The sequence below is a fragment of the Rhyacophila brunnea genome, unplaced genomic scaffold, assembly GCF_057557595.1.
Source record: "Rhyacophila brunnea isolate RB1 unplaced genomic scaffold, BYU_Rbru_1.0 scaffold_54, whole genome shotgun sequence".
In the NCBI taxonomy this organism is placed as follows: Eukaryota; Metazoa; Arthropoda; class Insecta; order Trichoptera; family Rhyacophilidae; genus Rhyacophila; species Rhyacophila brunnea.
In genome coordinates, this window is record NW_028233213.1 from 1,023,891 (window position 1) to 1,168,069 (window position 144,179).

A 144,179-nucleotide genomic window follows, 5' to 3' on the forward strand; every position below is an offset into this window, starting at 1 on the left:
ATATCATTACAGAAATTAAATATGACCTGTTACTGTAACAAAAGCAAAATTTCAGCTTTAAAAAACGTAATTTTACTGTTAAAATTCTTTTACTAGTTTTATTTTTAAGGTTAAGCTCGCTAGGAAAACTTTTGATAGATACACATTGATCAAGTAACATAGTTTACCGAATATTAATATAAAACAAGCTAGATGGAATAATCCAAACAATCATATTAACTTCAGTATATTCATTATTGACATAACATCTTTTCGACTAGCTGATCAATTACTATTAATTTATCGTCTTCCCACGTTTGTCTATATAACACATGTAAACTCCAGCAATAAAAAATAAAATGCACAAACCATCACCATTATTTTTTTATATTGATTCGAGCCAAAATAGTAAGAATTTACTAGGTTATTTTTCATAAAATGAATCTATAAAGTCCTTCTAGTAAAGATATGTTGACGCGAAAAATGGTATTTTAGGCATAGTCAATCCGTTATTAATTGTTCCAGATTGGTGTTGGATTTTTATATCATCCTTGCATCTTTACTAATTACGGTATTGATGATTTAATATATGTAAAAAATATAATACTTTATTAGTACTTTGGCGTAAATATGTAAATTGAGACAAAGCCACGCCCGTCAAATAAATTTGTTCAATATGAAACTGATCCCGTGTTTAAATCTAAAAATTACAAAATACGTTTTTTTATCCGCCCAAGCTATACGGTTATGAACCAAGCTAATTATTGTCAGGGTTTGTACAAAGGTTTCATAAGTATTATAAATAAATCAAACAGATGATAAAATCAAAGTTTTTAAAGAAAGTATTAACGTTTGAAACAGGGTGAACTTTGAAGTTTGATATATTTTGGAAAATATGGTCTTTTGAAATAAGGTTGATTTTGACTCTGGTTTCGCAAGTTTTTAGACTATGGGCACATATAGTTCAAATAGATGACAAAAAACCGATTTTTTTTGGCAAATTCTGATCAATACTTACATTGAATGAAGAGGACAATTTTATTATGGTAGATTATTAAAAAAAAATTAGGAAATTATTCTGGGTTAAATTATATATATTATTAAATCATTTCATAGTTTAAAATAAATACAGAAAATAAGTTTGGGGTGTTTCTAGACTAAAATATTCATTTAGCTATCTAAAATATAATTTAAAAAAAATAAAAAATGCAAAAAAAGGATTTTGAAATACATTATATAGTTTTTAGTCGTTTTGATCAAAAGTTAAAACTTTATTTTATTGAATTTAAACTGTTTTTTTTGCTTATTACGTCATTAATTTATATGCTTACCTTATTGATAGCCTTTATTTTTAAGAATATACCTGGTTTTGTGCAAAAATATTTTAACATGTTTTTATTTTAGATATCTATGTCAAATCAAATTAAAATTGTTTCCCAATTTACTGGGCATGTTTGGGAAAGTGTATAAAAGAATGGATTAGTATACTTTTTGTGTTTATTTTATTTTCATTCGAATCATGAATAGCCCAACTAGTAATTAAGCCTTAAAAGTGCAGTTTTTTAGCTCAATGAACATAATATTTTTTCATAAGAAATAACCAATTTATTATAAATGTCAAAAATTCATTTATAATATCATCTTATAATTTTTACACACAGAATGTCTGGTTTAAAACCTGAAGTATTTTTTAAAATGTAAATCATATGGTTTTTTTTTGAAGTCATACGAATCGAAACATTATATACCTAGAAAGTATTAAAAATAATCGAATTCTATACATATCGATTATCTTGTTGGCATCAATGTCATATATAACATATAATTATAGTACCCACCAGTCAGGCTATGAACAAATCCAACAAACAGTACGTAAACAACTATCTATAAGATTTTTAGAGAAATACGCAAAATTGTTTGATTTTGTTTTCGACTTGGCTTTAAGATTGTGTATGTGAAACCTTCATCTTTAAACGACATATAATTCACTGTAAAAAGCATTCTTTTCATGATAAATTCATTTTCTATAATGTTCAGATAAAATCAGGGTGCTGATAACAGAAAAAATCGTACGAAGGTGTTTGCAAAATTCAAAAAAAATTCATCTCTTAATTTTAAAGGTAAAAACATCTAATATAACATACACACAGCAATATTCTATAGTTTCATTCTCATTTGGTCTTAAATTCTACAACTTTATTTAAAACTTTCATTCAGGAGCTTGGCCAGCACATTAATGCTCAATACACGAGTTTGACGTGTTGCTTGTGATTTCATTATATTTTCTGTTTTTACTACACGATCAATGAAAAATGAAGGTATTTTTGTGTTATAAAAGTTTACCTAGACCTTATCGTGTCGTTTAACAGGTGTAATATTAGTATTTTTGCAAAGATTTTATATAGATTCCTTGTCCATTTAATTTATAATATCTTCAAATTTATAAGTTTTTTAAAATATAAATATTTACGATTTTATTCTTATTATTTATAGTTATTTTTATCGATATCTAGAATTATGATCTTATATAAATTACTTAAAACACATCATAATCTTCTTTTGTGGCAACATAGTCTCATTAGTTATATATTAAACATAAAAATTAAATTTACAGTACAGGTTAACATATATTTTTAATACAATTTCAAGTCCCTTTATGTGTTTATTTTAGCAATGAAAGGTTTAATACAACTTTGTACCAAACTGTTTCCTATTGGACTTAAAATCATAAGAGAAGTATTCAGAAAAAATAGCTTGCAAAGATGCCACATTATACAACTTAAATTGCATGGCATTTTTCTTATTAACTTTAGCATTATGATTCTTTTTATCAACCTCCTTTAAATTCACTCAAATTTTTAGTTAGAAACTAATAACAGAATTTATGAACGTCTCTTTAAGATCCTATGATCAAATCTTGATTTATAGAAACTTTCTTATAGTTTAAATTCATCCGTATAGATAATTTAACCTGATAAATAATTGTGAATTTTTAAATAGAATTGTAATCCCATTTCTATGATTAAAGGCGTTGATTTTTTATCTTCTGTTCCTTCTATTCCAACAATATTTTATGTGTCTCAACCCAATCATATCAATAAGATTTGTTTGTATAATTTTCAATTTTTTTAATGTGGGTTATTATATAATCCCGTTTATTTTTATCCCCTCGTTTTATTTCTTTTGCACAAATTTTTCGCACCTATTAGCCCATTTACTGATGGTATATAGATTACATTAACTTTACACGTAATTTCTATAACAGGCATTTTAAAATTGTAAAGCCATTTTATGAATAGAGATGTATTTTTTTGCGCATATTATAAGAAGAAAAATGTGTCGTATCCCATGACATAAACTTTTGACCATTTGTATTATTATACCTATATTGCTCATTATATAAATACAATGCCGCTTTACACGTACGTTTAACATATTTTTTTTTGTATCCAGTATGATATTTGTATTTCCAAGAAGTTTTAATGCATCGGTTATATTCGTGCATATTTTTATAAAGAATTATATTTCATTTTAATTTTACTTTAATCTTTTTGAAACATGGAAAAAAATTATACAAGGTCATGATAAGCACTATTATTGTTTTTTTTTGTCTGCAGTACAAAAGCGACGTTTCTTTTTTATCTTGGATTCAAGCTAATAGTTTCACTAAATTTTTAATTAGTTTTCGGCAGATACATAGGCTTATTAGATCAGATAGTATTCAAATTCTCTGTGATTTATTCGATCTAAACCATTTTATCTTATTCTTTTTTTCACTCCCATTCAGAATGAAGCACAAATAGAAAAATTATTTGAAGCCTGAATATATTGAGGTCTATTTAGCACACCATTTCTGCGGTAAAATGATGCTTTGAATTTATTTTAACTAATAAAAAAAATATCTCTTCTCTTAAAACCCCAAATAATCATTTAGAGTAATTTATTAATGTGATGTTTAGGTCACTATCATTTTGTAGAATAATCAAATTCATTATGTCTACTTTGTTTAGAGAACATTTGAGATGTGAGCGGTTACACCCATCTAAAAATCTATTCAAAATCCATTCAGAATCGATGTTTTTATCATCTGTATTTTTTTTCAGAATCGGTGATAAAATAAATTTGGATTCTATATAGAATAGAAAAAATTATTTAAGCTTACAATTTTATCACATCTTCTTCCACTAATTTAAGATTTCTGAAATAGATCACGTATTCCGTTTAAATTATAAAAGTGCTCTTTAGGTCGCCCATATCAAACAGAAAGTATTATTTGTTTCTTAAAATACTAATATTTTATTTTTTTGATTTAAAAAGGTTATATATACTGGCTGCTAAAAATTATTATTTTTATCTATCGCCCATGTTCTTAAATTCTACATATTTTATTTCTAGCTTTTACCAAATTATATGTCAGACCTAAAGATCTTAAATCCTGTTTTTTATAATTCAAGACAAAAAATGTTCTTAAATAAATTTCCAATTTTTTTCCATCTCAATCAATATATGATTCATATAATTGGCACTATTGGTTTTTTATAACAGATTAATTGCATTAAATTTGCCTTTAAAAACATTTCGGATAGATCGGTAACTATCATTTTGTCGAACGTTTTACTGTATATTTTGAACATGTGTTCAAAAAATATTTAATAAAATAAATTAAAATGAATAACTTGAAGGTAGTGCTAAAAATAAAATTTTTAAATGATGCATATGCATCGTTTATAAATCATACAATTCAACGATTCAAAATTTAATTGCATTAAACATGGCGATTCTTATGAGAAAAACAATTCTAAAATAAATCCCCCTTTCAGCAATTTTGCCTTTTGATTTTTTAATCTCGAGATTTTTGGCCAGAAAATAATTCGATACTAGTGTGTTTGTTGATTTTGATTATCTAAATCATACACACGGTATACAATACCGTGTGTATGATTTAAAGAATATTCGATCGCGATAGACATATGCTCAACCGTATGAATTATACTACCTGAAATAATTTTAAGGTTTAATTTATACTTGAATGGTGTTTTTTCTTTTTAAACTTCAAAGCACATGGTAATATACCCGCGAGCTTTTAAAAAAATAATAGAATATATTTGTAGATTAGAAATCACAATCTTATAAGTATTTATAACTAAAAATGATTTTATTGACCTAAATAACGATTAGATCAACTTAATTATAATTTAAAATGTTTTTTTGTGATACATTCTGGTGGTATACATTTTTTAAGGCCATATGTTTCTTTATCCTTTTTAGAAATAATGTCAAAATATAACAAAGCATGAAAAAACTTATCGAAACAAACAAAATAATCATATAAGTATTTGAATCTATGCAATGCAAGAATTTTTGCGAAATAACCCCTAAAAAAATTATCATGAGAAGGTAAAGTATGCGTGAAGGGGTTGTAGGAAAAAATTACATAAACTTCATATGCAGAGTATAAAAAGAAACATATTTAAGGATGGAAGAAACAATTTAGCTATGTGGAAATGATCTTGTATCGAGAACTTGTGAATAGTGATAGAAATAAGAATTTGTAAGAAAAATTAGAAGAATAAAAAGTAAAATAAGGCCGGATGTAAGACATATTTTAGGCTTAATAATATATTTGATGAAAAAGGTATAATAATTGAGTCATATTAAAGTAAATTTGGTCGTCGAAAATTTAATTGTGGACACAGAATAAAGGGACTTTAAGTCATTAGGGTTTTTGAGAGGATAAAAGAGAAAAGTGTTTTTTTTCGGTTAAAAATAGAAAAATATATAGATATCTCGCGAAAGATATTCGTTTTGAATCTATCATTTATATTGATTAGTGGAAAAATATTTAATTTTGCCACAAAACTGTAATCATAGTATTAAGTTTGTGAAATAAGAAACACTAGTTCATATAAACACATTACAGCAACTGATTGATATATAGTAAACGTTAATCTAATATTATAACTAAAGAACTATATTATTTTTTATCTGATACTGTTTATGATTGTAATAAGTATAGATATTTATAGAAAATTTAAACTAATTGATTTTTTTTATCTTTTATATTTATTTTACATGCAGCCACCCTTCTCTGATCTCGTGACACAGCAAAAAAAAGGACCGACAAAATAAATTTTATATTAGTCCAAAATGTGTACCTCTAGAATGGCAAGCTTTGAATATTTTTGTCGAAGGTATTCAATTTTAAAATCTATTGCTTTTAAGATTTATTTTATACTGATTAGAATGAATGCATCGATCAAGTAACGTGGTTGCCGACATTTAAATTAATCAAAACGTTGTAAGTATGGTTTAAATCTTATACCGGTGCTTTCAATAAATTGGATTATAATGATTTCTATTAAATCAGAAAAGTCCGTAGCCTATTGTCTCATGTATATTTCTAATGATTTTTTATATATTTACCGACACTCATTTATATACTATGCTCACTACTTTGCATCCATTTTTTGATGTAATTTTCACTTATAAAAAGTATTCTAGTAATCATAAACTATTTGTTTTATAAAAAAATCGTTTTATCTATCCATTTATAAAAAAGTCATACGTGCTAGATACTAATGAATTTTTTAAAATAACCGAATTATTTGTTTTTTATAAATATTAGATTTATTTACTTTGGGAAATTATTGCTTGATCGAAATTTCTGTTTTAAATCCAATTTAAATATTTAAGCAACCACAGTAATAAGGTTGGTTTTTTCTCAAAGATATTTATTTTAAAAAAAGATCATCATATTGCGAATATTGTGTATCCTGAAATTTTTTGAAATATATTGAAACAAAATATTATTTGATTCCATTCGTATTTATTTTTTAAATCTGGAGTTTTTAGAAGGAAAACCTATAATACTAGTCTCGATAGAAGATCCATCACACCTCTGTTACTTTCTTCTGATATATTACGTGATTAATCGTTATATTTTACCATAAGCACCTTATCAAATAATTATTATCTTCTGAACACCCATTGTCATACTGACATTTTAAATTTATGTTTTTATTTAGATATTATGGTAAATCATCAAATTTTTGATGTTTCTTTTTTTTATTTCTGAAACGCTTCAATATCATTTACATTATATTCTTTAATAAACTAGCTATACTCAAAAATCCCAAAAGCTTCGTTGGGTGTGAATTTTTTTCTTTAAGAAAGATGTCAGGATAAAAATTCTTTGCAATTTTCAAATTTTAGTCGAATAATATTTTTCATATAAATTCCATTCACATTGCTTTGTGTAAAACTCTCGATTCTGCTATTACTTATATGTGATTCAACAGAAACTTTATGCGTTTTACTTTTTTAAAATTCCCGCAATATGAATTTACTTGTGTTATCAGTTATCATGTTATAAGAAATTAAACACAATAAACGTAATTCAAGCCTTTTAAATATTTCACATTTAATTTTCTCTAAATCTTCAAAAATTTTCACCTGCTGAGGAAATAAATATTTGTTATTGTGCATAAAAATTTTTTATTTCTTGCTAGTCATTTTATTGATAATATTCTCTAAATGAATACAATAGAATCGAGTTTATACATATTATTTATAAATATAATTGCTACTGAAATCGGATTCATCAAAAGATTTTATCCCTTTAAGTTATTTTTTATTTCATGTAATTTTTTTCGAATTTTTCATTTTTTTAAAAATATAATTGATTTATAAAGTTTTTAAAATTGATCCAAGATTCTCACATATCCCTGAACAAATTTAAAGTTTATCTTTTTACATATAAATATAATATGAAGAAACTGCAAAATAACGTAAATTTTAAACATTAAACCACTAGAAATATATTACTCTATTTTTAGCCCTCCTATTAATTTTGAATCATGTTTTTGTGTTTCTAGTTGCATAAATTTTCTTCTTTAAAGGGTGGTCTCTGTAGTATCTACGATACTATTGGTTGCAAAAACCCATAAATAAGAGAATAAGCTATAAATTATAACTCCTTGTAAACAGATACATCGAATATGTCAAATATTTCTAAAGTATGGTTATTGATTTCATCTTCTTTTTTTGAAAATGGATAGAGCTTTACATATATCGGAAACAACATCATGAATCCGATCCTAACAGACTGGTAGTAAAAATTTAATAAAATTCATAATTTATGATTGCATGCTATAAATTTTGAGAATCCCATTCCGTTAATTAATATGAACATTGAATATTGGGAAATATATTACGTTATGGTTTTATTTTTAAAAAAAATTGGCGGCTGAAATCATTGAAACGTTTTAATATAATGGATTGTCTTTTCTTCACATCGAGAAATTTTACTTTTAAAAAATGGTACCCATGGGTATACAGGAACACAATAAAAAATATATATCTATACAAATAATATTTGTAAAGCAGATTTTATCTCTAAAATCCAAATTTAGATCAGATGCTTGAATATTATATCGGTAATATGATTCACAAAGATCCATCAGACTTAAATTTTGGGATTTTTTCCAATATCTTGAGGGTTTCAAATTACAACTCTAGATTAATAAGCGCACAAATCCTTTAAGATGTAAATATTTCTAAATAGAAGAATGAAGAGTAAATTACAAAGATAATATCGGTCTTTTAAATGAAAATTATCTAAAAATTTTGCTTTTCTTACTTTTTTTTTCTGCAGTACGTTTAACAAAAATTATAGTTCTTCAACTCTTAAATTTATATTTCATTCCTTTTTCATAATTTCTTCTTTCTGCTAAAAATAAAAAAAAACGATAAATAGAATTAATTTTAAAACTAACACTGGTTATTATGTATTTAAAATTAACTTCTATATATTTTTTAGTTTGAAATCTAGCAACTTGGTGTCTGTTCGTCATATATAAGTACCTTATAGTTATATTGAAAATGCCTATTCAATAATTTAAATTATCGATAGAAAGATTAATTTAAATATAATGTCTAAATCAAGTATGAAACAATGCAAAAGCTGAAAAAAAATATTTTATGATAAATAAATCAAAATAGATACGAAACGAGTTTATGTAAAAAAAAGTAATAATGCTAAATATTATTTACATAATTAATCAGAGTTCTGTAATACCGAAAATATTGAATTGCTGTGTTAGAAGATTATTAAAGACAAAAGTCAAGCATGTAATTTGAATATGTAATTCTAAAATATCTAATAACTATTATACCAAAAGAATTTCGTAAATATAATTGAAAATTGGCTTTAAGAATATTGAAATTTTTATCTACTGGATATTCAGATACCGAAAACAGATCTTCCCCTAATATAATAAATCATCGCAAATAAATATACGAAGAAAATTTAGTTTTCAATTTATAGACTACATCATAATACACTTTTAAAATTGATCGATGTGAATTACGTGTAACTGTAATGTTAAAAAAAAACATTCTTTCGGAATTTGCAAAAGAAAAAGTTTCGTAAAAGACGTTCAAATTTCAATAGAAATGGTTTTTGTTTTTTAATGATAAAGTTTCACTAATCATCAGAAAATTTCCACTTTTAAGTTGTGTATTAAAAAATAAAACAGTCCAAAATAAGATTAAATACAAAATATTTACTTTAAAAGGATCATGGTTCCTTTGTATTTTAAAATACTGTATTTTTAAAAAAATCTATGATCAAAATAGTAAATTTTCTATTACTTAAGATTTTGAGCATAAAATGCACCTTTATAATTTAGTTTATAGATTTTAATATATTCAAGATTGAAATAAAATACATTTACTTCATATTTATATTTTATATAGACTTTCACTGTTTAAAGGAGACAATTGATGTCTGCGGTTCTTTAAAAAGATCAAATACAGTAAAAATTCCTAATTTCTAAATCATAGCTTTATTTATTATATTAGTTGCGCGTTTTTTGTTTTAATGAAGAAAAAAGTTTAATATTTGCATGATTTCGACTTAGAAAACAATTGTGAAATTTTGTCCGTTATGAACTCTTTAAATTTTACTTTTGAAAATTACAAGATTCACATGCCATGAAAATAAATTCTTGCGGATTAATTCAAGAATTACATAAGATAGTTTCTGTATGAAGCATTAAAACAAAAATTATATGATATCTTTAAATCCTTTCCGCTGCGTTTTAAATAAATACCAGTCACTTAGATTACATGGATACTTTGGTTCGGGATATGATGCTGAAAACCGATACGCGGAAAAAAACTGATAGGAGTATTTTTGAATTTTATTTTACTCAACATATTATCAATCAAAAAATACCATGATTTCTTTCCTAAATAAAAAATCTCCTCTTAGCTCAGTCTTTATTTATTTTTAAATTTAAATATTACCATAAGTTTATTATATAATTAATCGATGTTTTAAATATGTAAATTCGTGGTTCTGTCAACAAAACCATATTTATGACAGACTTTAACATGTGTATAACCGTGTATTCTTAAAGATAAGTAGATTCTATGCTTATCCGTTATCTCCAAAAAGAATTTTAAACCCTCTTTTGATTATTTTAATAAAATATTTGTTTTTTATAAACCATTGGATGGATGAAGTAACTCGTGATGTTTTTTTAATATCCATTGAATCAATAAAGTAACTCGTGATGTTTTTTGCCATTGATTCTACTAGTTATAGCTCATCTGTTCAGTTTTTAGTCAAAAAACTATTTGTAGAATTGCACTTAGTGTTGTGAAATATCTTGTTATTCTCACAATGTCCCCTAGATTTTTCAATTTTCTCTTATACTATTTGAAATAGACATGAGATTTATTTATTATCTTTAATTCATGTACTCTGAGATATTTACATTTATATATGTCAAATTCGAATTCCCGAGTGCTTTTTTTAACAAAAAAAATTATTATTTCGCTTGCGAAATAAAAAAAACTTCTCTTATAAAAAAGGTGGTGGCTTGACTTCGTATTAGCATCGCAAGTAAAAACGATTCTTGTAATGCATTGAATCAGATTTCTTAATATATAAACAAAAAAGATAGACTGCGTTGTTTTTAATCTGTTTTTTTTCTAAATCGTTTTCTTATAACTAAACCAATCATTCTTATAATTTGAATATCGATCTCTTCTGTGTTTGACATCAAAGAGGCGATGGATGTCTATTTTTACCTAATAAAGTATTTTTTTGTAGGTAAAACACTTTAGAAAAAGCCAACTGTAAATTTTGTCGATTAAACGGCTATTTGATATATATGAAATGTATTTATTTTATATCTGTGCCGCAACCAGGGTATTACAGCTAACAGTCATTAAAATTATAATACAAAAAGTTAAATATCCATGACCAAATCTGATCAATAAAGATTAAATTAAGATTTAATCAATTTTTAGCGGAAATTTACAGATAATGCCATTTGTGTTATTTATACCATGATTTATAATATTTTAAATGCAAAGTACAAATTAGTTAAAGTTTTAATGCACGAGTTACAATGCAAAGGTTATATCGGATATATATTACTATAGTGCTCAAATAAGACAGCTTAAAATACCACAATATTCTTTGCCTGAATTTGATATTCATATTGTAAAAAGGTTTTTTCCAGGTTTTACCTAACAGAGTCTTTTCTAAAAATAATTATAATAAATCTTTTATATTCAAAATAGTAATTCTAAACCAACTTAAAATGCAACAGACATAAAAAACCAATTATATAAAATTAGGTATATAAGATATTCTTTGATATGCTTTTTACACGTTTTCTTATAAGTATTCCTATTGAAGACTATTATTTTACCCTTCCATCGCGTTTGTATAAACACCAATATTGAGATTTTTATATTTTTTTCACAAGATTTACATTCTGATAATCAACTCCATCTCACTACGCACTATCTGATGTGCTTTTTACGTATTCGAAATGATGATGGATATTTTTTCTCTGTTTTTTTCATATTTTTTATGGTACTAGCCAATCTCTTAGCTACATAACAGGAAAAAAGATTTTAAGCTGTTCTTTCATACCCATAATGACCCTTTCTCCTTCGATTATGTGACCCCTTATTTTATTTATTCTTGCCGAGTTTCGCCACATTAACTTCTAATATTTTACCCTGGCCAAGTTTTATTATTTCCTAAGGCTATTTCTCCGAACATATTCTTTTAAGAACTCTAAAACCTTTCTTGGCGATTGTTTTTCAAACACCTGGTGTTTCAACTATTTTTACTATCGTGTCTTCAATAGGAAATGACAAAAAATAGATTTACGCTTGTAGATTTTTTTTATATAGTAAAAATTTTTTACCATATGCTAAGGCCATTCTAAATCAATATTTATTATTACAACACCTACATAAGATCTAAATACATTAACCTTGGACATTTTAAACAAATGAAATTAGGTAGTTAGGCATTAAATATTCTTTAAATTTCACATTTTGCAAATACATTCCCTAATTTTGATAATTACATTGATTTACGAATTAAAAAAATCCAAAAAGAATGCATTAAAAATCTGATTGGAAGAAAAGTACCCAAAAGCACAAATGGCAATAACTTATTTTACTATAGGTGACTTATTTAAACAGATTTTCGAATATTTAAATTCGAACTCAAAAGTGAACTTATACCGGATATATTTTTACTTGTTGTCTAAGTCGTTTCTTTTTAGTAGTTTTTCATAATCTAATAAGAAATTTCTTTATACAAATATATAAAACTATTCCCTCAAAATTGTTATATAATATATAATATATTGATTGATTTTATTTACTTATATTTCAACCATATAATATTACTAGATAAATATAAATTCGAAGTTTAGTTCATCTTATAATATATAAATAAAAGTTCCCAAAAACATATCAAAAGTTACCTTGGTAATAAATACTGTAAGATTGCACTTTCAATAAATAATAATTATTTAAAGAAATATTATTTTTAGATTACGATGCATGCATGTCTGTTCTTCGTTTCATTTTTTGATAATTATAGTTATACTTCAGCATTAACCAATTAACCATTATAGACATATATATCGTTTATATTTATAATAGAGTAATGAATATAATGAAGTTGAAAAATTTTCGGGTTTTCATTAGATCTTAATATACTAAAAGGGCTATAGGTGATGAATAAAAAAAAACATTTAAAGCCTATAAAATAGAGTATTTTCTGTAGTTTTCTATATATTAGGTCATTCTAGTGTATTTGTGTTTTACTTCGGGTTTTGATTTATTATATCTGTTGAGGTGTATGCCCCACTTGAAGATGATTGCTGTTTCAACTACCAATTAAAGCCTAAAATTACAGCCAAGTATTTATATACGTTATATAAATAACCCATGCAAAGATTATATATCATTGACCCATAATCAATTTTAACAATGGCGACGCAGACGAGGAGTTCTACAAGTACGGTGATCGGTTAGATTTAAACTTAAAAAGTTTTCTTGGCAAATCTCAACGATATGTAGTCGTCAATGGTTTTGAAAAGAGAGGCTGCATTGTTGTTGAGATTTATGTTAGAAGGCGCGGCTCAAGTATGAGTAGAAAAATTATAGGAAAACTAGGCTCGAAGTTATTACAGCTTATATAGAAGGTTCCAAAAGTAAGAGAGCAAAATTCATTGCATAAAGTTGCCAGCAGCAAAAGAGCTTAGAGAATAAGATGGAAATTTTGCTGTATTTTTTTCTTCTGGATGGGACTAATTGCAATTCAAGGGGAGATTTTCGAAGACATTTGAGTTGTGATGGTCTTAAAAAATCTTATTTTACACTCATAAGAATAAAACCAACGGTTTGCCATTACTGTGCTCTAGATAAAGGGGCAGGGATTTCGAAATAACAATACCGTTATATCAATAGTTCTAGAAAATAGCGAAACACCGAAAAGAGAGTTTAAAGTTAAGAAAAGTACTGTAAATGGAATGAGACGAACACACATAACAGAAGATTATTATATTAGATGAATGTTGTAATAAAAAAAGAGGATAAAACGGATATAAAATTTTTAATGCGAAAAAAATTAAGACTGAAAAAAAATAAATTAAGAAGATTTAATTACTCTATTATTACTTGAAGTTTATATGTTTTTTTGAACGCCAATATATCCGAAAATATGTAGACTTAGGCAATAATTGACAGAGGAAGGTTTATAATTTTAAAAACAGAAACTTCTTCCGAAAAATCTTAAGCATGGGCCCCATCTACTAAGATAAGAACAGCTCATAATAGCCAATTGAAACACTTAGGTACTTGTTAAAATTTACAAAAACTTATTAATGAGCAAAAATAGTGCATTTCTGCACTTGTTATAAGGAATATAGAGGGTAACAATATTTTAGGGAAACTTTTTTAAAAGGAAATAAATTAAGCGAATCAATAGGGATGCAAATAGGTAAAGTTTCAATTAAATTCAGAAAAAAACCAAATAAAAAAGTAAACACTACGCTTCCATTATAGGAAAGCATTGCACACATTTTTGAGGAATATATAGACTTGTTCTATGAATGAAGAAGAGATGCTGAGAGAAGTAAGTATCGGGGAGCATGGAATACTTGCTGAACATATCCATCCGATGACTAAAGTAATGTATAGATTAAGAAAATCTGTAGAGAAATCAATAGAATGTTTAATTGAGAACTAAAAAGAAAGAGTGTTATTAGAAAGTCAAGTAGCCTATGGAGATCTCCTTTGGTTCCGGTTAATAAAGTGGAAGTATTCATAGGTGTATATTTACAGATGGCTAAACATAGTAACTAATGGAGATGTTTATTCTTTGCCTCGAGTTGACATAGTTTTTGACAATCTTCAAGGCTCTGCAATATCCACCTCAATCAATGCAATCTCTGAATACTATAAAGTAAAAATTTGCGAATCATATATTAAGAAAACGGCATTTGGTTGTACATTGAGGACATACGATGTTGTTATAATGCTTTTTGGTTTAATTTGTGATCCGGTCTTGCCACAATTCAAAGGATTAAGACAAAATACAAGGATTAAAAAAATGGAAATTTGTTATCGTTTATAGAAACGATTTCATATTAACCCACAAGAATAGCGAGAAACACGGAAAAAATTTAAGAACCATACTTAATAGATTAAGAGAATATAATTTCAGTTTAAAATAAACAAATACTAATTCTTCAAATAGAATTTAAAGGTATAAGTCATATAATAGAATAAACCGGAATAATAGCAGATCCAGGTCGAACAAAGCCATTTTAAAAAAACAAACACCAAGAAACATCTAAAAACTCATCATTTGGAACTAGCTGGATATTGTCTAAGTTGTGTAAGGCAGACGCTAAAGTTAAAGTGCCGTTGTATGATGCAAGGGAAGCAATAGAAGTGCAGAAAAATCTGGGTATCACATGAAATAATACGATATTTTATTTAAATAACGTGGGAAATCGAAAAAAACACTATTATAATATTACCAGACACAAAAAAATATTTTTATAGGCAAAAGATTGGCCAAAAAAAAAGTAGGTGTAACCTTGTCTTTGTAAACAAACGGAATAGAAAATCCAATCATTTTTTACCGTGCTTAACTCATATAAACATAAAGAAACACAGCACGACTGATAGGTATCTGTTAGCTGTGGAAAATCTATAAAAAAAAATAAGATCATTGCATTGCTTTTAGGAAGTAAATTCAAACTTAATGCGAATTATCAGGCAATTTCCTATCTATTTTTGAAATCAAACCTAAGTGATTCAATTAATAAGTGGTATTTAGCTTTACAAGAATTTTATTTGAGATTAAATATATATTTGTTTAATAAATATCAGTGATTGCATCAGCAGATTGATTCTAGATAAACCAGATGTATTTGCGTATAGATTAAAATTTAATGCTACCGAAGATATAAAAAGACTGGTATTAAGTAAAAGATAATAAGTTTACTCTCGAAAATAAGATAAAAGATCATATCAGATTATCATCACAAAATCAGAAATGCTAAAAATTAAAATAAAAACTAATTTTGACCAATAAATGAGCATGGATTGAGATGCACAGAGTTAATCGCAAATATGTTAGGAATCGCAAGATTCGTTCTAAAGTAAAGTCGATAAAAAAGTAACAAATAAAGATAGCGGTAAAAGCGAAATGGATTTATGATATTCTTTAATAGACATATTCGACTTCCAGCCTACTTATAAAGATGAGCATAGATATATCTTGGTTATAATTGATAATTTTATTAAATAAGCATACGCTGCTGCATTAAATAAGAAAAGCGCAGGTAAAATAGAAAACAATCATCTTAAAAATATTGCTCTGAACAGAAAACCGCCAAATAAAGTAGAAATGAACAATAAGATGTGCCGATCACTGAAGTTAAGGAGCCTTTTTCTATATATTGTACTAAAATAGAAGGAGTTTTGTATCTATTACCACCCTTAATATAATAATTTGATAAATTTATCAAACAGTAAACATAAATGCAGTATATTATCACTAATCAGAATTGTATTACTTACACTTTATAATTCATGTATCTTATTTATAAATTTATCTAAATTAGCTTACTCACATTTCCATTTTGGAGGTTCAACATGTTCTCCTTCAGTTTTTTACTTAAATTATCGAATTTTATCATATTGTTGCATTTAATGTGAAAAAATTTATGCGTGTGATATGTCTATCGTTTCAAGCTTATTGTGTAAAAATCATATTTCTTAGATCGAATATCGTAATTTATAATGCTTCATGCTCAGATATTTGTCCTATAATAAACGTTCATCATATACCAATAAAATTTAAATTAAATAGTACTACTATCTTGATACACACCTTCAACACCACAATTACTTACAGGACTAGCCATTTCATTCACTGATAGTGCAGACCGATCGATAATTTCAAATGCAGAGAACTACCCCTGTCGAATTTACTATCGCCTTATATATCAAAATTTTAGATACTCTGATTGTAGATAGGCATATGATTGATATTATTCTTTACGATCATTTCTTTTAGCGTACTATTAATATACAATTTCAATAATAAATTACTTAAACATTCTGATAGCGATGGTAAAGCATATTTGAATTCACTATGACCATACCAGGATACTTTTCTAATAAAAATCCTTCGATCGAAAATCCTTTGAAGCTGAATATTCTACATATGGAGACCCCCAGTTTTCATTATCCGGTGTAACTGTAAATATTGCACTCAAAAAAATCGATATCCTGCAATGCCTTTACCTAACCTTACTTGTATCGCAGTGGCAGAAAAGAAACACTCTTAAATGATATTATCTAGCTAAGGTCTACTTTTAGTAAACCACTCACGCCTAACTTATTTTCTATATCTTTAACTAATAGCTTCATAGTTGCGTCATGTATAATCTTAAGAAGCTTAACTTCAGAAACCCTAATGCTAAATTCATAGAAATTACCTCGAAGCCGGTACAAACAAATATACTAGTCAGACTATATGTGACTCTAGAAAGTTTACAACCGATATTGGATTATTTGACAATGACTATATTATTAATTGAACAAAAAGAGCAAATCAAGAATTTTCGTTCTACTTAATTAACAATATTGAGTATGATATTTCTAAACGTACTAGTCTGACTAGTATATTTGTTCGTCTCTGCTTCATGGCAATTTCTATAAATTTAACATAGAGATTTATGATAATAATAACTCTATCACCAAGCGCCCGCCGGTGGGCACTTTGTGATGTCATTTACACGCCACGCGCTAACCCATGGGCCCTTTTTTCTAAAAATTGTAAAGAACGTGTCAAATTTTTTTTAAATAAAAGACTCCTCCGAATATCTAATATACCATACACCACACAGAAATATTCAAAAATCAAAGTAGTTATTAAGACAATACGATCTTTGTATCTAGGGAGACACATAAGCCGCGTAAATTGTCATGACATCAATGTTGGTCAATTTTTATTATTTGTTTATGTAAGTCTTATCTAAGTGTCTAGAATCAAAAACGGCAATAATTATGACACGCCTATTCCACTTGTGAACAATGCAGTTTTTGTTTCTATAATTTTTAATAGCCATAATAATTTTACGACAGGCGCCTCATTATTCATATCCATAAGTAGAGTGAATGACTTTATTTTTACGACTAACATAATATCAAATTATCATATTTACCAATAAAAGTGACGAGTGACATGGATAGCTTATTTTAATACGCTGTCCAAATAAAGCAATACTTTGCCGCATTTTCGAGCGAGGCGAGATGCGCCAGACGGAAATCATCGCGAGACTCAAATCGTATCATGTTCGCAAAACTTTATATCTATGTATTGCAGTGTTTTATTATGATTTCCGATAGAATAATATTAGATGCATGGTTATATTTGCCATTATTATTCAAGTAATATTATATTTTTAGTTTCATGTTGAACGCGTTTCAGTGTACATTTCATATTTTTTCTCTTAAGTTTGTAATATTATTTCGTGCGTTTTCGGTGAATTTTATTATTCCTAAAATATAGTAGGTACCTACCTATAAAAATTTATATAGTGAAATAGATATATTTGTGTGTTTGTGTTATGTCATCTTCAAAATAAAAGATGATCACGAAATCCTGAGCTAGAAGCCGATGATATTATATTTTCGACACAAGAATCCGAAGATGAGGATGATTTAGACCTCGACATGAACGAGGATAGCGATGAGGAGGTATTCGACGAACCACTTTCGGGACACGATGATAATGGATCTCAATCATATCGGCCTGCTGAACAAGTCGATTTCTTTGATTTTCAATGGAGTGACAGTAAATTCGTTCCTCATTTGCATAATTTTGACGATTTTAATTCCGGAGTAAAATTTCATCTCGACAGCAAAGCAAAAGAAATGGATTTTTGTAGAATTATACTATGATGAGGAATTCGTGACATTATTGTCGCAGAAGAGAACAAGATATGATTTTTTGAAAAATAAAATGATCGCAGAAAAAAACCAATTATCACATATAATGAATAAATGGTAGGCATCGATATAGACGAAATTTACGTTTTTTTAGCAATATGTTTCCTAATGGCTCGCAATAGAAGAAATAAGCAAGAATAACAATGGTCCTTCAATTTACTTTTACTTTCTGAAATTTATTCGGATACAATGGCACCCAATAGATTTCAAATTTTGCTAAGAATGTTGCATATGAATGATAATAATGAACAGATTCCCGGATACCGTTCACTAAAAATTAGAAAGGTGGTTGAGCACGTAAAAAATAAGTTTTTGATCCGTTTTTTATTCTTATCCAAATTTATGAATAGATAAAAATATACTATCGATCAAAGGTTGATTACTTTTTCGCCAATTAATTCTATCTAAACGAAGTCGATTCGGTGTAAAATTTTTTGTGCACTTTGACTGCAAGACAGGCTACAAATTGAACTAGAACATATATACAGGCTTTACAACTGAATATCATAAAATCGATGAATTGGGAGTGGGCGGTAGCGTAGTTATGACTTTACTTGAACCGTACTGGGAAATGGACACTCGTTATAGGTCGATAACTGATATACAAGTCCAAATTTGCCCCAAGATATATATTCTAAAAAAACAAATGCCAGTGGCACTGCCCGTATTGGAATTCCAGAATTCGAAGACAAATTAGCAAAAGAACAAACGAAAAAATTACATACAGATTCAATTTTGGCATAAAAGAGATGTTATAATGCTATCGACTATACACGCGGCAGAAATGATTACAACCCATAAAAAGGATCCAAAAACGAAGGAATTTATAAAATAATCGACCGCGATCGCTGATTATTCTAAAAATATGGGAGCTGTTGACAGAAGTGATGGAATGATTTCATTCGTGAATCAATTAGAAAACCGACAAATATTACAAAAAAGTTTTTTTCACATGTTAGATCTTTGTTTATTCGATGCATATACAGCATATATAAATAAAACAAAAAAGAAGGTTACATTGGCGTTTTTTCAACTTGTGGTAATACGTAAACTAATTGATGAACGCAAACAAATGTAGAATTCCCACAGAAAAGTAAAATTGAATATATTAATCTATTAGATGGAAAGTGTGGCCACTTTCCAACTTTTGTATCAAAGGCGTATTGTATGTCTTGCTGCCAAAAAAATGCCAAACAACAAAATATGCATGCTAACAGTGCTACGTTCCCCTGTGTCCGACAGATTGCTTCAAAATATACCATACAAAAAAAAATTATTGAAATAAAATAAAAAAATCCAAAAAACACTATTATAGAATTTATGATGAGATGCAAAAATGATTACCGTATATAGCGATGATCCTGAATAGTGAAGACCGAATTCTCAGTGAAAAAATGCACCAATAATAATAAAAGTAAAAAAAATATGTATAAAAAATAAATAAATATTGTTGGGTTACAGCCCTGAGTGAAAAATTAAATCAATCCATGTTACCATACATAATATGTATGTATTACTATACATTATATATTTATTTCAACTTTTACTATTTTTTTATTTTTACAAAAATGTGACGCATATAGGTGTTGATTTGATTTTAACTCTTGGCGATCAACTGGTTAATTTATTAAACATTAGTAAATGACCACAAGTTGATTTATAAGATTGAATAGTCAAAAAAATTTGTTTTCTCATCATAAAAAATGGATTTACATAGTATGACAAAATTTCGCTTATTCTAATTTTACTTTTAATGCATTTTTTTAATCGCAGAAAAAATGAAAAGCAAATGTAAAGAAAAATATGCAAAAAAGCAGAATATTTATACAATGATCTGAATATTAAGCTAAACATTTCATAATGAGAACATTAAACATCTTAATTTCTCGTATAATCGAAATTTGGTAATAATATAAAACAATCTTAATTTATTGGATTTAAAAGTACATAGTTCTACAAAAGTCTTAAAAAAGAACTTTTTATTTTCTATTCTTATGTGTAAATGAATACATTATAAAAAAAAAACCAAATGTAATAATGTCATATTTCGTGTAAGACTATCCGTATATGAAGAAAGGAGAAGAAATTTGATTTTTATCGTTATTGAAAAACGAGGAGTTTTTAAGAAGCTCCAAAATATTCTTTAAAATTCTAATCGAATTTACTTTATTTATTTATGTTTTACTTCTATTACTTTTAGGAAGTTCGCTTTCTACTAATAGGAACTTTTGCTTAACTGATGCGTCTCTCTTTGGAACTCCCCCAGCACTCATTGTCACCCGTAATCACCGTGGATTATGCCTTTTCTCATAGGCAGCAGTCATTATGTGGAGAAAATGTGATTCTATTTACTGTTTATCGCTAATAGTTACAAGCTACAACCACGCTCTGCACTTACCTATATCCTTGCTGAACGGTGTGGGATCATTTTCATTCTGGAGGCACGTTCAACGGCTTACACGGCAGCCTCCTATTTCTCATGGCTTGTCAATGCTTGATGGTTTATCTTTTATTGTTAACTGGTCACCCCCTTGGGTATTTTTCTTTAAAGTAAATTCGTTTCGGAAATTAGTGGGGTGGAAGTGGAACCCGCGACCCCTTACGGTGGTCCGACTTGTAAACCACTTCTCAACCATACATCAAAATCATAATAAATTTTATTTTTTTTTGTAATGGGATTCCAATTCAATTTGAGAACGTATTATATGTATTTCTTTTTGTTACATACATAGTTCTTTCGTTATATAATATAGGAACTAGTGAATAACTAATTATGGTTCTGTAATAACTTTCTAGTAGATAAAATCATTAAAAAAAGCATATTAATACCGAGTCAACTTTTAATATACAATTTATTTTGTATAAGAATAACTACTTCTCGTTTTCTCTTGAATCCAAAATGGGCTGTAAACGAGATAAATTTTTTCGGTAGTAACCCATTACTCGTATCTTTTTTTACTATTACTATCGCACAGCGCTTTAAAAATTGTTCATAATTTCAGAATACCACAATAAAGTACATTATACCTATTATTTTCGCATCTTTTAGTAAAAGTCGAAATATTGTTGCCGAATATGCTACTGACAACAGCAATGTACTTCCTAGTTTAATTTTTAATCTTTCAGATTAGTTATAATAATCATTTTATACTATTTGTTTCGCTTAATATATTTTTAATTTCATCGTATTAATAAATTCATTCTAATAGATTACCAATGAAAAACTTATATTTTAAAAAAATTCTTATTTGATTAATATTTGTGTGTTCTTGGGTTACAACTGTTATCGTACCAAAGAAGGAAAATATTTAGAAGACAATTCTAATCGTTATGAGTGTATAAGTGTTGATTTATTTCTTTTCAAAATAGATCATAATCTAAAGTATCAGTTCATTATTCTTTTTGCATCATTATATTTACAATTCTAAGAAAAATACAATGTCTTTTTTACACTCTAATATGTTTTTACGACACTGACTGGGCAGTCAATCTCTTTAAACCTAACATGTTCGTCTTCATCTTTTTAATGACTAAGATGGTGTCAAGATAACGCAGGCTTGTCTTTAGCAATCAATCTAATCTTTTTTGGTTTGTGATGTAAACAGTAATAAACAGATTTGCAAATGCATGGACGTCGTTACGTTCCATGCCTGTAAATAAAAAGTGTTTGTAATTTAGAAATAAAACTTTGCTGATTTGATATATATTCACTATAATGAATGTGTCCAGTTAATAACTTTTTCTTTTTCTATTTTTTAAATTAAAAGTGAAGTTCATACACATTTAGAACCTTCTTCTTGTTATATATTCTTGTATGGGGCTTTTAAATTAATAATATTTATTATTGGTTTATATTTAATAAAATTGTTTTCGCCAATTTCTCTATTAATTCGAGAGAATTAGATATTATTCATTTTATTCTAAAGCTATAACTTACAATGTAAAAATTATCTTACTTATTAAAGTCAGCCAGTCAAGATATTCAGCCATCAGGCGAATTGCAATTGTATTTCTTTGTACCTTTGAATAGTATAGAATTTAGGTATTCTATGATGTCTAGTAGTTATTGAAACTTTTGAATTTAGTGTTGTAATTGAGCACCATTAATATTTTTCACTGGTTTGATGCGTATTTTATTGGTATTGAGTCTTTACAACCCTATGTATTAGCTTCCTTAAGATTGTCTAGCTAGTTTTTTATAATTTCGTTCAGTATTATCTCTTCGCAGAAATTATGTACTGGTATCATTTAGGTAATCCTTAAAATTTACGTTGAATATATCTACATTCATGAAATATATTTCTAAATAATAAACCGCGCTTTACAACATTTATATATAAGCCATAATTTCACATATTTGTGATCATAAGTAGACTGTATCATCCTTACCGACATGTGTCCCTCATAAAATAAACAGGGTTGTTGTTGAATATATTTACTTTATAACAGATAATTTTTATATATTAAAATTGCAACCTAAATTATTGATGAACGAAACATGTTTTATTGGGTATTTTATCGATGTTAAATTGTATAAAAACAATTTCCAGAATTATTTTTGCATAATTTATATAAAAATATCATATAAAATATCTTTTTAGTTTAATTCATCTTTTTGAAATGATTTCCCCCCTTCTTTTGTTACTGTGATTCTTTTTCGGAAAAAATGGTTTATATTTTTCTGCTTTTATCCTATTTGCAGTATCTTTATTTGGTCTCAACAAATTTTTTATAATAGTTTTCTTCATTTTGTTGTCCTTACTAGATTTCATCTTATGGGGATCTTTTATCTTAGGAATATTACGAACGAAATTGCTTCAGCAATAAAATTATTAATACATTGGTAATAATGGATATTTTTTGTAAAGAATATTTGATTATAGACACACTTTATCTAAATTACACAATCCTATATTTATATCTGAAGATTAAGGGGCATTGAATATTGTAGAACGAGATCTAACAGTCGTTGTTCTGTTTGCGGCTCAAATTTCTATTTATCTATTCATTCATATTTTTACAGAAAGATGTTAGAAAACTTAACTAATCATTTTGATGCCCCAGGTCAGTTCTTTAACAACCCTGGCATATAACATTTCATTATGAGTATTTTTTATATCATCTATAGATGACTCTCCATCTTTTTAAGAATAAAATATCGAGAGTCTGGAAGGAGCTTTTGTAGAAAAGAGGCCACAATAAACGTTTTTAGTATCATTTTTGCTATAGTTAGATTTCATTGTTACTTAGTTCCTTAACAAAATAAGTCAAACTTTCGCCTTTGAGTGGTAAAAAAAAATAATAAAATCCCATAACCTTTCTCTGATATTTCTTTTGTGGTTTTCATATATCTGGCTTGCATGGAGAGAAAATATACTTTAGCTTGTTGATGTTTGGAATATTTTGTGAAATATAACAATCTGCAATTATATTTAGTGATGCTATTATATTATCTATTGTAGTTATATCTACAAAAAACTTGATTAGACTAGTAAAATTAAATTTTATAAATTCCAGACCGAATTTGATTTAATTCGCACATCTCTTTTCTTTCCTTACAGCGTACTACTATTTGGCCTATAAAAAAAATATAAAAATTAGGCAATAATAATATAAGAATTTTTCACTGCTATAAAAAGCGTAGTGATGGTAGATATTCTTAAGAAAAAAATTAAAACTACAATTTTTAAATATTATTTACATTGGGTTGTTAAATTAACTACAAATATGCTTGAAGCGAATAATCTTATGTATGACTTGGTTGTAAATCTTTTTTTATTTTATATATGTTATTTGACATTATAATCCATATTCTTGAAGCAACATGTAGAAACGCATTTTTATCTCAAACAGTACTTGTAATTGACTAGTTCACTTTTTAGAAACGGTGTTTTGTTTAAATAAAATAAATATATAGACTTATTAAAAACTTAAATTTTATTAAATTTTGAAACGTCAATTAGTAAGGGGTTCCAAGAAACACAAAAAATATACATCACCTTAATACAGAGTCTCACCACCCGATTAATAGTTTTAAATCTGTTTTTCATAAATTTATTTGTTAAAATAAATATTTTTCTCGAATAATCATAATTTTTATATATAACATGTCGTCTAGTTTCATAAACCTCCCGTCTTTATTTTTAGGTTTTCTCGTTGCTAAACTTAACCTAGTCTTCATTTTCAAACGTTTTTAGTTTTAATCTTTTAAATTTCAGGAATTAAATTCCTTTTAAATTATTTTCGATGGCTTCTTTTCCAGAGATATCTTCACAGGCTTCTATTGTGGTACATTTTTTATTATACCTTCATGATAAAATTTGTTTTTCATACTATAAATTATTTAATTTTCTATGAATATTGTCACTATTCTTCAATATACCTTCTCATATGGTTCCAACGCCCATAATATGCTGGCTTTACTTTTAACGACTCCGGTGATATATTTACATTGAAAACATTTTTTACATAACAGAATCGAAAAATGATTCGCCTAAAAAACCATTTGCGCTTTTACTTATAAATTTTTTTGGTTATCTATAGTTGTCAAATATTTTCATATGCTTTTATAAAATTATATCCGATTGTCAATTGTTGAATTTTTTGTCTACACATATCCTTTGAAATAATATATAAGATACTATCAAAAAATTTATATTTTTATTATAGCAGTTTAAATGATTGCTACTTTCTTTTATCTTCTTTTGATAAGAACAAAATCACTCTACCTTTTTTTTCTATTTATTATGTGTTACTTCTCCCAATAATTAATAAAAATTTCAAATCATCTTTCATAAATACCCAAATACATTTTTTACATTTAAAGTAAATGATCTGAACTTTTTTTTGTAAAAGGTTTGAATATAGTTCAATTATGTTTTTTATCAACAATTTCCGGCATGCCCATAATAATTTTGCTATCAAATCACTATAGTTTTTTCCATCGTCTTCATATATATGTTTTTATATAAATAATTATCTTTTGCTATCGCGACACTTTATACAATTTTAAACTCTTCGCTACTAATTTCTTTTCCCTCCCTATACAATTTCGAATGAACATATGCAAAAATAAAAATTTTTACGCTTCTATATATAGTGAAGTATCTAGCCTGGATATCTTATAATTTTTAAATTTATGCGATCATCATTAAATTCTGATTTTCCCAATTCCATCGTATGTAGTATTATCTGTAATAAGGGAAAATTTTCATATTCAAATTCATTAACATGCGTTTTTTTTTCACTTATATATCTGTTTTTTCGTTTGAGTTTGTCTAATCGACGCCATTTGTAAGACCTAAATTTTTTCAAGTTTTTAATTTTTCAAGAACCGTCTTAAACCCTAAAAGTTCTTTAATCAGTTTTTAATACAATTATTGGTAAATTTTGATATTTTTATGCATTTTGAAGTATAAAATTTGTTTCTAACACAACAAAACCTTACACAGTTCACTTAGTCGATACAAATTAAAATTGGACTGGAAAAGCTTGTACATTGTTTTGCTATTTCGGCTAATTTTGTTAAGAAATCATATAATAGTTACATAAACTTTGTAATGTCGTAATTGAATATCATTTTTCGAACTTGGAAATTATATCACATTTTTAAAGATTTGTGTTTTGTTTTTATCATTAACTATTACGCCCAGAAGTTTTAGTTCTGATTGAATATTGCTGCAGTTTTTACATGTTTTTTATAATTTAATTTTCAAAAATTTCCTCGCAACATTTTCTAACTAACGAATCCTACCTTTCAACGTATTTAACACGATAGTTAACTCATAATAATATATTTCTAAACATTATTAAATCAATTTCTAGAAGATTATACTCATCGATCTTTAAAAAATTTTTAACTCATTTTTGTTCCTTTAAATTAATATTAAATCTTTAAATATTGCTTTCATTACGAAAGGATACTAATTTATTTCTCTGATTTCACTATTTTTAATTGAAAATAAGATTCGTGTAAACAAAAGACATTATGTTTTTAGCACTTAAAGTGGAATTAATAACTTGTTTCTATCATATATTTTGAAAATATCTTTTTCTATTAATTTATTTTTGCCCACAAGCGCTAGACCTAATCTTTGACTACAATCAGTTTTTTCAAGCACTCTAAATAGATTTCTATAATGGCTATCTGATAAACTTATTATTCCTTTGTTTCAAGTTCACTTAACTATTTTTTTTATAAAACCTTCAGTGCCTTCAAGATAATAACCCCGTTTTTATTACATATCATACATTCCTTTAATTCTATTTGGCATATATCAATGTTCGAATTTTTATTTAATATTTTCTATCCCTACGCATTATTTCTAGAAATTTTTGTGAAAAGTAAATCAATACAATCTACATTTTCAATAATCATTAAAATATTTGATCTTATTATCATTTTGCCTAAAAACTAAAGATTATCTTTTTTTTCTTTCGGTTTATGACCTTGATCTTACATTATGGCCATATTCTCCACATTTATGATAACTCTTCGCATTAATTTCGTTCTAGTTTTTTTTAAACTCGCCCATTTGCTGTTTAAATAATACACCAATTTCTATTAAAAAATCTATTTCTTATTAGGCTACATCAATATCTATTATTTTATGTACCAACATCTCTTTTAACATCTATAAACAATTTTTTTAACTCACATATCCTTAGAATATACCCTTTCCAATTTGATTTTTTAATTCAATATAAAATTTTTTTTCTTGCTTTTCCGAGCCCAACTTATCACCTTCAACCAATTTCATATTACACATGTTCTAACGGTTATCAATGTTGTCAAATTTTTTTCTATCATAAGGTGCCAACAAAATCTTGTACTCTTCTATCACATTTGCTGCAAACGAATCTTTCGCTCTTCCTCTTTGTTATTTTTAAATTTCGTTTTAAATTCCCAAATATTCATCCTCACTAACTAGCTGCAGCATTTAGTGGCTTATCTTGCCGCAACATCACGTGCAGTTACAACTTCGTTATTGTTGTTTTGTTTATTTGCTGCTATTTCGGTAATGTTGCTTTTGAATTAGTAATGATATCCAAATAACAAATATAAAACTGAATGCAGCTTTAATATTTTCGTTAAATCTCATATGAGCTCAATTTTCAGCTATTTTAGTTTAAAGTGGAGGTAATTATATAATTATTAGGAAGGAATTACATGTTGATTTTAGAGGGTCTATTTGATGAAGTAGAACTCTCACTTGCATGCATAGTTCTTTATTAGAAATATCGAATCCTCATGATATTTATTATATTAATGGAAGATTATTTAGTTTTGGGAATTTATCTTTTTGATGGAGTATATATTTACTTGAATTCGACTTTTTTTTTGTCTCAAAGAAAAATTTGCTAAAATTTCAGTTTATAAATTATCTTTATAGATATAAGATTGTTAATAATTATTACATTATGACCATATTATTTTTTTGGCGGTGTTATGGTTGAGTGGTTTACAAGTCGAACCCTGTGAGTGGTTGCGGGTTCCTCTTCCACCCACCCCACTAATTTCTAAAAGAATTTACTCTAAAGAAAAATACCAAAAGGGGTGACCAGTGAACAATAAAATATAAACCATAAAGCATTGACAAGCGTCGGGAAATAGGTGGTTTCTGTGTAAGCCGTTGAACTGTGCCTCCAGTATGGAAATGATCCTACACCGTTCAGCAACTTAAGGTAAGTGTAGAGTGTGGTTGTAGCTTGTATACCTTAGCGATGAACAATAGACAGAATCACATTCCCTCTACATAATGACTGCCGCTTACGAGAAAGGACCTAATCCACTGTGATTACGGATGTGAAGCGGCTATCACAAACTTATATTTTTATCATATATCTCTTTCTTCAATATTCGCCATTTCTCAGCCTATTTCACCAAGTAAGAATTATTTTCACATGCTCCCTTGATCCTAGCTTCTCTTAAATATCTTACACTATGTGTGTTATTAATATATTATTATCTTGCATCACCTTTACTCTCTAAAATACCTTTAAAATTTCGCATTTAAAATATTTCTTACTTTTTATATTCTATTTTTTTTAGTTTTGCCATAAATCTCGAATCTTTCTATTTTATATTAGCTGTGTTTAACTCTTTTTATCGAGTCAAACATACTTTTTAATATTATGGATATATTATTTATAGTTTACAGAATGTCATTTTTGTCATTCTTTTTCTATAATCTCTAATGATTCTGCAGTTGTTTCAAATCTTCCGTTACACCTATGACCTTCTACATTAACTTTATACTGTTTAATAAATAATTTATAGCATGTTTCCGTAAAAATCTTAATCTAAATTCTTTTCCAAATTTGACCGTATTTTATTTCGAAATGTAACAACACAAAAACCATTTTTCTAGTTTCAAATCGATTATTGTGATTGTTATTTTTCTTAATTTTGAACATATTATCAATAAATAATCAATAAAAACAATAAAGTATACCAAATATAATGCCTAAGTTCAAAGATAACTCGTCGTATTTGACATATGACCTTTAGTTATTAAATATTTTTCGTGTTTCGTTTTTTTCTGTATTAAATAAAGTGTATGCTTCATTATTTGCAAATTTCGTATACTATTTTTTATATCTGGCTAAATTAATGTTTTAATGTAAAGAAATATGTGCAGAATTTACTCTTCTATCCTGTTATTACATCATATAAATATTAAATATTCAACTTCTTTGATTTTATGCTATTCTAGCCTGTTTATAGCGAATTCTATCTATAATCTGTTCATTTGATTTTTTATTTTTTAAATATAATTTTTGATCTTTTACTCTACTTAAACTATCTGGATGATTTTTTTGTTTGTTTTTCGCCGTAAAAATCTTAAAAACCATAAAATAATTTATTTTGTTGTCATAATGCGTATTATTTATTAATTTAGTTCTATTCTTATTTGTAACGATGTTTTGTAATAATTTACTCAGCCGAAATCCTTCGTTTAATTCATATTTTAATTTGAGGATTCTAATTAAACAAACTATATTTCTTTTTTCGGTTATGTATATCTACTCTCCCCATGGCTAACTTTTTTTGACGCCCATCCAACATTTTTCAAAAGTCTGACATTTTTATCTTGCATCAATGCTGCACATAAAACTATATTTGATACATGTGTCTTTTAAACTCATTTATTTCATTAATAAGTATTTGCAAAAGATATTCGGTTTATATAAACTTTACATTCCTTAAAAACCTTTCATCAGACTTTCCTATTCCATATTTTATTTTGCTCATTTATAAACGTTTAATTAGACAATATGCTATTTTTAGCCTACTTTGAAATCAATTACGTAAACCAATTCAAATATTTCATTCTTTATTTTCTTTATAATATCGGTATGTTTTCATTACCAATTATTATGAAACCCAATAGTCAAACTTCTTGCTAAAGCAATATGTAAGTTTTATCTAATAGCCCTGCCATTATTATATAGTGATTTATTCTAAATTCTTTAAATATACAATCTTTCTTACTCTTTTAGTTGATGTATAATTACATCGTCAAAAATAAATTCCAATAAACTTCTTTTCACATAAATACACCTTTTATAATTGCCTCTGAAATTATCATGTGAATATTATAAGACCTTTATATTTGCTTTTAAACTGCAAAATATACATTAAAAATTAAAGACTTCTATATTTACATGTGAAAGCCTTATACTCATAAATCAATAACCGTAAAAGACTTGAATCCGAATATTTAGTGGCATTTTTATGCCTTTTCTTATTTTATGTGAATGTTTTGCAACCCGGTCTTTTATGAAGCATAATATACACCACCAATTTTAATGACATTGTGTTTTTCTTAAAATTATAGATTTCGAACTTTAAGACTCGGATAACTACATTAAACTTCTATTTGCGAGTTTTATTGAATATTTCACGCTCTATTTTTCAAGGATAGGGATAATCACATACAACCTTTACCGCTTTTTTTATTCTTTTGTACTATAAACACATTCTTATGGTCTAAAATATTATTTGATTTATTCAAAATATTAGAAAATCTTTATTATTTAAAAAATGCTTACTCTTTATAAATATGTGGAGTATTTATACTATTCTCATGAAAAAAAGATTCATATTGATTATTAGTTAGCTAGATTAAGCTCTATTACCCTGTGTCTAGTTTTTTCATATATATATTACATGCTATACTGTAAAGATTATTCTTATTTTTACTAGATTGTCTTAGAAACATTTCTTTTAGATATATTAAAAAAAGGTTTCTTAAATAATTTTTTAAATTCATTTATAATACTTATTGCGGATTAGTGCTCCTTATAATTTGTTCAATTTCAGTAATAGTTTCTGATCGAATTCGATATTGGATTTATAATATTTTCTTTTTTTAATATCTATATTTCTTTAAGGGATCATAACTTTACCCTTTGTACAAAGTTTATTGTTTTGACACTTCATTTCATCTTAATCTTCTTTCTCTTAACTCAAGTATTAGAATCCCTCTTATATTTCTTTTAAATATTCCACTCCACTATTTTATTTACCTCTCTTGTTATAAAACAAAGACAACTAGTATGTCAGCCATCGCAGCTGTCACCATGGCATCTTTTTTTAATTTTATTAATAAATGCGGCATAAATGATTTACTGTCCTAGGTATCTTCCGGAATGTATACACTTCAGTTTTTCCATCGACGGGCAGCTATTTTGTGGGTAAGCCTCATCCTGTTTTTTTCTTTAGGTATTACATTAAAGAATTAGCCAGAGTTCAGATAATTTTTATTAATTTTAATGTAAATATATATGTAATTCCAATAAAATCTTTTTTCTGTATTAGATATCACTGTGAAAATACTATTCACGATTTAGTGCCAACCCAAATTACGTCTTTCCAAATTTAAAAAAACTTGCAATTAAATTAAGACAAAAAGGCTTAATTTCTATTATATATTATTTAAATACCATAAAATTTTTGTTTCACAACAAAATGTGACATTTTTTCTGAAATTCTAGGAAAAAATTTGTAATATATAAACACATTTTTGACAGCAAAATGAACATTTGTTTTATAGATGCTTTTTTTTTATAATTATTTATGTTTCCGTTACTGATCTATAGATTTGTATTGGTTATAATTCAAGTTGTTTTTTTCGTTTTTTTAGACAAATTGTTTGTTATTTGATGATTTATTTACATGTATTTTTTTCCATTGTTGGTGATTTTAACTTCTATTTTATATATAATTTCACATTTCTATTTCATATTATTATCATACACCAATATTATCTTTATTTTTGGCATCTTTCCCATAAGATGTTAGCTCGTTATGGTTATTGATAAATGTTTTTATTTCATTTTATTGTCAGTAATAAATTTTCGCTTCAGTTGGTTTTTTTTCTTTTAAATGAACTGTTTTCTGAAATTTACTGCTCCATCGATATTTTTGTATGCTTTTTTTTCTAGTATAGCCTTTAAGTACAGAAAAGGTCTTCAGGGCGGTTTAAGTATAGCCTATGTAAGGGTTTTTTCAAGATCGAAAAATTCATTATGTAGTCTTTTTGAAGATTTGCTAAATTAATGAATTTTTTAATAAAACATGAGATTTATATTATATTTATTTATAGTTTATTCATATCTTGAAATCTTTTTTTTATCTTTAATTTTTTTATCAAGATTTAGTATCATTGAATACTTCCACCGAAAAATCCTTGAAGAAGCTGTTTATGGCTGGCCTGAATTATATTAATCTTGAATTCTAGTTTTAATCCTCTAAGAACTTCGATTGACCAAACAACTGATGTTTTTGTTACTGTTTGTTATAATAAATAGTCCTCTTGATTCTGTATCTTTTAGATATGGTATTGTTTATAGAGATAGCATCGGCTTTAAAAGATTTATCTTATCCTTTTATTAAGTTCGCTTTTTTATTTGACTTTTTCTTCCAGGTTTTTTTATATTTGATTTTTTGTTACCTTCTCCTGGTTTTTCTGTTTCACCCTTTATTATTTATATTAAAAATAGTAAAATTTATGTTTGCAAAAATACACGAACAATGGATACAGAAAACACCGAACAAAGTACATTAGTAATAAAACCACACTTGTATTTACAACAAGTAAAATATGTATGAAAATAAATTCTAGTGTCAAAAAATGTAGAAATAGCCTTTCAAAAAAGCGATATAAAACTTCAAAAAAAAATACACTGGAAAACTTTAATATTATAAATCGCAAAAAAAATCTTGAAGAAAGAGAATTATTATTAAAATGCACATCAAATAAGAAAACAAGTTATCAAAAAAAAACTGGAATCTTTTTAAGAAGACATCTATCTAAAAAATGAAATGAATATTTATTTCCATGGGTAAATGTGAAAGTCTTAAAATATATATATAATTATGCAAAGGCAAACAATGGAACTAGTTCTCTTGAAAATATTGCAAATTAATCTAAAATCATGAAAAACACAAAATAAAATATAAGAAATTACAATAAAAATAAGGGACAGACCCTTAAAAAAACAGTATAGCACACAAAGAATAAAAATGCATATATTTAATAGCAGAACGGACTTTCTTGTGTATTTAATGATAGAATTAAGTGCAAGTGCAATTAAGAAAAAATAAACAGCGAAAAAATATTCAACAGCATAACAAATCTAAATAAAAATCGGTTGTACTTATAGTTTAAAATGAGAATACAGGAAAATGGGAATATAAAAATGGCGATCGTCTAACATAAAACATGTGAGTTTCCTCGGAAAAATAAGTGACAAACCCCCTAATAATATAAAAGTAAATCAACTCAGAATAAATAAAAAAAACATCAAATTGATGGATGCGAAATTGCAATACTTGGGTTAAATTCGTGTGAAAGTTAGCAACAATTATAAAATTATTTTGTTGGTATATGTGGTACCAGATTTTGAGTCTTTTATTTCCATATCGTCAAAAAAAATAGCATATAACAAAAGTAAATTTACATTTAAATCATTGAAATATGCACCAGCGGATAAGTCTTATGTGACTGGTTTTATGAAAGAAAAAGCATATATTCAAAAAGACAATTTTGTAATAAAGGTCAATTTAAGTCACAAACTGTTTTATAATTTATATAAATTGACTACTTCGTTATAAGCATGAATATTGATACTAGCTACAAAAAGCAAAAAATATGAAATAAAAATCTATTAAGTATAAGAGGTAAAGAGCAAGCATTAAGTAACAGGTAAATAAATACGCAAGTTGCAACGAGAATATAATACTAAATCTTTATGAGAAAAAACACTTATGTCTTTATAGATCAGAAAGATTTGAAAACGATACATGAAACTCAATCTTACAGTAGATATTCAGGTTTATAAATATAAACCTGAGTAATTCGAAATATTTAAAAAGGAACATTAAACTAATATGATGCTAAAAATATTATAGAGTGAAATAGTGTACCCACCTTTACTTGGTTTTGTGTATATATATAGTAGTAACTTAACAAATAGTATCTTGGTGATCACAAAACCATTTAACGACTATTTTTATGGTTAAAATTGTTTTTTTATTTGAAACTAGCTTGTTAGAAAAGAAACAGAAAACTTAATATATTGACAGAAAAAGTAAGAAATTAAACAATGCATAAAGTGGATTTATTTGTGGCATAGTTATGACAAGTAATTTTAGTTTTGATATACGTGGATAACTTGCTTGATTTACCGTGCGTACAGCACATTTATACTTTCACCTATTTTCCGATCTCTAAAGTAACCTTCAATGATTCTTCTTCTTTGAATTACCATTGCTTCAAGGGTCTTCCCAATTCCAAACTTTGTGTTATGCCTCGATCTGGTTCGTAACTTCAAGTTCTTCTAGGCCCTTTTATTTTATTGCAATAACCACCTTGTCTCAAGTTATAGCATATGGGAAGATCTTTGTAATGCGCTTATATTTTATGAAAGCTCAGATGCCTGAAACACGTCTTTTATCAATACATGTTCTCAAATGTGTTTTTATTGTTAATACCAGTCATGTTTTTTACGATCAGATTATTACAGTTTTCATAAAATATACGAAAATATCCAGTCTCTCATTCGTAAATTAGATGTCTTTTTTTCTCGTATCTACTTCAATCTTTGCGAATATGAATTAAATTATTTTTTGTACGGAGTGACTACGGATTTCTTGATTTTTTATTTTGGTTTCATACTAACATAAAGCATAGATGTCTAACTATCTCATTAAGTTCTCTTGTACCTGACGAACAAAGTATTATTTTTCCATTTGTTTTTCAAGTGATCGGCAGTGGTAAAAAAAGTAATTTTAGAGCTGGTATCTGAGTCCTTTTTAAGCGAATATCTTTATTTTCTGAATTAAACTGAACTTAATTCTTTATGACGGTCTAAAAATTTGATATTGTATGTATTTTGGGATAAAAGTATTTTAAGCAATTGAATTATTATTTACAGTGAAGAGTTTTAATATTAGTAATCAATGATTTATTTTACACAATAAACCATTTTTTTATTTTAGCTCTAGAATTGTAGATCTGAATTTCATTTTGATAATACGTTATTTAAACTTTAGTTAGTTTCCGTATTCTATTTAAAAAACCAATAAACCAGCTTTTACAGGAAATTTTTCTTTAGTTTAGCACAGAAATTATAGTAGCATGAATATATTCTTTCAGATTTAAATTTCTTATTTCTAAGCCCAGAACTATTTTATTACTTTTGTAATATAGTATTTCTTACTTAAATGGTTGCAGGTTATTTTATCTTCTAGCTCTCTAACTCTGCTGCTTCTAGCTTTTAAAAAACCCACATAATAGTTTATATGCGATTTTGCATGTTTATTTATCGCCTTAATTAAGTTATTATAATTTTTTTGTTTCACATAATCTGTCAACCTGTTTCAACATTTTATTTTGTTTTTATATTGCCAAGGTTTGTTTCTGAATTTGAACTGTTTTATTGTTCCTAAGCATTCAATTCTATCTATAACAGCCGCAATATATTTACAATTCTTATGTAAGTAGCAATTTTGGATAACCTTATACAGATCATAATACACTTGAGAATTTGCGTTACTTCATTAGAATTTAGTTTTCAGTTGTGATCGTTTGCAAGATTCCTTTAATCTTCAGTGAAAAGAAAACAATTAGCTATAAATATCATCTTTAGTGGTTTATATATAAGTATTTCTGTGAATGCTTAGTTAAATATGCGCTTTAGCGATTTCATACATAAGAACAAAAGTAGTGATAGAGACCCTCCTTGGATATACACTATAAAGCTTTTTCATAATTGTTATCACATGATTAAATTACTGTTGTAATAATAGAACTATATTTAGTAGGTTTTATTTACAATCATGCCATCTTTGCAGTTTATATAAACTTGGCTATTCTAAAGGTACTCGTTATCGACTACATCAGATGTTTCCATGTCGAACCAGGTTACGTGTAATATTTTATTGATTTGAGTATATATTGCAAAATCTATCATCGCGTATTTTTTGGTCATTTATATGTTTGAAACGTATAAAATTAGCTTCCAAATGCTAGGTTTCGAGATTTGACTTTATCTGTAATAGTATTGTGATCTCTTTAAATATTAATTTAATGTAATTATATCACATGTAAGTGCCTGTGTTTCAATTTTTTTTAATTTCTTATTTATGCGCTAGGTATATAATACCATTGTGGAACACAATTATATACTACTATGTTTCACAGGCTCATCTATATACTGTTTCATATAATATAAGTGCAATTTTGTGATTTTTTCATAAATTAGCTACCATCAAATCCTGAAGCTTTCTAGTTAGATGGATACGCATGACTAGTAGATTTCCTGTTTATACATTAAAAACACCTCTAATATGTTATGAAATAGCTTTTTGCTCATTTAAGCACCAAGATTGTTTACGTTAGAGCTTTTAAATTACATCTTTGATCAAAATTCTGAATATTACTTTTTTCCATTTTAATCAATGGTTTTGCTGTATTCATGCATTTTTACATAAAATTACTCTATTGGCCCAAATTGCAATTTTGTTAGTAAATTACTTTATTTTTTCATATTGCTATATTTTATTATTCTTATATTATAGCGTTATTTTTATAAATTATTATTCTCTAGTATCTTGTTTTGTTTTCTCATGACTTTTCTTGGATTTTATCTTATTCTTTTGTGTTGGTTTTTGTATTTTTCGAAGTGCGATGTCAGCATTGTTTTTTTATAGTTGCACCGAATTTTTTTCTCTATATTAATGCGGAGTTTAATTTTTCTGGTGCGAATTTCATAGTTGATTTCTGGAATTTTTTTATAAACCCTGTAAAACTTTACTATTATGAACATAAAACAGCTGGAGGCAATGCTAAATGCGCAATGATTGCTTTATTCAGAGCAAATATATACAGAGCTTTAGTATAAGAAGGTTTAATTGTTCTTTTGAAGTTTTAGATGTCTATCGTCTAAGCATGTTAATACTTTGTAAAATATTGTTTTGCATGCATCGCGCGCAGTGTAATAGTTTAATGATCTAAAAGTCATATATTGATGCTTTTTATTTTTTTTTCTATTCTTTAAACTTTCGCGCTAGTCTTCTGTTCCGATCATTGTCGATATAGCATTTGTTGATTATGTTTTATTTCGGGTCATTCTCATATAACGATTAAAGATGATTATGTGACTGTATTAGAACTCTTGCCAGTTATTCTGGGCATACTTCAGAATCGTTTTATGATCTAGATGTAAATATTTTTTGTTCAATGGTCTTTTATGACGGGTTATTCAATCTGATCGCTTCATAAGTATATAAAGTTGAAGGATTTTGTAGTGCGTTCTTGTAATCCAGTTCATCGTTTGTACAATTTATCATTGCAGTGTAGGTTTTTGAATGTTTTTTTTACATCTTTTTACAGTTATCCCCCATTTTTTACAATATCATAAAGCTATAAATATTTAAATCGAAAGCAACAAAAAATGATTTTCAAAGTGGTGAATATGCATGTCTATCATAAATGTAGTAAAACAAATAGCTTTGAGCTTTAGAAAAAATGACAGCAATTTTATAAGAATTTATGACGAAACATATCTCAAAATAATATTCATAATTATGAATCCAATCAACATTTACCTTAACTGTAAAAATTGATTCGAATTTTTTACGATCCTTTTATTGCCTTAGTAAAATGCTATAGGGCGATAAAGTCGAAAATAATTTTTTTTTCGTATTATAATAACTAATAACAAAATTTTTTGGTGAAGGCCGTTTAAAAATATTGATTTTCGCTGCATCTTTCATAATTTGTTCTCTATTTATATATGAAAAATACGTGAAAAAATAATATTTCACATAGAACGTCTTCACGCTAGATTTGATCTAGTGCCCGTAAAACGTTGTTTCTATTTTTTTTAATTTTAGACCTTTGTCATTTCACAAAAACTTCAAATTTACTTTGCAAAGGTGCTGAAGGAAAGACAACTTATTTCACAGTGTTACATTAAAAAAATCAGGAATTCATATTAAATTAACAGCATTCAGATTTAATTTTATGCCAATGTAGTTTGCATCCGCTAAATAAATTGAATATATAAGTATCATAAGCACTATTAATTTTCTGAGATATCATCGTAAAAATGAATTAGTAAAAAGATATTAATGCTCGACATAAAGATTGGTGGTGCATAAATTATCTTAAAACCGACGAATCAAAATTTTGAAAACCAAAACACTGCAAAAGATACTGTGTATAGAGACTATGTTTATTTTGTATGTTGGAATGTATCAAAGCTCGTCATTTATAATAATTTGTGGCCCATATTTCAAAAACACCACAAAGTCTTATATGTTATATCTAACCGGGAAGCATATCCAACTAAGAAAGAGGACGTCGTTATTTTGAAATAAGTAATCTTTGTTATTTGCATTCTGCAGTAAACGACAGTCAGTATTTTGATAGAAAGTAACTGAGAGATACACGAATGTGATCGAGTGGATCGGTTCGGGTTATAAGCCGATGTTTAAAGATATTTCGCACAAAGAATAAATATAATTTTCACTGGTTACCAACATAGATATAGGAAATTATGATGCCTGCCTTTATATGTTTTTAATATAAAATTGTAGATGAAAAAAAAGATAAAAACGCCAGTTTGAATAAATTTTAGTGAAATGTTCATTTTGCATCAAGAGCCTTTTTTTAATAAAAATATATGTTTTATTACATATTATAATCTTATGTGACCAAAATAATACAAGCTAGAGAGTAAATATACCAGTAAAAATATGAAATTTTTAGCAAGAAAGTTTTTAAGTTATAATACACTTAGAGCCAGAAATAATAATCAATACATAAGTAGAAATAAGAGACTATAAAGTATATAATTTATACTGTAAAATTATGATTTTCTGCTAAATAAGATCTTTGCTTCATATAAATAGTATCACTAAGATGACAGTATATAGATATTAAAAAAGCGAATAAAACACACCTTCATCAATAAATATATAAAATGAGTATACCATATCTATTAGAAGACATTTATATAATATATTACGCTAAAGCCGAGGAAGAAATAATAAGTATAATAAAAGATAAAGAATTATTCCAAAAAGCTTATTGTACCATAGATAAAATTTGCCACAACCAAAATTTCGTTATGGTTCCAAATCTTTATTTTTAGCTAAACAAGGCAATTATTTTTTTATAAGGATTTCATCTATAACATATATGAAGGAAAAATATTATGTGATAAATAGAATTGATATATCTTTAGATTATGATTTATATGATGATTTTAGATCTATATATGTTAGATTAGTATACTTAGTAAATTAAGGGCATATAAAGGAAGGAAAATGAATATAATACATGTTTCGTAAAGGGAAATGTAATTTCTAGAAATTCTGATTGTAAATATAATGCCTAAATTTAAGAAAGGTGATTCTTTTTATCCTTGTTTTGTTAATATAAAAAATAGTAAAATTTATTACTGTACTATATAGAGTTTTTGAAAGCAGAGATGCTTAAATTAAACGGCCAAAGCTCCAGTAACGTTTTAGTCGCATTTTAATTAGACACAGTCTTTGAATGCACAATAAAGAATTATAAAATATATAAATGGGTCAAAGTAAAATTGGAAGCAAAACCAGTACTGCATCTATATTCGACTCACAAAGTTTAGTACAATACCAAAAATCCTTGAGTTGAGAATGCTAAAAACTGTTTCAAAAAAATAAAAAAATCTTTGTTTGCTTTATAATAAAATTTATATGTTAGCACTGCAAAAGACAATTCTAGGAATTCCGATGTATTTAAGATTTTTTAAGTGGGCTAAAAAGAAACATAAAGATATTAAAGGCGTTTTTATCAAAATCAAATACAAGAAATAATTTTTATTTTTTATTACACAGTATTTAATTAATCTATACATAGAATTCTGAAGCTTTATATACATATATTCTACTTTTATAAAAATATTCAGAAACTGCCATAAAATCCCATTTGGTCATTTATACTTATTTAAACATATATATTATAAACACCTTAGTATTTAAGCGCATTTTTTAGAAATTTGTGCATATAATAAAAGTATAAAATTTTATTTTAGTTTTAGAGCGTCGAATTCTATCTTTTGTATTTAAAGTTGCTTTCATGGAATATATGTGCCTTATCTAACTGGCGTTTTGCATAACCTTTGCTTAAATATATGTGTTTTAGATATTGTTTTAACTATAAAATGCTGAGATTTTTACGTAATAACGATTGTTTTGCCGTTTTTTTCAAGAATTATATTTAGTTTGGGTGTGTATTGTTTATGTAACCTAAAATATTTTTATTCATCAGGTTTACAGCTTTAACTAATATTGTTTTAAATTCACATTCTATATTTTTTTACCATACCATTCGTTTCCATTAAATTGATATACATAGTATTATTTTCTGTCCAATTCTTATAAGTCTGATATAAGTTATGATCTCTTATTCTTATGGCAAAAAAGATAATTGTACTCTTTAACGATGCACATATTCGCATTATATTTACAAAATGATTGCACTCACTAAAAAAAAATTTACAGTGGATGAATTATAACTATCTAAATCCGATACTTGGGACCTCTTACTATTTATGTAAGATCATAAGATATTTATATCAATAATAAATTTTTGCATTACGTCTTATAAATTTAATTATAGGCAAAGTTTAATATGTTATATGAATTTTGGACCTAATTACCCAGAAGTAAAATAAAAGGTAATTATTTTAAATATCCAATTGTTATTTTAAATTTACTTTATAATTAGAAAATGTGCAAATAGTTTATATATTGATTATATGAGCGACTTTTAAAGGATGTATAATTATTTGCAAAATGGCTTTAATATATTTGATACAAAACACATGTTGTTAAGATATGAATCTTTCAGATAGATAAATTAGATCATAAAAACAGAAATACTTATAGAAATATTATCATTTACAGATTATTTATGGTATACTTGTATCAAACTATCAAATTTTTATAAAAAAAGGTTTCTTTAGACATATTTCAAAACAAATTATTTGGTTTCTTCTGCGAATAATAGCACTTAATGCCATGGTTTGTTTACTAGTACACGGAACCATTTGATCTATCATTTAGAATTGGAGTTATATTTTTTTGATTCATACAAACATCTTTGAAGTCACTAAGTTTTTGTTCTCGAATTTAATATTCCAATGTATTATTTCGCTTTTATAAATGGGGTTTATAGCAGCTCTAATCGTAACTTTAAATGTCTTTTTTATACTATAAGCGACATACTAAATCCAATACAATTCCCGCAAAAAATTTTTTTGTACCTTGGTAAACTAGTTACAATTTATTGCAGATTAACATGCAGTCTTGGAATCATTAGCACTGTTATAAAATACCACCCTTTATAAATTCAATAAAGTCGTATAAGAAGAGTATTATTATTTTTGTCTTTTTAGATGTTTTTTTGAAGATAAGAAGAATGTATTGTGAGGCCATGCTCGCGAAAAAAAGCTCAAAGCATAAGAAAAACTCTCACCTTCTTTAATAACTCAATTATAGGATTTGCGAATCTTTTTTGACTTAGTAAATATTTATCTAGTAAAATATACTATATCTTACTTTTCCAAAGCACAATTTACTTACAAAAAAATCGGGAGAAAAATTTATTTTCATTTATAAAATATTAAATAGCTTTATATCGTTTTTTTTTGCGCATATTGTAGCTACAATTTATCATATATATGATTTTTTTGTTTTTATGAAATTAAAATATGTTTAAAATTTAAAACCTTTTTGGATTTACGCCTTTATATTAATTTGTAAACCTAAATAAATAATTATCGTTATTTACACAAGAAATTCTATCTGCAATATTAAATATCATATAGCTCTTTTGTAGCAGTTAATCGAATTTTTGCTCAGGTCATATCATTTTTTTAAAGAATATAACAATTTATTCATATATATACTAAATCTAAAAGTTTATAATCTCTTACTTTTTGTGTTATTGCTATTTAGAAACGAATTGTATGCAATTGAAACATTAAATTTATTCCTACAATGCCAAATATACAAACATCTGTATACATAAAGTATTTTTATACTTTGTTCTGTTCGATCTCTTATTTTAATTGCACTATTGCACCCACCTTCTAAAAATTATATACTAGAATGAACTCGATTTAATAGCGACCCAAGATTACATATTTCAATGTTTAATATGTTCATAAAGCATCTTGCAAAGTATTATACAAACAAAACTGGCAACATGCATAAAAATAAAAGAATTGGATTTCTTTATTAACAAATTAACTATAAATTCTTCTCAACAAAATTATCTTTTAAAAATATAAAGGATGTCTTTATCTTAATGAAAAAATGTATTTTTTCATATATATAATATATTTTATCGAGTAGATATTTGTCTATTGTTTTATAGAAAATACTGCGTTTAAAGAATAGAGTTTATCGATCTATACTTATTCAAAAAAAGGAAACTCGTTAGTATGTTTAAGACATCTATAAGTAAAGTGCAAAAAATTATAATGAAAAAGATTACGTTTTTGTATATATATCTTAATTAGACGATAATTTTCATGTACTTTACATTTAAACACAAGCTGGCTAATTCTATCGTTCAAGCATTATCTAGTACTTGCTATGAAAAAAGTTGCCGTGTAATTCGCTTTGTCTGATGTAAAAAAAAACGTTTACAAAGACACAGAATTATATTTTGATAATAAAAAAATCATCTTCATACTATAAGGGAAAAAATAAAATATAATAAATAAATGTCCTCAATAGATTTAATCATGAAAAATATGTTTTATGATTATTAAGACTCTAAAAAGGTATGTGAAAAATTTTTATAAATATGAAATTTAGTATAGTGATACAAAAATATATTGTATTTGATACGGAAACAACTAGATTATTAGTGAAAACTACGTAAATTAAAGTATTATGCAAAATAAAACTGATCAAAAAATATAAATGCTTAAAACAAAATAAAACATATAAAATGATGATACTAAAGCTAGTTAATTTTATAGATTGAAGAAATTTGTTTTATTGATTTCAAAATAAAAATGGATTTTATAATATATTTATAAAATAAAAGCAACAAATCAAATTAAAAAGTACGGAAACATTGTTTCATGATCAAACTAACGACTAAAATATCCTAGGTTGCTTAAAAACATCGAATATATAGAGTATAAGAAATATGTTGTTTAGAAATCATGTATTTGCAGTTTTTGAATAAAAATAATAATCGTATAAGAAAATACTTTTCGAATAAAGTTCCTATATGATTACACCAAAAATTGTTATACTGTCAAAATAATATATGTATACGGAATAATTTTTATTTATAAGTTTAGTTTCTTTATATCAATTTTGAAAATTTAGACGCAGTCAGGCCGCAGCAATATTTCACAACTCCTTGATAAGTATTTTGACATCTTGCCGTTATTTTTATTCACAACTGCACTTTTTCTTTTAAAAGAGATCCTCGCAAGTGTATTGCAAAATATGAAAGCTTGCATGAATGCTTGTACTTCGTCCGTGATTTTTAACTCCTTAACATATTTTTTTATGGAATTTTGAAACCACCCCAGCCCGAGTCATTAATATGGTATCATTCTTGTTTTAAATTTCTAAATTAAACGAGTTCTTTCGCCAAGGTGTCATACTTCCTATATTTTTCATTCACAACTTTAGTTAAGTGTCAAGGCCAGTTATACCTATTTTAATTAACTTAATAATATTTTCTTTTTAATCGTATAGAAAAATATCAGGTCTAGTTTACTAAATAAGATATATTTTTTGATTCTGGTATTAACCTTAATTACATCATTTTCGTTTTGCATGTCTCTTGTATTGATGAATTCAGATCCTTTTAGTTTTGTTGGTGTTAATTGTCTTGATAGGAGGAAATGAAAACATCATACGATTTCATTGTGCCATTTTGTATAATCATTACCTAAAATTTTATTGCATTTCGTTGCATTGTAGTCAGTTGTTTTCATGGCTTTGTTACAATGGGGGCATAACATCCTCACACCGAAATACATATTTCGGTCTTGAATTAAACAGGATTTCCATTCTCCCTTGGTTTAATGTTACCGCCTTTTATTCATCTTGATGACCCAACCATATAATTATTCTTGGCTTCAAAAGGTTTTTGGTGTAATGTTTTTCATTTATTTTTCACAGCAGACTTTCTTGCACCTTGTTCACCAGTGTATGGGAATCGGTGATATTGACATGATATTTATTTTTGAGATATTCGTCTGTTAGTGTGTGATGTGTATTGTTATAGTTTTCTACTTTTAATATTGCAGCCCCCCCTCGGTGAACTATTTTTACTATTATTAAGCAAATTTTTTAGCATGTAAATCATTTTTTCGGCTTGAAATTCAATTTTACATAGCCCAACTTCCTAATCTATTTCTCTTTATATAATCTTTGTTAGTTACTAGGCTGGAGGTGAATAGAAAATTCGTTAAAATTATCTCTTATATTATCATCAAGCTTAGTGTATTTATCAGGTTCAATTGATATAAGCCTATATGGTAATTTATGTGTGATGTTGCGTGTTCTTTAATGGCTTTAAATAAATTCCCAGCATGAAGATTAGTCATACATAAATTTCTTATTCGATCTAGTATTTGCTCTGCAATTATATCAATCGTTTCTAGCGCATGCTCCAATTTGCTATTCTCAATTTTTCAAGATATTTTAAGGCTGCCGAGTCTTCAATAAATGTTACTATATCTGATCATATTTTAAGGTTAGTGGCAGAGTTATTTTTGTTTATTACATGATCTACTGCAAAAAAAGGTGTAAAGTTTCAATTGTCATGAGTTACAGTGATTCTGCAATTTTATGGTTAAGTCGAGGTTATCTATGAATAGTGATGATTTGTTGTATAGGAGTTTTCATCATTAATTACAATTACCCCAGAAAGCGTTTATTTAATTTTCTGCTTAGTGGATACATACATAAAACGAAAAAAAACTACAATAAGCCTCCTTACGTTATTTTCTTATGTATTTTTAATGCATAATTTATTCTAGATTTAACCTTAAGATATACTCCACTTGCTCGTAATCTTTTTTATAAAAGAGTGATCCATGTCGGTAGATTTAAGTTGTCAATACATGCACACAATTAGTATGTTCTATCAATCTAATTGTCTTTATTACATCAATCTATGTTGTATATAGATTGTTTTCATGCTCTTTATTTAACCAATAATAATAAGAGCTAGTTCTTTTGCTGCTTGAATGTGCCTTATTGTTCTTAACTGGCATTCCGCAATTAAATGTCTTGTCTACCCCTCATATTCAATAATTTTTATATCCTCTTTTATCGTTAACTTATAAAATTACATAAACTCGGGATTGGTTATAATTCCTTTCCTATTTTAACATCTTCTTTTGGCATAAGATATGTCTTACCAGAGTAAAACGATTCTTTCTGGTTTTTATTTTTCAAAAATTCATCCGATATAGTCTTATATATGAATTTATGATAGCTCGTCATCTTTTATTGAATTATTTAAGATTCCATCTGTTTAGCAGCTTTCCAGTTCGGCAGTGATTTAAAAATGTTAATAAATTCAACCTCTGTCATATAGCTTATTTTTTACTGTTTTATGATCGGTAAGAATGGTCAAAGGTAATCGTTATAATTATTTTTGTCGTTATTTTTCGTACCTTTTCCGCATATTTTTATACAAAAGTTATTATTTTGTTCATTTGACGCTATAATTTTATAGTTCTTGTTTTCAGTCAACCCATAATAAAAAAGTCACCTATTAAGCACAAAGCAGTTATTTCTCCTGGTACAGTCACATCTTCTTTTGTTCAGCTCTATCGTTTTCTTTAAATAATTGATTTTTTTTGGCTGCTCATTTATCATTATGCTTAGATGATCATCTTTGCCTGTGATCATGTTTCTTGATCGCATATGTTTCCAAATTTTTTCATTTCTTCTTTCTCAACTTAACTGCGTCTTTTTTTGTAAAATTCTAGTCCATTTTCTTTCCAAAAGCCTAATTTTTTTTAATTTTTTCCGAAATATATTCGGTGTTTTTTTTCGGTTTTTTGTATGGCGTTGTAGGTCTGTTGTGCGGTTTGTAGCAAGACTGCAACATGAGACATATTCTTGGGATTTCGGATGAATGCAATTGTTTCTATTATCTAATAGTTTGAAGAATATTAGAGTCAACTTTGTAGTGCGTTATTTTTCTTTTGCTTTCAAATCTAGCGATGTTTGCTTTTTTAAGCTTTACATATATCCAAAAATTCCCTTCTACATAAGTCGACTCTTCTATGCACTATAATTCCAAAATGGGAAGGCTCACTTAATTTTTTTAAGAGTTTATGACTTTTACGGAATCAAATCGTTTACAACCGACATTCTTTGATCTATTAATATTTTTATCGCGCGTCTTTTTATTTCCTGTTGGAACAAATTAAACAGGAATTTTCCGTTATAATATTTTTAAGATTCTACCACTCGAAGCGTGGCATACGATTTAAGCGTATTAGTATTGCCGCATAGGTTTTTGAGCCCATTAATCTACAAAAGATATCTTTGACGTAAAGATCGATTCTATCTTTAAGTGTCTTGTGGATGTTTTCGAGGAGACATGCGCATATTAAAATGCCACTACATCTTTTTGCTCGGTTAAAGCCGCAGTTTGGCATGTTTTTTTGTAATGCTCTGCTTCTGATTTGCTGTTTCATACATTACGAAATAAAAATGGTATTTTTATAACAATAGGTTTTATTATATATTCCAACATTATTCTCTTGTTTATTCTAGTATTGCTAGTAATAGCAACAGTTGTCAAACTCTTTTGATCATGTTGATATTTCCTAGCATTCAACAAATAGACCGTCATTTTTTTTAAATCTTTAGTATTATTCTCGATCATAATGTAATAACATACACTGTTTAGTTAATGCTTAAAATAAATACACCGTCTTCTTTAAAAGCAGAACTAATACAATATGTTTATTTTGTTTGTACGGAGCACTGTCTTTATAAATGCAATTGAAGAAAACCAACTATAATAAAATTTAATATATTTGATAGAACATTGCAGGTATGCCTTACTTGATTCAAACTCTCTTTCACCATTAAACCCATCAAATTATTGGGATGATATTATATTTACTAAATGTTTTTCCAATTTATTTTTATTTTAGATTGGTTTTCTTTCTCACCGATTTAATCCTTTTGAGGTTTAATATTGATATCTTTTAGTGTACATAAGTAGTAAGAAAAATAATTTCTTTTTAGTGCTTTTAAAAATTATATTCCCGTTTTTTTGGTGTCATATATTTCGTATACTTATAGAATAATTCAGAATAATATAAATCATTATATAAAAAATAAATTTTTTGTTTTAACAACAATATTTATTTAGGATATCTTAAGAAATTTAGTGGCGGCAATTCTACACCAAAACTGTTTAGATGATACACTTCTATCATACTTGGCGGCTTTCATGTGTGCGTAATTACCTAAATTATACCCGGTAGGGAAGGGTTTCTTCTTCCTGCATATTTTGCAGAATCTAGAGTTATGTTAGGTAAGGGACTCATCAAATGTATTGAGTCACCACGAATGAAGCTTTTAATAAAATTCAGTTTTTTTAGATCAAATGCATTATAAACGCATATTGTACTTTTTTCAGTTGCGATAAAAATATTACTTCCATTATCGATATATCTTCATTGGCAACTAGGAAAGTTGTACTTTCAATTATGAAATGTCAAATATCTTCATGTGAGTTGCTTTACATATACAGTATCAATACAAAATAGCCTGTCAGTGTTGATTTGCAAATGGCTGATTTGTGCATTTTAATGTGTATGTTCTCGGATTTCGTGTTGCTGCAACTTCTATGAGCTTAACAAATATAGCATGTCGACTTTTCTAAGTAGCATACGTCGAGTTGGTTTTTCTTAGTCTCAGGTCTTTCTAGATTTAATCATCTCTTCTTGTTAATTTTTCTATTATTATTTCATAACTTTATTTACACACAATATTGAGTATTTATTTATATTTTCATAGTGTCTAGAAATTAAATTGATCGATCGTCTATATTCTTTTCTAGACTTCAAATTTCAATATACTAATTCAAAAAGGGGATCGCCTACTGAACATTTCTATTTTGTAAAGCTTTTTGCTCTAGCCATTGCACTCGTCCAAAAAAATGGAAAATCATCTATTATCACATAAACAAGGAATATATGCTACTTGGACTACTTTTCATTAAGCTTGAAAGTGTTTTCAAGCACTCTTTCATTTTTTGAGCTCTTAGAATATAAATATCAAATATTTTTGATTGCAAAATATAAATGTTGGCAAGTTTTTACAGCCTGTTCTTTAAAATCAAAGAAATATAGTTGTATTGATATTAATAGCGTTTAGTATTTTTCTAAAGTTTTAAACTAGACATTTTAATAAAGTCTAGTTTTTTTAATCGATCCAGATAGCACTATTCGTAAACTGTTGGTATCTTTCTAGATTGAATGATAGCGGCTTCAAATATGGGTCGCGTTCGTTTGTATGGATTCTATTTTTATATATTTACTTGAATTGAATTCCATCAAATTCTGATGTCACCTAGCCATATACTTTTATTCTTACGTATTATCACAATTTCGATATTCGATATCATAACTTTGTATTTAATAAGTATAAGGAATAACATTACTGCTTCTAGATGTAGATCTATAACAAGTTATATGTCATTTATTATAACATAGATAAATATATGTAGATAAGAGATGTTGTAGAGAATCTTTTTCTTATAAATTTTTCGTATTTTCTTATATGTTAGTATTTTTGCATTGTTTACAATGAATTATATACCTTTATAGATTTTTAAACTAATTGAGATAAATATATTTTTTATTCCAGCAATCTAAAATTTGTAAAAAAATGTCTAATATGCACTATCACAAAAGATTATTTATATCTAGTACGCAAAAATGTGTTTTATAAGGTTTATAATCTTATATGATACTTCTAAAATACATTCTTCACGGTTCTGCTATTTTATTCGCTTAAATATGAGTTTTTTCGTACTACAAAATACTTGCAGTCTTACAACAATAATAGTTAATTTTATTGTTAGAAAGTAATAATTAGAGTAAAATATCATTGGTTTTATGTATTTTCTTAGTTCTTTTATTAATTATACAACTTCTTCGTTTGAATTTCAGTTCTTAGTTGTTTAAAGTGGATAAAATATTCCCATAAAATCGTGAAATACTCTATCACGTATGTTTAATATAATGCTTGTTTTTAACGACTTATAATACTCAATAAAATGCTTTTCTGGTCATTCGACTTTTTTCTATACTTTTTAAAAACATCTATAATTTATTTGTCATAAATATTCGAAAATTTATAAAGTTAAATTATTTCAGAGACTCTAAAATCACATATATATTCTGATTTAAAATTGGCGGTTTTTAAAGGGACTGAGTTTTTTTGCTGGTTTTTCAGTGAGACATTTTTAATATGAAAAGGGTAGATTTTGAGTATAGTCCATTATCCTCTAGATTCTCACGTGGATAGATGTGCTGCATTCCATCCCCCCATCTTAGATATTGTTTTATTATATGTTGTAGAATACCTTTTTTAAATACCTATTACCATTTCATATTCTAAGTTGTAAGCCAATTCTTTTGATATAATTTTTACTTTTAAACTTTATTTCTAAAAAATTTATGGTGTTTTCTGATATAAAAAGTCCCTATATACTAAAAACAAATTTTTAGTATTTTATTTGTACAGAACATATTTTTATGCCCTGCATGAAAATTATTTTAGTATGAGAAAATGCTTTTGCTCTCGACTTTATCATAAAGGTAACAGATTCATTTCTTAATAGTTTTATTATTGAGCTTTTCTTTGTTAAGCCCAGTAATTCTACTCTTCCAATGCTCAAATTTATCTATGGCATGTCAACCATTACAGGAAAGAGATCTAAAATTTTAGACTCCCTTAGACATATTTTCTTTTAAATTAGATTTTCTACGTTTTAAATTCTGTGGTAAATAGTGTTTTCGTGACTTTTTTTTAAATCATATGGTCTACGTAATTTTTATAAGACAGATGGGGGAAAGTTTACAGTCATTTTATATTTTCCAGAATTCATCACATGTTCCTGTGTTTCTTCATATCACCATCTATAACTATATTCTTTTCTGAATGCGTCTTATATATTCTTATTTTTGCATATATCTTCTTATTGCGTTTGTGTGATATTTATGAACTATCCAATAAAACTTTGGTCTAAGAACCCTTCCCTTTATAGTAACAATTATGTATGTTGATGAATTTATAGAGTAACTTTCTCCATCTTTAATTCTATATAAAATTCATACTACTTATCTGTCGCTGTACGATAAATGTTATATGTCTTGGTATTTTTAATCTTTAAATTATGTTTTCATAAAGTCTTACAGGCAGAAAATATATGGCTTTATTTTTTCTAGAAATACTAGTAATTTATAGCTTTTTAGAATTTCATTATTTTTTTAGGTTAGCATTGTCAATTTTTTATAAAATTTAATGATACATTCTCTAATTTTTATTTTATACTTAGATTATATTTTTATATCATAATTTCTCTATATAAATTCATGAGTTATTATATAACATCCATCTAATACTCCTGTAGTATATAGATTCTTAACTATTTGTACATTCTATTGCGTGACTTAGAATTTCTGACGTCTTTTACTTCAAAAACCGTACAATTTTTAAAAAAAATAAAAAAACAATACCTTATTACATATTTTTTGTGTTTTTCTGGCCTCTAGACTCTCATAAAATTGCGTAAGAAAAAAAACTACATATAAGGCAATATTTCCGCTTGTAATTGAGTTTAATACCCCTATACACCTTTGGCATTGATCATATAGGGTTCTTCTAATAGTTACTAGATAAGATTATATCACTTTTGTTCTACCATAGATACATTTCAGCGTAGTATTGTTAAGAAAAATACTTAAGTGTATCAAGTATCACCCGATAAAACTTCATATTTTAGACTGCTGAGAACTCTTTAGGATGTATTATATCTACCTTAAGCTTTTTTACCAAAATTAGTTGCTTCGTATTAAAAGGGTATAAATTATTTGATGATTTTGTGCAAGTATCACTGAAACATTGACACCGACACAAAAGGTGCTTTAAGACTTATTATATTGGCTTGTTGTAGCCGATACACAGATATAGATTTTTGATGGAAACAACTGGACATTCTTTCTAATTTTTCGTAGACTTGAAGTTCCCAGTTCCTAGCTTTACATACGGATTTACAGGAAAAAGATATAATGTTATTTAGCTTATATTTGGTTTTTTAATTCTGTAATATTATAAAACATAGCATTTATAATGGTTATGGATAGTTCTTATTGAGGCACTTTCCGCATTCACATTTCTTTAACATAGTGATGGGCATTTTTGCGAGAAACAATTGTTTTAACATGCCTAAACATAAACTATCGTTTGTTTTCTGTGTCCAGGTTTATTTACTGGGCTTTAAGTATCTATATTAATCAATCGTTTTTTGCAAATTTCCAACTTGGTGTTATCGTTATATGAAACTGCTCGTATTTGCTACTGTATTATAACCTACAGTTGTAAAATGTTTATTTCTTTCCTTATATTATAGTCAAAACAAGTTCGAGTATTGCAAAATACACCTGCAACATGTTGAGAACATGTTCAATTGGTTGAGTTCTTTCTGAACAGAACCCGAACATTTCTATACTAAAATTATAGTCTTGGTGTAAGCACATTTATCATATGTATGCTTCCATTCTATATGCCATCTGTATTCTTTTGTTTGCACAGTACTCCGATAAGTATATAAAGTCCCTTTTCAGACACAGAGTCTTGTCATCTCTTTCGATTCGGCTATTTTCTATACTTTGATTCCAAATAGACATATTTTTCTGCAGTAGAAATCATTACATTTACCTATTAAATTGTTTTATTATACTAGCAGATTTCATCAAACTCGATTTCTATCACTTCATTAGTCGTCGAAATTTGTTTACATGTGGTTTCTCTACATCCGAGTTTTATCAGGTCTGATTTTTATTGGCTCGTTTCTTTTAGAGGCAACTATATCCTTGTAATCAAGGAACATGACTCCGCTTAGACTCTATTGTATACACTCTACAGGTGTTTTTATTTGTTCTTCTAACATACAATAATAATATATGTAATAGATTAAAGGTGAAGTAAGGCAAACAGTCTACAAAAACACATGTATATGTGGCTAGAAATAATGTTTTTTCTTGTCTTAAATTCCATTTTTGCGATGTGAAACATTCTTTCTATGAATGTTATAAACTTTAATCTGTGCTTAACCCTTTTAAGACTTTTGATAAGTCGTATGTCTTATATAACATATACATTTTGAAATCATAGAAGAACAGATATGCGTATCTTTTATAAATTATTTTCTGTGCTTTCTGCTATTTATTATGCTATCTGGATTTACACATTCCTTAAGTGTAATGAATCCAGTTTTCTTTAGCCTGAATAGTTAAGACCTTGATAAACTACTTGTAGCATAGCAGCTATGGTTTTTGTTATTAGTTTTATCACAATGTATATAAATGCTATTTCTCTATATGAATTATGTCGAAATGTATATTTTGCATGTATTTGAGTGTATATACATTCATTTCATGATTAAGCAAATTCTTCGCGGTGATATATCGCGTTTACCAATTTTATGTTTGCTTTGCCTATTTCTGGTTGATCTCTTCTCATTAAGGATCAGTTTATATCCTCCCCTAGTATTTTATCTAGACCAGCAGACTTTTTTATAGATGGGAAATAAAAGTTGCAATATTTTAGGTCATTATATATTCTATAGATAACTGAATGTTAGCTTTCTATGTTTACTTGAATCTTACTATTAATCGGCTTTATTTATGTTTTTACACAGCGTTCCAAAGGCTTTCCCTATATTTTATCGGTTTCTAGTACAACATTATCTACAACCTTATAGACTGGATCATAAAGATATCTTCTTATGAGCTTTGCCATTTATCTTTTGTTTTCAAGCACTACCGGCCTTCTTTTAATATTATATGCTAAATGTTGCATGCATTTATACAATATTAAAGTATGCTTTTCTTTTTGACATGTTTATAACTTGTCTTCATTTTTCCTTGTAGAATCTAGTTCTTCTAGAAAGGAAAAAAGTTAAGCGACATATATTTATGTTGTTTAAATCGATTTCTATTCTAACTACCAGGTAGCAGCAATTTTTCATTGCGAAATATTTTATAGCGATGTTAATCCAATAAGATTTTTTTGCTTAGGCTAATTAGAAGAAGTATTAATAGTAGCGTGTATTTAATTGTCGTTTGATGTGGATTCAAAAAGTATAAATTTTTCTCATAATTTAAATCCAAGATTTTCTTCTCTTCAGTAAAGGTTGCTATTGTACTTATGTTTCTCTACATATAATATACGATTGTAATGTAATTGAAAAGTTTTCCAAAGTCTTTATTTTTTTAAATCGTCTGAACATAATTGAATTTGCTTTGTTTTTTTTGAAAGATCAATTGTTTCTCATGTGATACTTTTTAATTCTTAAAAATCGCGAATATGTAATTTACTATAATCAGAGCTATGATATTGTGCTTAACTCGTACTTTATGCAAGATATTCTAGTGTTGCGTTTCGATCCCCATTTAATAATATTTTTTTCTTCTTAAAATTATATGGTATTGTTATAACTTTTAAATATGTTTAATTATATGTATGATGCTGTGGAACTGTATATGCTTCATATTATCTATTCTACTTTTTGCCCACTTTTTTAACTGGTATCATTCTTCTAAGGAATAAAAATGATATATTCTAGTAAAGAGATACCATTACCACAAGAGGAGCTGCCCATGTTTATTTATATTTGCATAAACTTCATGCATGATATAACTAGATATGATAGTTTTACTATCCTGTCTAGGTCATTATGCTCTTTCATGTATATAATTTCCTGTTTTTCTTCCCCTTGTAGTAGGTTTAGTTCTTCTCAATTAGACTTTTTATATTGAAATTAAAAAATATTTTTTATTATATAGTGGTTCAAATAATGCTTTTCTAGATTTTGTTATGCTAATTCTCTGTTTTTTGTGTCTGGTGTACATTTTTTTAAACAGGTCTTTTTCAAATGTGTTTGTATATATTTAGCATGCTTTTTTGCTGATTCGACAATAAATGGATGCAGGTTTAATTATTTATTTTTTTTTGAAAGAAAACATTTTTTTTTGCATTTTTTCTGGCGTGTCGGGTATATATTATCCGTTTCATATATCATATTATATTTTACAAATCCAGTAATTTTTTTCTCTATTATTCTCTCACAATTGATAGTTTTAATGTGTTCAATATTATTGATCTTTTTTGTCTATGCTACTATAAGATTTTTATGTTAGATTTTTCAATTTTACGATTTGTAGTAATATATTTAGTTTCTCTGTACTACCGACTTATTTTCTTGTTTTTGCTATTATTTGAATCATCAGTATTATTTTTTCCATGTTTTTAAAGATAAATTTTAAATATTGAAATTATTAGATTCTATCACTTGCCTGTTTTATTTATATTTTCTTTAATTTATCATTTCAAGTTCATATTACTTAATATATTGAATTTTTCTTTGTTTCCGAAATTTTTTGATATAAACAATATTTAATAAGTATTGCTGCACAGAGCATGTTTTTTTGAACTTTAATATAGTATATATTGTTTTCATTTTTCATATTATATATCTTGTAAATTATTTGTATATTATTTAATCTTTTATAAAAATATACTGCTTTCTCTTTCGCTAGGTGAATACGTCATTTTTTACCTGGCCTGGGATCTTTATTGGTGCTTTTGCCTAAATATTACTTAAAAAATATTTTTCTATTTGTATTTTAATGTTAATTGCGCGACTTCTCTTTTATTCTATTTATCCTGTTTTTCGTCTCTTAACATGCTTTTGATTTGTTTCTAGAGAGTAGTCATTGAGTAGACCTGTGTAATTCCGGTAAAACTTAAATTTTTTTGTATGGGTCATCAAAATGCCATTTTCGACGCTTCTGCAGACTCTTTTATTTTATTTTCATCTTTAAGTACATGGTATCGATTGCTTGATATCTTATGTATATTATAATTTCCGTTTATGGTATACCGAGTAGGTCTACTAAAATATCTGTAAATTTTTATTGGTGTCAGTTCTATTTTTTTGTGTCTGCTGTAGTGATAAAAATTTTCTTTTCTTGCTGTCATAGTACATAAAAGAGCATTCACACACTTAATATTTATTTTCTTGGTTTTACAATTGATAAAAATTGATTTCAATGTTATTAATCTTGATCTATATATTTAACGTGTCTTTTGATGATACACTTTGCATGTCGCATTTTTTACGCCTTTGTTGATTGTGTGCAGAATAATTTCGTATTTTCTATGTCCAGAAAAATATTGCATACGTCCATCTATCTATATTTTGGTTTTTTAGTACATCATCATCTATATGTTACATCTTTTTCTTCAGTAATATTGCGGTAACTGTTTTGAGGATATATTTTTTCTCTTTTCTACACTTTTTTCCTTTTCAAATATTTCAAATCTAATTTCAAAATTAATTATTTGCGACTTTATATATCAAAAGAGATTATTTCAAATATCTGTTTTCATTAAGTATTTTTTGCGCTGTCTTTAAGATTGGCAGTTTTTGTAGTGTTGGTTTTATGCATTATTTTGCGTTTTTAGATGGTTTTTTAACTTTATTATATTAAGGCTTTTAGTTTTCTCAGTATATTGTGGTATATTTATAGATTTTTTCATCTAAAACAGCCATCGTCTATGTATTAGAAGAGAGCCATGTTTTTTTTATATAATTATTAGTTTCTTTGAAAATCTAATTTAATAATGTATTAATTAATTTTTATATATGTGTCTCTATTTTATTTTTTGATCGTAAAGCTAAATTATTGTCTTTTTATCTTTTTTCAACTTTAATTGGCTTTTGTCTATGTAAAGGCAGTTATTATTAATAGAATTTTAACTAGCAATAATTTCTTAGTGGTATTGTATGCTTTTATACGGTTTAAAACGACCTTAACAGTTTCATATTGAACTGTTTTAAAGGCGGAATTCACCTAATTCGTATTTTTCACTTTGTTCTTGTTTAAATTTGCTAACGCGTCAACAAGTTAAATTGGGAAAAAATGTTTATTTTTGAAATTAGACCTATATTTATCAAATCTAACAGATGTATGGATTTTTGTGATTTTGTAAGATTTAACTCATTAGTACATGTTTTTTTGTGAACTTGGGCTGTGTAGAGTGTCTTTTGTTTTAGGGTAGACAATATTATGGATAATCCTCTGTTGTACGAAGATTTTATTTTAATGGTTTTATACAATTTATATGTTTATCCGTGTTATTTTTGACATGGATATTATTTATATATTTATAGAAATTTTTTAGTAAAGCGATTACTGCTGGTCTATCACTACATATACCACTTTTGTTCAATTATATTATAATACTTTCATATAAACGGCACATTAAATTCTTTTTATGGTTGCTCTGCTTTATTCCTGTTAGGTTTGAATTTTTACATTTATGGCTATTCATTGTTTTTTTTTAATATGGAATATATCGTGACTCTTGCAGTTTTAAAATAAAATAAAATAAAATAAAACATATCTTAGATTACATACATATTCATTGTTATTAATGTGTATTTTTGTGCTTTTCGGTAGTATATGAACTTTATAATTATTTTTTGTTTCTGTTGCGGATTTCTAAGATTATAAACATTTTAATCGTATTTTTGAACACAACTATGGCTGTGTATAAATACTTTGATTTCTTATTTATATCATGAATGTACCATTTATATTATACGTTTGAATTTCGTTTTGTAACCGCCTTCAAAGTGCACAAGTTTTAAATCTACAATTTTTCTAAGAATGTAATTTTAGTATTTATAATTACGTTGGGTTTTCTTTCTTTTTTCTTGCATTTTAGAACATAAAACTCAAACCAATATTATAAGGTTTTTATTGGTTAATTTTTTTGATTTTAGAGTTTATTTACACAGTTTCCTAGCATGACGTTATCTAAATGTAAGTTGCACTGCGCTAATCTTCATTGTGTGAATGTATATACTTATCGAAGAACCAAACACCAATTGTCAATCCATCTATGAATAACGCACGCGGTTAGATTTATTTTACACTAAAGTGCTTAGCAAACTAAAGAAACGGCTTCCTAGGTTATTTTTATCACGACCTGCTCAACAAATTCTCGAGGATTATAAAAAAATCATAAGGAACCTAATTGACTTCAGTTATTACTATTAAAGTCACCGGTTGAGGACTTTCGAATCCCATAATAAGTTTTATTTAGTAGTATTGAATTTATCTTTGACTATACACATAGTATTACCTTTAACAACTAAACAATAAAGATGTGTTTTTTTGAGCTTTTTTAAAAAATTATAAGCTGCCATATGCCTTCTTTTATTTCATCCTCGGAACACACTAATTTATTCATGTATCTCTTAACTATCTGAACTTCTATCATAAGATGCTTCATATAAAAATTTTAGAGTCCGTTCATACCCTGACTCATAACTCACGCGGTTATTAGTAGGCCTGAAACATAAGTTTGTAATTTTTTTATTCTGATTTTATATCTAAACGGTTTTCCAATAAAGAATCACACACATTACTTGCTCTTTGAGCTTAGTATGTATCCTAATCTTATAACTTATACTACTACAAATTAAATGCATGTAAGTTTGACTTGCCTGGTTTTCAGCTGGATTGTCTATACTTTTGTCAATCTTTTATCAGATTACTTAGACATGAATTGGCTTCTTTTGGGTCACTAATAAACTGTCTCAAAGCGTTCACTTTATATATTATGTCTCATCTTTTTGCACATTACAAATTTTGTGGTTTGATATCTAGCTCTTTGAGTGCTTTAGCAAACGTAATATGACTGCCTCAGAATTGACTTATACTTCTATCGATTAGTTCTGTTGTTCTATTACACGCTATATGCCGATATGAAAAATTTTGATTTAAACTGAATGTTATTATTTTATTATTTTTACACCTTAATGTTGCCTACGTGTGCATTTGCTATTCATAAAGCACCTCTATTACGCATATCTTTTATTTAGATTATAATTAACCATAAGCTTCAAATTCAATAAAACGTTGAATATGCTACCACAATTAAAAAATTCATACAATCGGTATTTTTGATTAAAAAAAGTATACAATTTTTCTCGGGCTGATAATGCGCGAAAATTGGCCTTTAGACACTTATGTTTGATTTACCTAATCAAGTTGCGCTATTTTATTTTTCTTATATTTTAGATTTAAGCAGGATTACCTTGCGTTTTGCATAATTTCTGCGTAAAAGAGACATTGGGCATTTCTTATCAAGCTTTTAACCTCGTTTCCTGGAGTATCTTTTATTATATTGCAGAGGAAAATGTTAACTATATTTGAAATAAAAAACAACCATATGTATACATCTGTTATATTTTAAATGTAGAATTAACCATGGTTCGATGAATATTCTTTTGAATATATTTTTCAACTCATTCCCAATCAGCTTGATAAACCGATTATCAGATCAGATTTTTGCTAGTTATACAGTTTTATTTTTTAAGAACCATATTGTAGTCAATAAAAGATCTAATACAATAAAAAAGTGTCAACAGTCATAAGCATCTCTGTCAAGCTTTTGATATACATATTGATCGATCTATTTACACAGTTAAGTGAATAAAACCAGCGCACGCCCCCCCTAATTTTATAAATTAAGTCGAAAATTTATTAACATCTAGGAAGTAAGTACGATAGCTTACGTATTTATGAATTTAGTTCGATATTTCTGCAGATACACCCCTTTTGCTTTGGGTACACGGAACTATAATACAATACCTTAACATAGTTAATATTTTACCCTTTAATGCTTGGTTTGTAATCATAACTATGCAATGCTCGAAGTTGATGTTACGATCGCATCTCTGTAAAAAATCGACATACAATCGCCTGGTATATCATCTATTACAGGGACTTCTCGCTTTTTATGTATCTTATAGCTGTTTTTATTTAATTTCACTAAATTTGCTTCCAGTCATCTCTAAATGCTGACTTTAATTGCAATGAACGTCTTTGACTAGTTCTGTAACTGTGTAATATAAACTATGCTTCTTATGTTTTCTATTTCTAGATTTATCTTGCATGTTTGAATAATCTCCAGGCTTAATGTATTGAACTAATTTGCATACACAGACCATGGATCATGTTGCAAAAGCCCATATGTTATTATTTCATCACCATGTGATTTTACATCGCATATATTTTAAAATTTGTGCCTTGCGTGAAGTGCTGCAAGTATTCTTCCTTCGTTATTTTATAATGTAAGATGACTGGTAGTTATGATTTAAATAAGATATCTGTTATAGTTCCAGTATTTTTCTCTTTACTTTTATTTCGGTGTTGCGCTAAACAGATCTAAAGACACTTAAAGCAATATTGTTTATACTATTCCTGCGGTTCATAACCAACATTGGTCTATTTTTAGACTCGAGACTGCTCGAGTACAATATTATATGTTATATGTCGATTTCAGATCTTTTCATGATATCTTCAAAATATTATTTCAGATTCTGATGTTATTCGGGTTTCAGTTTGCTTTTGAAAAAACTTTCGTTCCTTTTCTTTTTTTTAATTTTTCCCCATGTAGCCACATTAGGAAACACAGCAATTATCACTTTTACTCGAGGTTTTAGGTTACTTTTTATACAAAGACACCACTTATGTTTGTATATACACAATTTATACTATTTTAATCTTTACAAGGTCAACTATTTTTGTACCTTTCTATATTTAGATTTACTTTCTTTGCCGCCTTTAGTAATAATTTTTCATAATATTCATCTCTGATGGATATTTAATAGTCATAAATATCAAATCTTGTATAAAACAATCAATTTTAAGCTATAATGTGCATATATATATAATTTGATCTTTTTATAGTTAGTTTCAGGGTAAATGCGGCGTTAAATTACTTTTGTGGCTAATAAATTTTAGTGATATAAAGATGGTATGAAAGTACAAATTATTAACCGACATAGAAAGTATATGCTATATCTAATCGCAATTAAAATATCCAAGCCATCCTTCTATGTTCTCTCATATATTGTGTAACACGGTATAAGGTGCTTTTTGCGGTATCTTCCTGTGGGTCTCTATTTAGAATTATACAGTCTAAAAGTATAATTCACATATTTTATACGCTAGATCATTTAAATATTGAGAAAAACCGTCATTTGTGGATGTCCTTTATTAAATATGAATTTTAATAACTCTATATTCCGCTATATACATCGCTTTTTTAAGAAATTAATAATTAAGTCTCCATTACGAGGTTCACCGTAAATGTATCGACAGTTCTTATGTTTTTATGCACAGTTGAATTTATAATAGCAGAATATCCTTTCTTATTCACTTAGCCTAAAAGCTTCTATTTGTGGCCTTGTCTTTGCATAGACGTAGACTTCGTCTAGACTATTCGACAGAATGATACAAAAAAATGTAAAAATATTGTGATCTTAGAGCACATAGTTTCAGGCGGGTTACCATAACTAGCTAGTAGCATATTACACCCGCTATGGTTTATTAAGGCTTATATTTTTTTAAAAAAAAAGCACCTCATTATAAATTATCATCAATCAAGGTATGTTATTTCACGTCAAATCTGTCACTTATTATGCCCTGCTCATAGTATGTTTAACATATCATATTTGTGTTATTAAACTCAACATTTGGAAATACAGAGCTTCTCTACCTTGTCAGCTTCTTCATGATTTATGCAATGTTTTAGCAATTTTCAGATAAACAATGTTTACCATCATAGTACAATGTTTCATTAAGGTGTATCTTTAATGTGTGGCAAGATATATCATCGTATTTAAGACCAAGCATAAATTCTGCTAAATATTACATATTTGTGTTTTTTGGCGCTTCTAAATTTGACTTTCTAGCATTCATAGATGATAATAACTGGCCTCATTCTCTTTTTTCGCACGCTGGGTTTAATTTCTCCCCTAAATAACCTTCAAAAAATCCCCGTGCTTCTATATTTGCTATTTTTTATTTATGAGTGGTTTAGATTGTTTAGATCTGCTGTTTTAGCTTCTTTAGCCAAGTTTCGCATGTCTTAGATGTTCATTGGTTATAATAGAATGTTTATACAGCATCTTTATACTGGTTTCTTTTTTTATGTGTAGAGTCTTTTGATTTCTCTATTTTTTCGTGACATTTTTCTTTTCTTTTATTTTTCAGCTATTTTTTCGGGGCGAGAAAATCCTTTTTTAAATTTATTAGGCTGCATAAAAAAGTTTGGAGGTCGATATCATCAGAAGTAAAAAATCTGATAAGAAATAAGCAAAAAAATTATTAAAAGATTAGCTTTCTAAGCCTCTTCACAAAATAGTAAAACAAAAGAAAATATGATTGATTTGGGGATTAGCTCATTATCTATGAGCCATACAATGAAATTGATGGCATATGTTATAGAGAAAAAGAAAAATCTTACGTATAGTGATGCACCCTGTGAGGTTACAGACTTATTTTTAACAATTTGTGCGTTTGTGTATGCCTTCTTGTTTATATACGAATAAAATCACATGCGGCTTGAAGACACTTTTTCGTGTACAGTTATGCATGTTGTAACTTAGTAATCCTCCGATTCCGCAAAGATTTCTTTTTAACAAGAGATCTGTAATTTACATCATTATTTTTTTTAACTAGCTATACATGCACATAATATACTATGTTTTTTTATAGTTATGTAGTTGATAATAAGGTGTCTCTTATAATTGTATTGCAAATATACCCACTTTTGCGAAAAAAAGAAGCTCAGATTTATAATATTCAGATTTTCTTTGAATGAATCTTTCACCTTAGAGATTTTTATATGGTTTTAATTTAATTTACATGTCTAAGCCTTTTCTTCGCTTGTATTTTTTTTTCCATATATTCGAAATGTTATATTTTTTTCGAATTTGAAACCATTATTTCTTTTATTTTGCAAAACCTTGCAATATGACCTTAATTTTTACTGCGGAAACATATATTTTTTGACCACGTTCAAGATTCAAGTTTTCCTCTCGATTAGCACTCCATCGGCCTTTGAAAACTATGGGATGTAATACGAGAGTATTATATTTATCTTTCTTTCTAACACGTCTATACTTTTCTGCTGTCCCTAAGTTTTAGTTTAAAAGATTGCAATTAGTGATAAAGTTTGTAAGTGCCCTCTTCAATACACTTGACTCTTTTGTCCATCACATTCATTTAATATAATAATCTTCCACTCTATATAGTTTTATTTTGTATTGTATTGCATTTACCGGCATATTGATTTTTTTTTGTATCTTCACTTCGCGGATTCTCTTTTCTCCATTTTTCCCTGCTGTCGCCGTGTAATTTTTGGATACCAAAGAATTCGGCAATTGGTGTATTTTTTATTAAATATTTTTATTTGACGATATACTTTGTTTCTTTTAATATGCTAGAATCTAGGGATTAGCATAATGTAACATAATAAATTTTTGACGGAGTCTATGATAAATCAACACCTTTCTATAATTCGATTATACCTTCTTACTAATGAAAAATTTATTTTATAACTTTTTAGATATATACCATTTCCTATCTTATTGAGGTTTACTCATTTCAACATGAATAACTTTTTTTTTGCTTTTCTTTTATCTATGCATTAAATTATTGGAAATTTTTACTTTCAGACTTACTTTGTTTTCCGTTATCTTCTTCTACAATTGTTTCATAAAATTTTCTTATGATCTTATTATAACTTAATATTCTGAATAAATCATAAAGAGCTTCTATGTGCTAGCAAATTGTTGCCGAATGAGAACTATCTAGACAAAAATTTTGGACCAAATATATTTCAACTTCGATTCATTTTTGTCTTATGCAAGAGCATTTTTTATTTTGGGATTGTTTTATATAATCCTACCATTTAATATGTGAGATGCTATTGCAATACTATGATATTTTATTATATTTTCAATGCGCTATATTATACAGTCATTTGGGATAAATTCACGTTCACTGTCTGAAACTAAGTTTTTGGATAGGTTAAAAATTTTTATATCTCATTTATAGCGTTTATTATTGTCAAATTTTCTATTTTTCCATAATTTATAACTGAAAAATCGAAAGGAAATCAATCATTACCGATTATATTTTTATGATCAACGTTAGATTTCATAATGACTTTGAAAATATTTTAAATAGGTCTATTTTTACACAAAAATACAGTTGCACTGAATTGTTTTCTATTTAGTTATTACACACGGCACACCAATTAATAGACACATTTATATTCTAATCATGTCTGGTCGATCTAATTAAATCTATAAATTATAGTCGATTGTTACTCGATATGAATATTCTTATTGAAAATTTATATTTTACTACACATATTCACTTCTGTTGGCATTTCACAATTTACCCAAGTACTGGACCTCCAATAATTATTTATATCATATACAATATGTGAATGAACTAATTTTCATCTTTGATTTAGTATTTTTTTAGTTTTTATTCATTATAAGCTATTTTTTCTTACATTAGTTTTATTTACACGGCTTAATGCTTGTGTACCTGCTAATTTTATAAAAAACTTCGAATGCCAGTTGTTTTTTAATAAATTAATTTTTTGAAGTTAATTAATGCAGGTTAAAATCTTTTTATATGGTTTGTGATCTATAAAAAGATGTATTCATTTACCTTTTAACTTTTATCCACCATAAAAAAAAGTGGCTTCTTTTTCTTATTTACTATATTTCATTTCAGAATTTTCAATTTTTTTGTTTATCACTAAACGAGTATCAGTTTTTTAGCATTATTTTTTTAAAATAACACACTGCCCAATCCTGTATTACTTGCATCTAAATTCTGAACAAATTGCATAAGTTTATGCTTTTATATCATTTGAAAGTTAATTTAATATTTGAAAAATATTCTTAAGTTCTGAAGACACTTCAAATGGTATTTTTAGACATGATACTAAGAGTTTTGGTTTTTTACCATAATTTGAAATAGAACATCCAAAATAGTTGAAAAACATAAGAATTTTTTGTAATTCTGAATATCTTTCAGGGTAAGAAAATTTAAAAGTTGCATTTTTTTGCCATTTCTTGAACAATTTTTGCATCAATCGTCAAGTCCGGTTTATATTATTATTAAATTTTACCTTTGCGTTTATGTAAAAATTATTTTTAATGCCACGTTTCATCACATCTCTGCATAAAATTCTATTTTTAAGTCATGATAATAACTAATAATGTTACATAGTATACTCATAAGCTATTTCCTACAATATTACCAAAATAGCATTCATATACAGCAGTAAAAATAATCACAGCATTTTTCAAAACCTGGATCATTGCATTAATGAACTTAAGCGTTTACTATAAAGATATTCCTCTCAAACAATTATAAATCCAAAATTGTTTTTTGGTGGCTTTCGGATGTCGTGTCAAATATTTGCTTTATATCAGTTATCATATAATTATTTTCAGTTGTAATATAATTCAAACCCATCATATTTATAGTAATTCTAGTTTTACCATATGGTTTTTGTATTTCTTGTAACAATTTTCCATGCTTTTTGATTGAATTATAATCCACATTTTTTTAATGTAATTTATATTCTATGATTTTTACCTTTTTAGTTTGTGTTAAAATTACTCTTTGTTTTCAAATTATTAAATATTACGGGGTGTTACCGTTTAATTTCATAAGGGTTTTGAGGAAATCCCCTTTTAACATCCCGCCTTCAAAGTGGCAGCCTTATTATCTTCATCCCTCTCCTTTTTGTCATATTTTTTCAAGTCGTAATCTCGTTTTCTTAATAGTTTGCCGTCTTCATTTTTCACTAAATATATATCGCCTCCATATTTTACAAGAATCTTTCCATTCCCTAAAAAACGTCCTTTTACGCTTTTTTCTACTTTATTTTTCAAATTTTCTCGTTTGGCTATATAAACGCTGTCCTGTTCGTCAAACTTCTCCTTGTATCGTTCTTTAAATCTTCTCGCGTATGAATTGTATTTACTATTTTGAATTATTAAGTCCGTGTTCATTACTTTCGATTATGGCTCCCTTGGGGCGCGATTAATTGCGCATTGGTAACTGTTATATTAATCTGTTATCACCTTACGTACTCTTTGTTCCAGGTCAATTTCTTTATACTTCTCTAATCCCTTCCCCTTATTGTCCTGATTATTCTTTCAACCCTTCCATTACTCTTGTGTGATTCTAATGTGGTTAATCTATGTATTACATTGAATGTTCTGCAAAGTCCTTTTAACTCTTCGTTTACAAATTCACGCCCATTATCAGTTATCAATTCTTCCGGAACGCTCTTAATACACCGTGCTTCTAGAACTCTCGCAATTTTCGCCGCTGATTTTGTCTTAATTATCTCTGCATATCAAACCTCGTAAAATAATCAACGCTTATCATGATATACTTAGCATCTTCTCTTATCTCTATCAAGTTCACTGCAAATTTTTTCATGGCTTATTTGGATTCGACGTAATCACATCCACCTGTGAGTTTCCTATTATAAACTTGGAACTTTTAAAACTGTTGTAGTGTATTTTTTGAAAATTGATTTATTCCTGGCCAAAAATATCTTCTTTGGATTTCGTAAGAGGTTGGTACCAATCCTCTGTGGCCAACCATTTCATGAGCTAAGAACACTAACTCTCTTCTTTTCTTTAACTACGATATTTTTCCCTCTCACCGTTATCCTTAAAATAAACTATTTTACCATTTTCTTCGACTGTATTGCATGCAAACTTGCCTTGAATTATTTTTATCCCTTTCCCTACTTTTTCTGTGTTCTCCACGTTTTTATTCTCGAAAATTCTGCTTAATGCATCTGCCCCTGTAATCTCTTCAGGTTTCTTATATTTTATTTTGAAGTCATAATTTTTAATTCTTTCAATCCACCTATTTATTCTATTATTTTCATAATACCCATTTTTCCTAATGTTTCTAAAGCCTTGTGGTCTGTATGTATTTCAAATGACCTACCTTTAAGCTCGTATTTAAAATTTTAAAATTCCCCAAAAAAACTGCTAGTATTTCCTTTTCGCTTATCCGTATCTTTTCTCCGCAGGTGTAGGTTTTTTACTTGCATGATCAATTGGCACAAGCTTAATATTCATTTCCTACATATGGACTGTTCCCAGTTCTGTATCACTCGCGTCTGTTGCGAAAATAAACCTTTTGCTATAATCTGGTATCTTTAGGACAGTCATTCTCTAAGTTTTTTTTATCACAATAAATGCTCTATTTATTCCTTCAGCCCATTCCCATTTCTTTTTGTCTCCTTGCATCGAATCCGTTAATCTACTTATCGCGTCTGAAAACCCCGAAATAAAGGAACTAAACAATCCGGCTAGACCCAAAAACCTTCCAAAATCTTTCTAAAGTTCGTTTAAGGGTATTAGATTGCTTCGCTGCGTTTTAAAACTGATGGCTTTTGTGTTATTTCATTTATTTTTACGCCCAGCAATTCTACTTTTCTTTTCCTGTATTGCAATTTTCTATTATTGACTTTCATTTATTTTCTTTAAGTTTCCTCAGCACTTAATCTACGAGAAGTCATGTTTTCCAAGTGTTTCTGGATGAATCAACACATCGTATATGTAGCTTTCAACTCTTCTAATATTTTCGAAGTAATCCTATGTAATATTTGTGGCGAGTTCTTAAAGCCCATCGGCATTGAATTCCATTCGTAAATGCGCCTGTCATATCCGAATGCCGTTTTTTCTTTGTAATTATCTTCTACCTCTATAAAGTAGAAAGATTCTTTCAAATCCACTACTGTAAACCACTTAGAGCCATTTGTTTCCCTTATCACGTCCCTTATCATAGCCAATCCGTACACATATTTCTCCACTAAATCATTTTACCACTATAGTTACAAACAAACCTTATGATGGTGTCCGATTTTTCTATACTTCTCACTAGACATCTCCACTCCGAATTTGATCGTCTTATTATCCTCTTTCTTCCAAAGTGTTTAAGTTGATCTCCGTCTTTTTTGTCAACGCCTATGCAATATTTGACCTATGATTCTTATAATTTTGCCTCTTGGCGTATTTATTTTACACTTTTCCAGTTTACAAAATTCAATTGTCTGTTCCTGTATTGCAAAAACAGACTGATGTCGTTCGATCAACTTATTTTCTGACCATATGCCTTCTTTACGTCTCTTAGTTACTTTTTTTTGTCATCTTTCCCTTATTCTTCATTATGTAAAACTTTTTTATCTTTACAATTTAAAAAATTAAAACGAACATAACCGAATTATTATTTTTATTCACTCTCAAGGGACAAGATCTTCTGATATAGCCATGCACAAACATGCAAAACACACCTTATCTCTTGGATTCTATAAATCTTTTCTTCTCACTGAAATTTCTCTTTTCCCGTTCTTCCACTATAATATTCTTCAGCTTCAAGAACTCTTTATTCATCTCTACCATTGCGGTTCTCTCCTCCTCAAACTCGGCTTCCTCATTCTCCTTCTTTAGCAATTCCACTATTTCGGAACTCTCCTTATTCAAAATTTTCTTTCAATTCCTTAGATGCTGTGTTCCATAAAAGCAGCTGCCAGGCTTCTACTTCGATCTTCTTCATGTCCATGTCATAATTAATGACTCGCATCTCCTTCAATGGTTTAGAGCCGCTTGGCTACGGTGACACCTGTTGTCGCCTTTCTCTGGCGTGGCCCCCCATGCCACCGTTTAATTTCGTAAGGGTTCCGAGGAAATCCCCTTTTAACACGTGGTGTTTTTAAAACATTTTTTTTATATAGAAAATTTTATTCTTGCCACTTTTTTTGCAGAATTGTAAACAATAACATGAAATGCTTGATCGTCGGTTTACACCGTTTTTTTTAACAACATCATTTAAATACCAATATCTAGCATAATAGAGAAATTAAGGATATATTGTGCTAATTTTCTATTATATTTTGATGCCTGTTTATATATCTCGAGCATAATGTCTTTTCTATCGCACTAATTGTATGTCTTACATCGTTTTTCCTGCCTGGCATTTTTGTAAAGATTTTCTCATTAATAATATTATCTTCCAAACCTATATATAGCAATTTATTTTGCGCATTGTCTATAAATTCAGAACTTTTTTCCTTTTTTAAGATTTCTTGTATTCGTTGATTCTACAACTATATATTAATGTTATATTTCAAGCTCCGAATAGTCCAAAACTTGCATTTTGCATTCTTACATGATAATGGTTTTTTTAAAAAGTAAAAAATCACATATACACGTTTTTTTTGAGTCTGATGATATACCCAATTTTCTTATCGTCGTCCTCAATACTTGAAACGAGTAAACTTATTTCCTATATTTCATCTCTAGACCTCGCCGTCTTTCCTAAGTTTTCAGCTTCCCTTGTTTCTATATTTATTTGTTAATACCATTATATTCATTTATTATAGTTGGGGTTAATGGAATATCAGATTTCAATTAAGGTAATATAATTTTTAATCAAAATATTTTATTATTATAAATTCTTGTGTTTTTTATGATTATTATACTATACGATTATTAACTTTTCAGATCACTTCAGCATTTAATTCAGTTAGCTAATACGAATATAATTATTTCAGTGATTATTCTATATTGAACTATCTGTTTGTATACTTTTTTGGTAATAATTACATATGTAATTTACAATATTCAGTCAAATAGAAAGTTTTTCTAATATTTTCTAAAAGACCTATTAAAAAAGTTAAGTTATCTTTTGATCTTTTAATTTCTTTTATCCGTATGCTATAACCATTTTATAAATGATTGATTAGTGTATTATTTACTTTGAAATTTTATGATTTGTTAGATTAAATAATCATCATTTAATGTTTTTCATATTTTAATACATAGTATAAAAACGTTTTTATCTCAATAATTTAAATGTGTGGTGCTGCTACAATCCCTGTTGAGTTTTCAAGTTAAAAATGCATATATTCAAGCAAAGAAAATCGAAAAAAATATAAAATTTCAACTTTATATTAAATCAATACTTGTAATCTAACTTGTTTCTCATATCAAGAAATTACTATTTTATTTTTTAAATAAAAATATCCCTTATCATTTTAAAGAACTACAGATAAAAGAAACAAATCCGATATAATAATCAATATTAAAAGCCAAAAGTATTTTTATACAATTTCTTTTGCAGAATTTATTTGTTGTGATTTTGAGTTATATATACATTTAAGCACGAAGGAAATTTTTAGTTTATAATAGACCATCAAAATAACATGTCAGAAATAAATAAGAAATATCAGACTTTATTGAATCTAAAATTCTGCATGTATTTTTATTGCATTTAATATAAAAACCATTTGATTGTAAATAGAAAAAGAAGAATTATCTGTGCTAGATTTTCTCATTAAAATTATGGTTCGTCAATTTCTATATAATTATAAAATTGTAGATGACATATATGTTGAAAAAATTGTATCATTTTATTTTATACAGTACGATACACGTTATAATAATAAAATATAGCTTTAGATCATTTTGCTGATTTAAAGGAGTTCTAAAGGATTGGGTCATAATAACTGTTTAAACAAGTCTTTAATGGGGTAATGTTAAACTAATTTCAGCACATGTTTACATTTATAGAATTCAGATTAGCCACTAGACAAATGATATGTTATAAAATATATAATATTATATTTTATATATTATACGCCAACAAATAGCATTATATTTTTTCTTACACAAAAAAAATTTCTTCATTTATATCTTTCAAAAATTAATTTAGTTTTCCCCTTGTTGTGATAATTTAATCCTGTTCTTTTAATATGTGGTAAACACTAACTGATCATCACAACGTGTTAAAGTATTATCTGATAAAATATTTACTTTTTTTTATACTACTATTAACAAATGTTTACAATTTTCGCTACGCCGAAAATTGTATCTGGCGTAAAAATTCGCTGTGATGCCTTGTAAATAAACTGTCTTTTGATTTAACTAGGTTAATATTTATAATGCATTTTATGCATTTATATTGATGTTACTTAACTGGATTGTATAAAATTGATGTCGATTATAGCAACAAAATTACTCGATTTGTTCTTCTTTATAAGAGATCTAGTATTTTGGAAAGTCAATTATCTAAGAATTTTTCATATTTTAAGGGGGACAATTAAAACACACTATTCCTCTTTTTTAGCACTATAGGCAATCAGTAAATCCATTTTATTTTCAAAACTACAAATTCAACATCACAGGCTATAAATTATACTATAGCCACACATTACAACACAGAAAAACTGGCAAATTTTGCTATTTTATATATAACATAAAGTCAATGTTATATAATCCACACCTTTATCAATTGTTCAATAATCATATAATATTAGTTACACGCTAAATATTTTAGCAAGCACTAGGTATCATAATATTAACCCTGAATTATTTAGAGGAAAAAATGACCTCTTTTTATCATGGCTTCTATAAAACCACCACAACATTCGAGTTTTTCGTGAAATTCTCATGTTTCGGCTCAAGAAGTAATGTATATCGATTAGGATTTGACCGCATCTATAGTTCTAAATTTGAGAAAGTTTAAATAAATAGTCTTAAATCCTATATACTTTCAAGTTAAAACCACAATAATATATGCCTTTATTCGCAAAAGATTTCTTTTCAATAATTCGACTTATATCAGAGATTGTGTGCTCACAATTTTTCGCTATAATGTATCTAGATAACCCCTAGGCTTAGGTTAAATAATCGAAAAATAGTCGCACACGTATATCTTTTATATTGATGCTTAAAGAATGTTCATGAAATTTGATTTTATTATTATTTTGAAAGCGAAATGAACCTAAAAAACCACATTTTGTAAATTATATATTTGTTTAAACAACCATAAAAATTATCCATGACTTTTCGCATAAAAATAGTGTCTTCAAAATATCAAAGCTCTGACGATTTTTTTTGAAGAAATTATGGTTAATATTATAAGTTAATTAGAGAAATAAGTTTTATTATTGCTCTGTCAGTTATTCGGCAACAAACTTAAATCTTTTAGAGATACTAACGATCATTACTTTTGCTCGTTATCATTCATCATAGCAACGTATACAAAATATCAAAAATGGTATGGTCTTAAATCAAGCACTCCTAAAATGCTTGGTTAAAAGTAGTTTATTTCCTAAATTCGATTTACATACATGCAACACCCCTTACTTCTATTACCATGACATGGTTTTACTTGGTACGATATAAATATATTTAGTATAATAATAACGCTATTCTGCAACTCTTCGGCCACTTTTTATGCCCTAAAACATAGATAAGATTTTATATATTTATAAAAATCAATTTTGGTAAATTATGAGCCGTAAATCAGATAAAAATAAAATGAAAATTATATTAGTTAATAAAGAGAATCGAATATGAGGAATCATCACCAGCAAATAACATATGCCTGTGCAGATGTGAATAAAATAGAATAATGTGATTGTGTTAGAAAAAGAAGTCGTATGGTGAATGAAGAGTTAGAAATAATTCAGGCGAAGTCGTGATGCGATCTAGAAATATAACAAATTGTTAAAATAGAAAGTTTTGATTTGGTTAGGACAGCACTATTTATAGATAGAGAAATGGCGCTAAAAGTGTTGCGAAAATACAATTATATTATGTGAAAAGTTAATCGTGATTAAATTGAAAGAGAAGGGAAAATAAACATAAAAATATTACATGACGAATGTGACGATCTAAGTTTATAACTTTATAAGAGCAAATAGAGCGTAATTAAAATTATTTAAGATTTTTTTTTTAGCTTATAAAGGTTATAGAAGGTTTTATATCAAATGTTTAATGTGCAGAAAATGTAAAAAAAAGCCATAGGATTTTGATGCTTTGAAAAGAAATATATTACATATAAAAATGGTAATATACGGTCAAGTAAAGATTTACTGTTAAAAAACTCATCATATACAAGATACTATTTTCAAAAAGGATGGGATAATTAGATGCTTTCTAAATTCAAGTTAAAGTAATAAAAAAGAATTTATTACAGCACTTAATAGAGAGTCAAAAATATAATCCAGCTGGAGAGAATGCAACACATGAATTTATCTCACATTTTGATGTTTTAGAAGGACGGAAAATAGACATTTGAATGCAATAAAAGAGGACGTGTTATGTAAAAAGATGTTACAAATCAGATAAATCCTGTCTTATTCTAGTCTAACTTCAATGGCGAAGCAATATTTTAATGAATTTTCACAAACATAAGCGTATAAGAATCTACGTCAATTTTTATTTTTTATTGCGAGAGAATTTAGTCAAGCTTCTTATGATATAAACTGGTTTACCGTTATTGGTATAAAAGAGGCTTTTTAAAGTGTTAAAATTACCGAAAGATAAAATAAAAACCGTATTTGTGGTAAAGGGAAATATACTAAGATGCCATAGCACGGTAATCAGATTTCTAAATTCCTCAATGATTATACAGAGTATAATCACAAAAATTAAAATGACTTCATTATATAATGTTTTATGGTAAATTTTGAGTTTATTCTTATTTTTGCTTGTATAGGAAAAAATTGTGTGTTTTTTTCAGATGAGCACTAAATAGATTAGTATAAAATAAATACCAATATGAATTATTTTGAAATCGGAAGAAGTCAAAATTCTAGAAATAAAGTATCTGTTCTGATATCACATTGCTAAAAGAACAAGAATATACAATAAATTAATTTAATGACTTAACAAGATGCAGAAAATACTGCTAATTTCAAGAATGGTATCATGCATAAGGAAGTATGTGAAAGATTTATGCAAAAAAACAACAAAATCTGGAAGTGGATAAAATATTGGAACATGAATTTATCACATTCTAAAGAAAAATAAAAATTCTATGCAAACAACATCTGCCAGACTATAAGAAATATTTTATTTTGAGGGTGAATCTTCGAATGCTGGTGTGGGGAAGTTTTAGTGCAAAGGGACACTAATGGAAATGTAAACATAATATAATAAACATAATAAAGAATACACGCAAGAAAATTGAGATATGGGATTGCGATAAAAAATAATATGAGTTTTTTTATGTGTAGTCAAGTTTAATAAATTCTGCGCGCTAAGAAATTTAAAATAGAGACTGATCATATAAATTTAGAAATGATATTGGAAAAGGTTAATTTTAATTATGATAAGATAAGAAGGTTATTCAAGAAAATATCAGAAATAATTAGGGATAATTTATATAAGAAAAGATGAAATAGGCAAAGATGATGAGCTTAAAAGATAATTTTTTAAATAAGGGTGAGGTAGCAAAGCTATATAAGAATCGGGACATAAAAGCAAGCATACACTATAAAAGGTATAAATTATTAAGAATTTAATAGCAAGAAAATTGGTTTTATACCGAAAGGGAAGAAAGTATAAACTTCTATGCATAAAAACATGTTGAAACCAGTCAAGAATAATGGATTATGTTTATTGTATTCTAAAAATAGCTTTGGCGGGATAAAACGAAGGCAATCGATGAGAGAGCCAAAAAAATGTTAAACTTGTCAAATTAATTGCAGGAAAAATAAACAACGACAGATATATGTAGATCACATAAACCCCATGAAAAGGTTCTATCTATTGAGCATTTTTAGTAAGACATGATATATACGCGATGGTAGACATTGATCATTTTGTAAGACATATGACCACGGACATATTTAAAAATAAAACGGCGATGAAATCGTTGGGTCATTAGTTTTTTTAGCAACGAGAAAAACTTATATCATAGGGAATAATCTATGAAAAAGAAAATTTATACAATTGGGATTATAGAATTAGGAGAAAAAACCTTATATAGAACGTCGTAGCACAAGTGTAAAATTACGATATGGTTATGAAAGAATGGAAAGAGTAATTAATGCATTTAAAAAATATGTAGAAGAAATGGAATGCAGAGATATCCAAAGTTATGTTTCTTTGTATGCCGAAATAGATATTATAATATTCCGAGGGAATTACATATGCCGTTCTAACAAGAATTGGTAGGTATTTTAATATCGATTTATTAAGAAAAATTAAAAATGAATCAAATTAAATCAATGCGCAAATGTATTAAAATAAATAGCATATAAAGATTTTTTAAATGTAAAAACATTAATTAATGATTGAAGGGTTATTTTTAAGGGTTTTAAAAGGCACTTAAGATTTTAGTATAGGTCTTATAATTGTAAGATGTCGAGATAATGTAAAATACTAATGAAAAATAAATAGTACACATAGTTTTTAAGAGTAAATCTGTTTTCGCTTGATGAGGATTTTGACCTAAATTAGTTTATCTAAAGAAAAGCTAATATATAGACATAAAATTTCTACTTTTACGTCAGCATCCTATATTGAATTATCGGGCTTGATACAATGCATATTTGATTAAATTCAATAAACATTCCAATTTAATAAAAATATATCGAATAAATTATCTGAAAAAAACTAACAGCAACCGCAACAAAACCAGTAACATTTTTGTTATTATCTGCTAAGGTAAGACCCTGCAAGATAAATTAATAATATTATTGCTTTTTTAAAGAAAAAATTGCTGATAATTTACACTGCTAACACATAAACATAAATTTATCAAGACTTTTGTTTTTTTTTTTAAAGTTGATGAACAAGAATGAAGCTTCTTCTTCGGCAACGTTAAAAAAAGTAATTTTAATGAATTTAACGCTTATTAATTGCTCAAAAATACCACTATTTAAATATACAATAATCTCGATAATTGATTAAAGTATTTATATTTGCATTCGATCGAATCGCATGCCATCATCAATTCAATTTGATTTTTTTGTGCTTTTTGTTATAACTTTTTTGATTTTTTATGAATAAAGACTATATTTTATTGTATTAATACAACAGTGCAAGATTCAAGTTTGGAATAGCCATATTTCTTGTACATATGTACCTTATATTGAATGCAAATTAATTTATTTTAAATATTTGCGCACATAATATCAAAAATACCGGAAGAAAATCATAAAATGTATTAAACTATAAATACACCAAAATTTCATCTGTTTATATAATAGTTGTTTTAAATAGTCCATATCCGTAATATATAAATTTTATTTAAGATGACGCATTTTCGCGCGAAAATATTTCCGTATATTTTGAAAAAACCAAGAATTTTAAAGTCTTTTGTGTTATTTATCTTACTTATTTATGATCGATAATAAATGTTATCGTGTCACATAAATCTTGTAATTTTATTATATAATCAAAATAAAAAAATCAAATTTTTATCGTCCAGTAAAATCTGAAAACACCTGATATTATCTATCTTTTTATTATATGTCAAGGATTTTTTCAATGATGGAACATTCTTCGGCTCTGGCATTGAAATTTACACAAAAATAGATGCCGGTGTCTTTCTTTTGTATTTTAGATCCGCTGTCTCACAATTTTAATGTTCAAATATTTGCTCTATTATGATGCTTTTTTGTGCATGCAATCATAATACGACAAAATCAACTATACTGTGGGTTCTTTCTTTTGAAATTCTAGGAATCGATATTACACGATTGGCAAGGAAATATTGCCATCATCGTCATGACCATCTACATGTTTTATTTAATCTATAACTGTTATATATATTTTTATCTAATTTTTTTTTTCAAAAGGTTTATTTGATATTATAAGTGCATATTTTTTTAATAAAAGGTATTTGTAATTTTGTAAATCTATTTCTTAGTTGAATAAACATACATTGTTTGCATCAAAGAATGCCTCGAAAATATTATGTTTTATATAAGAAATGTATGTATATATCGTTTTCTTAATTACAAGCCAAAAAAATATTTTTACAATAGACTATATGGTGTAGTACATTAATATCCGCTTTTTACTAGAAATAAAAATCTTTCGAATGATAAAATGGATATATTTTATCAATCGGTATATTAGAATCATATCGTGTTTTTTGGTTAAAGTTAGATAATTTATAACTTCAAACATTCAAAAATAAATCCTAGTTATCAGAAAGGAATTGGTACCAAATATTATTGTTTTTACTTCATTTTATAATACGTACAAAGCATTAGAATAAGTTTTAAATTGTATAACATGCTGATATTTATTGCTTTTTTTTTTGGAAGTTTAGACTAATAATATATTGTTACTATCAATAGGTTTATTCTATCTCTTAATCAATTTCAGACATGGTGAAGAATACAAAAAAAGCCACAGATTATATAGTGGTTGAGAATAAAAAGACACTTATCCTGTCATCGAAACAATCGAATGAAAAATGCGTGCGAATAAGATAGTGGGGGGAGAGTAAAAAACATTCGTTGCATTAAATGTAATAAAAGATGATGGTATGTATGGTCCTCGGTATTTACGAAGAAGCCAGTTTCGTGGGAGAAATTAAACTACTTTATACAGGAAAATAAGAATCGAAGGGGCATTGAGAAATCAAAGTTCAAGAATGTGTGGATTGTCGTGGAAATTGAAACGAGAATTGAGTTGGCGATGATGAAAACGGGTCGTAAGAATTATGTAAATGATGAAAGACAGTATGGCTCGAAATATATCTTACCGATTGCGAATAATATTGTAAGCCGAAGATGTAATAAAAATGGACTTATAACCAAATATTGTAGAGGGGAAGTATTTTAGGACAAAATGATAATTATCTCTTATAAAATCCAAACTGAAAACCTTTAAAGGTGGAAATTTTAAGTATTGTGAAGAAAGTGATACAATGCGAAGAAAACTAAATAATTTAGAACTAATATCAATAGAATTTTCGGATGTAATTATTAATGGTAAAAATATATTTAAAACTAAGTTTATCCCGTAAAAATATAGAATTGTTAAGGAAGAAATAATAAAAAAAAGAAGGGGAATAAATTACCACAAGCATTAAAAAAAGAGGGGAAACAATTTATTTTATGCGAAATATCGCGAAAATTAACGTCACAGTGGAGGTACCCGATACAATTTATAGGATAAGATAACAAAAAATACGACTGGTTCAAAATGTTATACCTTTTAATCGTTGACCAGAAAGAACTCAGCGAACTTTCTGATATGAAGAGAATTGTAGAAAACACAATTAGATACAATTTTATGGCGGTGTTTGACTATAAGGAAGCTTTACATCAAATCGAAATATGAAAAAAGACCACCATAAAACCGCATTTGAAATACACTGTGAAGTTTTTGAGTGGTGCGGAATGATATTGGTATTCAAAAACGGACAAATGATTTTGCAACGAGTAAGATCGAACAAATTAAGAGAGAAGATTGGAAAAAGTGCAGATATTTATATAGATGATGTTATAATTGGTTCGAAATAAATAAAAGAGCATGTAGAATGTTTAAAAAAGGTGTAACAAAAAAAATATGGTTTTGTATGGAAATGATGTAACTTCTTGGCGCAATGGTTTATGAACGAGAAATGAAGCCGTGTAATCAGAAACAAAACTATAATCTACAATTTCCGAGGTCTACATGCTCCACTGAATTACGTAGGTATTTGGGCCTGATTGATTGGTTTAGAGATTTAATTCCAGATTTTGCGTTTTTGGCCCATGATTTGTTTGAATGTTTGAAGAATAAATAATTTTTAGGGTGGGAGAAAACATAAGAGCGTTTGAGGAACCAAGAAGATCATTAAACGCGTATAGTTTATTGAAACTACCAAAATTTAATAAATTATCTTCCATAAAACGGTTACTTATAATACAAGATTAGGTGCTGTACTTATAACAAGAAAATATTGATGAAATTAGTCCCGATTCAATATGCGACATAGAAGTTAATCAAAACCGAAAAAGATATAGTATAAAGGAAAAGAAGAATGCAGTGAAATAGGGAATTCTTAGATTCGACTATTATTTACGAGGCAGAAAATACACCGCATAACCGATCACAAGGCATTAGAAAATATATGATCAAAACCAGAATTTGAAAATAATCGCGTAAATATATTTGTTGAGAAGATACGGGAACAGGATTTTTCTATCGAATACAAAAAGACAAGATGTTACAGGACGCTGACGCTTTAAGTAGGCGGTTTGAAGTTAAAGAACAATACTAGAAACGATTAAGAAGACGGAATTTTTAAGAAATAAAATGATGATAGCCGAGGGAAATTATTAAATTCTGTAGTTGACTAAGGAAAAAGCAATTTTGAGGAATCGACTTGGAATTAGAAGAAAGATCTCGAATAAATCTAATATGGGAAACATCATAACAGAGAAAAAAATAAAACTTAGCCATAGAGATTTGACAGCGGTTTTTTCTAAATTAAAGAAAGAATTTTACTGGTTGAATACAGAAGGGATAAAGAAAGTTGTATTAGAAAGTGTGAGGTGTGTCAAAAATCTAAAAAGAACAAGAAACAGAAGCCACAGTTCGTAACATCCACAAAGCCGTTGGAAAATACTGGTGCCGATATAATGAAAGTAGGAGAAACACGCCACAGTTTATTAGTATTGATAGATTATTTTAAAAGATTTGCGTCAGTTCGAGTATTAGAGATAGAAAATGTGAAACCTTCAGCTCGGGCTGATAAATATATTCCAAGAGATCGGAAACAATGAAATTTGACAACGCGAAAGAGTTTACGGCAGAAAGATTTAAGATGTTGATGCTCGAGAAACAAATAAGACATTTAAGAACAGTGGTTGAGACACATGAGTGTGATGGCAGAGTGGAGAAATTATAAGAACTTGCGACAATATATTTTCAAAAGCGAAACGGCAGTGGAAGAATAGATTGGTGTGAATAAATATACACATATAACAGAACGTATCATTGTTCGATCCTGTGCAGCCCGATAGAAGCTTTAAAGGATCACACATAAATTGCGAGAATTAAAAAAATAAAGGCTGAAAGATATGGTAAAGAAAATAGGAATGAAGTGTAGGTTAACTTTAGACCAGGAAATAAACCAATAATATCAATGAAGGATAATATATAAGTTAATCCAAATCATTGTGCGGAAGATTTGTAGAAAATGGGGAAATAATCACAAATATGAATAGAAACAGTTACTATATTCGAAATGAAGAAGGTAAGTATAGAGTAAAGAAAGAATGATATATAAAATGTAAAGTCGAAATTCGAGATGAGAACACGTCTACAGAGGGGGACGTCAACCTTGGATAGGTTTTCTATCCCCTAATTAATCAAAGATATATATTAACAATGTGAAGTTTAACATATACAAAGATAACTTTATTTTATTGTTTCATTATTTTTCTTTCGCTGTATATGTCAATATAAATTTTTTTTTTAATATTATGCTCTGTGTGTTTTCAATTATATAATACGTTTTTATTTTTTTTTCTAAAATATCTAGCTTAGGAATTAACTTTTTAAATTATAAAACGAGAGAAGTTACATGTTTTTTTTTCTTTTCTTCATAATAGTAAATATTAGTTTCGCGCCATTGTATAATTGTATGGGGCAGACATCCTCTTCCAAGCGGCTAGCTAAATTTTATTTAAATTTAATATCTTTCTCTACACCATTTTCTTATATACCGTCATTTTATTATGATCGTATCGTTTCCACTTGCTTCGTGAATCTACTTAGAGTCTGAAATTATCTCCTTTATCTAACCTGTATTCTCATGTTTTGCCATACATACTCTATCCTTCTTCTTCAATATCGGCATTACGAAATCTATATTTTTCATCTTCCAAATATTTGCATTCAACTCTAAAAGTTACAAATATCTATACACTACAAATAGTTCATTTGAACATCTTACGTTGGATAATCATATGAGTTTTTATATATTTCGGAAACAGGATTATAGTTTTAAGGATGTTATTTTTATTTGTGATTTATCGAATGGATTCCATAGTAAAATCATAATTTTTTATTTTTTTACGACTTTTACAATTTATATAAGGTGGGTATATTTTAAATTGTAAGCAATTTTAATTATATAGTTACTGGGTATATTTCTGATTCTGCAATAACTTAAATGAGTTTTAATAATTATAAAATCATTCTCGCATTTCTAAAAGAATATACAGCCGTTCTTTCTATAATAAATTAAAATATTATTCACGATATATAATCATTCTCAAATTCAATTGACCATTTTTCGCAGCAAAAAATTAATACAAAATGCCACTATTTCCATAATTCGGTTGCTATTACATACTATGCTCTTTTATGTTTTTTTAAAATATATGATTGCTAGATTAATCGTTCTTTGTATATTTTCTCAGCTGTTTGTCTTAAAAAAATTCCCCAGTAAAGCTTCTTATTGTGCAAAATATGTACAATTTAAACTTATCATATTAATATGAAATTTGAATCAAATGTATTTTATCTTTTTAATTTTTAGAATTTCTCTATTTAAAGATCATAAAACTGAAAATATTTCATATTTTATAGTATTCAAACATTTTGGTGTATTTTTTCGTATAATTTTTTCGCTTGATTATGTATTGTCTTTATTTTTATCATATTTTTACTTTTATATTTTATCTACTTCAATTATCAGCAAACTGTAGCTTTTCTCTACCCATAAACACACTTAAATCGTACACGATTACTTTTACATTCATACTAATACTACTGTATATACAAATCCTGCTTTTAGTATATTTTACTTACCTTCTTAATCAGTTTTTAATATAAAGATTCTTACCTTTAATTAAAATACACATTTTATCTAAGCCAATAAAGAACTTAGTCTCTCTTTCAGATATCGTGTGATTACTCTCTTTGGAGTACATTTTGAGTCGCCATTCAGCAGGTTTCTCATGTATATCAATATTTATTCGTACAAATACTGCACCTAAAACATTATTTTTTGCATTTGTTCAAAAAAAAATTTGTAAGTGTCTTTACATTTAACTAACCACCTTTTTATCTGACTTATGTATTTCAACATCCCATTTATAGCTATTTATAAAATAATAGCATGGTATAAAATTTTCATATTAATTTTTTATTTTCTTTTAGAAGTAAAAAGTTAATCCAAAATTTTATATTTTTTGTGTTGTTATAGATCGAGATATGAATAATATTATATCTTTGTTTAGTAGCCCGTATTATTTATTTCCATAAACTCTATATATATTTATAAATTCTATAAAGTATAGTAAAATGCACTACTTTGCTATACTAGCTCTGAAAATATTTCAGAAAGCATACAACTGAAAATTCGATTATAGCTTATAATAAGGTTCCTTATTATTAGCGTATATATTCACATTATTGTAATAACATTCTTATCTAGATCCAGAGGTAACCCCGCAAAGACAATTCATGCTTTTGTAAGCATCATATGTGAATTCCCATACCACAACTTCTATTTTTTTAAACAACCAATCGTAATTTTTAAATCCGATTGCTACTTCTGTTTTTTAGTTTTATGTTTTCATTCGTATTAAACCTTCTTTCAAATTAGTTTTATTTAAAGCTAAGTTAATTTTTGTCCTGTAGTGTAAAATGTGGTTTACATTTCATATTTATAGATATTTTTTTGATTCTAATCATTGGAGTTCGTTTATTTTTCAATGATCATACCCCATTATCTTGGTTTTCTACAAATTGTTATAGATTAAGTCTATTTGACCATTACATCCTGATTAAATAATTTTTTTAAATATTATTTTCTATATCTTTTTACCCTTGCGACCATTTTATCCGATATTTGAATAACTTTATTTTCTTTTCCTTTTCATATCTACATATTTCTATCTTATAATAGTTCATATGTTTATCAGAATTGATAAAAACATATTTGAATTTGATATGATTCTTCTCGTAAAAAAAAATATTTTTCTTTCTATTTTCTTGTCTTATTATGTACCAAACGAAAGCCATTATTATATTTATGCAAATTTAGTATAATTAAATTATATTGTGCAGTAATTCTGTGATGACTTGGGATGGGGTGGTCACAAAATATCATAAAAAATATGTTAAGGAGTTAAAAATACCGGACGAAGTAGAAGCATATATGCAAGCTCTCACACTCCGCAAGACACTTGAACTCATCTCATTTGAGAGAAGAAGAGCAGTTGATGAAAATAGATCAGAGGAAGGTGTCAAAAGATGCATCAAGGAGTTGTGCAATATTCCCAACACGCTGAACACGTCTAAATAGATAAAATCGATAAAAAAAATTAACCCATAAATAAATAAGAATATTGTGCAGTATTTTTACACACGCATAACATATTAATCTTTTAAAAAATTCTTCTTCTAAACCCGTAATTATTTGAAAAAATCATACTTTTAAATAGATCATGCATACGCCAATATATCTTTTCTTATATTCGAGACACTTTTTTATCATTGTTAATATGTTTCTCATTATTTTATTCATTTTTTCGCTTTTTCCCCTGCACAATTTTTTATAGTATTTCTTGTATCCTCTTTCTATTTCTTTTAATAAATTTAACACCATCTCTAACAAAATTTATTATTTAAATTTCTTTATATCTTCAATTAGTCACTCAATATAAACTTATACATCTGATATTGTTTAAATTCTTTGCAATCCGTTAACTATATTATTCTTACTTGAATATCCTGTTCAGACTAGCATTCATTTGTTTGCCATCTGTCTATGCTGTCGCATATTAATTTTTGTCATTTAATATTTATAAGGTTTACCTCAACATACATATTCTTTATTAGATTAATTATTAATACATTAAATTGGTGTATACACACAATGATTAATATTATAATTCAAAATAAATATTTTATAATAAACCTGCACAAATGCATATTTTGTTCTAAATATAATTCACTGTGAGCGTGGTATGTGTGCTGCAAATATTTTTCTATAAATAATAAACTGAATATATCTTTTTTCTGTCAATTACTGACAAACAAAATTCCTGAGTATTACTATTATAAGAACTAAGAAATCCAAGACGATGTTTGCTCGAATTAGCGAATCCTTCAAAAAAATCAAGTTTTTCTTATGATGATTGAATTCTTTATGATTATTATTTTTATGAATAAATATACTCTTGTTTGACATTTTTATATTAACAAATTTTCGGCACAAAAAAAATATAAAAGATATTGCCTTTATATAGATGGAAAGTAAAAAAACCAGTGTGTTTATATAATAAATTAAAAAAAACACAATTTAGATATAAAAGATATATAATTTAATTTTAAAGAATGTATATTTCCAACGGGTGAAGAAAATAGCTACCCAACATAAAACCTTTTTTTGATCCATTATAAAATTATCGATGTTTATATATGTTTAATCAAAAATATGTAGATTCATAAACATAAATTAAAATAGAATTTAAATAATAATTTTAGTTAATGCAATGGGTATATTTATTTCAAAAACAGCAGCGAGTATGTTTTTTTCAATATATAATATTAGGGCATTTGTACTAAAAAGAGATTTCAAAAAAAGCCTTAAACTGGTTAAAAGAATCTTTAGATTGCTATTGATGTTTGATTTTTATTTCATTTATATTATAGAAACTTTGTATTTTGTAAATTGTTCGTATAAGAAATTTTTTTATATGAATGGGTGGAATGTATAAATTTTTCAAAATTCTGTCAATTATCTAAATGCTATGAAGAAATCAGCCATGACTAAAAAAATTTATCCTCGCTTGCATTAATTGATAAACGTTTTTATCTGCACCCTTCTGAATCGTAAACACAAAAATTTCAATATAAGTTTGTGGTTTATCTCTGAAAGGTTATATCTGGGGAGTTTTGGCTAAAATTAATACACATATGAATTCTAGACTATATATTTTAGGTGTAAAAATTCAATTAGCACCGCGATCAACGCTAATATTTTAAAAATTTAACGAAATGGTGTAGTTAGAATAAATAGCATGTGATTGTTCTTAGACCATCGATAGACTTTTATGTTGTTTTTATGCATGAACTTGGCCTATATACGACATAGAGTCAAAAAAACCTGATTTAAAAATTCAATCACATGATTAATATACATTTAATAACAGTATATAAATTTTTTTCATGTTTAATTTTCCTATTTTTATTAAATAAAAATAATTTAAATAACTAAAAAGATATCATGTTCAGCACATATTTTAAGGTTATTAAGTCTCTGAACTGTTATACGGTTTTTACAAATCTATTTTTTATAACCTATGATGTCAAAGGAATCTTAGATAGCTAAGGTTATAATAGTTTTTCGATAGGTTCAGAATTTATATACTAAATTGAGATAAATAAACATAAAATTTTCAATCTACATGGGCGACAAGTCTTGCTTAACACACAAAATATATGTTCATGATATTATAGTACTCAACAGAACCACAATTTTTAAAAATTTAAATACGAGCCAGGAACATCTATTCGAACAAAATCAACCCCGAAAGAAAAAACAAATATTATTTTCAAAAAATTTATGTATATAGTAGGTTTTTGTTAAGCCAGGGTGATATAAATAGAATTGCAACATGAAAGGAATGTAAACCATATGTGATTTTAGAAAGTAAAAGATTGTATTGCTGAATATTTTAAACTATAGGCCCTGAAATAGTATTAAAATATTGGTATTTACCGCTTTCAAGAATAAATTAAACTGATAAACTATAAAATATACAGCTAATTATATAAAAATAAATCTTACATACTAAGCCAATAAAATAATACATATTATATCTTCTCCTTATATGAATTTACTTAGTTCTGCCCTTGCAGAACAGAATTTATTGTTTTTCAATTTATTAAAGAGAAATATATTACATATGGTGTTACTGGCGGTTCTGACTCTTAAGTTAAAAGATGAAAAAACAGGTGATGTATTTAGAGACAAATTATAAAATCGTACTGCCCTAAAAATTAAATTTTGTATAATCAAGTGGTCTAACTCTAAAACAATGAAATATGCAGTATTTTGGAAATCCTTTAAAATAACTATTACACGTATATTTCTAATTTGCTTACATTCTTTTTTGCATTAACGAATCCCTTTACTAAAATATTTATCTTAGTAAAAAAATAAAAATTATTATAATTGCTAGCAGTATCTTGAAATTTACCAGACAACATTATTTTATAATATTTTGCTTTACTATAGCGCCATAATTATCGATATATGTCTATAGTTTTGCATATATCATATTTCACGGGAAAATATTCTTTCAAAATTTTATACTTGCTTAAAAATTAACGTACTTAAGTATATAAAGCATAGAATCAAGAAGATACGCCACAAATAATTTTTTTTAATGAATTATAGCATTTTAATTATATATAATATCACATCATACGGCACTGGGATTTTTTTACTCTGTAAAACAAATTGGATTCACGATATGCCGAACAAAATACATACACTGTTGAAATATTTTTCTATTCCAGAACAGACATTCAACATAAATATTTTCTATTGTTAAATCGGAAACGCAACGAACAGAATCATTGTAACTTCATCTAGAGAATATTATTATCTTATCAAATTTATTATTTTAAAAAGCGTCGAAAATTTACTGATCAGTGCAAAATAATACAAAATTATAAAAAGGCGTTTCAGCTTTTTGTTTTTTTACTCCATTATGATCACTTAGTATATACGGATAAATTTAATATTCTTTCAGGACTTTATATTTTAAAATTTTTGTTTAATTTCCCAATAAACATAATATAATTCTAAATAAGCTTAAAAATACTAGATTTATCAACAAAATTGCATAAAGATACTGCTTTGGTTTTTGCAAACTTACAGATTTACATATTTAATGCAAAAAATAACATAAACATACTCTTAATTAGTTAAATTTAGCTGAAAAGCTTATCAGTGCTGTAAACATATGTGCTCAAATCAAATTTACATCGCAGTATACAAAAAAACAGAGCAAATTACCATAAAATTTTACTATACTACAAATAATATGGATTTTCATAATTATTTACTTTTATTTTTATTTTAAGTTTTTTTTCATATAAACACTATGATGAATGCTATAAAAAACCTTTCTAATTTCTTTTATTTTTTTGCCCATTAAGGTTGCGTTTTCATATTTTTAACTTGCGAAAGTATTTGAATCAATTTTTAAAGTTGTAATAATGGCTTTTTTTACAGCGACCTACGCTTACTTAGTCAAAAAAAATTAGTAATATTATTATAATGGTTCACATTTCTAGTTTTAAATATTTTCTTTGGTTTTTTTATAAGTAGATATATTTGATTTTATTCTTAAGTCATCATTATTCGTTTAAAATATAATGAATTATTAAGCAAAAAAAATACAATAGAAAATAAAACAAACTACTGCAAAACTAATATAAGAAAACTTTATTGCTGATACACAGATCACTATAAGATACTGTTCACGAAAAAAGATTAGCTTAGGGTATAATGCATAAAATTATTGCTGACATAAACAAACCGTATAAATCGATATATCAAATAATATCAGTGGGCTCTTCTCACGGTCATCATAGTTAGCCATCTGGTATTTAAATTGACTAATATAATTACGCCAAATGTCAAAGTAACTTATAAATTGTATCAGGAGAATATCTCGATTAGGTAGAGCACAGATACTAACACAGCAAACCAGAAACTATAACCAACCCAAATTCTAATAAATATTCATATAGTGTTGCCAGTTTACAATCTTCAAGAAATTAATTGATCATTTAAGATAGATTGTGGTTTTTACTTAAAATTAATTTTCATGCTGCGACAGTAGTCTAAGATTATGTGCGAATTCTCACAAACTTAACATCACAACTAAAAAAATTTTAATCTAATAGGACCCATATTTATTTATAAAGATACCTGATGTAGCACTGGATTTTTATATCTGTCTTCTATTAAGTTTATTGTTTTATCAGATAGAAATTGATATAAAAGATATTCCAAAAACAGCCAGAAATTGAAAAATGGTTTGTTTAAATATATTTTATTCTTTTCGTTTGGTGAAATCTTCGAGAACTATTCAATAAGAACAGTTGGGATTTTCTAAAAAGGCAGAATAAATAGCATCTTATGTTAACAACCAATTAATAATCTTTCTGATGTATTCATCAAAATTCACAACTACTCAAAAATATCACTTAACTTAAAACTCACCTGAATCATACCTAACAAAAATATCGGAAAACTTCAAGTAAACGAAATGTCTTGCGGTGAATTTAAAAACAGCCAGAGGGCAGAATCTATAAAAAAAACTACCGCAAAAACATCAGATGTGAGTGAACCGAAATTTAAATTGGATTTACGAAGTAAAAACAATAATCAATTGATTTTAAAATAATATCGTAATTTCAAAACCGCACATTAAAATGCTGAAAAATGATTCTAAAATAGGTATAAATCACTAATTTAGCACCGATAGATAGATATATAAAAAATCACAAACGATATCTAGGGCTAAATCTAATTTAAATTATATCTTTGGTTATCAGAAACGATTCTCACGAAATCGTTGGATTACTTTTTTTACAAAGGAATTGATCCTAGAACAAAATAAATTATACACATCTTCTTTAAAGTGCAAACATTACATATATATATTTTTATATGGCTGACATTATCTCTGAAAGACAATTAAGAAAAAGAATATTTCCATCAATACTTTATGTAATTATTTAAACTACCTGTCAATCTCAGAAACTGTAAAATCTAACCGATGCACTAATCAAGATACGTATATGTATAGATGCTCAGCAAAATAAAGTTAAACAAAATAAGTTTATATAAATAAAAAAGGATTAAATCTGTATTGATGGAAATAGCCTTTACATTAGTATTGCGGCATTGAATCACCTACTAAATTTATACGGTGAAAAAAGTAATTAATTACAAAAGATCACTTACTAAACGGCACAAAGACAAGCAAGTACAAATAAATATATATTAACACAACTACTATATAATAAACATAAATAAAAGTATGTGTATGTTTTTTGGCGTCAGGGTTGTATTTGCTTCTTAAGATGTGCCTCCATTTAACAATAAAAATATCACAACTGCAAGAGACGCATAAATTTAGGTAGTATATGCGGTATAGGTATTATAAACAGTTATTTATATGCATTAAGAGTGTGAAATATATATTAGTAAATGGGAAAAGCATGCGTAAAAAAAATATTATCGCTTATTTTTGATCACATATATCAAATTAAAGCCACAAAGAAACATTCCAGTTATAAAAAAATTGGCTGTGTTCAAATTCATTTTTTATGGCTTCAGAATATAGAATATATAATCTTGTCGTTTCAGCACCTGAAATAAAGTGTGTTTAAGCAATAGCTTTCTTATATCTCAGTTGGCTTTACGGTATTTGCTATATGACTTGGAGCCACCGGCACTAATTACCAGTTTAAAATGATAAAAATACTTTACGCGAAGAGAATGGTATTTTCATCTAGACTGGAAATGTTAGGTCAAATATTTACGCCTCTCCACCATCACCATTCTTATAAAATACCTTTAAATATTAATTAGCAGACATATGCATATTAATTTATTTTGTTACATCAATAAGTAACATGTATTAATTTATTGGAATGTCGTTTACAAGTTTAATATGTTTATGAAATACGAAAAAAAAGATATGACATAAAACAAAAATTCAATCTAATTATCATAAAACAGAATCCTTTTAAATCAAAAAATATAAAGACTTATTCATACTTTAGGAAGAAAAGCTATTTTATATAAATATTTCAGTAATAAAATAATTCTTGTTTAGTGCTTATTATGCAATGGTTAAACCTTGAATAGACATAGAAATTTTCATATTTTATATAAATTATTGTGCGGAAAATAACCTTTTGTAAATTTTTGCGATAGTTTGTTTTAAAAATTTATATTGTTTTTTTGTTCAATTTTATTCTATTAATCAATCATAAATTTGCGCGAAAAAATAAACTGGCTGCAGTAAAGCAGTGAATCAGTAAATTATGTGCAAGTTTTGGTTCGAGTATAAGATAAAAGCATTTGGATATTAAGTACAAACTTTGAACTCTTTAAATATCAAATAAAAAAAACATTTGAATTGTTTCAAATCTGTCTTAAGAGATCGATGTTACATATCCAATAAAAACTTGTATAATTAACATTTTAAAATATCAATCTAAAAAAATTGATCATATATTGAAATTGCCAATAGTATGTTCAGAACGAAAATCTTGTATGTTTCCAAAATCGAACATTTTTTATATTCGACCGTAAATCCCTAAATTCGAGCGTTTTTATTTTTTTTCCCAAAAATCATTATAAACTAAGCATAACATATAAAACAAGCCTTAGAAAGACACATTGATTACTAAGTTGGGTTTTGAAACTCGCCATTGAGTAGATTGCAAATTTGTATAAATTCAAATTTATGGGATGTTTTTTATAAATATTTTACACCGTTTATACTTTATTTTTCGATTCTATATACCAAATTACCAATTCTCAATTTTAAAGATTTTGAGAGGAAGACGAATTGTAAATGCCATACATAAAAAATTTTAATATAATTTGAGAGTGTCCACATTATTCATAGAGATGCCAAAGAATCACACAATTCATATGTTTGACTTTGTCTATGTGATAATCTAATTCTACTGATATATAATATTTATATGATATGAATAACTTAAATAGCACTAACCCATTTTCTAAAAACAACCCTATGACAACATATTATTTCTTATCTGCGCATTAAAATTTTCTAAGACTAGTAGAATAAACTTTAATTTTTGTTCATGACTATATTTCATAGACATTTTTTTATATTCCTGACGTGACATTCGGTTGATAGATTTTTGAGTTTTCGTATTCCTCACAATTTTCACTACCCAATATTATATTTATTCTTACAACCAGAATATTTACTTTTAATTTATAATAGGGTGCTTACTATTCTATTATCTAGTCTTGTTTTGACACAACTCTATTAAATAGCAAAAGAAAATTAGATTTTACGTTTTTTTATTTTTAATCAGATTTTCAGCTAACCAATATCACTACATATGACGTTCTAAATCAAAATCCCTTTTTATAATATTTTTGTCCTTCAATTTATATATTGTATTCAGTAGAAGCTTATTTTCCAAGTTTTTATGTTCGATAAATAGGGTGAAGCTTTTGCTCTTATATGAAATCAAATTCTTAACCTAATGATAACGCATTCTTTTTGTGAAATACTATCATTTATCCATTCATAACAAAATATTTTTAATTACTACCCGTTGTGTATAGCTAAATATAAATCCTTACATTTCATTAATAAGAAATGGCATCAATCTATATGTTTCAAATAATTATTTACAAAATAACTATTAATTTCATCAGATACATTGTGAGTCCTAGTTTTCTCACATCCTCTAATACTTTTATAAACTAAATATACGTTTTATCACAAATTCAAACAAAAAAGTAACATTTTTTTTGGAAAATCCATGAATTGATCGAATTTAAAAGTAAAATACAGAGGCATTGATTAAATAGAATATATGTTTCCCCAACCTCTTATTGTATCTATATTTTATTATACCTTAGAAAATTTAATCTTTTCATTTTTATATCAAAATTAAATATTCTAAGTTTTAATATTCCGATTGTTGTTTCAATAGATTGAATCTTTTAATTATAACTTTCAAAACTATATAATTATTCTTTTTACTTTATCTTGCTTATGATGTATGTAATATGTCCTTCATATCATTTACAATTCCATCCAAAATCATTGCAATATAGTTTTTTATACCGATAGCCATTCGTAACACTTTTTTACGCTATTTATATAAATTAAATTTTCGATTATCGTTTTTTTCATGTTTCATTATTCTTTTTCTGAAATAAAATTTGCTTATATTCATAATTAAATTCCAAAATATATTAAGCATGATTGTCCATGTTAACTCTGTCTTTTTAATCTTTTGTTTCATTAAAAACTGCGTAATATAGTGCATCCTAAAACTATTTATCATCTTAGCTTTCCACGAATGTAATTAATTTGGATTTTATCTATAATTTGATTATTTTGATTTTTTAGCATTCCAATTTTTGTATGGTTTTTTCCGTACCAAATCTCGCTAAGACTTTTTTTACACCTGCCTTCTATTCGTGTTCATTAATCAATATTCATTAAGGGTGGACTATTTATGTTTTTATAATATTTATCGGTTACATTACCAATATACATTTCAGAATTAGCATATTTTCTAATCTTACTTAGAAATCGATACTATGTATTAATCTATATAAAAGCCCCATAACTTATTTATTTACTATGTATTAACATCCCAGAAGCTTTTATTTATTTGTAGAACATGCTGTTTTGTGGTTTTGCGTAATTATTATAATTGAGAAAATCATAAATTTGGTTTTTCAGGTAAATAATCTTAGAAAAGCCCATATCAATTTATACCCTCAAAAATAAAATTCTAAATATATTAATTTATGATAATACTAAGCTGGTTTATACACTAATTTAAATAGAATATGTAAGAAAATATACTATGGATAGATTCTTTTCTTTTTTTTCATAACTAACAATCGGAAAATTTAACTAAGAGACGCAATAAAACTAGATTACATAAACTCTCAGTCCTGATTTCCTCTTAAAAATGATATTTTGTAGTTCTTGAATTTCTGGTTTATATACATTGAGTCACATAATTAATATATTTGTTATTAACCATTCCATTAATTTTTTTTACATCTTCTCGTCCCAAAAGATAATTTTCTAATAAACTCTGATTTTTGCATAATTTTTTTAAGAAACAACATTTATTTTTTGATATTTTTTAAGAAATGCTTAAACTTAAAGATTACGTTCTTTAGCTAAAAATCACCCTTTTTAATTAGTTATAAAATATAATCCAAAAATTGCATAATTATCAGCTGTTTTGAAGTTAATATGTCTTATATGTTATGATGAAACTACAATAAATGTGATATATATTTGTAAAATCAAAAGAAAAATTACCTATATGCAAAAAAAGAATGAATAAATCAACTAGAATTAATTTTGCCAACATTAAAAGCATCAAATAAATTCCAATAATTAACATATGGATTCTAAAGTTTTTTATTTATTGCAATAAATCCAATAGTGAATGTAAAAACTATTTATAATACCAATTATAAATATATTGACACCACCTACGAGCATAAACTTTATGCTTTAGCGTATAAAATTATTCTTATATAGAATAAAAATCAGATTTAGTTTTTGTTTTGTACTGCGATATGAAGAAATAAATATTTATCACATTTATTTTTTGTTTTTAACCGGATTTTCTGAACTATATTATTTAGAAGACTAGTACCTTCTATAATATGGATTTCTAAATGCCCTACTTATTAAGACTAAGAGATCTTATAAAGATAGATTTTCCTGTATGTTTATGAAAAGCTACAGCAATGATTACGACAAATATATTTTTAGTATTGGCACAGTTAAACGCAACAGTGTTACCAGTAGGTTTCATATTATCACGTCAGATCGAGAGTACATATGTACAACGGAATTTTTAAATGAATACAGAGGACAAAACATCATTTTTGCTGGTTTCATAAATAAGAATAATTTAATTATTAAATATTGCGAAAGACTTATAGGTATCGATTCAAATTTGTTAAACAGATATAAAATGTATTTGAACAGAAACACCAATTAATAAAAAACTTAATTCTAACTATATACATTTTTTTATGATATTTGACAAAACATGTGAAAAATATTAATTCTTAAGATTCGTATTCTTAATTTTGTAAAGGCCCCTTTTTCTGTTGCCGTACATAAATCATAAGCTCGGATTACTTATTTTATCGTGTTAATAATATTATCCAGCAAAAAATATTAAATTTCCATATATATTTGTCCATTCCAGTTTAATAAATTATATTGTTTTTTTGTATATTTAAATTGGAATTTATGTTATCATCGTGCTTTTAAATTATTAGATGCTACGCGAAAACAATTCTTTAAACTATAATTAAATAGCCATTTACTTGTAAATTTATGCACTCATTAATATTGAATCAACTAATCATCTTATGTACACATAAGTTAATTTTATGGGTCTATCTTATAGCGTATGATTATTTTCAAATTATATATTGCTCCGAGGTTAAGACAAAATTACAGCAACGTCCTCCAATAAATTCAATAATACGGTGGGGTTTTTCACGCCATATCTTAGTATTTTTAGAAGGATAAGACGTTTTTCAAGAAAACAATATTTATTAAACATAACATTCTTATATATTTATTTTCACCTTTTTAGCCATCTCTATAGGTTCTTTCAACATTAATGATTAAATAATAATAATTCCTATTTAAAAATGTTTATTTATAATCTAGAGTACTCTTTGTTTTAAAGATAATTATTGCTTTATCTTCTTATCAACATCATGCTTATCTTTGACAGATCCAAAAAACATAATGATTATACTATAATTTGAATTATTGAATAACAAAAATGCGAAATGGCCTATATACAATATAATAAATACACCCAAATAATATAATATGAGCATTAAGAGTATAGTGTCGGATTTGAGACTAAGTTTATATTACCTAGAAAGAAAACATGGTGTTATTGTACTAATCTATAATATATAGAAAAAAAATAAAAATTTTTACAGTTTTTATTTATATTTGTGACAATTAATTCAAAAAAATATAGGTTGGCATTTAATTATAGGGTTGGTATAATTGAGTGGTTTAAAAGTCGGACCCCAGTGTGAGAGGTCGCGAGTTCCACTTCAAACCACCCCACTGTTCACCGAAACGAATTTACTCTAAAGAAAAATACCCAAGGAGAAGGCCAGTGAACAATAAAAGATAAAGAATAAAGCATTGAAAAGCCATGAGAAGCGGAGGTTTCTGTGTAAGCCGTTGGAATTTGCCTCCAGTATGAAAAAGATCCCACACCGTTCAGCAAGGATATAGGTAAGTGTAGAGTGTGGTTGTAGCTTGTAACTCTTAGCGATGAACAGTAAACAGAATTCCATTCCCTCCATAAAAAGATTGCCGCCTATGATAAAGGGCCTAATCCACGGTAATTAGGGTGACAATGAGTGCTGGGGGAGTTCCACAGAGAGACGCATTAGTTAAGCAATAGTTCCTATTAGTACTAATCGAACTTCCTAAAAAGTAATAGAAGTATAACATAAATAAATAAAGCAAATTCGATAGGAACTTTATTTTAATTATATAAAAATAGTTGTGAATATACAAAAAAAGACTAACCCATGAGAATATGATCTGACATCTTCCACAGAATGAACCGAAACATAAACTTATTATTTTCAAAGCAAAAACTATAGATATATTGATTTAAGTAAAAATTAAATCAACAAAAACTAAATAATGTTATATAGGAAAGTGATCTTGTGGTATTTGCCAATATTATAATCGTGGCCTATAAGACTTTTGTTAAAAAAAATATATAAATGCTGCAATAGACCTATATTTAAATTAAAGAAAGTTATTTCTCAATCGATTTTTTTTTGTAATACACCTCTGTCTATCTGTATAAATATATAGGAACTGTTCATTTATGTGATATATAACTAATGAGGCAACAAGCAAGTAATGAGGCAAAAATAGTGTATATATAGTATATACTGAGTTAAGTACGCTTAATATAAATGACAAAAAAATTGTGGTAAGTACTTTATGCTTTATGACAATAAGGCTAAATCTTATCCGTCGTTAAGAGAATAGCATTAGACAGTTTTAACCTTTAGGTATCAATTATTTTTGGTTTGTATAAGAGTCCAATATAAAATAACTATAAAAATGTGATCTAAAGATTTGGGTTTGTACTTTTTCAAATAGTCACTAGAGACCGAGAATAATTCGCTTATTTTTGCAACCGAAAATATCTAGATTTAATTGCTATAAAGATTGTAATTTTATATAAAAAAGATGCAAAAAATTGACATGGGACATTCAACCAAAGTATTATAAATTATCAAAGAACTTTAATGTTGCAGAGATCAATCATAAATTTCTTGACAAATATGGAATGTCATAATTTGGATTTTAAGAAGTTTATTTGCATACTAAGCTGTAAAAAAATATTTTTGCAATTACGATTCTCATATGTTGTCTTATCTTCATCGTGCTAGAAAATAAGACTCTGTAGAATATTTTATCAAAACGCAACTATATAAGAAAAATAGTAACTTATCGCATACTCAGAATATAAATAATAATATACCATTTAATAGAACAAGGCTTCGATTATTAGAATTTAAAGTTTTAAATGACATGCATATATACTTATTATTTATGCACAAAATATATTAATTTGATATAATACACATATTAAAAAACACTTCATGATGGCAGGTTTAGTATATACTTTCTGAAAAAAAATATTTTTATCGGAAATTGTGTTTCCCTATGACATTTTATGCCCAAGTCTAATAATATTGAAGTCTTTTAACTCTAATATATAATATAGTGAGGTTTATAATTATGAAAGATATGTTTGGCTTTTTAAAGATTGATATAAAAAGAATCATATTTACCAGAAGTCAATAGATATTATAGATATCCTTTCCAATAAAATTTAAAATATTATATATTAAGTTATTCGATGAATTATTAATCTTTTTTTCCGCTTTTGCAATGTTTTTATCTATTAATTTATGTCGAATTATCAAATATTTTCAATACTTATATTAGCAAAATTAAGTTTTCACATATTTTTTAATTGATAAATAACCCGGAATGTGTTTTTTTTGGAATTTATTTTATTATATAAATTTTTATAATAGTGTGATGATTTTCTATGGCATCTATACTCAACGCAGAGAAAAAACAGAGACATGGAGGTCTAAGCTAAAAGGTTTCGTTGGTACATTCTCGCTCTTATTTATCAAAAAAAATTTATAGAGTCAAATTCTCCCTTCAAAATATTAAAATTTAAGACGAATACCAATTTACTATAGCAAACATTAGCACAATATCCGGTTTTAGATTATTTATCAAAATTTTTTGCATTACGACTATGAAACGAATAAAAATTCACTTAACATATTTATTGTAATTTTTAATTCTTTAAAGAATATGTCAACTTTGTAATTATAATAATTTCTGGGATTTATACGCCCCAAACGCTTAGCTAAACCCTTTTTAAATAAAATAATTTATTCCATGGCATTTCCTTGTATCTTCATATTTTACGAAGTGTGTTATTTCCTTATACTCTCTTAGTTTTTCTTAAAAAATTATATACAATAATATTTTCATCTTTTTATTATCTTCAGCATCACCTTAATACTTTCACAATTATTAATATTTTTAATTTTTATATTCTCTTTTCCAAGTCTAAAAGTCATTATTTCTGGTACTTTTAAAAGGTTCATTGAGACTTCTTTATGTCAAATTTCGATATCTGTTGTGTATTGTTTCGGTAAAGTGATATTAGTTTAAACAATCTATTTTTCTCACTCTTTTTACAACTCGTAAATGGTTTCAACAGTTCTTTCAACTCTTCCGTTTTTCTTGTGACTTTCTAGACTAACAACATAATATTAAATTCCTTTTAAAAACAAATCACAATCAAAATCCTATTTTTGAAATCTTATCGAAAAAATGTAATTATTTCGGCTGGAATATAAAAGTACCAAATAATTGTATGCTTAATTTGTTTATTCTGCATTTTTGTTTTTCAAGATTTTCGAACAAATCAACCTCTTAAAAAAATCAATAACAATCATAATATATCATTCTTCTTCTTTCAAAGCCATTTGATTTATCTCCATTTTTTACATAGATCTTTTCGTCATAGTATACTCTATATTACACCTTTTTCTCTTATAAATTTTGAGTATTTAAATTTTTAACAATTTTTTTGTTGCTTGTTTTGTGTGAAATATATACAAATATTGTTCCTATTTGTTGAATGTTCTATACTTCACTATTATAGAACTACCTATATCCTTTGATTCTACTATTACAGTATGTTTGCATCTTTTTTCTTTAATATTACTTATTTTTTGCATTCCTCTTTTTCTCCACATGAAATATCGGCAAGATCCATTGATTTTGTTTCTATTAGATTACTATATAACCATACCTTTTATCTGATGCCTATTCATCTCGTTAAAATCCGATTTTATTCGGATTTGTAAATAAAGATATATGGTCTGTTTCCATGGTAAAAGGCTTCCTTTATATTTAGATAATATATTACAATTAAACCACCAACGTTTATTTTTCGGTTACTGTGTATCTAATCACAGGGGGTCTAATTTTTTGACGCCTATTCAATAGTTTTCAATTACCGTCATATATTTATTATTCAATCAGCACCTTATTTTTCGATTAATCTATCATATAACCTATTTTCATACAAACAAACATTTATTTTTGTAAAGGCAATAATATCATCTATACTATCCTTTCCCTCGGACTGAGTCTATTTTAATATTTTATTTTTACCCATTTCCGGGATATTGGTTACATAATTCGATTTTTCAGATTAAGTTTTAGTAAATCGTCTAAAATAATGTACCCAGTAAATATCCCATTTCTTTAGATTTTTAAGCAATCAAAGTATTCGAATATATTTTATTTTAGTTCAATAAGCGGCATGTTGATATTATCATTTATTTTAACACCCGATAGTTAAACTTCTGTCAAAGCAAATTAAATATTTTCTTTATTAGATTCATAATTATTTCATCAATCTCTATCTTGAAATTGTATTAATATCTCATACTTTTCTCCTTATTAGCTAAATACACGATATTATCGTCAAAATAGTATTATATCCCCTTTCTCTTTTTCAATACACGTTTTTTTGCATTATCTTTGACATATAGTTGGCGAATTCTTGTACCGCATTATTATACGGTTGAACTCTTAAGTTTAATTTCTAAACTGAAGGCATGTTGTTTTGTCTTTTTTTTAATTTTCTATAAAGAAAAAAGATTCTCTAAAATCAAAGCCTTAATAACCGTATACCCATGTGCTGCGTGTAAAATCCATTAAATTTTTATTTATTATATACGGATCTTTTGACAGTGTTTATTTCACATGCCATCATATTCACCACCATTCGGTTTTAATAAATATCTAAAAATTTCACCAGTTATACTTGATTTTCACATTAAGACTTTCTTTTTATATTTTGAAAATTCACCTTGCACCATCTTCTAACGCTTGGGATTATTCATACACCCCTTTCCACTACCAAATATATTTCTGTTTCATTTGCGTACCTTGCTGATCATTCCATCGATTATTACAAATCATTCAAACATATTCTATCTGTCTAAAATTTATTCACACGAAGAATTTCTTACTTTATCTAATTCGTTTTTATTTTGTACCGTTATTAGATAAATAAGACCATTTATCGTTTTTATTCAAAATTTAATCTTGAGAACAACGAGACCAATTATTATTTCAATTTTGAATTTCATTGCACTCAAATGTCTTGTGCCGTTTTTTTTATAAACCTATAACATGTTATCTTTACAAAGCATATTCTTTCAAATTCACCTTTGTTTATGATACTATTTCACCTGAGTATATCTTCTCTTTACATTGGATTCCTCTATGAATAGAGCTTTCCTTTTGGTCATAGACAAACATCAGCTGTTTGTACTTGTAGCTAAACATCTACGAATCTAACTCTAAAACACACCCTGAACCCCTAATTTATTTCTTAGAATATCGTAGATCCATATAAGATAGATTTGAATTTTTGTGAACCAAGTTTAATTACTTTTATATATACTAAAAAAGAGTTCTTGAGAGAAAATAAATTATCAAGCCTAATCAAAATGATACGATAATAATAATAAAATATAAATTACTAAAACTAAGCTGTATCTTCGTTTGACATTTGGATGTACTGAGATGCAAAATTTATATTGTTTCATCACTAATGTATGCGATTCTCTATATTTTTCATAATGCTGTCGCTAGATCAATATGATAACAGGTAAGACTACATTTTATTTGATTAGTGGATTTTCGCGTAAATAAAGTCTGAAATCGTTGTTGTTTATAGTTCAAAGAAATTTATCTTTGTGTACCTTTTAAGGGGTCGAGTTATTGCCTATTTTGCATTTATGGTGAAGTTTTTTTGGCAGGAAACACATGTGAAACAGTTTAGTGTCGTTTCTAAGCTTAATCCAAAGTTTCTAATCCGCTTTGAAGCAATCTTATTCCTATTATCTAGTTGGGAAACTGTCGGTTCTCTATTACCATGTATATCTATGTTCTGTTTTTATTTGCTATTTGTAAGTTTCAGCTACGTATACTTGTTTTAAACACGGGTATGTAGCCATGAATATAGTATTTGATTGTTACTTTTGCAACTTAAATATTCAACCAACCCCCTATCTACCAGTAAATATTTTATACAAACATGATATTAATGTATATGTATTATTTATCAGTAAATATTGCCGCTGTTAATTTCTGGTCTTTTCTAAATTGTTTAAGAGCGTTGTGATTAGTTTCAGATCTGAAACTTGCATCTTTTGATTTTAAATAAAATATATGTATTTCCTAGATTCCCATTTCTTTTTTTGTATAATCATCATTTGTTTCTGTATTATTTTTTAGAAAGGGCATTTATGGGTTAATTTTCATTTGTCTCTAATTTACGTTCTAGCATCAACTCTTATATTTTAAGCTTCTGCATAATATGCTCTATTTAAATCTAGGAATATCGGATTATGAGATTTTATATACAATACTTTGTTATTATAAAGCAAGTTGTTATTTTTAATGTTAATTTACAACATATATCGCCTTTAATTTTCAGACTGCCCGTTAAATAATGATGATATCGAGCATGATATAATATAAATATTTATAATGAATTTCAATTCTTAATATATTTCCAACATCTTAAATACGTCTATTGTACCATGAATTTAGTATTCTATCTTTTTATTATTCAAAGGCATTATTTCACACCGTTTATATATAGAATACTCAAGCAATACGAATTTTGCTTACTTAGGGAATATGTAATGAATTTAATTTTTGTTTTATATCAATATTTTCATTAGTTTTAGTAATAATTTATTATATTTGTGCTTTTCTTTCGTTTGTATTAAGACAATCTCGACGTAAACAATGACACCATTTTGATTATTTACTTGATAATTTTTTTTTTCACGCTGTAATACTTTTCAGAATACCTTGTCGCCAAAACCATCAATCAAATTATATATGATAAACCTTGCGTTTAAATAAACATCAAATAATTTATTTTAATATAGATATTTTAAAAAGTTGTTTTAAGTCAAATACTGCAGACCGTTTTGATTCAAAAGTTCATCACAAATTATCCCGTATGGATTCCAACTTAAGTTTTTCCTTTATTAAACGAAAATCAAACTTTATTAAATTTTTCACTTACCGATATATATAAATTTAAATTTTATATATGGTCTATAGAGTTTCTAAAGTAATTTTTTTTGTACTATTATTTACGCCAGCTAAAAATCTTTAATGTCCTCAAAAACAAGTTTTTGACCGGCTTATGACAATGAATTGAGTTTTTAGAATATGTTCTTGACTTATATTGTTTTTTACAATCATACAAAATTCCATATTGCCATCATAAGTTTTAAATGGCTACTAAGGAGGCTTATTATATTATATACATGGTTAGTTGTCTATCATTTTTTAAAAGAAAATCATCATGGTCAATGTGAACATTATATCTACAGAACATTGTAAACACGTAATTTTGCGAAGCAAAATCGAGCTAAGAAGATTTTAAGTTTCTCATGCTTAAGAGACAAAAGAGGATGAACAACGTGTTTAAGGAAAAACAAAAAATATATATCAAGACATCTATAGGCACTTATTATCCCCCAAAACTATTAGTCTTGTGTAAATAGTTCAAGAATAAAAAGTAATATTTTATTGAATAAATATAGGAAGAATAAAATTTCTTCTAAAAAAAACGTGTTAGTGACAAATTTATTAGAAATATTTTGAGATAAAGCAAAACGAGTGTAGAGGGAAAGATAAATTGCATCAGAGGCACAGTCAGCTTAGATAATCATTAAAATTTATCAAAGGATTCGGTTGCATATAATGCCAACAAAATTAAAAATGAAATGTTTTAATGGTGTTCGATTATAAATAAAAACAAAAATTATATGTTGATTAGTTTGTATGAGAAAAAATATTTTTACAGAAAAGGCATTTTATCTGTTCGAGGTAAAGTTTTTGAACTAGATATAAGAGAAACTAAAAATATAATAAAGATTGCAAGAGTTTGAAGAAATTTTCGCGACAATCTAAATAATAACTGTAAATATTAGAGTAATAGAAAAAAATATACATAAAAAAGAAAATTTTGACTAAAAATTTAAAATTTTGCAATGGCACAAAAAGATTCTGAAACATTAGGTTGATAATATATATTTAATAAATTTTCACTACTGAATGTATATGATAAATCATCACACACGTAATAAAATATTTCTGCAAAGAAAAACGTGATTTGTCGCTATGAAAAAAATTCCGCTTGATTTATAGACCATATTTGGATCATCTCTACTGTACATTTTATTTTCATATTCAGGGAACATTGCATCATGTTAAATACAATATCTTCTGGAGTTATTGCATATTTGACCACAAAAAATTATGCTTGAAGTCAGAAAGATACTTTCTTTGATAACCTGATATTGAAATGATTTTATTAACTAACCGGATTTTTAACGCGTTTGTGCCGATATAGAAGCGCATCATGATTTTTCTAATAACATTACCACAAATAAATCAAATTATACCTATATAATCACATGTAATATGGGGAATAAAGAAAAAAACAGGAGAGGAGAACTACAAAGATGAACATTCAAAAACCGATTCTGTAACGATAATCTCAAACGACAACTTGCCTGAAACTCACACGAACACACGCATTCACACCACGGCTCTTCTTACTCTCATAGCCATCTGCAAGAATACACCCGCCGAGAAAGAGCAATGGATTCAAGAGGCTTATACCTCGATCCTAAAACGATTCGATAAGAATGCCGAGATCTGGCTGGCATGATTCCTAAAGAGTTACAATGATATTTTCAACAGTGATATGAGCATGACTGAAATTAAAGCTAAATCATCAAACGTTCTAAAAGATAATGATGGGAAAAGAAGACAAGTCCGAAAGTTCAAAGAAATAGAAACGAAAAGAAGAAAACAAAGCGATCAAGAGGAAGACTATAAAACACTTAACCATTGCATTAACCTCTACAGATGCAAAAAAACATTTCTCAGAGTACTGACGGACTTAGAAAATACGGACAGCACAAAACTCCAGAGAACAAGAAAAATACCAATACTAAAGTTAAAAGCGATATAATTGAAGGTCTGAATTTAGCGGTTAATGCGCATATCACTAACCACCGACCTCAAAACATGTGCGATATAGCAAAGATCTTGCAAGCTGTTCAAAAGAGTTACGAAGAGTTAACATCAAAATCTGTCCAGGAAGGATTAAACTACGTACTAATAAAGGAGGAAAAAATAAAAAGATATGATCAAATTAACACAACCCTCAAATCCTACGTAAGAAACACAGTAAAACTCCCAGAAAGTGAGACAAGATTTCTAAGAAAAGTCATGAGACAACATAACAAGATACTTGACAAAAAAAATGATTTCCTTGAAGTGATTACTAAAAATAATGATAAATTAAGGATAATAAATAAACAGATAGAGCAATATGAAAAAAGAAAAGAATTTACAAAAACAAACACCCAGTTCGAAGTCAACAGAAGACAATTTTATAGAGCATTAACAGATATGGTAAAATCGGAAATTAAGGCAAATAAGGAAAATATTGTGAATTTCTGGTCAAATATGTGGAATAAAAGCACGGAAATCTAAAACTTCGATACTTACCTGCGCAAAAGCGCGCTGAAAAACACACCAATGGTTTTTATCTCTGAAACAGAATTTTTCCAGATCATCAACTACTTGCCTAACTGGAAAGCTGCTGGATGCGATGGTATATACAACTTCTTCATCAAAATAATCACAAAATTACACCCAATATTATATGAAACAGTATAATCAATTGCCTTGAAAACAAAGAGGTAAAAAGTTGGTTCTACTCTAGGATCACAAACCTCATACCCAAACAAGAAGTTTTAAATGGATCGGAATTCAGACCTATAACATGCATGTCAAACTTATATAAATTGACAACTAAAGCTGTCACAATGATACTACAGAAAGACGTCGAATCCCGAAACCTACTATCAGAAAACCAACTTGGTACAGTCAGAAGAGTGCAGGGAGCTAAAGAACAAGCCATGATAAACGTTGCAATAAACAGTGAACATAATAATGAATTACACGTAACATGGTTCGATATAAAAAAGCATTTGACTCAATCGACCACGAGCATCTTCTGTTCTGCTTCAAAAATCTTAACATACAAGAATGGATGATTGCCTTTATATCTGTGTTAGCAAAAAACTGGAAGTTATCTCTAAGATGTAACAATGAAGAGATCTTAAAGAAAAAAAATTGAAAAGGGGATTATACAAAGAGATAGCCTATCTTCACTACTGTATTGTTCTTTGTATGGATCCGCTAAGCCGCCGGTTAAATTAAAAGTTTCCATCGATATCCATTAACCTTGATAAGAAGGCATTTACAACCAATCCCTTCCTTTTCATTGACGATTTAAAGATTTTGTCGAAAGAAGAAAGTAACTTAAAACTAATGTCCAATGAAGCAACAAAATTCTTCGGATGTATCGGAATATAAATATACGTTACCCAATCAGCTACTAACAATACAAATTGCAAAGATATTGCCATTGTAATAGAAGGAAAAGATGGATATAAATATCTTGGGATACTGTAGATTACGAATCGAGAACTAAACCCGAAATGATGAATAAAATTAGAAGAGAAATGCTAGAAAGAGTAAAAAGCATATGCAAAACAAAATTAAATGGTAAAAACATAATAAAGGCGATTAATGAATATGCAATATCACTGATAAACTACTATGTGGGCTTATTAAAGCTAGAACCAGAAGATTTTAATAGGCTAGATGATGAAATTAGGCGAATATTAATAGAAAATGGAATACACTTACAACCAGCGAATAAAGAAAGATTATATCTTAAAAGAAATGAACTAGGACGTGGATTGGAAAATATTGAGTTTAAATCCGAAAGAATACTTTACCAACTATATAAAACTCTAAACCAAGAAAAAGGACAATCACCCAGAAAAGCCGCGATATTAAAATTTGAAAATGAAAATGCAACCCACTTATCCGTAATAAATGAATTCCCCAGAACAAAATATGTCCTCGTTGAGATAGATCTTTCTACGCTTGAATTAAAACAAAAAGAGAGTTTATTGTGTAAAATAAAACAAAAAACACTACATCAAAAACTCTTCGATGTTCATAAAAATTCAACGCTTGAAATATTAGGATCCTCAAAGTGGCTACAATATGGAAATATCAGACCATTAGAAGAAGCTAGATTCTGCTTTATTCAGGATAGGAACATATTCTTTGGAGATAGATCAAGGTGCCCGCACTGTAACGACTCAATAAAAACTGTCGACCACTTAGCAAGCAGATGTAAAAAATGCATGATCATGACTATACAAGAAGACACAAAGAGATTGTAAGATGCCTTCACTTTATGTTGGCAAGAAAATACAATAATAAAAAAACCAAAAAAATCCGCAGACACTCTGTACAAGAAATAATGGAAAACTAATTCGCAGAAATCAAAGTAGATACAAGAATTAAAACAGACATCAAGTTATCGAATGACAGACCTGGTATTTTTGTATATGACAAAAAGAAGAACTGAATCACTCTGATCGAAATTGGCGTGACAAGTTTGAAAACATAAACATAGTTGAAAACGAAAAATTGAGAAAATATGACCAGCTAGCATCTGACTATAATTAATATACAAATGCAAGACAAAAATTATTCCATATGTTCTAACATGGGACGGTGTGGTTACACGATATCATAGAAGGTACCTGAGGGAACTAGATGTCACGAACCAGGTTGAGGCATATATTCAAACCTTGGGATTGAGAAAAACCCTTGAATTAATAGGTCTCAAAAGAAGAGGGGATATTGATGAAGAGTATGGAGAGGAGAAGATAGCCGAAAGTGTAAATACGCTGTGTTTACAGAGAATCAAGCAAGCTGTGCCTGAGAACAAAAACTAAAATAACGACTATAAATATAGCCCTTAAATAAAAAATACTTTAAATATGTAAGAGAGTAAATAGATGAATAAAATTAGAAGAAAGCAGCATTAATCTTTAATTCTGATTATATACGTTTGTAGTTCGGAATTCCAATCTAAAAGTTAATTAAATGGCTAGCGATCGCTTATAATACCATGTACTTTAATATGAATATGTCAACTCAAATACTGATATGAATGCATAGACGAATGAATGAAATTTTGTGATTAAATATATAAATCTTACCGTTATATTCCAAAAATAAATCTTGATCTTTTACATAAATTATATCTCAAAGTGTTGCAGTATTTTAAATATTTCTTATATTTCTGCCTATCCATAAATATAATTTAAATTATCTAATTATTAAATAAAGCAGGGAATGGTATGGTTGTGTGGTTTACAAGTTAAACCCCTATGAAGGGTCGCGGGTTCTACTTACCAACTAATTTACAAAAGAATTTACTCCAAATAAAAATACCCAAGGGGGCGACTAGGGATAAATAAAAGATAAACCATAAAGCATTGACGAGTCATGAGAAATAGGTGGTTGCTGTGTAAGCCGTTGAACTGTGTCTCCAGTATGGAAAAAGATCCCACACAGTTCAGTAAGGATATAGGTAAGTGTGGAGTGTGATTGAAGATTATATACCTTGGCATTGAGCAGTAGACAGAATCACATTCCCACCAAATAATGACTGCCACCTATGAATAAGAGCCCAATCCACGGTGGTTATGGTTGAAAAGAATTGCTGAGGGTGTCTTACAGAGAGACGCAGCAGTTAAGCAATATTTCCTATTAATATAAAGCGAACTTCTTAAAATTAAAAACATAAATAAATAAAGCTAATTCGATTGGAATTTTATTCTAATAAACCCATAAAATATATTGTACAATAAAAATCGATCGCGAAATAGAAACACTATAGATTGTTTTACATCACAAATCAATTCAATATAAACTAAACAATTATACTATCGAATTAATAGAAAAAAAAATGAATTATGATAAATTAGATACGCATTATCATTCTTATATTTTTTTTGAAAAATTAAGACCAAACAAAAATATGAAGGATTAAAAAAGATATACAGGCAGCTATATGAATTGATTTACATTGAATTTTTTATAAGTTTATAGATGTATTGTATAGATTAATTCTATAAATATTATATATATTATCTTAAGGTAAATTCGGCTTGTAATTTCAACATCATTAATTTTTTCGTTTGATAATAATGGTCATGTTTTCATAATAAAATTGTGCAATATAGTATTGTTAGTAAACACTAACTAGAGTCGTGGTACTTTCAATCGATGGTTTTTATATTTTAGCGGAATCTGCTTTTTTATTAACCTATTTATAATGTCTCGTGGTATATTTACTTTATTAATTTTTTTCAGTTAAAAGTAGTGTATATTGGTTTTTTTTAGCTGAATTAATAATTTTCAAGGGGTTTGCTATAGTCATTTAAATAAAAATACATAGGTTAACATCGATACAGAATCTCCCATGATGTTAAAATATTTTATCATGATAAATATAGAATTATCGAGAAAATATAGATCAAAATTATAATTTAATATTACATATAGAAGTTTTTGGGTATACGTAAAAATCTTTTTGTATATTATAAAAATTATACAGAGTTTTGACTAAAGTTTATGGGATAAACATAAACAACAATTTTATTACAAATAGTTTTCGATAAATTTTATTATAGTTTGATGTTTATCCTACTTCTGAACCAAAGACATCTGCGTATAGAAAAATTATTGGCTTGGCTTCACAATCCTCCTATGCATTTCAGATGTAGTCTTCAGATGATAGTGAGCTATTGGTATCGCAAAATTCCTAATATACATATTTTCTGAAAATATTTAGTATAATATGAAATCGATGGAAGGGCATCGCAAAATTTATTATTTATGTCAAAGAAGAGTGATCAGACAAAATCACATATTTCATTGTAAAATTACTAAATTTAAAGCATATAAGAAAGAGTTTAATTGATAAAAAAAATGGTGTTGGGATTTTATTAAGTAATAAAAAAATATGCTTTGTTTGTCGAAAATGATTTATTTATTAATCACTTAGCATTTACATTGGTATTTGGAATATTTTAAAGCCATTTTTGTTTTCAAGAAAACAAATTATAATAATAAAAACAATTTGATATGGTTTATATTGATCTCTATTAAACATTTAGAAAGTTTATCTCTTGAAAATCTAGATAAGAGATAGAAAAATAAAATATGTGTTTTTGGTATAAATCAGCATCTATATTATTTTCGGTTAAATACTAACTTAAATTAATATATATGAGCAAAAAATTATTATATATGGGCAAAAATTAATTTTAAAGAAAATAAAAATTAGATAGTTCTATAAAAAAAATTCGTAGAATATGAGAGGTGAGAAAAGAAATTTAATAATACTACATATTTTTTTTTGTAACTATCTCAAGTGTATGTTCAGATCATCATTCATATTAAATGTTGCATAAATATGATTATTATCGAGAAAAAAATAGAAATTCTGAGTATTTTAGAAAAAACAATCAAAAAAGTCTAATACTTACAATATACAGTAAAAATTAAATATATTGAAAATGTCAAAAATACTGCATCGATAACTATAATAGCTTGATCAATTAAAAAAACAAAACAAGGAATAAGTATATCATATTAATATTTTTTTTGAGTTTTTTGCATGAAAGAAAGATAAAACATACCAAATTTATTGGACTAGAACTCATTCTAAAAGATTTAGTCTCAGGCGAAAGAACTAGTACTGTACATCGTTTAATTATTAAGGAAAAGGATTTTAAAGCTATAATACAGAGGTTTTAATTACAGTTAGATATGAAACTTGGATTGACGATTTATGGTGGTAAAAATATAATTTTAATGCCCTTATATGAGCAAAAAAAAAAGATATTAGAAATATTCTTCTAATTATTAAAAAAAATGAATTAAATATGGCTGAAAAAGCCTAAAATTCACAACAAAAATAATTTTGAAATGTTCTAGTATAAAACGGAAGAAAATTGATGCAGATGTCAACCTGCATTAAAATTATAAGCCCACTGATTTTATCATTGAAGATCGTGATTCTAAACGAATATATCAACAGAGCTTTTTAAGATCAAGTTGTGTGGAATGTATTAATTTGATTATAGATAGACTACCCTTAAACTATAGATGCTGTAATTATCGTGAAAGAAATCAAACCAAAAATAAAACAATTTATTGTCTTTTTTACGTAAATATCATATAGGAGCGAGCACCACTAAATTTTCTATGTATATAGGGCAGAAACGGTTTAAGGTAACAATTATTTAGGAATATTTCGGTTTTGTGTGAATAAAAAGCCTTGTTCTATCGCATAACGAAATAAATTGGCTGTAAATATTAGATTAAAATTATTCCTTTATCAGTAAAGGCTCTAAAGTGATTTTTTTTCGAATAATAATTATTATTTTGCGTTGGAATCTGACCTAAATTTCATTAAATCATAGATTGAAAAAAAATTAGACTTCTTCTGTTTAATTACTAAATTTTTATTTTAACTCGTAATTCTAAATTAAAGACAAACAAAAACGAGCACATAGCATGAGCGCTTCTTGACAGATACAAGGTAAAATTACACTATATTTTTGTATAACTATATCCAAAATACAATTGAAACGATAATTACCTATACGTTTTAAAGAAAATTTTAAATGAAGAGCAAATCATATAAATATATTTTTTTAGAAGACAAGGCCTCGTTAACCTTTTGCTTTGCCACTATTTTTTTACAAGGAGTAATATAATTATATTATAAAAGTGTAAAGCTTATTAGAAGATGCACAAAAAATCTAATATATACAGTTGAATTTGTTTGCGTTGACAAGTTTTAATTTCTATTGATTTCTACGTTAAAAGAAAACATACTCAAAACATAAATCAATATTGTAATTAGGATTTAAACCAGAATGAAGTTTAAGTTTTTATTGGTTTACAAGAAAACCTTCTATATTGATATTCTTAAAATAGACGCATTTGAATATATTATGTTGGTATAAAAACAGTTTTAGGAAACGCGTACGAATTCGAATATTAAATGGGTGTACATGCGCTGCAAAGATGTGTTATATCAATAAAGAGTTATTATAGGTCTACAATATCTATATTTATGGAAAATGAGATAGAGTATGGTGCATTATTTATCTATAGATATATATTTTTAACATCTTTAATATGCCTTAAGGTGGGATGTCTTATTTGGTATAGAAACCCTTAAATAAGTGGCCTGGATTTAAACCTTAACACACATCGGATTCATATGAATTTTATCAAAATAATAAATTCCATAAGGAAGCGATGTTCGAAACTAGGAAGTAAAACTATAAAAAGACTGATAACTGAGAATAAATTAGAATGTTGCTGCGTAAGACGCCGAAAACATGCCGGAACATTATATGAAGCCACCTACGTTATAATTGTATGATCAAGTATGTTGTGGGGGTATTATAATTAAATTTCGAAGAAAAGTTTATATAATCTCAGCCCCATTCATATCGACTACCGCTTGATAAAACAATCATAATCCACGGTCATCATTGAGTAACAGGAAATTTTAAGTCTCACACTCGATGTTGCATCACATAAATTTCAGTCTCTAATAGTCATAAGCGAACCATCTTAATAGAAGATATTTAAAGAAAATAGATCAATAAAAAATTAAGTAATTTCGCCTCAAATTTTTTACACCTTATTTCGTAAAATAACTAATTAGTTGAAGCAATGCAAGAATCTGGTTATCAAAAAAACAATGAAATATATATAGTAGGTGTGCAAAGAAATGTTTTAAAATGGAGTAAATAACATGATTGTGTTATACTAGAGCATACTATAAATAGCCTTATAAATCATAGAATTTATTCTATTATATTTTATATATCATTTATTTTTGTTGTTCGCTGATATACCAGTAATATTTTATAAGGTAAAGGGAAAGAAATATGTTGTAAAGGGTATAATTATAGACTAAAAGCGGCCCGATTTATATTTTGTTACTGTTGATTTATATTAAGGTCACTGCACTAGATGGATAGAAATTATAAATTAAATTTAAATTCGATAATATCTGTTGTGATGGGGTTATCGTAAAATGAAATAACCCATGTATATAGGTTTCATCTACAGATTTTTCTTATAATTCTAAACATATATTCTTTTCAGATTGATTGTTTCGTTGCAAGCTCATTAGGTAAAATGAAAATTTATCTAGTTAAAAATCTCTACCTCTTTTTAAAATATGCATATTAGTTATGGGAATTACGTTTTTTTTTTGAAAACCTTTTTTTCGTTATTTTGTATTCCTGTGGAAGAGTTTTCATAAGGCCAAATTTTAGTGTATTTTTCTATTTAGATCCGCAATTTCTATGCCTATATAATATTTAAAGTTTAAAAATTGTCGTTTTATTAGAGAACACATTTAAATAATACTATTCATTTTGGTATTCAAACGAATTTAATTAATTTTCTTTGCACTCCTAATCCAAGGAATTCTTAGTTACATTTTTGATCGCACAATTTTGGATCTTTAGAAGTTATACAAAGATAACAAAACTAGTTTTTTCCACGGCTGATTTAAGACACTTTAAAATTATATTTATATAAATATAATATTTTCTGTCTGACCTCTTTCATACATGACATTCTAAAGTATCCAATTTTTATATTTATAAAAAGAATGAATCGAAGACTTTCTAACTGCTATCTGTTTGATATAGTCAAGTTGAAATATGATTATTTTTTGCACAAGAAAATTTACTAACCACTAAATGCTAGTATATTTTCGTATTACATAAAAAACCGTCAGGTTTTTAGCATCAATTTAAATAGAATAAATTTACAGGAAATCAAAAAATATATAGAATTTTGTGAAAGAGATGTGCGCATACCGGAAATGAAAAGTATAAACCTTAAATTTAATAGAAAGTAAGAATTTTTGATTCGTTATGATATATTTGCAATCCAGAAACGAAATAAATTAAGATACGATGATATAAAAAATTTCAAAAAAATTATTGATTAAATATTGATAATTATATGTGTAAGGTGTATAAGTATATCAACATTAAGTAAACACCAACTTGAAAAAGCGCGGAGGAAACAAAATTGAAATTTTTATTTACTAAAAAGACCAATCGATATAAATCCTTTTTTATATGTAGAAATAAGATGCGTAACAATAATATTCAGAATTTCTCTTAGTTTTTATAATAAAAATAATTGCAATTTAAGCTTAAATATATCGAAAAATCAAATATATATCGCCACATACATTACAGTGGAAAGAAAAACATATAAGAACATACACCAAAATAATAAAAAATCATAGTAGTATTATCATTGCCATCTATTTTAGATAAATAAAAATTAAACTGACAAAATAATACACAAGTTAACAAGAAATTACTCTTTGAACCTTAATACAAGGGTGCGCATTGAATATTTTGAAATATAATAGACAAAGAAACTCATCCTTAAATATACATAAAAAACACAATTTCTATGAAAAAGCCATTTTAACGTAAAATAAGTACGGTAAAATACATTAAATCCATTTTTTGTGTTCGCGATTTTCTTTTTATATTGAACTAGCAATGGACAATGTATAATAATTCTAAAATGGGCGAATAATATTGACCTTATAACCCATTATTTTATTTCTACCTTTAAATAGACTTATTTCGTTTATACTATTATATTGAGCTATTATTATTTCTTTTTTCATGCAGTTTGGGGATTTATTTTATATCATAAAAATTTGTTTTTTATCCAAAAACAAGTCTTCCATCTGATTTTCAGGGTTCAGGTCTTATGTATCCAGTGATATACAAAAAAACACACTTTTTTGTTTATCTATTCTAAAAAGAACATATACTTGCATCTATATTCACCATATTTAAGTCGAAATAATTGTAAAATTCAGATATCATAATTTTAACTTTGTTTTTAGCAAAATATAATTGTTTTTTTGACCATTTCTTTTTTATAAATAAGTTATATTCATCATAACTTATGTTACTTTCAATTTTCAATATCTATCATTAAAAGGGTTACCTCCTCGTTCATAGTTTGAACGTAGGCTCCATTCGGTTTATAACTTGGACTTGTTTTAAAACATTTTGTGATATTCTGTTACTAAACCATTTTATATAATAATTTAGGTTAAGTTTTTGTCTCAATTTTGGTATACTAATATAGAAAATTAGTAGCCTAAAACCCAATTTTTATATTTCTTCTTTCTTAACTATTTTTGAATAGTTTATACTGGTTGAAAAATCAGATCCGATAAGAAAATTACACTTTTTAGTATATTTGAATCTGTCTGGTTTATCACTTGATAATTTAATGCATGCTTTTTTTATCGTATTTACTTTGATCAAGGGGTATATTTGGTCGTTATTTCTTGTATCGAGTGTCTGTATATATTATTTGTCTTTTTTTTCTATATCAACACTAAAATAAAATAAAAAAAATTAAATTATCTGTAATCGTTAATTATAATTTTTTTGTAACTTACTATTAAGGATCTGGCTTTAAAATATTTTTTACAGCGGTTATCTTGATATATATGCCAAAATCTCTTTAAACTAGATATCACCAAAACATACTCGTATCGCCAATATAATATTTATAATATGTATACTTTTAAAAACTTCGGGTATTTAGCATTGAGATTCTTGTTTTATATTTACATAATGCGATGGCTTTTTTTAGTTTCAGCACCAAGTTGTTGATTTTCTAGAGTCTATCCGCGTAATATAATCGGAGATCGATGAAAATGCTACAAAGTTAAATGTAGTTATTTTAGCATTGATACAATTTATCGTACTTGTTATTCTTCCGATGTCAATACTTTTAAAAGCCATAAGAGTATTCTTTAAAAATTAAATCTCGTTTTTCTAATCTTATAAAAGATTGTTTTCGTAAGTTGGATTACAATTTTTAAAAATGCTGTAGAGTTTTTTTTTATTGAATCAATAATTGCATATAAAAAATCAGTCACTATAAATAAAAATTGCAGTATTTATTAATATATTTGCACATAATTATGTAATTAAATTTTTTCTTGATATGGGACTCTTTTTAAAATACAACTTGAATTGTTGTACAATTTCTCTTGTTTCCTCATTGACTTAAGTTTCAGGCTCGAATAATCACTTTTCACATATTCTGGATTATGTGGTCCAAAACTTTCCATAAAAGTGGTTTATATTTATGTACAAATGTTCTTTGTTGCTAATTACCATAAATTTATTTGTATTCTTAATTATGCGGTAAATTTCTCTACATTACGCGCTAGTATATTAAATTTAAATCTTCTTTAGCCAAAATTAAAGTCATCTATGGAAAAAACGATTGGCTGAATGATGTTTTATTACTTGATTGATTTTTTTATGATCGCTATTTAATCTTCTGACTGGAGAGTTTATATATTTTATAATATGTAGCTAAGATAAACCAGTAAACCTTATCATTTCTATTTATATTCCCCGACTTGGATTTCTTTAGTACTAAATTACTAGAAATTTTCATTCTTTATGATTTTATTATCAAAAAACCATCTATCAAAATTTTTAGTTTAAATAAGATTTTAAAAGCTTGGTTGGGGAGATCAATGTAATCGAATATTCCCCTTTATTAACCATATTGCACACGATTTTTAATTCTTCGACGATCAGTTATAATTCATTTTCTATGTCTCTTATCGCCTTGAACTCGTCCAATAATTCCAATTTTTCGATAGATAGTTATTTTCAAGATTCGACATAGTTTTGTATGATAATTGAGGCAGCGCTTGTCATAAATATATATTAGTTTAAAAAAATCTTGTAATACCGAGCCGTGATCTATTCGCAAATTTTCTATAAAAAAAGGTTTATAATCCCTAATAAAAACAGATATTTTTATTTAACTGATTCATATAGCTTATAAAACAAACTGATTTTTTTTTAAAAAGATTATTGATATTTCATCATATTTAGCAGTTTCTAGTCAGGGGAGTATTTTTTGATTTGGACAACTTAATGCATATTTCTCGTGTATTTTACAAGAATTTTGCGCATATAGTCATTATAGTATCATATTTTGTTATTTTTAAATAATATTTTCTAGAAATGAAAAAATCCTTTTAAATGGAATTAAACAGAATTTGTATGTTCGTCCGTGGATTTATATTCTGTTTACTTTAAATATATTTATTCTTTTATTTAGAGTACACTTATTTTTATTTTTGAAACAATTCATATCTAAAATCTAATTACTAAACTATAGATGTTTTTATACATCATATCTTTTCATTTTAGTTTTTTTTGTCATTTCAAAAGACTCGGGCTTTTCCGCAGCTAATTAACAATTTGCTTTTATTTTATAGTGATTCTATTATATTATACGGCCGCGGTGTCTATAATTTATAACACTTGTAACGGAATTCTATTGTTATTTTTATATCGCACGTGAGCTGGTTTTTACGTTATTTTGATTGTCTTTTTTTATTTCTTATTGTGAGGCTTGTTCCTGGCTTATGTGAATTTAATGGTTTCTAATCATCACGAGTTATTACCATTCCCATAAAAATTATCTCTAATTTATTCATATAAATGCGAACCTATAAAGTTATTTACATTGTTATTATTATTTTTCTATATATAAATTTGTATCGAACTTAAACAAGTTTATATATAAAAACTTCGATCTTTCCTTACATCTGGTCATAAAAATAATGCCTTTTATTATATTATTATGGTGTCTTAGATCTCTGTCATTTCTAAAATGAAATTCTTTTAAGTATATATAGGTCTAAGGTGTAAAACTCTGACAAAAATTAGAGTTATATAAGGTGATATTCTTAAGATTTTGTTTTCTGTTATATTAGAGACCAATATTATTATGTATTCTTTTGTAGGATTTTAAGATATATTAAATTCATAACAACATTTAGTTACGTTAAAAAAAAGAGCCTTCATAATGATATCACTTTATCGAAGCAAAGCAGGCTAATCACAATAAAAATTTAAACAAAATCGTTCCCCCATAAATTTAATTTATCTATTTAACTTGACCACTTTTCATTAGTGGTATTTTATTTAAATAGAATAAATATATATACATATATCAAAATTCACTGTTATTATACTTGTTTAATCACCTTAAACTTAATATTTAACTATTTAAAGTTTAAGGGGAGCTAATTATCGTGGAGAGATCACAAAATGAATCTGGTGGGATCATATTTAATAAAGTAGAATCATTACTCTTATCCGATGCTCAATATTGGGCACCGATACTATTATACAATAAAGCTTAAAAAACCAAAAAAAATTTATATAAATACAAACAAACAAAGGCATTCAGTAATTTGTAAATACGAACATATAAAAAAATTTAATTAGGCTTTAGATAAGCATCGATACTGGCTTTTTTTTATACATCAAGAATTATCATAACTAAATTATACTGTTCAAAAAAATTAGTTATTGTGTAATTTTTACAAATCGGCATATGAATATCAAATTGAAAGAAAAGCATACTTTTTTTCTTAATGAAGCTACTCGTATCAAATTTGAATCTTTCAATCGTTTGTATCAAAAAAATACAGGTATCTAAAGTTTTTCCTCATGCCTTGATTTTGGAAAAATATAATTTATAGCCTTTATGAATTGACATCGTTGAATTTGGTATTTCAGAGGCGTTATATAAATTTTATATCCTTTTAGTAAAATATTACATAAATAAAATCACCTTAAATTTCGTATTATTATGTATCTGGCAAGAAATGAATCCATTACCGGTGTAGGAAGATTTTTTTATCACATTGTGGTAAATATTTGTGAATTTCCCTATTAAGCGTTTGTTTTGTCTAATGTTCTGATATTAAAAAATAACAGTTTAATTAACCGTTTATTCCATTTAAAGATTCTTCGAAGATTTTGATGTCCCATATTATCACCCGTGTATATTCTATTGATTTAACAAAATCATTTTTCGATTGCTTTCAACTTTTTTTTATTATAATGTATTCTCAAATAATATCAACTCTTAAGCACATTTAAAAATTTTATCTCTTCATTAACTTCTAAAATTCCTTTTAAACTATAATGTTTTTTCTTGGGAATTTAGTAAACTTTATAAAGTAATTTATAGAAAACAATTTCGAAATTTTAAGTGTGTTTCTAACAGAAAAATCGACACAATTGTAAATTCTAAAAATTGCTTCTTCTTTAGATATTAAATAGATAAGTATCTCAAAATGTCTTTTTTATATTTACTTACATTGTTTTCGATAATATCATTGTTTCCAATGGCTTTTCGTATCATACATAACTAGCATTATTGAAAATTAACGGCCTATATTTTATATGTCTGAAAAACTTTATAAATGGTTTTATACTGGTTTACCAGGTATTTAATAATTTTTCCCTTGCTTAATTGTTTCTGTGTCGTACACAAGTATTTGGGCAGATTATATTTTAATCTTTATTTTATGTTGAATATATTTATCATTAGCCAAACGTATATAAATAAAAATAAAAAATCTCTTATCATGTTGACCAATATTTAATGTATATCTTACAGCTAATTTACTATACTATTTGTTTTAACAAGGCCGTCGTAACCTAGTTGCATAATTGACATCAGGATGTTATTGTCAAACATACAGGGAAGGCAAATGATAACTATAAATTATAAAAATTTAGTTATGACGAAAATAAAACCAATTTAAATATTTTAAATTACGAATAACAGAATTGAAATATTTTAGACGCCTAGAATCTCGTTTATGTATGAAAATAATTCATCGAATAATGTCTCTAGTTTTCTCTCAGACAGTTCGGATCTAATATTTCTATTAAGGGTTTTCTTTAATTCATGCACTCTTTTTATAACACAGATGTCCAACTGTCTCTATAAATTATATTTTTAATTTTTATATGTAGACACAAATAGTTCTAACGACTTCTTGCGTTACACAAATTTTTTTTTGGGTGTTGGAAATCTTTGAATATCATTTAGATATTTATATTTGAAGAGTGCAAGCTTTATAAAATAAAATTAGATATTAAGTGCTTTCTAATGAATACTTGTGGCGATTATCATATTATTTTCATTATATATACAATTTAGATTATATACGCAGAAAGGTAAATTTTTTCATGCAAATGAAATTCTATTCAATGGAACCTAAATATCATTTCTTCAATTTTACATCAAAAAATGAGAACCCAAATAAAGATGCAAATTTTTAGGATATATCAGAAACTGGTTTAATGAATTTGGCACTTTCTTGTGCAAATCAAGTATCTTATGAAAGAACATACATTTTATACACAACTATGGAAATTCATGTCCTGCGTTATTTGCAATAGATAAAAATAGTTGAACGACTGGGTGTATTTTTTATAATTAAAAACAATGTTATTATCTTATGATTAAGGTCGTAAATCCTTAAATACCCGCAATAAAATATTTTAATACCTGGGCTTTGATATTTTGATAGCATTTATTCGTTGAATTTGTTTCTGAATAGATGCCTATAAACCCCTATCAGACTTCACAAAATAGGAAAAAAATTGTGATTCATATATTTTTTACGTTCTTCGTGAAAATACAATGTTAGTAACTTAACTAAGCAATTTTTGCAGATAATTTACGTAGAATATATAAAATATTTTAATTCGTCTTATATCTCTGTAATTTTCTTTACTTTGATATTTAAAAACTTCGGTTTACTAAAAGTCGTGTTTCTGGAAAGCATTCTTACCTTTGAATTGTTGTTTACTACTCATTATATTTACATAGCCCTATATTTCTGTTTTTCAATTAAAACTAGATATTGAATGTCATATAATTGAATATCAAAAAGAACAGATTTGGAAATTTAGTTATATAATTTTATGTCAAAAGTTATATAATCTTCAATATTTTTTTTTAAAGTATGCTTTTTTTGCTCGTGCTTTATTGAAACTGGATTTTATTTCATTACCTTTTGTCGAAGCATAAAAACCTATCCTACATTTTTTTAAGATTTTAAATAGAAACCAAAGAATCGTGAGTTCTTATATTCAAAATTTAAAACAACACATCAATATGAGAGGTTCAAGTTTTTTTAATTTAATATATTATTAGAGGGTGTTTAAACTATATATTGAACAAATTACTTGGAGCTATGAAGATAAATAGAAATGTGTGCCAAAAAATTCTTGTGAAATACATACACATGATTTCGATGCACAAAATACATAAAAAGTTTCATGGACACATCTGGAAAAATTACAAGCGAAAATTAATAACACAATTGTCAAATTTATTAATAAAATATAATACATGTGAATGTTTAAGAGTTCTTTATTAGACGAATATATGTTCAGACCCACAATAAAGAAGTTTTCTAAGGTTTTGATGGGAGAAGGCCCCAATTGGGAATTTTTGATAATTTATATGACTAGATAACCATTTCAAGATCTCTATTATTAAATTACTAATATTTATTAACACATTAAGCACACCTGAACGAAAGATTACAATTTTTTTTCCATATCCATAATTTTTTAGAAAAAAAATGAATTACATTATTTTATTTATAGAACTTACTTTATAATCTTTTTTCATGATTCATATCCTCGAAGGGCATTTATTAAATTTAAAAAACAGCTAAAAATTAGGATTACGGAAATATATAGTTAAAAATATAAAAACTTCTAGATATAGGATTCCTTTTATGTTTAAAGCTTTATTTTCTAAAATTTAGGTTTTTATTGATATTCTAATATTATTCTTGAGGAATAATAAAATACTTTATTTATATACTTAAATCGAATGTCATGGTTAGTGGTGTAAAAATTTTACTTAAGATCTATAATTATCATGATGAAAGGTTTTAATTATTCACTTCAAAGGAATTTATAATTTATCAAATAGGAAATATTTGACACCTAGCTGCAAGGGATACAACAAACACTATTGACCGACCCACCGTAAAAATACGCTATCAGCTTTATATAAACTTAATTGTGGTGCTGAAAAAATTGATTATATGCTCAAGTAGAAGTAATATAAGTCATAATGATATTATGTGGATGTTTTCCCGCAGCGGTGATCTGATTATCTTGGTCAATATCGTTTAAATTTTCGATATTTATTTAATTTCAAATCAGTCATATTATCCAATTAAATATAAAAATATGAAATTTAAGCTATTATATATTTTAATTATAATTTTTATGCCAACTTCAATTTATTTTGTTCCGTCATAACATAAATTTATTCTACTATATTGTGGAGGCCCTTAACATTGCTAATAAGGCAAGAAGTTGTAGAAGTTTTGAATTTTTCCAAGAATAAATCATTTAAATATGAAATATTAAGAAGAATATTTTTTATTTTTTAAAATTTAATGCTTCAAAAATCTTTTTTAGCACAAACAAAAAGAAAAATTTGAATACTTTACTAATATCATATATAATATAATCCTTTTTTGTTCATTTGAAAAACGTATGGGTTTTTTTTGTGATAATTACTGGTTCTGATTGCCCAAAACAGCATATTTACTCGGCTAGTTTTTTTTTGTGGCTTATAAAATTTTGATAATCATGAAGGAATGTATTTTTATATGATATAAATGTGTAAAAATATAATTATCAAATGTTGCAGAAGTTCAAATCATTCTTAAAAAAATGCAGTCCTATATTGCAGTTCTTATTATACACCCGAAAAAACTCGTAATATCTTCAGATATATTATAGCGGGGGAAAATTGTATTAAATAAAACATTTATATCGTAAGTCATTGCATTTTTAAAATACCAGCCTTTAAACCTGATATAAAAAATATGTATATTAGATATATTTTCATTTGCTAAATATATGTCAAAGGTTTTTTATTCGTTAATCCTTCCGAATGATAATGGGTATAGTTACTTCGTTGTATATGTGCTATTAAAAGAGTAATATTTTAATTTTAAAGGTAATAATTTACCTCTATTTTGATAAAAGAAAAGCCTTCGAACAAAATAACATGCAGTCTTTCTATTAGATTAATATATTGAAAAAATTTATTTTTTTTATAAGAATAACTTTTTTTATCACAAAAAAAAATTTCGTACTTATAACGAGCATTCTTTGAGACATATAAACATGACATTATTCAGACATTTGATGTATACTAAATTTAAAATGCCAATTAAATAGATAAAATTATGGAAAATGTTTTACTATAAAAAATAGAGATCGAAATGCACCTAGAAATAAGAAAATATTTATTTAATCAGGCAAATGCATTATGTAGCGGGATTTACTGTATATCTACTACGAAATATAAATGTAAAAAGTTTGACTAAAAAATAATGATACAAGTAAAAAACAAACCAAAAATATTACACAATTGGTGTACTTAACTATAAAAAAAGTCAAAAATTTTCTATGTTTCCAATAAAATTCTACCATTGATTATGCCGAAAAAGTTTGTCTTCCTTGTCTCCCTACATTCTACGATAGACAGATTAGGAGTCGAGTGAACTAACATCCACGCAATTATCTAATAATAAAGTGATCATAATCAACGTTTCGATTCTAATAACACCACAATATATCGATTATGAATTATTAGCAGTCAAAGAACTAGTAGAAATGCCACACCACAATTATTATATTCATACATAAGATTCTATAATTTACAGATTTCATGATAAAAGTTATTACACAAATTATTTCATTCATTTATAAATCAGGATTGCAAATATGGGGAATTTTAAAAGGATCCCTTTGACAATTTCTCCTTTAATATAGGCTCTTGACGCAAATTTACCCCTAAAAGACAATTTTATACAATCCAATAAAAATATAGGGCTTTTGCTGATTGTATTTTATGGCAAGCCAACTCCATTGAAATTGCATCTTTATAGAAGTGAATTTTATAATAATTTTAACTGACAAATTGTTTATATTTCCATCAATTTCTTAAAAATATTTTCGAGTTCATTCCTTTATTCTTATTTATAACCTTTACGAACAGTGATGGTCTTAGTTTTGCTATAAATTTATAGTTTATAAAAAAAATATTTTCGGAAAGCATCAAAAAGATTTTAATTTTTAAAGACATTATCTTTAAAATATTTTCGTGATAAAATTTAGCCTAAAGTTTATATGATTCCAAATTACGATTTAAATATAAGAATTTAAATAAAGGAAATTTTAAGGGAAATTTCAAATATAAAGATCAATTCAGAAATAGAAGAGTAAAGTAATAAAATAAGAGAATAAGAAAATAAAAAATTTTTTTTTAGGCAAAAAAAGAGAAGTTCACATGAAACTTTCAAACCATCAGAGAATTGACACATTCTATATTATTTTCATTATAAAAACATTTATTAGACATTTTTTGGTGATAAATATGCATTGGGACGTATAGACAAATGTGCAGATAAAAAAAGGGTGAAGGATTATTTTTGGCATGTTAAATCTGTTCGATAATAGAAATAATTTGGTTAAAAATATAGAAACTAAATTAAATATTTTAAACTATTAGATATAATTATCAGCGAAAAAAATATTGCTTTATTGATGTGTTGTAATTATGTTATGTTATGTTTTTTTATTTTATAATGAAACGAGCTATTTTTTCAAAAAAATAATTAGTACCTTATAAATATTTTTTTACATTTATGCATTATACTATAAAATTATTATATTTTTAACTAATATTTTTCTTTTTATAGAAATCGCGCTAATTTAGAAGAAACATGAGGTTTATTTCAACATAAACGTTTTTTAAAGGAAATATTCAAGCAAAATACAAGTATAATTAAAATATATTAATGTTTTTTAGGATATATTAGATTTATTTGAAGACATAAAAATACGTTCCCAGTGAATTTTATTTAAAAAAAAAATCAAAAAAAAAATAATTTTTGCATTCAAGCTTTACGTTTAGATTATGTATAGAAAGCTTTTTCCCATAAAAATTCAAAAAATTTATAATAAATCAAAATCAAAGATGTTATGGAATCCGCTTCAATCATAATAAATATTGATCTAAAATTTACAGTCGATTTGTTACATTGTTTTTTTTTGTAAATTAATCATATAATAGATTATTTTTCGCCACAAAAAAATAAATAAAATAACATCAAATGGTATTGTAAATCTTTTTTCATAATAAAACTTTAAAAACTGTAATAATGTGATATTATTCAAGAATAAATCCAATTTATTAAAGATATCGAGCTATCAAAAGATTTACTTTTTTTGTGTTAGAAAAGAAATCTAATATTATATCAACTGAATGTCAGCAATTTATTGTTTTTAAAGTACGCATATATGTGTTCAATTGCTTCTTTTACGTTAAATACAACAAAATTCCTTTAAGATGTGATATCCATTTATGTTCAAACTTTTTATTTAGAAACTAAAATTACCATTTATTTTCAAATATTGAATTTCTAGGTAAATAAAACGAATTAGATGTGTTTATAATATTTTATACACTCATTTAAGGATTGTGTTTTTTTCGTTGTAAACAATAATTTACTTTGTATTAAATTTCAAACAAATAAAATCATAGATTTAGTTTGTATCTTGTAATTTTTTATTAACAAAACACCATTTTTTGGATTTCAGAAATCGCCTAGGTTTAAATATAATAAAAAAGGTATCTAGGGGGAAATTTAAGAATGATAAGAAAAATAACTTAATACAAACGGGCATAAATCTGTGACCTTTTGAGAAGCCCATTGATAAAGTTTAATACAATTAAACATGATTGTAATTGAGATATCGAATTACATGATGAATTCCATACATTTATTTGAATTAATTTACTGCTTACTTCAAAATTTTAAACATTTAGAAATTAGGGCATGGTTAGTTATAAACCTTTACACAGAAAAAAAGAATGCATTTCAAACGATATAAAAATAATCTGAGCTAATGAAGCACAATAGTTATTTCATGGTTTAGAATAGATCATAAAACAAAAAATATAATTATTCTTTTATTTATAAATTCATAATTATCGATCTTGGATGAAAAATCTGAACCTCTACATTATCCTTTGGTTAGTAAAACTTAAAAATAGGCTAGAAAAAAATTCTTGTTTAATGATTAGAGGTGATTGCGAAAAGTTTGATTTTTTTCCCAACATAATTGTCTAAATACATACCCTAAATATCATTTACTTGATAAACATACTTTCATATAAACTCGAATAGTTTTCATGCAAGTAAATTACTAAATATAGAAATAAATTATTTGTTGTCTGTAAAACTACTAAAACATAATCTTAATACTTCATTTACTTCTTAAAAACAATTGCTTCCTACATAAAATTATTGTAATACACACTTTAACTATTATTCATCAATATAATTTTATAATTTCTCAACTAAATTACATAAATATGTGACTTATTGTAAAAACATTACAGTAACTTAATGTAAATCTTAACAGTTCATTCCAGAATCTTATTTTTTTATTGCTTAGTTTGATTCTTAGCCATTAAAATTTTTTTAAGGAAAACTTAGATTGCCCACTAGAAAAGATTTACTCAATACAATTTTTAGTCTAATCTGATTTAAAATCTTAGATAAAGCCTAATACTCTTTCAATAACTATTAATTGGTGTATTATTCCTGATTCTATTGTGGTTCATATGATTCTGCTTGATTTGGTATTCCAGGCCTACTTATGCACGAATTATAGTATTTTATGATGTAGCGTACTTTCGAGTTCAGCGTTTGTATATTGAGTGTGTTCAGTTGCTATTCAATCATAGTTTCTTAGTTCAGCGTTCTAAACATCATTCAGGTTATCAATAATATTATTCCCTTCTATCTGATATTTCTAAACTTTCTTTTTATCATACAACAAAAAAATCTCGTCGATCATGATGAAATTAAATGTTAGTTTTTTAGTGTTGTTTATTGCACAACTAAACAGAATTTAAGTCAAGGGTTAAGTTTAGTTTAATTTTATTATTAATACATACGGACTGTTCATAAAATACTTGCAGTCAACTATATAAATACCCTTTACCATATAATCAACTACTTTATTTCATATAAAAACCCGTTCTTCTCTCAAGAATTATCAGTCAAGAGTCTTTCTTAATTCTAGAGTTTTTATTCCACTATAAGAATACTTAACAAAAAATCAAAATTTTTTCAAAATATAATATTTAATAAAAAGGTATTATTTACATTGTGTAGATATCCTATTCTATTCAAATATATAATTTTTTGCTATAAGTTTACTAAATCAGCACCCCTGATTGTTTTGTCAATTGATTATAAAAGATATTAGTACAAAAAAATTACGCATTGAATAAGATTAATAATCGTATATATATTTTTATGATCATATCAGAAAAGCTTTAAAATGAAATAATCAAGACTCGAAGATCAAATAATTTTCAGTATGTGTTAATTTATATTTTTTAGTTACTGTTGAGGCAATGAAAAGCTCATATTGATATTTAACAAAAGAATGTTTATCTAAAATGGTTATTGTTTCAAGGCAAAAAGAAATATGAAACATAAAAAACTAGAACAAATCCATCGTTACAAGCCCGTGAATTAAAATACAGCAAAAAAAGATAAAATATTTATTTAGATGCCAATTTTTCTTTTTTATTTCATGTTTACACGCACAAAATTTTAGATTACCCTATATTAAAGATTTTATGTATAATCTTTTCTAGCATATCATCTTTATAGTCTTCCTCAATACATCTTTTCGGCATAATATTTATACATTCAAGTGTTTTCCATAATTCTATTGTTTGTGCATATGCTTCCGTTGGCATACCTATTTCGTTAATATACGACTTATGGTACTTTGTGATAACACCACTAAAGCATATATTAAAGTATTATAACAATTTTTTTTTATGGGCTAAATTTATCGTTATAATTTTAGTTTTTGTTATTGAGCACAACTTGCTTGATTCCATGCGCGCACAGCGCATTTATACTTTCGGTTATCTTCTTCTCTCCAAAGTCTTCTTCAATACCCTACTTCTTTAGAGACCTATTAATTCAAGGGTTTTTCTCAATCCCAAGTTTGTATATGTGCCTCAACCTGGTTCGTGACATCCAGTTCCTTTTGGTACCTTTTATGATATCGTGTAAGCACACCGTCCCATGTTATAACACATGAGATAATTTTTGTCTTGCACTTGTATATTAATGTCAGCTCATATGCTAGCAGGTTATATTTACACAATTTTTCGTTTTCAACTATGTTTATACTGTCAATACTAACCACGCCAATTTTAATCAGAGTGATGCTGTTCTTCTTTTCGGTATATACAAAAATATCAGGTCTGTCATTCGATTACTTGGTGTCTGTTTTTATTCTTGTATCTACTTTGATCTCCGCTAATTCGTTTTACATTATTTCTTGTACAGATATTCTGCGGATTTCTTGGTTTTTTTAAATATATTTATATTAAATTAAACCTATACAAAAGTTTATAGATAAAAAAAAACGAGTTTTGCCGAACAAGTTTTAAAAATACTATCTATACAAAATAATTTCTTATTTTCCCAAAAAAAAATTTATTGTTTATTTTGATTATTTTTACTTTGCCATTTTAAATATTTCAAACAAAACCATATATTTCTTTTTATAAAAGAGTACATGAATACTCCGTGCAGCCTCATCATAATAATTTTATAAATTCATCTTATTATTTTAAGAATAATAATTTGTTTGTTTATCATAATCCCATTTTTGCGCACAAGTTATACTGAAGCAGAAATCCTGGCCAGGTGATCTGCAACTTTATATTATAAAATAGTTTTTTTGATCGACATATAATTAATATTTCAAAATTTTTATTTATGATGTATATGATTATCTAGACTAAATTTAGAGATTTTTAAGCAAATTGCGTTACTTGACTCTTCTTATTTTACTGATATATAGCTACTAATTACATATACGATACCTGAATCGAATATAAATATATTTAAATAGATATATTTTACTATTTTTCTCAATTTTATAACGATTTAATTTCTTAATTGCAAAGTTTTCGATTTGTTCTTATATTTAAACCTTTCAAAATGCAAAATACGTTCTCTTAAGTTTTTAAATTCATATCCTAATTAATGTATAATCATGCAATGTGTAATTTCTGGAATTTATATTGCGATTTTTGATTTTTTTAAGCTTTAACATCTTTTCATAATTATTAGATTAATAGATCTATTCCGGTATATAACTTTTATGTTAATAAAATTATTTAAATTTATTTTTATTTGACGAGATTTAAATATGGAAAGGGAGACATAGTTGCCAACGGGATCGCTTATGTAGGGCATTCAAAATCTTTGCTTGAACAAGATTATATAGCTAAAACTCAAACTAACCCACAAAAAAATTGCAAATAAAATGGTTACTTTACTGTTAAAATGTTTTTCAATACTTTTTTTATATCTGCTTTATGCTAATGATTTTTAAAACAATTCATTTAAGTATTTAAAAAATTTTTACTTATACGTAAACTTAATTTGACTAGCATATTTTACTTTAAAAAATTTAGTATTGCTTCTAAGGTGAATAAAGGTTTTTTTTCTTATATCTCATCATCTTCAAAAATCTTCCTCTGTACATTTTCTTCTTTCCCCATCAATATCATAAAATTATTTTCTAAATACAAGTGTTTGTTATTATTTTCTATTTCTGTTATCATGTTGAAATCGTTTAATAAAGATATATGGTATTTTAGAAAGTAAATCCCGTTTCGATAATTATAATCCCATTCTTATTCAGCCTATATAAGCATCTGTTAGCCTGCTACAAATAGTCGTCTTTTCTCATTTCAAATTTTTCGATATTACCTGGATTATATTACTTTAATTTGTTTTGTTTTTTTATTAATTAACAAGTTTAAATGTTCTTATACATTACAATATCTAATTGATGTGCATTTATTTGGTTTTTTTTAGTCGTTTTTACTTTTTCTTCGCTTGTTTATTTGTTATGTGTTTGAGCTCTGTGCTTATATGTTTTTTTTTGAAGCATTAAAGTATAATATTTTCATGTTACGGAATGTATATACAATAAAACCACATCACTGAGTCTCCTGTGAATTAACAGCAGAACATTCTTATACATCTACATTATAAGAGATATATATTTTATTTAACTCTCCGATTTACGCATACCTTCAGCTACATAATAAGATATTTCTATTCTAAATTAAATTGAATGTTGCGAATTATCTGGGTTAGATGTCTCCCATTTTACACTTTATCGCTGAGTTGCAGTATGTGCCAAAGTATTTTTAACAATGTTGTTATATCTTTATTTGTTATTCAGACTATATTTATGTTTTAGCTCGATTATTTTCATATAAGATTCTCATTGCAATATTTAGTCATAAATTCCGTCCAAACGAGATTTACAATTTAATCATCTTATTTGAAATGAAGTTTGATTCCATTGTATTAAATTTTAATGCAATATAATTTATTTTATAATATTCGCCAGAAAAAATAATTATTTAGTGTTTAAGATACATATATATGGTTTTGATGGAAATTTTCCTATTGTTTAAAAAAATTGAACTCTTGAGTCTCTGCAAACGAAAATTATAAAAAAAATAAGCCACTATAAGCATAGTGAATTTCTTTATAAAATAGTTTGAAGAAAAATTAAAGGTAGCAATAGGGATGGACCCGAAGCTAATTACAAAAATATATCTTCTACTATATTTTATAATAAAATACATTCAGTGTTGAGAAAATCACTAGGTAAAGGATTAATATACATAAAAACAAGGTATAAAATTTACTTTATATCCAATAGTATATTAATGAATGTTTAGATAACCTTCAAAATTTTAATTCCAAGTTACGTTAGGTATTTAATATCAGTGACTGAGAATCGAAAGCATTCAATTGGATTAGATCCATGAATTTATATAATAAAAAGTGCAGTATGTTCCAGCACAAGGCAATGTTAACGCATTATACGGGAAGATTCAGGTATTACAACATTTTCATGCTTTCGATTATGATAAAATGACTTTCTTGATGGACACATATTCTGCATGCCTTTGAATTGAAAAAATACGGGTAAGATGAGAATAATACTAAAAAATACATTTTACAAACATGGGATCTAAAAACAGGTATTATCACTTCTTTATGAAATTCAACTATAATTTATATAAGATAATGACTTGGCATTCATAATAAACCATTAAAATATTTTATCTAATGGCTTTATGGTATTTTAGACATCAATCAATGAAATGCTTAAGGATAAATCAGATAGTGATTCCTTGCTTAAATGTTATTGAATTATATTTTGGATCCAAGATTCTACATCTATTTTTACTTTTTCGCCTAAAATCCATATACACCTATGCAGAAGAAGTTATCACCTGTTCAATCTTCATTCCATATCGTAGATTTTAGCTGCAGTCGGAATCCAACGTCCGATATTTTATAATCAGACGGTGTCCACTGATATTAGCATCAAGGTATTCGCTGTAAATAAAATATAATAGTAAAGTATCTAAAATGTGATCATTTATTTCGTTAATTAAGAAAAAATTTATTTTTAGATTCTAAATTTTATGTGCAAATTTAAAAAATTTTGTGCGTATAATGTAGTATAAAAAGTAATAATGAAGTTTCAAATCCTGTGTTAGAAAAGGGTGTTTTACATTATTCATATTGTTTGATTGCTTATTTTTTCGGTAAATTCCTTATAGGTAGCAAGTATCTTATTGGGTTGAACTTTTAGAATAAATGTAGATTATAATGTGTTTAAAAGGATTTTCTTCTAAGAAATCTTTTTATATGCAAGCTAAAGTATATTTTAACACCTTCTGAATTAATTTAAACGCAAATATTTTGTTTAGCATAGACTTATAGCTCTTAATATACTTCGTCTATTTTATTTAGGAAACGAACTATAATTTTATGTTAACATACTAATTGAATTATTTTATGTTAATCTTAATTTCATAGATTTTGAGTCTACCAAACTTGGCATATTTGCCGTGGTTTAATGTTTTATTTATAAGAATATTTTTTATTGAAAAATATGCCCATCTGACTTTTTCCTTTACTCGTGTGCATATGTGTGTAAAGTAGTTCAAAATCCATTAAAATATTATAAATATACTAGTTGCAATAATAAAACATACCTTTTTAGTTTTTTTATGGCTTTGAAACCTTGCGTATACTTACGGAAACCGGTTAAATGCTTTTTGGGCTATTATAGAGGGCATGTCAAATGCTAAATTTTTTATTTATTACAGTTTTTTTCCTGTTTTGCTTAATCCCTTGGTGCTATGCGCTATATTATCTGTTCGTCATCTAATAAATCTATAGCGCAAAAAGATTCGAATCTTTCTTATAAGATAATATTATACATCTAATATTTATAACAACAAAATCTAATGTGTAAAAAGTGCAAAATGATGTCTGTTGCATGTTGTACGCTGAACGATCTTGACAGATTTAGAGTTTTTTTAAACAAGAAAAAAAATATGTGTTAAAACTTAGACATTCATTGATTCAATAAATTTAGACCTATATCATATTTTTTTATATAAAATTTTGATATTGGTCAACATAAAATATTAAATAAACCTGTTTTATTGAATTTTGTTGTTGTTGTCGTAATATAATGCTTATATGGACAAAAAAGTAGAAAATATGCAGATAATGATGATGTACGTATCTAAAAATATTTAATATTAAAAATTTTTCCTATAATTTGTTATATTTAATTTTTTTTGCTATATACGACCTATTCAAAAATACGTAAAGTTTCTAAATATAAGGGAACATGATATAAAATCTATAGTGACAAATTATGTATTTTATTGAATATTGAAAGTGACAAAAATCACACTAAATTATTAATCCGAATATACATCTGAATTTTTAAAAATAATATCTAAGCAGGCTTAAGAGACCATATTTGTACACACCAAATGAATAAGTACACTAAAACTTTATGAATTATTGGATCAGGTTGCATCAGATATAATGACCTAAGAAAATAAAAACATCGTAGATTATAAAATTTTTCAAGCCTTTTTTTCTTTCTCATCGTATATATAGATATAATAAGACATAAAATATAATTTTATATTTTTTATCTTTATATATAATTTGCTAACACATACTTTACCTGAGTGGCTCCATTTTAATCACAAGCAAAATATTAGGATAGCCTAAATTTGTCTAAGTAGATAAATGTTTTTATTGCATGTGTTGTTTTCTTCAATCACTTTATTCATAATTTCTAATAAATTAGCATAAGTTACCTTAGTGGTGTCATTTTAACTTGGCTTCTTATCTTATTTATTTGATAATATGTTGAAACAGAAAAAAAAAACATAATAAAAAATCAACAAATAATATTTCGTAATTTTTGAAGAATCATAATCTATAATATGCGCATAATTTTTAGATAAATCGCAGTAAAATATAATCTAAAGAGGGTTAAGTATGGGAAGAGAGGTTTAAAAACTTCCATATATGTAATTCGTCAATTTTCGTGAATTATCTTTTTATGCGATATTGCAGTTTCCCACAAAGCAGTATGTAAAAAATTACAAGATGTGTGGTGAATTTATTTATTTGTTTTGATATAATAGGAAAGCACATAGTAAAAAAGTTAAGAAACATCTTGTATGTGTAAAAAAGAATGTTGAGGTGCGCAATAAGTAAGGTTGGAAACTAAAAAAAACACTATACACAGAGTAGATGACATTTGGATGTTCGAAACTGTTCAAAATTTTTCAAAGGGAATTTTTCCTGTTCATATTAAGAATAAAAGAAAAATATGTGAAAGATCGCTTTGCTACAAGTCACCGTTTTTTTATAATTTATCCTAATATATCATGAAAAAAAAATCTTGAAATTATTTTTAGTTGGGTGAATAACTCATTACAGAAAATTAATTTATTAACTAAAAAATCTTTTCCGGTATTAACAATTATATAGAAAAAAAAGTTTAATATAAAATTTGATAAAAAGGATGTATGAAAGCGGTACCTATTGATGTTATGGGAATAATATTGTTTATTTTAAAAAATAAAATGTTTTTTCAAATGTGATTTTTATTAAAGTTATTATTTTTTAGTATGATCTTTTTTATTTTACAATCTTTTTCTTTTTCTTAATTATCAAATTGACAAAAATATTGCTAATAAGACACATGAAACCTTTTTTCTGTTGGTTTTTTATGATAGCTAGCTTATATAGAATCAGTAGGTCATTTTAATATTACTAACTGGAATATAAATTTAAAATGTCAATCTATTTATGAAATTGTCTAAAAAAATTGTTTAAAATAACATATATATTATTTCATATGTGCAGCTTGCTTTATTCTTTAACTTATGTATCCTACAGATATTTTATTAGTTATCTTGCATATTTTTTTGCAATTTAAAGCACAATTTTAATTATAAAAAAACGAATTTAATTTCAATTTTTTTTAAGATTTACAACTAAACATATAAATATTCTGATAATATAAATAATGCAATGGTTCTATATAAAGAAATATTATCTTTACTTTGCATCCTTGTATACATATCTAACCACGTTATACATATTTAAATTTTTATTTTTTATGTATGGATACATGCTAAATTCACTGGGTAAATAAACATCACAAAAGAAACAGCAAGAAAAATATACAAATAGATAATCAAATATGGGATGTTATTTTAACACTTCTAGAAGGTTTCAATTATGTCATATGCGAAATATTCTGATGCCATTCAGACCATAAAGCTAAAGGTGTGTGCTTAGAAATATCGTCCTATGATCTAAGAAGTCGATTTTGAACGTTTTTGCTATTGGAAAGGTAAAGTTGAGTCTTGGAGATCGCATGGTAATTTAAAGTTTATAAATAGAAGAATCTAAGTTTATCATGCAAAATATCTATAGTTTTGCAAAGCGGATTAAATGTATATAAATCTAATTATTTAACATATTCACTTGTAAAAAGGCATAAAACAACATTTAGGCGATGTAATGTCTTAGGTATTACAACAGAAAATAATGAAGAAATTTAACAAATTTTGTAATACTAATGAACAGATTCTGTCGTGTAGACTCCGAAAATGTAATAAATGCAATTTAAGTTATTTTATTTCGTAATCAAAAATGAGAAGTATGTTCCACAAAGAATTTTGTAACTATTTGAATGTTATTTGTTTAAAATTGAGAAGCGTGTAATTATAATAGTTTTCCCGCCTAACGATTGCGTTAAAATATGCTAGTGAATAAATAAATATGTAGGATATTATGCGGAAAACAAAAGGATAAGAAAATTTGGTGTTTTAGATTTTTGAGAACATTTTAGCTTATCTTAATACAGAAGATAGGAGAGTTAAAACTGCATTTATATTTTATGGCATATATTATTTTAGAATTTGACGCTGATGGGATTAGAAATTCTAAAAAAGTCATACAAGGAGCGAATTCTGCGGTTCTAGATACAATATGTGAGATCGATCAAGATATATCTAAATTATATATTTTTGTTTATGGAAAACTGAAAGACCATGAAGTGTGATATACAAGGAAAAGAATAAGAAAAATAATTAAAATTTACAAAAAAAGAATTCTGATAATCTAAACCTCAGATTTTCTCACAAATAAACAATAAATGGATAAAAAAGCAAACGAAAGAAAATTAGAAAATATTGCAATTTATAAAAACTCAAAATATATAACAGATTATATTCGATTTGAGACTTTGAAATTAGTTTAGACAAAAATTCCAAACTTTCTACATTAGGAATGTATTTGCAGAAGTCGTAAGATTATCAAAAAAACATAAAATAGACACAGAAACTGAATTGAAAATTAAAAATCATATAGCGAGTAAAGTGGATTTTAATTAGTTGTATTAATGCATTTTTTTTATATCTTTTTCTTATAAAAATAATGATAAACTGTAATTGATCAGTTCAGACACTAGTTGTTGTTGCATAAGTGTCATATAATGAGTTGAAAAATAAAAAATCATGTATTTATTATAAAATAGAAAAATATTGCTGGAGCAATATCTTTTAGATTTATTTTGCAAAAAAAAACATGCTAAGCAGAGCATAGAAAGTAAAAAGCTTGTGTTAATCACAAAAAATAAGTTGTAAGGGCATAAAATAATGTGTCTAAAATGGAAATAAAATAGAATAGGGCGGTGAATTGTATTTAAATAAGAACTAGATAATTCATAGAAAATAATAAACCATACTTTTTACAAGACGTCGATGCATAAATGAGAATACAAGGATTTACATGTTGCACTACTACTATCTAAAAAAATATTGCACAGGGATTTTACAATAAAGTTATAGATTCCAACATAAAATTATTACATAGAATCTGCCGGTTTCTTAGTCCTCCAAATATGAAGATGGTGATCTAATCATATAAAAATTGGCTTTATCTATCCACAAGGCAGTTTGTGGAGTGTAAAATATTTAAAAAATATGCAAAAAACCAGATTCAAAACGGGGGGGGGGAAACGTTAAAAAAAAATGGAGGGTGTGCCGTATATTTAAATTCAAAAATACACAAATCTCCACAGCAGATTTACACAATGCAAGTAAAAATCAGAAAAGTCTACTGTCGCAATATTATTATTAAACGAAAAAAATAACCAGTTGTTATGATTTGAATCTTTTGAATACAATATAGTTTAAATCAGGGAATTAATATGAAATTTAAGCTAACATGTTATGGCATCAGTATATAAATACTGTTAAAACATCGATGCATATAGTTCTTATAATCTTTATTGTGTTGTTTTTAGCGTTAAAAGGGATATTGGTCTATATCTAACTAGAGTAGAATCTTTAATAGTCATAGACTGATGATTTCAAAAACTAGATCATAATGAGCATGAACAATTGCTTAAGCATCTTTTTTTATATTTATAAATATAGAATGCCTTATCGATAATTCAAATGTCATTTAACATAGATCAGTGATGTATACATCACTTGAGCATAACAAAGAAAACAACAAGCCTATTTATACAAAGATAGCAAATATAATATGAAAAATATTCACGAAAAAAATCAAGAAGAATTTATTAAGTTTAAAAAAGATATCGCAAATAAAGATAATAAAGCACGAGAAAAAAGATAATTACTGTCTATGGAAAATAATAATCGTAAAATAAAAAACTTTCTTTGATTTTTTAAAACATTAAAAGGGTAAATTATATGTTTATAAAAGAAATTTAAAATATTCAAATGATTTTTTGGCATGTATATGTTGTAATATATAACATGATGCGCCCATAAAAATTTAACATCGCATAAATTACATAAAAAGTGTTTTTTTTTGCATCCAATAATGTACATAATAAAAAATTTTCTATCAAAACAATATATGCTTCATTTGATTTTTTCCGCCTCAAACATCAACAATAAGTTTATAATTTTTGGTTAATTTACAAGTTTTCGTTTTTATTGATTTATATAAAAAATAAATGGCTTAAAGCCCGAAAATATATGTTTTTTATAGATAATAAAGTATTATGCTAATAGTTGCATTTTACATTAAATAATATATAGGGTATGCGTAGGATTTATACATAGTAATGTTAAGCTGAAAAGCGCCACATGTGGCTATGACGGCCATTATTATATTGGGAACGTAATAATATCGTTCTTTACAAAAAAATAATCATATGAAAATGATTATTATTGATATTATTTATATCAAGTGCATTTTTGTCTATTTTTCTATAATATTGGATGTAAAAAACAATTTTTCTGTCATCTATCCTAATTGTACGTATGCATTCGTTTAAAGGATGTGATTATCAAAAGAGATTAGGATGAATCGCTCAATTCGAATATGCATACACTTATGAAATCACTAATTCTATAAATTAATTAATCTAATGAATGTTAAATGTTCCATACATCAGAGCTCGTATTTCTCTGCGTAGAAATCACATTATTAAGAAAATTTATATTTATTCTTTCTAGGATAAAATTATGATTTATGTGGCAATTTTTTTCATTCTATTCTTTTATTAAAGAGCACATATGTATGAAAAATGTCTAAATTACTTATATATTATATCATATATGAATCATTTGAAATGTTTATAAAACCACAAAAGTTGTTTAATTATTTTTTCTTTTATCTAATAGAAGCCATGCAAATCAATTTTTTGCTTTTTTAAATTTTTTTCTGTGATTCATAAATATATTTAAGACTAAATTTATGTTTCACTTAGTATGACTGTTTTAAAATATATTTATCTAAAAATATCATCATATAATTTGCATTTAGTTTGGTAAATTGCATATATTTTTATGTTTTAAATAAACTTGATAGGTAAAGGCTGATACTTTTCACACTAATTATTTAATTGTCACTAATTTATGGTACTTAAAATATTTTGCAACAGAGGATACAATATTCAGATGCCATTAAATTTTCATAATATTTCGCTATGTTTATTTGATTCAAAAAAAATTTATATAATTTATTCTTGCATTCTTTTTTGTTATTTAAATTAATATAAACCTTTAATCAATCCGATGATTTTGTGCCAAATTCATCTTAATTATTTTTTATTCTTTTATTGTAATAAAAGAAAAAAAAACCAATGTATTATATCCTTAAGAAGATATTTAAAACAGATTTTCTAAGTTTTTTTTGTAATAAGGCTCACGATTTTTTTGGCATCAATAGTAAAGCGTTGTATTAAAATATATAAAACCACAAAAGTAAATACAATTTTGCAATAATTAATTGGTTTCTATGTATACAACAGATAAGTATTAAATAAAAACGTTAGCGCGCATAATTTTTTACTGCCTTTATTAATTTTTTTAAAATAGCATCGTAAATAGCAGAAACATAACATTTTGTCTAAATCTAATCTAATTTAATTTACATGGTATTAATAAAACACATTTTTTATAGATAATCACAAAAGCTTTTTAGTTTTCTAAATTAACCCTTAATTTGAATAGAATTCATTGTTTATAAAAAGAAAAATATAGGAAAGAGTCGTAAAACTTCTGGCATATAAATGAAATTAAATATAGGCTATAAATTTTAAAAATATAAAAATTTTCATATCGTTGAACACAAAATAAGAGAAAATATTACGAAGATAAATTCTTAAAATTTGATACTTATATTTCTATATGACTAACAAAAGAAGTAATTTAATGAGATATACATCCATCGATTCTATTATGGGCACAACTTTTAATATTACAGCAAAAAAAACGCTTTAAACTCTTATATAGAATAAACAATGATTAAATATTTTTAAAATCTAAGTTTTACCCTTGAAAATAGCAAAAAAGATACAACTTCCAAAAAAATGGGAATAAATTATCAAATTTACATATAAAAATTTCTTTATGGGATTTAAATTGGAAAATATTGACATGTAATAAATTTTGTATTTGAATCTATGCAACGAATATAAATAAAAAAATTAATCCGTATAATATAAAAGCATATAATAACTGTTAAAATGGATTATATCGTATAAAAAAATATCTTGATAAATATTTGAAGTCATATAAATTATGCATAGAAATTGCAATGTATCATATCTGAAAAGCACACATCTAAGTTATTAAGAATAGTATTGTAGAAAAGAGTTACCGAGTTATAATTATTTTTTCCGATCAAATATCCCAAACTCTATTCTTGTGGTGGATTTCCTTTTTGTCTCTAAATTGAAATTTCCACGTGGTTTAATTGCAGCAATATTATTTTTGAACTGCCGGTTAGATATAATAAAGATCAAATTATAATAAAGATACAAATTAACGAGAGTTCTTGTAATATATAAATTTTTCTTTGCACAGGTATTTTACAAATTAAGCCATATATTACGATCTAACTATAAATATAATCAATAGCACGATCCAGCATTTATTGTTTGGTCATGTCCACTCTTTTCAAGGTATTTTTTGGCAATAAAGTACACGGATTTGGATATGATGCAAGCTCTTTTAAAGTAATATTAATTTTATACATATAATCATAAATATTACATATTTGGTAGCCTATAAATCCCTGCAGAACCATTGAAATTTTTTCTCGATTCCCCATTAACATACTAAAATATATTTATTTTACACAAGCCTGATATATTATTTTGTAAAAAAAGAATACATCTTTTAAAAAACACACAAACATGTAAAATTTTGGTTTTCTTAGTCTTTAAATTGATATTAAACATATTATATCTTTTTACAGCCTGCAATCGCTGCATTTTCTTTTTTATAAAAATTATGTCAAAAACAACCAATATAACAATCATAAAATTTTTCTCAGCTAAAACCATGTTTGAAGGATCTAAAAAACAGGTTTAAATAGCTAAAAAAAATATAAAGCTTTTTAGACGTCATTACCTCCGATTTTTTATTTTTAGTGCGTAGTAAATAAAAAAATAGATTACTGGATTTTTAGTAGCTTTTATAAATATAAAATCCCCTATATTTACAAAATTTCTTTTAAAAATAAAATTCAATGTAATTTATTGGCTCTTTTATAATTTTAAGAATCCTCCGTAATCAAATCATAAGTTTAACGATCTAAATAAAATGTTTAGAAGTTTTTTTGTAGAAAAATAATATTATTGAAAAATTGTTTACGAGGTATGTACGACTGCACAAAATATATTAATTATTATACAATAACAGCTAGGTTCATTAAACATGCAAAATATTTTGCCGAAATTTCTTTATTTTTAGAAATATTGTTTCCTCAAAATAAAAAAAAAATTGCTCTAAATGTTGTCTATCATTCATTGAACACGACAAGAATTTTGCAAAATATCGATAAATACATGTTAAAAAAACATATAAGATTTTAAAAATTTATATCTTATATATATTTGTAAATCTCACAGTAAGTATTATAAATTATCTATCCGTTATATATAAATGGAGTATCGAAGATAAGAAACATCTAATTTTATACGCCAATCGCATCAAGTTTTTATATTGAACTATAAATATTAATCCAAAAACCACTATATAGTATTTATATTTTATAATTAATTCATAGGTTGATTAAAGTGATTTATGAAAAGTCACCATTTGATAATTGGCATTTTAAAAATTTAGTTATATGCTTTAAATTATCTTTCATTTATATTCATGATATTATTTAGTATTTTTTTACAAACAATATTTTGCGTAATATTCAAAGCAGCTCAATCACTAAAAATATAAAATTCTGATATGTAGATAAAACCATTCATTTCTTTTTTTTTCTACATTGTGAAGCTTTTATATATTTTTATGTTACAAAACAAATTATGGACAATATAAAGAGGTTTTATGATATTGAGCATGTTGCAATAAATTTTTAAAAAATAATTGGACATTGAAGTTTTTGAAATCTTAATATTTTACGATATAAATAAATAATAAAAAGGTTTTAAAGTGCTGAAACTATATAATGTATAAATTCTTGCGAAAATAACAACTCATGCATTATGAGTATCAACATATGGATATTTCGATTTTTTCAGCACAACAGCTATTTTTGACAGATAAAACTTTTTTGGTGTGATATTTAAAAGAAGTATCATACAATCATCAAATTTAACTGCATCATGGTTTATCAGCATAATTTATTTTATTTTTCATAAATTAATGTAGAATTTTCATTTATATACAATAAGAACACTTTAAACTTATACTTTACTTGAATTAAAATTACAGAAAATAAATATTTGCTATTTCAAAAATTTACCTTTTTTTACGCAACATACTTCTCGAATTGTCTTTAGAATAGAGGATGTTTAATTATTTTTTGCACAGTTCAATGAGACTTAGATGTTTATAAGCATATAAATCGCCAAAAAAAAACATTGGTGAAAGATAGACAATCTAAGAATAAAAAAAGATCCACCCTAAACGCATTTTATCTTCCGATTTCATTATAATCACATTTATGAATAATTTAGTTTAAACAAAACTATAAAATATAAGCGAATTTAAAATTAAGTATATCTGAAAACATTTATTATTTTATGAATGTGTTAAATATTTTATTTTTTACTTTTTTGTCATATATGTTATATTAAATAAAAAAGATTTATCTAATATTCAATAAAAAGAAACATGTGCATTATACACTATAGAAAAAACTACCCATTCAGATCTAGTTGTATCCATAGATATCATTTTAGACTAGTAAAATTTATGATTTATTTCACATTGTAATAAGCAATGGTTTTATTTATTTTCGTTATTTTATAAGCTGGTTCACATTATTTTGCAATATATACTCTACATTGCGTTTGAAATATGACTTTTATATATAAAAAAACGGAAAGTATTTATTGAAGAAGTTTCCAAAAATGGTAAAACCTTTCGGACTTTGAATATTTTTTCTAAAAATAAAAAATGTTATCTAAAAAATATAGTTCTTAGATCATCAAAAATGAGTCTCCGAAAATTTTCATTTGTTACATTATTTATATTTCGTGTTATTAGCTATATGTGACTCAAAAGAGGCACTTAATAGTTATATAATATCTTAAGAATGTAGTAATAATCACACATGTACACGGTTTGCAAAAGAATAATTATTTAAATCAGAAATTACATACAATCTGTATTATTGTATGCGCCTGTACCGACAAGAATAAGCTTTTTAGTTTTCTTATTACCCACACTAGTGTCCTCTTTCTAAAATAGACTAGTTTTATGCATCATTATATAGACGACCTTATAGGTTAAAGTTTTTTTTTATAATTTGCTAATCTAAATTGCAAAGTCGTATTATAAGACATGGTGAAAAAAGCATAAGCCGAATCTTGAGTAAAAAAAAGATAATTGAGACCAACTTGTACCAAATAAACATGATATGAGTCAGATAAATATTTTAAACCATGTGAGATAATGATTCATCAAGAATCTATAAGAAATCATTGTCTATAGCGTTATACAAAGTTTTTATAAATAGAGTTGAATAGCTATAAGTTAGTAGTCAAATCTACCATAAATAAAAACATATATAAAATAGTCTAATAATTTTAATGTGTTTTTTTATGTTTTTCGGGCATAAAAAACGATTGCGTCGGAAATTAAAAAATATATATATTTTAGGTGGCTAAAAGCTACACATACTTGGATTACATCAGTTAGTCTATCTATCATAAAACCGTATTATGTTTTCGAAAATTTTTTTAATTCTTGCAATTGCTGGTTTCTATATATTTCACAAAGTGAATGAAATAATATAGCCTGTGGACAAAGATATTTTTATTTGTAATTTATTGCTACATATCAATTTAAAGTTTTTCTTAGGCTCGAGGCTATAAAATATTTAATTTATTATTGTGACAGTAAAATTTATAGATAAAACAATCTAGAAAGTAATCCACCTATATATAAAATTTTATAATATTTTATGTAAGTAACTATTTTTTTATTAAAAAAACAAACTGATCACATTTTTAATTTTTATAGGTAATTATTGTTTTCTTGCTGATATGTATCTTATACTTAGATAAACATTTTGTATATTTTTTTCTTGCTCGATGCTATAACTGTTTTATACAGAAAAGAAATCCGACCTAAAGATTTTTTACTTATTTATATTGTGTCATGCAAGCTATTATTATGTAATTTTAAAAGCTTTGTATAATATTGTTAATGTTATGTTTATTCGAATTTGAAAAAGTATAATTTCCAAAAATCGAATTTTTCAATAGTCTGAGTAAGCATATAAAATTCGCGAAAGATGTTGGGCGATATGCATATTTATACTTGAAACAGTGACATGATCTTCAATAATTTTGCTTTAGATGTAAATTCTTAACATAAAGGATTTATTTACCAAAAAATGCACATACTTAAACTAGAAGATGGTTGATCATATAAATGTCTACTAAAATGTATGCGCAATTCTTATTCCATACAACTATTTTAAATTCAATAATACTCTCGAAGATTATAATAATAAAAAATGATCATTATTTTGCTTGGGAAATATATTGTTTTATTCCTTTATTTTATATAAATAGTATGTAATTGAAAAATATGCAGGTAATAAATGTATTGAAAATTATGATATCGCAAGTAAAAAGAAAAAATATAGAAGCAAATACGAAAAATTGCTTACGCAATCGGATCAAATTTTTTCAAAAGAATATTACCAAAATTTCTATATATTTTTTCTAGAATACATGTGAATTTTTTTTTAGTAACTCTCGACCTCAATTATTATTTATATGATACTCGTCGCATGTAAAACCAATACTAATATATGAAATTCGGATTTAACACAAATAAACACTGAACATGGTATTTATAAAGAATATATTTAGCACAATTTGCCTTTATATTCGAATATGAATGTGAAATTCGAGGCACTAATAACAATTATACAATATTTAATAATGTTGGATTTTCAATCACTGATAGTATGTATAAAAAAAGAGTTATATTGGTCCAATTTGATTGAAACATGTAAGATATTAGCATCCCTTTCCGAATTTATCTATAAATTACACAATCGGTCTAAATTTCTTTTCTAAAAAATGCCACAAATATTCTGTAGGGGTGATTTTCAGCTTGATTAAAATTTTTTTTAGATAGAATAATTTTATTTTCTAAAATAAAAAAGTCCTAACTTTATAATGCATAAAATCGAGAAAGACAATTTATTGAAAGCATCTTCGGAAATTTATAGCTATTTATTTAAACAGTTCGATTTATTCTTTTTTATGTATTTCACGTCTTAAAATGTTGCATTCGGTGGAATAGAAAATTCTATATCACAAGATTTTTTTATATAATACTAACACCTATGTACACAGTCAATTTACCATATAAAATATATGTTATAAGCTTCTTAAGCAGACCTTGTGATTTTTTTTATATTAAGAATTGTCTATTTATATATTTTAATGATCATATTCTAAAAGAAACAATTTTATTATCTAATGATCTTATAAATTTGTATTTATTTTAAAAAAGTGTTAAACTTAACTTTAGATAAGTTTGAAAACAGAAAAAAACTTATTATAGTGCTGTCAACATCTTTGAATTCAATTTATAAATTTATATTTGGTAATTTATCAGATTTTTATCATCATTTTTCATTACTTTAGCAATTTTCGAACTATGACGAGTGTTTATTTTTTTTAAATATTTAATCTAGTGTTTAAAATTATTAATTTAATTATCTATTTTTCTTTTAATCTTTACTTGTACAAAATTTTTGTTTTCCCTCTTGAAAAAATTCGATTACACTTCTTATAATTTCGTTATCTTTAAAATATATCTAAATGTATCTTCTACGCTCAAGACTTTACATTTACGTGTCGTTCACAAAATACTTTTTTTTCATATCCTTCAGCAACGTTTAAGATCCAAAACTCATTAATATACGACTTGTGTCGTTTTGCGATTTAAATATCTTTATATTTTTTTATTCTATGTTTAAATACTAATCAAGCATTCTTGTTTTCTAATGCATTAAGTTGAATCAATTGCAGATTTAAATTTAAGCAATTTGTAAAATATATAATGAAGTCTTTTTTTTTGTAAATTACAATGATTTATTTTTTTTAATTTAAATTTTATTGAATGAAAATAAAATTTCTAGATTTTGTGATTGGTTATTTAGTTCCATTGAAATCATAAAAATGTATGAGATGTTTTGATTTCTCCTTTAAATCACAATTACGTGAATTATTGAACCTTCTGTATGAATAATAACCGAAAGATCAAATTATATTGCCTTGAATAAATTACCTTTAATCTAATTTTATAATATTTTTTCCCCCAAGTTCCTTCTCATACTTTAAAAAAATAACAGCTTATTTATAATTCAGTTTGACGTAAAATGCTAGAGTATAAAGTATAAAGCATTGGTATTTTTTTTTGATTTTATGGTTTTTAAAAATTTGTAAACTTTAATAACAACTTTTTTTTTATTAAATTAAAAATAAAATGATTAAAAAAATATAATCAGGTGTGTTGAGATAAATTGATGTTTGCATTATAACCTTCGTTTGTTAAATTGTAATTAATAGTTAAATTTTTTGGACATATTTGATTTCTGGGAATTATATGCAACAGCATAAGGTAGATATTAAAGTGATTATGGTGTAAAAATTTTTTAATTTGTTTTTTTATTTATTTTAGTTTGTTCATTTAAGTTTTGAATGTGTGTGGCTACATATTCGAAGAATCAGCGATCTCGTTCCCTATGCTAGATTATATAATTGACAAAGAAAGTCATACTTATGAATGAATTCGCTTCTAAAACGAAATTTCCAATTTCACCCCATACTGTAGATCAAAACTGTTTTCAATGACTATTTCGTTAAGATTCAATCTCTGTTTTGATAGA